Raw genomic sequence first — 139,188 nt, 5'->3', positions numbered from 1 at the left:
TGGGTGCAAACCTTAATTGGGAGCACCGCCATTCCTAGCAAAGGGATTCTTTGTTCTCTCGCTGTGTTCATTAAAGTTTCTAACTGGTCAGAAGACTCCTTTCCATGGGTTCTGCCAAAGGGGGGTGGGAGGAAGCCGATTCCAAGAAGCCTGACGCCACCTTCCTCAGCGCTAGGGCTTTGTGCTGCTCAGCCAACAAGCAGCAGGTCCTAAGGCAAGGCAGGCTCAGACCCACAAATCCATGTGGAATTTGGCAGCTCTCTATGGCTACTAGTCCTGATGGCGAGGCCCTGCCTCCACGGTGCCTGCAAACTGGAGGTGGGCAAATGTCCCCCCATCTTCAAGAATGGCTCTAGAACAGAGCACTTGAAAAAGGATGCTGTGGTTGCTAAGACCCTGCCTGGATTTAGTCAGAATCTCCTTCCTTGCTCTTTCAACCCACTAGTTTGCGCCCTCTCCTCTGGAGCAGCAGAAAGCAAGCTGGCTCCATCTTCCATGACAGCCGTTCTGATATTGGGAGGGGACCACCACCACCCCTCTCAGTCACCCACCTTCCTCTCCCACACGCAGGCGGCCAGGTGAGCTCTCTGCCTCAGGGGAGGACCAGAAGCAGGTGGCTTGTCACCCCCCGCCCCATGACCATGAGAAGCACAGCTGCGTTCCTTGGGGGCCAAGCCCGGGAGAGGGGCTCCTCCTGGCACAATAAGTATCCATGGGGCAGCAGACCCAGAGCAATTCCTGACGGGGAGGGGGAGAGAGGTTCCTGCTGCTGCCTCAAGGAGGCCCCCTTCTCCCCCCAAACAGGGGTCCCAGCACCGCATGCGGAGCTCCACCGGGGCTGGCAAAAGGGTGGGGGGAGGCCGGCAAGGCAGGACCCCCGGACACAGGCCGTTTCCGTGGCTGCAGCTGAGCTGGGAACATCGAGTGCCAGAAGCCCTGCAGATTTGCAAGAGGGAAGCCTCGCCGGCTGGTGCACTGCAGGCTGCAGCTCTTTCTTGGGAGCAGGCCAGGGGGGGCTGCACATCACAACAAGGAAGACCACTATGCTTTGCCGCAAAGCTGCAGGAGCTCCACATGCAACCCCAGCATTGTAGGTTCCAGGTGACTTGGGGCCATCTAGTCCAACCCCCTGCAATGCAGAAAAACAGCTGAAGAATCCTTGGTAGGTCAGGTGGCCGTCCATTCTCAGCTTAAAAAACAACCTCCGGCAGAGAAGAATCCATCTTCAGAGGGAGCCCAATGGATGGGGGTGTGTGTAAGTCCTGTCAGTCTGCATTTCTTAGTACAGAAAGTATGGATCTGATATGTAGAGATCTTTCCTATTCTAATTAATTCAGGAGGGTTCTGGAATTTTCTCTGCATAAAAGAAACAAGCAGAAGGTTCCTGGTTTTCGGGTTATTCCTTCAGAGAAGCTGAGTACAGCTGGGTTAAAGTGGCTCTGTTCTCTCTTCTGTAAGGTCATGCTGACTATAAGAAGAGGCTGGGTTTCACTCTCTCTCTCTCTCTCTCTCTCTCTCTCTCTCTCTCTCTCTTCCTTCTGGTGTTCTGTACATAGTATGCTGAGTGTTAAGGTTAAGACATTATAAGTTGTGGTAAGTTTAGGTTAAGTCTGCTGCAACTGGATTTCTTATGGACAAGACCAATCCTGAACTTTTTGGATTTGGGACCATTATGCTCATTTGCCTTCAGCAGCAGTTAAAGCTCTGCTGGATGAAATACAATTGCCTCTGGTCTATTTTGGGGGGATCCTGTAACATCTTTAAGATTTCACTCTGCTAACTATACACTGGAGTTCTGCTCTGGATCAATATTGAGTAGAATTTAAATGACAAGTCCACAGGGTTCAATCAAAGATTGATTTTCTAACTACAGGTAGGTAGCCGTGTTGGTCTGCCATAGTCAAAACAAAATTAAAAAATTCCTTCCAATAGCACCTTAGAGACCAACTAAGTTTGGCCACCTCATGAGAAGAGAAGACTCCCTGGAAAAGACCCTGATGTTGGGAAAGATGGAGGGCACAAGGAGAAGGGGACAACAGAGGACGAGATGGTTGGACAGTGTTCTCGAAGCTACCAGCATGAGTTTGACCAAACTGCGGGAGGCAGTGGAAGACAGGAGGGTCTGACATGCTCTGGTCCAGGGGGTCACGAAGAGGCGGACACGACTAAACGACTAAACAACAAAATTTGTTATTGGTATGTGGAAGTGTACATGCACACAAAAGCTCCTACCAATAACAAACTTAGTTGGTCTCTAAGGTGATACTGGAAGGATTTTTAAAATTTTGTTTTGATTTTCTAACGTTGACTAATTCCAGGATTTGTGGGTGACTTGTGCCCAGGGAGCTCTTTTCAACAGTCTCCCATCCTCTTCCTCAATTTAGCATCTGCTTTTACTCTCCTTCCTCTTTCCTCCCAGGCATGTCTAACAATGGCACGGCCATAAAGGAAGGAGCACTTCTGAAAGGGAAAAGGACAAAGTTAACTTTCTTGCCCAAAGGCCCAGATTTTGTTCCTCAGGCAGCCCAGGCTCAGAGGAGACCCTCCGACAGCAGCCTTGCACAGCTGGATTCATGCCTTCCTTCCTTCCTTCCTTCCTTCCTTCCTTCCTTCCTTCCTTCCTCCCTCCCTCCCTCCCTCCCTCCCTCCCTTCCTTCCTTCCTTCCTTCCTTCCTTCCTTCCTTTCTTTCTTTTTCTTTCTTCCTGCCTGTATCATCGCCCCTCCTCCAGCAAAGCACACAGCGCTGTCAGGCCACCCCAGAGGTTGGAGAGGGGCACCTTCTGTACAGTCCTCTGAGTCCTGAGCCGCATTTAATTTTCATTTGCAAAACTAGTTCTCAGTTTCCAGCTGGCGAACTGCAATAACAGCACAACAACATATCTCTTCTTTTCTTGTCTTTGGCCAAGTAAGATTGTCTTCCATAAACACGGTTTTAACAGGGAGTCCATAAGTGACTGTGGAGGCCAATTCTGGATCCACACATCCTTCCATAGTGAGGACATTGGTTTCCGGGCAGGAGCTGATCACGGTGTGGGTTTGCCAAGCGTGCCTTCCTCTTAGCACATTTCTCCTTTGCGTCCCGAGTTCGAGTGTCTTCAAAGCCCATGACACCTTTGGTCAAGGCTGTTCTCCAGTTGGAGCGCTCACAGGCCTGTGTCTCCAAATTGTTGGTGTTTATACTACATTTTTTTAGATTTGCCTTGAGAGAGTCTTTAAACCTCTTTTGTTGACCACCAGCATTACGCTTTCCATTTTTAAGTTCAGAATAGAGTAGTTGCTTTGGAAGACGATCATCTGGCATCCGCACAACATGACCAGTCCAACGAAGTTGATGTTGAAGAATCATTGCTTCAACACTGGCGATCTTTGCTTCTTCCAGTATACTGATATTAGTTCGCCTGTCTTCCCAGGTGATGTGTAAATTTTTCGGAGACACCACTGATGGAATCTTTCGAGGAGTTGGAGATGGCATTTATAAGTGGTCCATGCTTCACAAGCAGACAGTAAGGTTGGTAGTACAATAGCTTTGTAAACAAGCGTTTTGGTTTCCCTGTGAATGTCCCGGTCCTCAAACACTCTGCACTTCAATCGGGAAAAAGCCGCACTCACAGAGCTCAGGCTGTGCTGGATTTCGGCATCAGTGTTGGCCGTTGTGGAAAGATAACTACCCAGGTAGGAGAAGTGATCAACATTTTCCAATGTTACACCACTGAGTTGGATTTGTGGCACTGCAGAGGGGTTATTTTGTACTTGTTGGTGCAGCAGTTTGGCTTTTTGGATGTTGAGCGATCGGCCAAGCTTTTCGTAAGCTTCTGAGAAGATATTTAGGATGGTTTCATATACAAGAAACCTATCAGTAAAAGGTGTTGTCAGGGGCTCAGGAACAGAGGTACAGGGGAGAGAGGAAATGGAGAGCGAAGGTGAAGAATCGGAGGGCAGCGTAGGGGAGTATGACAGTGACCCGAGAGATTCCATGAGCTTCTCCAGCGAATCAGAAGATTCCCAGAAGGAGGCGCCTATGGTCAGGGCAAGGGGGGTCCCAAGGGAGACACACCAGAAACAAGGGGCCAGTGGGGACTCCCAAAGCAGCAGCGGGAGATCAGGACCAGCTTCCCCACCAGAGCGTAGTGGGGGGGAAGAGTCCCATGTGTCAGGGCCAGCGTCTCCTCCAGCAGGGAGAGAAGATGAGTCAGGGCTGACCTCGCCTCTATCGGAGAGTGGGGGAATGGAGGGGAGGTCAGGTCCAGCTAGCCTCCCCGAAGGGGGAAGCAGTGACAGGAGCAGTGTAACGGTCAGGAGGAAGGTTGCCGGCTGGGCGCGCGCGCCAAGTTCGAATGTACAGGCGCGTGGGACAGCAGAAAGCCCGGATTGGGAACCAGGTCCTAAAGCCCGCCGGAGGCAGGGGGAAGACTCAGGGGACTCAGCGTCAGAAGAGTCTAGAAAGGGGGAGACCCCAGCTGACAGGCGGAGCCAGAGGAGGAAAGAGCAGAGGAAGAGGTGGAGCAAGGCTAGAGTCTTAAACTGGTGTCTGGGGGGAGGAGATTCAGACGGAGCTTCAGCGGTCTAGAGTTTCAGACGTAGAGCTGCACGCTGACTGATGTGAAAGTGAAACTGAACTTCAATAAAGACTTTTGTATATAACAACGAACTGGCGTTGGTCCTGTGTGAGCTGGGACCTCGGGCAGCTCTGACAGGTGGACATCGGTTGCGCTCTCTAGGCACCAAAAACTGCCACTGAGCAAATTGATAAGGGCTGTTTTTAATGCACTCCAGAAACTCCGGACCACTGGTGCCTGCCTGATATAAGAAGGGGCAGGGATCAGGCCTGGTCTCCATCTAGCCAGCTTCCTGATCTCACAGCGGCTGAGCAGTTGCCTGTGGGAATCCCAGAAGAAGGACCACAAAGACCTCTCTCTCCTCCGGTTGTTTCAAGCAACCAGGATTCAGAAGCCTGGCTGGACCAAAACTGGAATCTGAAAAGACTCAACTTAGGAATTACCGTCCCATCTCACTCCTAAATGTGGATTACAAAATTTTTGCTGACATTTTAGCAAACAGACTGAAAAAAGTTTTAATTGAAACAATCCATAAAGACCAAGCAGGCTTCCTTCCCGGCAGGCATTTGTCTGATAACACCAGGAATATTGTCGATGTTTTGGAGTTACTACAGACGAATTTGAACACGAAAGCAGTTTTGATTTTTATAGATGCCGAGAAAGCCTTTGACAATGTATCTTGGAAATTTATGGAAAAAAAATTGGAAGGGATGGGAGTGGGAAGGGCGTTCCAGAATGGTATTGAAGCAATATATTCAGAGCAAAAAGCTAAACTGATAGTAAACAATGTGGTGACAGAGGAGTTTAAAATTGAAAAAGGGACACGACAGGGATGCCCCCTATCACCCCTGTTATTTATTTCTGTCCTGGAGGTGTTGCTGAACTTGATTAGGAAAGACCAGCAGGTGGAAGGAATACAGGTCGGAGAAAGACAATATAAACTAAAGGCCTTTGCAGATGACTTGGTTTTGACATTACAGGAGCCAGAGGCTAGTGCAAAAAGAGCTTTAGAATTAATTTCTGAATTTGGTCGGGTGGCGGGATTCAAGTTGAACAAACAAAAAACTAAGGTTTTGGCAAAAAACTTGACACCTTCAGAAATAGATGGGTTCCAGAAGGAAACAGAACTAAATGTGGTAACAAAGGTGAAATACCTGGGGGTTAACTTGACTGGGAGAAATTTGAATTTGTTTAAAGATAATTACGAAAAATGTTGGTCAGAAATTAAAAAGGATCTAGATATTTGGTCAAGATTGAAACTTTCCTTGTTGGGAAGAATTGCAGCAGTTAAGATGAATGTATTGCCAAGAATGTTGTTTCTGTTTCAAACCCTTCAGATCGTGGACAGAGTGGAATGTTTTGGAAGGTGGCAGAAGGACATTGCGAAGTTTATCTGGCAGGGCAAAAAGCCCCGAATAAAATTTAAGATACTAACAGACGCAAAGGAAAGAGGGGGGGTTGCCCTGCCGGACTTAAGATTATATTATGAAGCTGCATCCTTCTGCTGGATGAAAGATTGGTTTTTGTTAGAAAACACTGATGTCCTAGATCTGGAAGGGTTTAACAATGCTTTTGGGTGGCATGCATACTTGTGGTACAACAAGGTAAAGTCTCACAGATTGTTTAAAAACCATATTGTCAGGAAAGCTCTATTCTCTGTCTGGACCAAATATAAGGACTTATTCGAAAACAAGACTCCGAGGTGGCTATTACCAATGGAGGCAAAGGCCCCAAAAAGACTCAACATGGAGGTCGGCTGGGCAAAATACTGTGAAATAATAGAAAAATGTGGAGATAACTGGAGATTAATGAGTTTAGAAAAATTAAAAAATAAGGTGCGAGACTGGCTACATTATGCCCAAATCCAAGAGGTTTTTAAAAAAGACAAAAAAAATGGTTTCCAGGTGGAAAAATCAAAATTAGAGACAGAATTACTTGAACCTAAGACGAAAGTGCTTTCAAGAATGTATAACCTGTTGCTGAAATGGAACACTCAAGATGAGACAGTTAAATCAGCTATGATAAAATGGGCACAAGACATTGGGTACAACATAATGTCTGAAGACTGGGAAAGGTTATGGACCACCGGTATGAAATTTACGGCATGTAGTGCCTTAAAAGAAAACATTATGAAAATGGTATACAGGTGGTACATGACCCCAGTCAAACTTGCAAAGATATATCATCTGTCTGACAATAAATGTTGGAAATGTAAGGAGGCTGAAGGAACTTTTTTTCACCTCTGGTGGACATGCCCGAGGGTGAAGGCTTTTTGGGAAACGATTTACAATGAGTTGAAAAAGGTGTTTAAGTACACCTTTCAGAAGAAACCAGAGGCCTTCCTCCTGGGCATTGTGGGCCAGAGAGTGTCAAAAAAAGATAGAACTTTCTTTTTATATGCAACTACAGCAGCAAGAATTCTTATAGCCAAATATTGGAAGGCACAGGAGTTACCCATGCTGGAAGAATGGCATTCGCAGCTGATGGACTACATGGAATTAGCCGAAATGACCGGCAGAATCCGAGATTTGGGAGAAGAGACAGTGGAAGAGGACTGGAAAAAATTTAAGGACTATTTACAAAAACATTATAAGTTATATGAATGTTGAGAATTTGCTAAGTTTTTGGGAAAAACACGCTTCAGCATCGAGATTGGTAAAGGAGGGAAACTAAGTTATGAAGTTAAAAAGTATAATTCATAGACTATATAATTAAATGAAAATACAAAAACACATAAAATAAGGTATTAAATTGCTGTTTATTTTTATTGAAAAGAAAGCAGGGGATGGAGGATTTGGGGAAGTCCAGTTGATTATGATCATTAATTCGGAAAAGTAAATTTTCTTGTACAATCCTTTTTTTCTGTAAAACCGCTTTTGATGTGCTGTTGGAGATGTATTTGACCCTGGAAAAAAAGCAATAAAAAAAATTATTAAAAAAACAAAAAACAGAAGCCTGGCTGGAAGGGGGTGGCGGAGCAGGGCCCCTCGTGCCCAGGAGCCCGTGATCTCCCGGGGTGGGCATCTCACTTGCCCGGAGAAGGCTTCTCTGCTTGTCTCAGCTCCCCGTTTATCCTTACACTTCCCTGTGCCGGCTCTGCGATGCTGAGAGGCTCATGAAGGGCTTTCCATCTTGCTGAGAAGAGTCTGAGGTCCCTCGAGACAAGATGTGCTTCTGGCTGTCAATTGCTTTAAAAAAGGAGAAGATTTTGTTGAAGTAAACCAAAGAAATCAATGTGATAAAATGAAGATAAGCACACATAAAAAGCGTCAAGGGAGACGTAATATTGCTCGAGACCCTCAGGAAAGCAAAATTCTGCCTTGCGTCGCAGAGAGGGAGTCCTGGGTGCCTGTACTTATTTATTTTATTCACTTATTTCATGAAATTTATACAATGCTTGGTTATTGTTGTTTAAAAAAGAAACCTAAAGGTAATTTAAAAAGATAAAACATGAAAATCAGGAAAAAATTACAACAGCATACAAAAGGTTAAAATGCTGCTATAAGAATTCGGATAACCGTCATTAAAAAATGCATGTTCGTAAGTGCACAAGGCAAATGCTTGCACATAAGTGCATAAATCATATTCCCGAAAAAGAGAGCAACACAGCGGCCCAGTCTGGCCCTGAAGTCAGCCTCAGAGACAGGAAGACCTTAATGGAGCAGCCTTCTGCAAACCCAGTTTATCAGCTATCTGTATTATTTTGCGTTTTTGTTTTGGAGGCTTTTTGGTTCATTTCTTTTCCTGACTGCGTGGAACCGAAGTCCAGCTACTGATTGATTGATTGATTGATTGATTGATTGTGTGACTGCGGAAATGGATCAAAGCCCCCCCATCCAAACAATGACTATCATCAGTGTGGGTAAGAAAATAATAATAATTTTAATTTTTATCAATTACAATACTGCCTTATTTATTTGACAGTATGGTACCTTGATTATTGCTTTCATTTTATGAACCAATGGTCTTGTTGGATAGTAAAATTCATTGCGTTTTTGTTTGTGTGACTTTTTCATTTTTGTGACTGTGGCTTGTTTTTCGTTTTATGATTGATTGATTGATTGATTGATTGTGTGACTGCGGAAATGGATAAAAGCCCCCCATCCAAACAATGACTATCATCAATGCAGGTAAGAAAAAAAGTTAATTTTAATTTTTATCTCTTTTATAGTACATGGCATTGATTATTGCTTTCATTTTATGGATCAGTGGTCTCATTAGATAGTAAAAGTCATTTAGAATTGCTGTTTTAGGGGTTGTTTTTAAAAATCTGGAACGGATTAATCTGTTTTGCATTCCTTTCTATGGGAAAGCGCACCTTGGTTTTGGAATGCTTTGGTTTTGGAACGGACTTCCGGAACGGACAAAGTTTGAGAGCCAAGGGGCCACTGTATTCAGGCAGGACAGAGCCAACCTGGCTAGCAGCCTCCCGTCACAATATTAATTTATTATCTTTTGCATTTATATTCCATTTTTTCCACCGAGAAGCTGCAGGTGGTGCTTCCTCCCCCCCCCCATTCGATCCCCACAACAACCCTGTGAGGTCAGTTAGGGCCGAGGGGCAGTGAGTGCGTGGCTCCTGAGGTCACGCCCAGGCAGCCTCATGGTCAAGTGGGGGACTTGAACCCTGGTCTCTTCCCAGGTCCTAGTCCGACACTCTAACCACTACACCACCGCTGCCTCTCACTGGTTCTGTCAGGTCCGGTTTTGCTTGTCAGAGGAAGGGGAGATCCCACAGCAGATCCCACAGCACACAGTCCCAGCTTGTGCTGCCAAATATAACCATGCAATGCGGATCTCTGGCAGAACTCAGGGGAGGCTGAGTCATCGGGAACCTGATCCGTAAACATCCACTTATTGATGCAATGTGGGGCCTTTTTATTTTTGGTGCTCATTGTGTTGCCAATGGGCTTCAGTTATTGCTTTACGTTTCTGAACATCTTGAAAGTCGTGCGCAGCACACACTTCTTGCCGCCTCATTTCTGTATCTTCCCGCAACTATTCAGATAACCAGCTTTTATCATTTCTTCCAGCGAACGTAGCATCCCACGCCAAACCCGGGCTTCGTGCGGTTCCATGTTTATCTCCTGAAGTTCTCTCTTGCTATTTCACTGCTGTTTGCAATAAAAATGCTTTTGAAAAGAAAAGGCAGAAACTATTGCCAGAGCAAAGCTTTGCTCGAAATAAGGACCAGAGGCAGAAAAACAGGAGGAGGGGGGCACCTGCCCCCTCACCTGTGGGTCACGATGTCCCCCCCACCCCGCCATCTCATTAGCCAGGCCACTCAGGCACACAAAGGGCCCCTTCTGCCCCGGAACAAAACTTGAGCCTTTCCAAAGCGCAGAACCCAGGGAGGAATTTCATCTAATCTGCCGAATGCGTCTTTTCAATAAGCAGCGGGCGGACGGCGGAATGAGAAGAGCCGGCAGCAAGCGAGGAAGGAAGGCAGCTGGGGTCAGTGTCACCCCAACCTCTCCGGATCAGACGTCAGCACTGACGGGTGGGGAAGGAAATGAAGAGAGGAGAACAGCAGCAGCAGCAGCAACGGAGGAAGAAAGGAGTAGGGGGGGCCAAGTCCCCCCTGCGCTGGGGGAGACAGGCCTGCTCCCCTTCAAGTACAGAGGGACGGAGGAAGAGGCCTGGGATGGAGACAGGCCCTTGGTCCATCTAGCTCAGTGCTGTCTACACGGACAGGCAGCTCCTCTCCTGCCTAGAGCTCTTCCGGCTCCTTAGCTAAATCCCGGGGCTTCCATGTTGGGTTTTAACCAAAACCTCAACGAATCCCAACTTCTACCACTTCCAGGATTTGTGGCTGACCTTCACCCACAGACTCCCAAACCTGTCACAATATGTTTGCTGAGCAGTCAGCCCCACTGCTGGATGGAAACATCCCAGGGAGACAGACAGAGGAGGGCAGCTCCTGCCGGTCAAATGCACAGGGTGGGAGGGAGAGAAACAGGGAGACGCAGCCGGTCACTCTGGGGCAAAGGACTCAGCGACATTAGTCACAAAAACAATGCTTCGGGTTTGTTATAAGTATGCAACACCAGGTGGCGACAGAGAGCAAAGAAAATTTTCTATGTGGTTTTCACATAGGGTTACCCACCCCTTTTGTTATAACCACTTAATTTCTGACTTATTTAGAGTGTGTGTGTTTTTCCTGTGTGTAGCTCCACCCAAACTCTCCAGGGAAGAGAAGGAGAGGGGGCCGCTCTGTCTCTCAAAGAAGGCCCCGTAGACACAGTGTTTTGGGACTGCCAAAAAGCTTTTAATTCAGTCCCCCAGCAGATACCGTATTTTTTGCTCCATAAGGCGCACCCAGTTTTTTGGGGGGGAATTCAAGAAAGAAAATATTATTTAAAGGGAGCGCTGAGCAGAGCCTGTATGCATCCCAGGCTCTGCTCAGCGCTCCCTTTCATGAGCCGCACGGAGCGTTTGTGTGGCGCTCGCAAGCTTTTCCCCGAGGAGGGAGAAGGGCAGCCAGGGATAGCCGCCTGAAGCCTCCCCAGGGCAGCGGGATGAAGGCTCCGCACTGTCCTGCAGAGGCTTCGTGGGCTACCCCAGAGCTGCTCAGGAGCTTGTCAGGGCTGGCGGGGGAAGCCCAGGTTCCCCCCCCCAGCCCCAGGGACCACACATTCGCTCCATAAGACGCACAGACATTTCCCCTTAGATTTTAAGAGGGGGGAAGTGCATCTTATGGAGCAAAAAATACGGCAATTCCTTCAGCTTCTCCGCCATCTCCTTTTCTTCTTTTAGCAGACCTTTGACTCGGCATCCGAGGATCTGTCCCCCTCCCTCCCTGGTCTCCCGATCTGAATGCCTTAAAAGCCATTTGTGGTTCTTCTTCTTCTTCTTCTTTGGGTGTCCAGCAGTGGGAGCCTCGACTTCTGCTTTTGGAGCCTGTCTTTGCCTTGGAGAGGCATCGGCCTGTGTGGGGAGAGGGGGGGCTGCCCCCTTGTGTCCTGCTTGCAGGCTCCCCGGAGGAAGCTCTCCTGCCTCTTAGTGCTGCACGATGCTGATTTCTTTCTTTCCGGCATGTAATTTTTCCACCCCCCTCCCCCACCCGGAGCACCAGGTGCCAGGCAGGGCTCTGTCCCTCCTCATTTATTCTTCCTGAGCGGCAGCATCTGGCTTTGTCACCCAGGGAGCTTCATGGCCAGGTAGAAATCTGAGACCAGGTCTCTCCCAGGTCCTGGTCTAAAACTCTAACCACTCGGCCACACACTGGATCTTGGGCATAGAAGGACCCCCATTGGTCAGATCCAGAGGCTGAGACCCTTCTCCTGCAGGTCCTCAAAAGAAATACAGTGGGACCTTGCTTCTCAAACGTCAAAAACCCAGAAATACCGTATTTCTTGCTCTCTAAGACTCACTTTTTCCCTCCTAAAACGTAAGCTATCCCAGAAGCCAGAACAGCAAGAGGGGTTGCTGCTTTCGCTGCGCAGCGATCCCTCTTGCTGTTCTGGCTTGTGAGATTCAGAATATTTTTTTCTTGTTTTCCTCCTCGAAAAACTAGGTGCGTCTTGTGGTCTGGTGCGTCTTATAGAGCGAAAAATACGGTAAGTGTTTCGGTTTTCAAACGATTTTCGGAAGCCGGACATCTGACACGGCTGCCGGCTATTGTTTCCAGGGCACCTGCACTAGCCATAAGCCGTGCCTTGGTTGCCGAACATTTCGGAAGTCAAACAGGCTTCTGGAACGGATTAAGTTTGGTGCTTCTGTTTTTGCTATTTATTTTGCATTTTTGGTTTTGAGGATTTTTCAGTTCATTTGTTTTTGTGACTGTGCCAAACCCAGTTCAGCTACTGACTGAATGATTGTGTGACTGTGGAAATGGATCAATGCCCCCCATCTAAACAATGACTATCATCTGTGCAGGTAAGAAAAAAAAGTTCCGGGTAATTTTAATTTTTATCATCTACAATACTGTCTTATTTGATAGTACAGTACATTGATTATTGTTTTCATTTTATGGATCAATGGTCTCGTTAGATCATGCGTAGGCAAACTAAGGCCCAGGGCCCGAATCCGGCCCAATTGCCTTCTCAATCCGGCCAGCGGACTGTCTGGAAATCAGCATGTTTTACATTAGTAGAATGTGTCCTTTTATTTAAAATGCACCTCTGGGTTATTTGTGGGGCATAGGAATTCATTCCCCCCCCAATATAGTCCGGCCCCCCATAAGGTCTGAGGGACAGTGGACCGGCCCCCTGCTGAAAAAGTTTGCTGAGCCCTGCGTTAGATAGCAAATTTCATGTTAAATTGCTGTTTTAGGGGTTGTTTTTAGAAGTCTGGAATGGATTAATCCATTTTGCATTCCTTTCTATAGGAAAGCACGTCTTGGTTTTGGAACGCTTTGGTTTTGGAACGGACTTCCGGAACGGATGAAGTTTGAGAACCAAGGGACCACTGTATTTAATCCATTCTAACTCCTCGCCAGGTGGAATCTCCACGCCGCATTTCCTATTCATAGGATGAAGCATCTTAATTGCATGAGAAACACTTTTTTTGGAAGCCTGCGTGACTCTTGGAAATTGTGGGGGCTGGCGTGACAAAGAAGATTCCTTAAACTTTGGAGCCGCGTGGGAGGAGACGTCTTGCTTCAGGCCCAAGGGGCAGATTCCGGGCAGCTTCACGGTCCCTTCTCCATGGAGCGCTGGCTGCCCTCCTGCCCACTCCCCTCGGTGGGTCCTGATGGCACCCCCCCCCAAATAAACCTGCAGGAAGGCGTCCAGACAGACAAGGCTCCTGATGAATATGCATGGCCTCATCTGCATGTACCAACCAGACTTGCTCTCTCGTCAACAGAGCTGCTGGTATTGATTTGTTCTTTTCCCAGCTGCACACACAACATTCGCCAGCCAAAGCCTCGGATGCTCCTCAGAAGAAAAAAGGGACATTTCTCCCTCCTCGGCACTCACAATTTTTGTGTCCCCCCCCCCCCAGCATTCTCGGCCAGAAGAAGGGCAAGTGCTGCTACCAGGACACCAATGCCCTGAGAAAATCCATCCATCCCTATTTTATTTTATTACAGTGGTACCTTGGGTTACATACACTTCAGGTTACAGACTCCGCTAACCCAGAAATAGTGTTTCAGGTTAAGAACTTTGCTTCAGGATGAGAACAGAAATCGTGCAGTGGCAACGCAGCGGCAGCAGGAGGCCCCATTAGCTAAAGTGGTGCTTCAGGTTAAGAACAGTTTCAGGTTAAGTACGGACCTCCGGAATGAATTAAGTACTTAACCCGAGGTACCACTGTATTTGGTAGATTTACAAAAGGAAAAGCACACAGAAATAAATTAAGTTCAGAAAGGGGCAGGACTAGACGTAGATGCACAAAGCTTTCCCCCCAAGACCCCTTTCTCCCCCCGCACCTCAGGGCTGGCGCATCATGCACTAAGAGCACTTGGACAGTGGAGCTCAGGGGTGGCTTTGAAGGTCTTTAAGCAGAGGGTGGAGGGCCATCAGTCAGGGGGTGGAATAGAGGACCCCTTGGCACTGGCATAGCCAGGATTTATTTTAGGAGCGGGAAGAACCGAGCTATCTGGTCCGCAGGATGAGACCCTCCCTGCCTGCAGACTCTCAGCAGAGTGGTGCATGCTCTGGTTATCTCCCGCTTGGACTACTGCCATGCGCTCTACGTGGGGCTCCCTTTGAAGGTGACCCGGAAACTACAATTAATCCACAATGTGGCAGCCAGACTGGGGACTGGGAGTGGAGACCACATAACACCGGTCCTGAAAGACCTACATTGGCTCCCAGTACGTTTTCGAGCACAATTCAAAGTGTTGGTGCTGACCTTGAAAGCCCTAAAGGGCCTCGGTCCAGTAGACCTGAAGGAGCGTCTCCACCCCTATCGTTCAGCCCAGACACTGAGGTCCAGCTCTGAGGGCCTTCTGGCGGTTCCCTTTATGCAAGAAGTGAGGTTACAGGGAGCCAGGCAGAGGGCCTTCTTGGTGGTGGCGCCTGCCCTGTGGAATGCCCTCCCATCACATGTCAAGCAAATAAACAACTACCATAGATTCCAGCCTATTAGGCGACTGGGCATATTAGACGACCCCTCCCCAAATTGGAAGCTGCAATTTGGGGGTTCGTCTTATAAGCCCAGTCGCCTAATACGCTGGGCAGTTCCGCTCCAGGAGAAAGTCGCCCATACCCGGCGTATAAGACGACCCCCGACTTTTTAACCTCTTTTCGGGGGTTAAAAAGTCATCATATGCCGGAATCTACGGTATATGACTTTTAGTAGGCATCTGAAGGCAGCCCTGTTTAGGGAAGTTTTTAATGTTTGAAGTTTTATTGTGCTTTTACTTCTATTGGAAGCTGCCCAGGGTGGTTGGGGAGACCCAGCCAGATGGGTGGGATATAAATATTATTATTAATTATTATTATTATTATTACTACTACTACTATTACTACTACTACTATTTGTGATACAATTGGTCAGTTAGTTAACTATTTATATTTATTTACTTGATGGGGGGGGGAGCTACCCCCCAGATAGACCCTTCCAATTCTATGATCCCACTACTGCGCTCTAGGCTGTCACCTCAAAGAAGTCCGGGTCTTCCCATCAGAAAGGTCTACCCGATGTTCACTTGGAATCTCCTTTCTTGCAACTTAAAGCTATGGGTTCGAGTCCTACCCTCCAGAGAGGGAGAAAACAAGCTTGTTTCCTCTTCCTCGTGTCAGCTTTTAAGATATTTGAAGACGGCTCCCGTATCTCCTCTCAGTCTCCTCTTCTCCAGGCGAAACATACCCAACTCCTTCAACTGTTCCTCATCAGGCTTTGTTTCCAGACCCTGGGTCATCTTGGCCGTCCTCCTCCGCCACACCTTCCGGCTTGTCAATAAATATCCTTCTTAAGTTGCGGCGTCCAGAACTGGGCAGAGTATCCCAGGTGTGGTCTGACCGAGGCAGAACAGAGCGGGACTATTTCATAAGGGACTGATTTGAGTAAATTGTGAAACAGTTTAAAATGTGGTTATCATTTGTTAAGAGAACAAACTCTCAATGTGAAGCTTCTCATTACGGTTTCTTGGCAGCAGATCAGGCTGTCAGATCGAAGCCATCAGAGCGGTTGGCACGCGCGCCCCCCCCAGGATCGGGGCCCCTGTGCCTTTTGCTGTCCTTTTGCATCTTGAGCTGGAGCCACCGCCGGCCACGCTCCGCTTTGCGCGTGGAGAGACAGGCCCGGCAGAGACGTGACCTTCGGTCCTGGACAAGTTAATTTGCCGACCGGCAAGGCGAGCGAAGCGAGTATGTTTGGCTGGCAGGATGCATTTGACTCTGATTTCCTGTAATAACCCGCTGGCCTCTTGTGATCTCTCTCTCCATAAAACCCTCTTGGTGATCAAAGCTTTTCCGTCTGGTCAGCCAGCCGGCTCCTGCCAAGCACACCGCTTGGGCCACAGCCGCTGCAAGGAGGAACAGAACTGCAGAGGCGGGAGCCCCAGAGGTCATCCATCCCAGCCCGCGGCAAGGCAGGAATCCCAGCTCCACAATCCCAGCTCTGTGGAAAAGCCTCCGCCACCAAACAAACTAAAGAAAATTCCCACAACACTTAACAGGTACACACAGACCATGCTCAAAGCATGGAAAACACAAATAGGCAAACTATCCCCAACCCCATCCCCACTAATCCCCCTGGCATACCACCCATTATTCCACCATGCAGCACAAAACCTCAAGATAAAAACCTGGCGAACCAAAGGCTTGTATCGCCTAATAGACTTTTATAAAAATAACAAACCCTTGTCAACACAAGAAATACAAGACAAACTAGAAGACACCCAAATGCCCTGGTTAACACAACACCAACTACATGCCCTCCTAAACAACCCAACAGTAAAATCAGCAGCAACTAGGCCCCTGACAACCTTCGAAAACCTCCTTCTAACAACAAAGGGAAACGGTAAAGGGATGGTATCCGCAATATACAAAATACTACTCCAAAATCTCGCAAATCCCCTAGACGCAATCAAAAATCAATGGGAGAATGACATAGGCTATGAGATAAACCCCACTCAATGGACCAGAATGTGGTCTAAACCCCCCTTTAAATCCATATCAACGAAAAGAAAAGAACTCACACTGAAACTCACCTACAGGTGATACCTAACACCAAGGAAACTAGCGCTAATACACCCAGGAACCTCACCAAAATGCTGGAGAGGGTGCACCTCCACAGGCACATACTTCCACATGTGGTGGGAGTGTCCCAAAATCCAACTATTCTGGACGACAGCCATACAAGAAATTTGTAAAATAACTAAGCAAGTAATAGACATCACCCCAGAATTGGCCCTACTAAACATCTTCCAAGACAACAATGCCCATTTACACCACAAAGAACTCATAACCCACCTGCTCTCAGCAGCCAGAAACACCATAACCAGACACTGGAGAGACCTGTCAGGAGTAAGCATGGACCAATGGTATCAAATAGTATGGGAAACAGCCCTACTAGAAAAATTAACTAATAAACTGAAACTGACACGGGGACAAACGGAAGAAGATGCCTTCACCCCGGTATGGCTCCCCTTTATCACACACACAGCCCAACAGGACAATGACAATAATCCACCAACAGCATACAAATCAATATGGCTAACCTGATCCAAAACGCCCACCCACCTCACTCACACACGAAAACAAAGATCACCACAGCCAATCACAAGCAAACAATCACACCCTAGGCCAACCCCAACCTCTCTCACCACCAAAGGAACACAAGTGAACAACAAAAGCACGCTGACACCAAACTCTACATACATTAAACATAATAGAAACACCGCCACCCAATCCCACCCTTATCCATCTTCCCTCTCTCCACCCCCCTTTCTTTTTTCTCTCCTTTTTTTATTTTTATTTTTATTTTCTTCTCCCCCTAATGCCTCAGCAAATGAAACGGATTTGTAAAAATGTTACATGGGGAAAAAATATATATGAGGCACTACACTTCTGTAAAACAAGAAAATCCTTAATAAAATATTTAAAAAAAGAAAAGAAAAGAAAAGCCTCCGCCACAGATGATCAAATGGTAGTAATTAAGTTGGAACCGTAAAGTCAATAAATTCCTAAGGGACACAAACCAGTATGAAGGTAAAGAATATCTTTCTTTTTTTAATAAAATATTTATTAAAGTTTCACAAATTATATAATCAAAACACAACAATACAAACAAACACAATACAAACAAACACAAACAAGAAAAGCACGTATAATTTCAAATCCTTATTTTCTTAAAACTTATTTCACCGACCTCCTCATACCTCCCCTTTCTGCATTCCAATTTCAAATATTTAGTTCAGCAAATCCTCACCCTTAATTTTGTCTAATTGTTAACCTTTCTTTTCTTTTAACTTAATCTTTACAGCTGTAATCCACTTACTTACTAAAGCCGCATCATTTTAACACTCATTAATTTTACAATGTTTCTTAAGATAGTTCTTAAATTTCTTCCAATCTTCTTCCGCCGTCTCTTTCCCCTGGTCTCGGATTCTGCCGGTCATTTCTGCCAATTCCATGTAGTCGATCACCTTCATCTGCCATTCTTCCAAGGTGGGTAAATCTTGTGTCTTCCAATACTTTGCGATGAGTATTCTTGCTGCTGTTGTGGCATACATAAATAATGTTCTGTCTTTCTTTGGCACCAATTAGAATCATAGAATCATAGAATCATAGAGTTGGAAGAGACCACAAGGGCCATCGAGTCCAACCCCCTGCCAAGCAGGAAACACCATCAGAGCACTCCTGACATATGGTTGTCAAGCCTCTGCTTAAAGACCTCCAAAGTAGGAGACTCCACCACACTCCTTGGCAGCAAATTCCACTGTCGAACAGCTCTTACTGTCAGGAAGTTCTTCCTAATGTTTAGGTGGAATCTTCTTTCTTGGAGTTTGGATCCATTGCTCCGTGTCCACTTCTCCGGAGCAGCAGAAAACAACCTTTCTCCCTCCTCTATGTGACATCCTTTTATATATTTGAACATGGCTATCATATCACCCCTTAACCTCCTCTTCTCCAGGCTAAACATGCCCAGCTCCCTTAGCCGTTCCTCATAAGGCATCGTTTCCAGGCCTTTGACCATTTTGGTTGCCCTCCTCTGGACACGTTCCAGTTTGTCAGTGTCCCTCTTGAACTGTGGTGCCCAGAACTGGACACAATACTCCAGGTGAGGTCTGACCAGAGCAGAATACAGTGGCACTATTACTTCCCTTGATCTAGATGCTATACTCCTATTGATGCAGCCCAGAATTGCATTGGCTTTTTTAGCTGCCGCGTCACACTGTTGGCTCATGTCAAGTTTGTGGTCAACCAAGACTCCTAGATCCTTTTCACATGTACTGCTCTCAAGCCAGGTGTCACCCATCTTGTATTTGTGCCTCTCATTTTTTTTGCCCAAGTGCAATACTTTACATTTCTCCCTGTTAAAATTCATCTTGTTTATTTTTGCCCAGTTCTCTAATCTGTCAAGGTCATTTTGAAGTGTGATCCTGTCCTCTGGGGTGTTAGCCACCCCTCCCAGTTTGGTGTCATCTGCAAATTTGATCAGGATGCCCTTGAGTCCATCATCCAAGTCGTTGATAAAGATGTTGAATAAGACCGGGCCCAAGACAGAACCCTGTGGCACCCCACTAGTCACTCTTCTCCAGGATGAAGAGGAACCATTGATGAGCACCCTTTGGGTTCGGTCAGTCAGCCAGTTACAAATCCACTGAGTGGTAGCATAGTCAAGACCGCATTTTACCAGCTTCTTTACAAGAATATCATGGGGCACCTTGTCAAATGCCTTGCTGAAATCAAGGTAGGCTACATCCACTGCGTTCCCTTCATCTACCAGGCTTGTAATTCTGTCAAAAAATGAGATCAGGTTAGTCTGACATGACTTATTTTTCAGAAATCCATGCTGACTATTGGTGATCACAGCATTCCTTTCTAGGTGCTCACAGACTGTTTGCTTAATGATCTGCTCCAGAATCTTCCCTGCTATTGATGTCAGACTGACTGGGCGGTAATTATTTGGGTCCTCTCTTTCCCCCTTTTTGAAAATAGGGACAACATTTGCCCTCCTCCAGTCTGCCGGGACTTCGCCTGTTCTCCAGGAATTCTCAAAGATGACTGCCAGTGGTTTTGAGATCACATCTGCCAGTTCTTTTAATACTCTTGGATGCAGTTCATCTGGCCCTGGAGACTTGAATACATCTAAACTAGCCAAATATTCTTGTACTATCTCCTTAGTTATTCTGGGCTGTGTTTCCTTTGCTGAATCATTTGCTCCAAATTCTTCAGGTCGGGCGTTGTTTTCTTTATCGGAGAAGACTGAGGCAAAGAAGGCATTGAGGAGTTCAGCCCTTTCTGTGTCCCCTGTTTGCATTTCACCATCTTCTCCTCTGAGTGACAATTGGCCGACCATGCCCAGGAGAAAGGCCTCTGGTTTCTTTAGGAAGGTATATTTAAATACCTTTTTCATTTCATTATATATCATTTCCCAGAAAGCCTTAATCTTTGGGCATGTCCACCAAAGGTGAAAAAAAAGTACCTTCAGTTTCTTTACATTTCCAACATTTATTATCAGACAAGTGGTATATTTTTGCAAGCTTGACTGGAGTCATGTACCACCTATAAATCATTTTCATAATATTTTCCTTTAAGGCATTACATGCCGTAAATTTCATACCGGTGGTCCACAACTGTTCCCAGTCAGCAAACATAATGTTATGACCAATATCTTGTGTCCACTTTATCATAGCTGATTTTACTGTTTCATCTTGTGTATTCATCTTGTGAATATCTAAGTATTGGTTTGAACTTCCTAAATATCGCTTGTCTTTGAAAAGTAATTTTGTTTTCTGTATTTTTTCATTTTTGTCGTTTTGTTTTGTTTTCTCTTTGTTTTTTAAATGTAATTTTGATTACTTTGGATCTTTCAACGGTTCTATTATGTGCTTTGTAATATTTTTTAACATCTTAGAATATGTAGTTGAGGATCAATTTATTCTTTATACTCTTTCTTTGTCAATTTTGAAAATGAAATAAAGCTTATTAAAAAAAAAAAAGGAGAGAGTCCATCACCTTCCAGGCATCGTGCAGGAAGCAAAATGTCGAGGGCAAAGGCGAGAGACTTGCGCCCCCGCATGGGGGGGGGTTGGCCTACATGCCTTTCTTCCAGTGCTTCCCCCACCCCAAATGACAAGCCTATTTTCTTGCTTTGAGTTTATTTTTTTAAAAAAAATGTTTTGATTGGGGGGGCAACATTTTTAAAAAACCATTTAAAATCCAGTTAAAGAACAATTCAAGTTCTTGTCGAAGCTAAACTAAACTAACCCAAAGCACTGCAGCCCCCCTGGAACAAATGAGATTGCCCCCCCCCCCTGGTGGAATATGCTGAAATGGCGAAAATGACCATGAAACTAAGATAAAAAAATTCCTTCCAGTAGCACCTTAAAGACCAACTAAGTTAGTTCTTGGTATGAGCTTTCGTGTGCATGCACACTTCTTCAGATACACTGAAACAGAATTTGCCAGATCCTTCTATATAGTGAGAAGGTGGGGAGGGGTGTTACTCAGAAGGGTGGTGGGAATGGGAGATAGGCAGATAGCTGAGATGAGCCTGTTGACGACTCTTAACGACTGCAATAGGTCTTACAGGAAAAGGCAAGGGGTGAGAAGGTGAGAAATGGCTAAGTCATGTATAATGGGATAAGAATCCAATGTCTTTGTTCAAACCAGGTCTCTCCATGCTTTTAAGTTTGGTAATGAGTTGCAATTCAACAGCTTCTCTTTTCAGTCCATATAGAAAGTGTATCTGAAGAAGCTCATACCAAGAATTAACTTAGTTGGTCTTTAAGGTGCTACTGGAAGGAATTTTTTTTATTTTGACTATGGCAGACCAACACGGCTACCTATCTGTAACATGAAACTAAGAGAAAGAGATGACAGCGAATTTAAGGAAGAATGGAAGGACTTTACTGCATATATACAAATGCGATGTACAGAGGTGAATACACTGGCGGGGTTCTAGGACTACTAGTAATTATATTATGAATGAAAAATAAGTAATTTTAATTTTAACCCTCCGCTGGTTTGCCCTCACTGAGGCCACGCAGAGCCCCCTCCTCCTCCTCCATGAATCTAACTAATCTTCTTTTAAAACTGCCTCTTGTGGCAGGGAGTTCCACAGTTGAACCAGGAGGGACTTCCTTTTAACTGTCCCAAATCTTCCCTTTCATCGAATGCCTCTCACTTCTAGCCTTATGAGAGGGGGGGGCGGGACTTTTCTTTCTCTATTTCCTCCATGCCCGATATCAGCTTGCAAACCTCCCTCACATCAGGATAAAGATCAGCTTTGGTGCATGAAATGAATCAGAAACTCATTTCAAAAGAGCCTCAGCCTTGTTTGTTTTTTTAAGGAAGTCCTCATATATTATCTTATTTGTTTTGGGGATTACATAACACCCACTCCTTCAATAAGAACCCCAGGGCAGCTTACCAAAATTTCAAAACCCAATTAAAAGGAATTAAAACACCACACAGAAACACTCGCTCACAAAAGGAGCAGCAACGCAGCACAACAAGCCCAGCGGAGATTATTTTAAGGCCGTAGAGTATGGTTATCAGATGTCCCCGTTTCCCGGGGACAGTCCCCGGATTCACAAATCTGTCCCTGGACAAAATCCGTCCCCGGAGTGTCCCCGGATTTCATTTAATGTTCCCGGATTTATATTTTAAGTGTTGTAGATTTCCGCTGCGCCGCCGGAGCACGATTTCTGTTCTCATCCTGAAGCAAAGTTCTTAACCCAAGGTACTATTTCTGGGTTAGCGGAGTCTGTAACCTGAAGGCTATGTAACCTGAGGTACCCCTGTACTGTATCTTGCTTTAGTGCCCCCCCCCGGGATCAGATCCACTACAACCCCTCCCACCATTACACTCAGGCAGGACTGGTGCACTGCAGGAAGAAATTCAGCAGGTAGGTATTGTCAGGGGCTCAGGAGCAGAGGCACAGGGGAGAGAGGAGATGGAGAGCGAAGGGGAAGAATCTGAGGGCAGCGTAGGGGAGTATGACAGTGACCCGAGAGATTCCATGAGCTTCTCCAGCGAATCAGAAGATTCCCAGAAGGAGGCGCCGATGGTCAGGGCAAGGGGGGTCCCAGGGGAGACACACCAGAAACGGGGGGCCAGCGGGGACTCCCAAAGCAGCAGCAGGAGATCAGGACCAGCTTCCCCACCAGAGCAGAGTGGGGGGGAAGAGGCCCAGGTGTCAGGTCCAGCTAGCCTCCCCGAAGGGGGAAGCAGTGACAGGAGCAGTGTAACGGTCAGGAGGAAGGTTGCCGGCTGGGCGCACGCGCCAAGTTCAAATGTACAGGCGCACGGGAAAGCAGAAAACCCGGATTGGGAACCAGGTCCTGAAGCCCGCCGGAGGCAGGGGGAAGACTCAGGGGACTCAGCGTCAGAAGAGTCTAGGAAGGGCGAGACCCCAACTGACAGGCGGAGCCAGAGGAGGAAAGAGCAAAGGAAGAGGTGGAGCAAGGCTAGAGTCTTAAACTGGTGTCTGGGGGGAGGAGATTCAGACGGAGCTTCAGCGGTCTAGAGTTTCAGACGTAGAGCTGCACGCTGCGGCTGTTAAAGCAAAACTGAACTTCAATAAAGACTTTTGTATATAACAACGAACTGGCGTTGGTCCTTTGTGTATATTTATACCCCACCCACCTGGCTGTGTTTTCCTAACCACTCTGGCCGGTTCCCAGCAGAATACTAAAAACACAATAAAACACCAGGAAAAGGAGGGTACTTTTTACCAGAAGTGGTGGACACGTAAAGAGGTAAAAGCTTTCCGGGAGATGATATATAATGAGTTAAAGAAAATGTTTAAAAACATTTTTGTTAAAAAACCAGAAGCCTTTTACTGGGTATAGTGGGTAAAGAGATACCGAGACAAGACAGAAACTTGCCCTTGTGTGCAACGACAAGAATTTTATTAGCCCCAAAATGGAAACAACAAGAAGTACCAACAAAAGAAGAGGGGCAGATGAGGAGGATGGACTTTGCAGAACTGGCAAAACTGGTGGGAAGAATCCGGAAGCAGCGAGACCAAAGACCAAAGACTGGAATAAATTTATATTTGAAGGACAACAGTAAACAATTAACATCACCAGCAGGGTTATCTGAAGAACTGTAAGAAGAAATTGCTACCTATTCAGGATGAATAATGTAATAATTTAGGCAATGATATACGAAGAACTGGAAAGGAAGGGAAATGCAAAGAGACAAAATTTAAGTTTGTAAACCATTAGGAGGGAGGGAAGTCGTAAGGATCAGTAGAGCCAAAGAGTTTTGATATGAGGATATGATGTGATGCAATGTGATTATATGTAAAATGAATAAAAAGAATCATTGCTTCAACGCTGGTGATCTTTGCTTCTTCCAGTACACTGATATTAGTTCGCCTGTCTTCCCAAGTGATGTGTCAAATTTTTCAGATGTAATCTTTGGAGGAGTTGGAGATGGCGTTTATAAGTGGTCCATGTTTCAGAAGCATACAGTAAGGTTGATAGTACAATAGCTTTGTAAACCAGCATTTTGGTTTCCCTGCCAATGTCCCGGTCCTCAAACACTCTGCACTTCAGTTGGGAGAAAGCCACACTCCCAGAGCTCAGGCGATGCTGGATTTCGGCACAGGGTGGCAAATACGACCTAGTTGGCATTACCCAAACTTGGTGGCATGAGAGTCAAGACTGGAATGTAGAAAGGGAGTGTTACAATCTGCCCAAACAGGAAGCTGGGAGGAGTAGCATCATAGGTAAATGATGTAGGTGCTTGTGAAGAAATCCCTGAAGTGGAGCATGGAAGCCACATTGGGAGCATATGGGTGAAACTAGAAGGCCTTGTAAGACCTTATACTGTGGGTGTCTGCTATAGACTGCCAAGCCAGATGACGCAGATGACCAAACACCAAAGGGAAGGGGGAGGAAGCTTGTTTCTCCTGCTCCAGAGGGGGGGACTTGGAACAAATTACAGTACAGCTCAAATTACAGTACAGTGGTACCTTGGTTTTCAAACAGCTTAGTTCCTAAACAACTCAGAACCTGAATGTTGCAAACCCGGAAGTAGGTGTTCCGGTTTTCGAACTTTGCCCCGGAAGCCAAACGTGCTCCTGAGCTTCCATTTTTACTGTTGCGCAGCAACTCTGAGTCCCCCGCATAGTAAGAAGTTTCCCCCCCTCTCATTTTCCCCTTGCGCGGCAAATTTAAGTCGCCCCCCCACACACACACACATTATGATTAAAGCAGACATGGCAGGGCAAGACTCCGGTATAAGATGAGCACAGACAAATATGTCTTAAGTGCCCACCACCCAAAAGTACAATAGAAGTTCCTTGGCATGTCTGGAGCCTGAGGTGAGTCAGGTGATGAGATTTGGCCTCCTTTGGCTAACAATGAGCCCAGCAATTGTCACCTCTGGGAACTTCCTGGAGTCCTTTTGCAAGGGGGAAACAGCTTTTGAATTGAGGAAACTAGGAAAGAAGATGATTTTATATTATTTGTAAAGCTAGGTAACTTCCCTGAGCTGTCAAGTGGAAAGGATACATTCAGGCATCATATTTGTAATATTTAACTTTAAAGATGTGCCCCCCCCCCCGTAATTTTCATAACATGGGGAAGTGATCGTGTTCTCCTGGGTTTCAGGATACAGAGAGGAGGGGAAACTGAGCGTAGTCGGAGACACACTCTGGACTTCAAGAAGATCAATTTCCAAAAGCTTAAAGGGCTCCTGGATGAGAGATTCCATGGTCAGAAATACTCAAAGAGAAGGGAGTCCAGGATGGATGGAGTTTCTCCAAGGAGAAATATCAAAGGCCCAAATGCAGACAAGACCAACAAGAAAGAAACGTAGGAAGCCTCTAAGGAAACTGGTGTGGCTTCAAAAGGAGCTCACGGACGAGCTGAGAGTTCAGAAGGGCTTGCATAAGAAATGGAGGAAAGGGGAAATCAGAGAGGAGGAGGAGGGCACAGGGGGGACGTCAGGCCGGCTCAAGCTCAGAAGGAGCTCAGGCTTGCAAGGGAAGTTACAAATAATAACAGGGGTTTCTTCGGTTCTGTCCGAAGCAAGAACAAGAACAAGCAGGAGGGCAGCAGGCTGCTCTCTTGGAATAATAATAATAATAATAATAATAATAATAATAATAATAATAATAATTTATGATTTATACCCCGCCCAACTGGCTGGGTTTCCCCATGTTAACGGAAAAATCCGAGGGCTCCCTTGGACAAAAACAAAGACACCAACCAGGATAACTTGGAGCAAAACAGCAGCCTGTAGGCTTGGCCTTGATTGAACTGTTGCAACAGGGTGCTCCCCTCACTTGCAGGAGAGAGGAGGGACCCAGAAAAATGGTGTGCAAGGCCTTATCAAGACTTTTGAAATTCCCCTCCTCTAGGTCAAGCCCACCCCCATAAACACCATGCATACATCACAGAAAGGAGGGGTTGAGGGAGGAGTTGTGGTGGTAACCTGAGTGTCCTGTCACCTGGCTGGTTCCCCCTTTCCCCCTCCCCATGAGTGCTTTGCAGGTGAGAGAGGGGAGTTTGCAGTTTCCTGCCCCCAGAGGGAAGATCTGATCATTGTCCTTTGTTCCAGTCTGTGCTGAATCCACTCCCACATGCAAGTTCTTTGTGATCTTGATGGTCTTCTGTCTAGGACCATCAGGGTTGGCATAGCAACTGGGCAGGGCTCCTGTGGATGTGCTGCTATGCTGAAGGGATTATGGCTGCCCTGTATCAAACCTTCCCCATTTTGTAGTCCTTCCTTCATGGAGTAAAATAAAAGTGGAACAGTGCAAATCCGATGTATGGTTGATTTTCTATGAATTTGTAACAGAAGCGTAGCGTGTGTAGTGTGTGTGTGTGAGTGTGAGTGTGTGTGAAGTTTGTACAAACTGAATGATGGGGGGGGGTTTCCTGCGACACCCAGCCACTCTGGGCAGCTTCCAACAGAATATTAAAATACAGCAGTCTGTTTAAAATATTGCTCTCCCTTCCTGCTGCCTGGCCACCGAAAGGAGGCTGCTGGGCAAGATCTTCTTCTGTCCTCCTGATCTTTCGACACAGAGCGAGATGTTGCTGCACTGTACACACAACATGCTATGGGCAGGGAGGAGCCAGGGAGGGGCGGGCAAAGTGCCTTGTCTGTCTACGCCTTGCAAGGGACGCCAGCCAATCAGAGGAGGAAAGAAAGAAGGCAGCCAAGAGAGGATTTTTGGCACCGAAGAGGCTTCTGTTCTCTCTGCAGCAGAAGAGTCACCAAAGCTCTGCCAAGGCCGCCACCCACTGGCTGAAACCTGGCATTTGGACACACACACACCCCCAGGAACCCACCTGAGGGCTGGCAAATGGAGCTGTGGGGAGGGGGTGGCAGCCCAGCGCCGTGGCCGGGAGACAAGCCCCCAGCCCCCAAAGCTCCTTGCCCGTGGCCAGGGGGCAAAGCCCCCGGCCAGCTGCCTGCTGCAGCCGACGCCGTTGCCAGGATGAAATCCAATCGCCAGCCTTCAGATTGACTGGAGGCTCATTTCATTACTGGCTGGAGTGCTGCAAGAGGAGCAGCTGCCGCACTTAATCAATTAGATTTATTCTGGCCCTTGCGCACGTATTCAGGTGTGCCTTCAGGACGCCCTCGCTCCCGGCTGCTTCCAGGCACAGTTTGTTACAGAAATTACGGGGGGGGGGGCACATCTTTAAAGTTGTTAAATGTTACAAATATTATGCATAAATGTATCCTTTTGACTTGACAGCTCAGGGAAGTTACCTAGCTTTATCAATCACATACAGTGGTACCTTGGGTTAAGTACTTAATTTGTTCCAGAGGTCCGTTCTTAACCTGAAACTGTTCTTAAACTGAAGCACCACTTTAGCTAATGGGGGCCTCCCGCTGCTGCTGCGCCGCTACTGCACGATTTCTGTTCTCATCCTGAAGCAAAGTTCTTAACCTGAAGCACTATTTCTGGGTTAGCGGAGTCTGTAACCTGAAGCGTCTGTAACCTGAGGTACCAATGTAAAATCAACTCCTTTGCCAGTTTCCTTCATTCCACCGCCAATTTGCTTCATTGGCCAAGGATTTGGAAACCACTCGGTCCCCGCCACAATCCCTCAAGCGGGAGGTCATGTATTCACAGGAAGGTACTCATAGGTGTCAATCGCTGGGCAAAGGGACTCCTCCGGACTTGCCCAGGTGGCAGACTAGGCAAACCAAAGTTCCATTATCCTTTGTAGTAGGTGCTTAGAATGTACTTCCCAATACATATCCTGTATCTGCCTGTTGCCCCAACACATTCCTCCTGTTAATCATGTATAACCCTCCCCTTTTCTGATGTAGCAATGATGTAGTGATGATGCTTAATGAACTGTATGCTGGCATAAGATAGAAACTTTTAAAAGTCTTTGTCACCCCATCCTCGGGGTTCAATATTCCTCTTTGAACCTGTTGCGCAATAAACCTTGGTCTACAGCTATTTCCTCCGGTTGGTGGCTGTACTCCTTCCTTTATTCCGCAGGGAACCGTGGGCTCTGCCCGACCAGCTGGGGGACTGAGCAGCCTCACACCTAGATTTTGCCGCTGATAAAACCCTCCACAGCTTTGTTCCAAGGCGGAAAGACTGTCTCCCCTCCGATGAGCCTTCCTGGGTTTCAAGATCTTTGGGGGAAGACATCCTCACAGGCAGGCCTGGTGGGAACGCAAGACAGGGCCTTCTCGGTGGTGGCTGCTCATAGACTCCTCCGCCTACACCAGAATTTTCCATACCTTCCCTCTTCATGGTACAATTTAAAACAACAAGTCTATAACTTGTCCTAAACAGTTAAGCAAAATAAGTTACATTTTTTAGTGGCAAATTGTCTAACCCTCCTTATCCGAGAGACGGTGTTTGCAGATGACACAAACTATCATAGAATCATATTTGGAAGGGACCCCAGGGGTCCTCTAGTCCACCCCCTGCAACGCAGGAATCTCCGCCCAAACAGGCCTTGACAGCGCACTCGGAATCAGCTCCGCAGAGACTCACCAACCATTTTGCCCTTGCAAGCCTGCAGGGAGTTCAGCCTCACCATCAGCCTGACAAAAACCAGCATTCTGGGCCTGGGCATTGCCTGAACAGCTCACCCCTTCCTCCTCCTCGCTTTTTCCCAAAGTCCCTAGGGAAGCCACCCCTAGAAATCTGCAGAGAAACCCAAGGTTTAAACATAGCTGGAACTGGATGCCAGCAGGCCGCCCCCCCTGCCGCCCTCCAAAGCCCCCACTGATGGGGATCAGCAAGATGATATATGAATCATATTTAATCCTCTACAGACCCACATGTGTGGGTGAACACAGAGAGGGGAAACAGCTGGTGCCTGTTCTTAAAAACTCTGGGCTTACACACAGAGCTTTTCAATTATGTGTTTTTATTAAAGATTTTAAACAAACAAGAAGAGAAGAAGAAGAAGAGTTTGGATTTGATATCCCGCTTTATCACTACCCGAAGGAGTCTCAAAGCGGCTCACATTCTCCTTTCCCTTCCTCCCCCACAACAAACACTCTGTGAGGTGAGTGGGGCTGAGAGACTTCAGAGAAGCGTGACTGGCCCAAGGTCACCCAGCAGCTGCAGGTGGAGGAGCGGGGAAGCGAACCGGTTTCACCAGATTAGGAGTCTACTGCTCTTAACCACTACACCACACTGGCTCTCAAACAAGCATTTAAATCCCATTGTTAGGCAGAGTCACGAAGCACAGAAATAGGCTACTACAACTTCCATCATCCCTAGCTAACAGTGGTCAGGGATGATGGAAATTGTAGTCCCAAAACAGCTGGAGGGCCAAGTTTGGCCACCACTGGGCTACCCGACCTTCTTTTATTTTGTTCCAGCTGCTTGAGGCAGCTGAAGCCCCTCCGACGCTCATGCAGTGAAAGAGACCAAACTCAGAAGTAAGTTTAAAAATGCTTTACTTACTTAATCCAAGGTCCCAGTCATGCTTTATCCTGCAGGCAAATGTGCTTTTCTGGAAAGATACAGGAAGAGAGCAAAGTTGCCTCTTAACCCCCTCACATACTAACTGGCATTGTTAGGTTTGACTGCAAACCTCCCACCCCCCAGCAGAGTCCCTGCCCTTATTTAGTGTCAAACATTAAGAAACAGACCCTGCTGTGGAGGCCAAACCCACTTCCTTCTCCAGTCTGCAGATCTGAGGGGCCTGGGAGACAGAGCTCCTTACGACGCCCCAGCAATGGTCCATGCTGAATGGTTTGAGTGGTTCTGCTTCACAACCCTGCGGTGTCGCCTAGCAGACCAGGCCCCTCTGGCAGCAGATTGATTGATTGATTGATTGATAATATTTCTATGTCGCTTTTCATTCAAATAAATCTCAAAGCGGCTTACAACCAATAAATAACCCTAATAAAACATAACAGCACATTGTCAATACAGCATACGTCATCTAAAATAATCAACAAATTATCAATAAAACAGTTGCAATCTCTAAAAAACGTACCAAATCAGCAACGAAAAAATAAGCTAAGCCTCACAATTACGGCAAGTCATTTGATTAACAAATCAAGGCAGCATTTGGAATCTATAAAACAATATTAAAAACATCCACAAAATAGCAAGTAAAAGATAAGATAAGCACTAAGTTCACTCACGCCATCTCTGCACCCCCAGGACTCAGAACCTTTCCCTCTGTTCAGTTCATTAAAACACACAAACACACCTCATGCCTGTTGCTAAGGCAGCTCAGCCAGACGCTGGGCTGGCCAGGATCCGAGTCGTGGGCCATGGGGGAGATGGGGGGGGGGACTCTCAGGCCTGCCGCCAGTGGGAAGGTGGATGTGGTCTGCCCAGGCACTGCGCAGGCGGAACTTGCCCCCATCGCTGTCAATCATCAGGAGGTCCATTCCCACTTGGCCAGTCCCTCTGGAGCAGCGAGGGCCAACTGTCCTTGGGGCAGAGGCCGGCCAGGAGGTCCAGCGGTGGCCCTGGGGCCTGTCCAACAGGAGCTGCTCCAGCCCAGTGCCCAATTGACCTATAAACTAAACAAGCTCTAGCTTAGGGCCCCACTCTCTTGGGGCCCCCCAAAAAATTAAAGGGAAAAAACAACTGGATATTTCAAAAATATAAGATAAAAAGCAAATAAACCCAACATACAGCAACCATGTTTTGTGTTTTGTCGGCTCCTCTGATGTAAGCAATGGCCCCCGCCTGCTCCCTCAAATATCACCGGTTTGCTCCTTTCTATATATAGGGTGCCTACATTCTACTATTTATAATTATGAGTCATTTGCATCATATATTTACACCTCTTATTATTTCATGTTCTAACAAGTTTCTAGAAACTAGACGATGAGTCTTGTGTTTCTAAAAGGAACCTTTCTTCCTGCCAAATGCCAATGTGCTTGCGTTATTAAGTTTGTTATGAATCAAAAATCATTTTAAGTTAGAGCTTCATAATTATTACACTATTAATATACTTCTTCATTGTATTTCACAATTAATATCCTTCTTATTCATTGTATTTCAGCTCAACAATGACTTTGATAAAATACATATTCTGATGTGCAAATGGCCTGAGATACCTATGAGGTCCATCAATTACCATCTTGCATATATTCAACACAAAAAACTGTGTCGATTTGTTGTTGACAAAGGAGAGCTGGACACCGAAAGGGCCCCATTCCCTTCCGAAGCTGAGGGCCACATCCAAGCTCCATCCGGCCCTGCTCCAGCCTGTCAGACAACTCTGCAATCTTCTCCCTGGCCTTTTACTCCTGAGAATAACGCACAACAGCCCTGCAGTGCGGCTCCCCGGCAGGATTCCTCTTGCGGCTTGGAGGCTCATGCGCAGAGGCAGCAGCTTGCAGCAGGCCTGCAAGGGAGTAAACGGGGGGGGGTCCCCGATTCCCAGGTCACAAATCACAGCCGAGTTTCAGGATGCAGCAAAGGCCAATCAGCTGAAATTGCTCCCTCCCCAGCCTCCAGCTGAAGGCAGAGGCCTCATCCTTGATTGGACAGGATGGAGGTGGGCCTTGCAGTCCTCCGGAGGCTGCTGGACTACAACTCCCATCATGCTGTGGGGCATTTGCACCCCTCAGCTTCTGTAGGTCGGTCCATCACCACTGCCCTCCCCCCAGCTGACTGGCACCTAGACTGGTGGTGCTTATTTCAATGTTCATAATTTTTGGAAGCTGCCCAGAGTGGCTGGGGCAACCCAGTCAAATAATATTATTAATAATAATAATTTACCACTCTGGGCGGCTTCCAACAAAATATTAAAATACAGTAGTCCATCAAACATTAAAAGCTTCCCTAAACAGGGCTGCCTTCAGATGTCTTCTCAAAGTCTGATAGTTGTTCTTCTCGTTGACATCTGGTGGGAGGGCGTTCCACAGGGAGGGCGCCACCACCGAGAAGGCCCTCTGCCTGGTTCCCTGTAACCTCATTCTTGCAATGAGGGAACCGCCAGAAGGCCCTCGGAGCTGGACTTCAGTGTCCGGGCAGAATATTATGATTATGATTATGATTATTGAATCATAGAATTACAGATCTGGAAAAGACACCAAGGGTCTTCTAGTCCAACCCCCTGCCTTGCAAAAAATCCTTTTTGAAATGCACATGAAGTAAGAACTTTCTGGCGGTAAGAGCTATTTCTCAGTGGATGTTGGGCTCTCCTAGACCCTTGGAGGTCTTTCAGCAGAGGCTGGACGGACACCTGTCCTGGATGCTTCAGCTGAGATCCCTGCATTTCAAGGGGGTTGGACTAGATGACCCTGGAGTTCCCTTCCAACTCTCCAATTCTGAGGCCCAAGGGAGAGGAAACGTCCCAGCCTCGCCTGCTCCCTTGGCGTCTTTTTCCTTGGCTAAGGCGGGGAGCGGCCGCTGGGAGCCTCGTTCATCCGAAATCCCCCCGCCGAAGCCCCATCGCGCAGCCGAGGAATGTCTTTTCAGGCGCGCTTCTCGCTTGGCGATTATGATGCAATTATGCCGCGAACTGTTTACGTGGGCTGGATCGGCAGCCGCCTGTCACTCAGGCTTAACTGACAGCTGACAGCGGCTCCCTGAATATTCAGAGATCCTGCGATCCACGCGCTGCATTTTAATGCTGCATTTTTGACGCAGGGGCGCGGGCGCTTAAGGCAGCGAGCGGCGCGCAGCCAACGGTCCCGGCGCCCAGCTCCTCGCGCGCAGCGCAGCGGGCCGCGGGTGCTGCCAGGCCGAGTCAGGCCACGGGGCCCAGCCCCATATTGCCCGCCCGGACCGGCAGAGGCTCTCCCGGGTCTCCGGCTCCCAGGCTGACCTGGCCAGGTGCCAGCGCGCTTTGCGCCCCCTCGGACCTTCGGCTCGCCAGGCGGGCGCTGCGCCCCCGAGGGGACCCCGCCCCGCGGCTCCCACCCCCCGTTTACACGCGTGCAGGATCGGCTCGCCCTCCTCCTCCTTGTATCTGAATTAGAGGCCGGAATAAAATCCTCCGCAGACTAAAATAAAAAATAAAAATTAATTGTTTAGTTTACTTGTTTCTGTTTTTCTCTTTTGTTTCGATTTGGGATTGTTATTGTTGGTTGTTTTTTATTTGCAAAATAAAGAAAGCATTTATTTAATAAATAATAATCCTCCCCAGACGCCCTCCGGAAGAGGCCGAGACTCTCGGGGGTCTTTTTGCGCCCCCCCCGTCCCTCGGAAAAGACCTCGGGGGTCTCGTTAAAAAGCCCCCTTCCGTGGTGCCAACTTGAACACTATATCGATCATGACGCATAATCGATCATGACGCGGCATCTACTCCATTGGAATGGCAATGCCCATCAATTTTGGGGGAGCTCGGCCCCCCAAATATTTTCTGGCGGGTCCGAAGCCCCCCCCCCCGGCCCCCTGTCCAGATACACTGCGCGCGGCCAGGAGACTCAGTCCGCTCCGACGCCGCGCCTGGCCCCGATCCCTGAATCGCGCGCCTCTTGGGGGGGGGCACAGCCGCGGCTCCTGCCCCCCCCCCGGCTCGGGCCGCGCAGGGCGGCGACGCCGGGCCGGCCATCTTGGAGCCGGGCCGGAAGAGGCAGCTGCGCTCTGCTCGCCGCGGAGCCAGGAGGCTGAGCGCGGGGGAACCGGGAAGCCCCCCCACCCGGGACGCCCCCTCGGAGCCCCCGCACCGCCCGGCTCCCTGGCTGGCTCCGGGCGCGCAGGAGAAGAGCCGGGAAGGAGGGAAGGAGGAAGGGAGGCAGGCAGGCGGGGGCGCTTCTCCGGCCCGCCGACGCCCCTCCCCGGCCCGCCCCTCGCCTCCGCCCGCAGCCCGAGCAGGAAGGAAGCGCAGCCCGGAGTCGCGAGCAAGGGAGCCGCGGAGTGAGGCTCTTCCCGGGCGTCGAGGCTGCTGTCGGGCAAGGGAGACATGGGGTGGTCGGCGGGGGCGCGGGCGCTGCTTTGGGGGGCGCTGCTGGCCGGGGCGCTGGCCGGGCCGTGGGCCACCGGGGCCGGCGGCTCCGAGGACGCGGCGGCGCTGGCGGAGCTTCTCCCGGAGACCGGCGTCCGCTTCGGCTGGAGGAACCTCAGTTGCCCCGCTTGCAAGGCGCTTTTCCTGGCCCTCGACGTGGGCGTCCAGGTGGGTCTCCGGGGCGCGCGGGGTGGGGGCCCGGGGGGGAGGGGGCGTCCCGGGGGGGCAGCGAGGCTCGGACGGGGCGGGCCGCTCGGGCGACGTCCTTCACTCTCCCCGCCCCCCAAAAGGAGAAGCGCCCCCCCCGGACGCCCCTTCCGACCGCAACCTGCGGCGTCTGCTTCCCAGCGCGAATCAGCTGACAGGATGGCAGGAAAGCGCCCGAGCGGCGCCGCGGTCCCGGCACGGCCGCTTCGGAGGCGCCGGGGGAGACAGGCGGCATTGCACGGGGTTGGGCTGGATGGCCTCGCGGGCGCCCGTCCAACGCTACGAGCTGGGGCAGAGGGTGGCTCCCGAGGGAGACCCCAGGTGAAGGGGGCAGCTCCAGAAGCTGCCACTCGCCGGAGCCTTATTATCTAGCTAGGACTGCCCCCCCCCCGGGTCACACAGGCAGGAGATGTTTTGCACCCGGGTCTGAAGAGGCTGCTGCCCAGGAGAACCTTTGGACCTCCCCTTTGCAAAACACTTCTCTGCCCCGTGACCAGGGGGTCGGGGTGGGTCAAGGCTGCCCTAGGGCCCCACAGATCCCTGCGAGAAGCCAGAATCCGCCCTGTCCTCCCTGCCCTTCCTTGCTCTTCTTCTTCCCGAAGAATTTCCTCCTGCCCCCTCTGGGACACGCCCCCCCCCCAAGAGAAGGGAGTCCTGTGGGGAATCTTCCCAATTATTCCTGAAATGACCTGGCAGGAGGTCTCGTGTCTGCGGACACCTTTCATTTCCTTTACTCCGAATTTGAGCTTTTCTTAGTATCCTAGATTTGTAAAGTTGGAAGGGACCCTCAAAGGTCCTCTAGCCTAACCCCCTGCAATGCAGGTATCAAAAGCGAAGGAATCCCTCTGTCTTGTGGAGCACCGGGGGGAGCCCTTCCCTCCTGTGCTGCCCTAAAGGGGTCAGGGACAGGCTGCCAGCACCCGCCCCTCCAAGCGAGATTTTAAGCCATCATCGAATTGTCGCCAGAAGGGACCCTTGGGTCATCTAGCCCAACCCCTGCAGTGCAGCTAAATCCATTCAATGGAAATTGGACAAGTTCTGAACTCCAGGCCGCGGCCCCTGCTTCTGCCTGAGACTGGCTTGGGGGGCAGCAGCTGCCCGCTGAGCCCAGCACAGTCTAGGCTGCTCCCGCCACCCAGACCCCACAGATGCAACGGGATCCCTGGCAAAGGGGGAAGTCACTCTCAGCCACAGCACCCCGGAGTGCCCCCCCCAGGTGAGTCAGCTGACTGCCTTGCTGGCTGCTCTGGGGAGGAAGTGTGGGGTAGTGGTTGGAAGCCAGGGCTCAAACCCCCCTTCGGGGAGTGGCTTTGGGCCAGTCACCATCGCTTGGCCCGACCTTCCAGGGGTCTTGTGAGGATAGGATGGAGAGGGGAAGAATTATGGTGCCAACTTACAGAATCAAAGAATTGACCCCCCCCCATAGAGTATGAGAATAGCCCAGTCCCTTAGACCAGCCTCTGCCCACCTGGTGCCCCCCATTCCAGAAGCTGTGGGTGGCGCCTCCCAGCAGCCCCAACGCACCTGGCAGAGGGCACCTGGGGGGCAGAAGCTGTGAAAGCAATGCCAGAGGTCTGTAGCAGGTGGAGTGTGAAGGCGCCAGCCCCACCAGCCCCTCCCCACCTCTTCCTTCCAGATGTGCAGCTCTTCTGGCAGCCGAGCGACTTGGGCAGAGGCCCAGCTACCTTGGCTCTGGGCGGCAGCTGCTCTGCAGTGGCAGCTTCTGGCTCCCAGTGTCATTAGACTTTTCCATGAAGCAGTTCCTCCCCTGCGTGGCCCTGGCTGCCCGGTTTCCCTGCTGCTCTCCGTCTGCCCCACCTGCCCCCCAGGGCCTGGCCCCGGTGGGGCAATGCGGTTTGCCAGCTGCTCCCCCCAACCCAGCCCATCCTTCCACCAAGCCAGAGGGGAAGCAGGTTGGGCAAGTCCCTGGGGGGGGGGGGAGAGTCCTTTCTGGGCCTGGGCGGCAAAACAGCCTGGGGGATGGGACGCCTTGTGCCAGAGCAAACATGGGCCTTCTCTTCAGACCTCTGGAGGGTCTCCAAATATCTCTAGGGCTGTCACGGGGAAGGGGGGGGCAGTCAGTTTTCTGCTGCTCCTGAGGGCAGGACTCCGTCCAGGAAACTCACATGACAAGGAGATTCTGACTAAGCGTCAGGAAAAATTTCCTGAGGGTCAGAGTAAGGGGGGGCGCTCATATTCTTTGGAGGTTTTTAAGCAGAGCTTGGGGGGGCTGTCTGTCCAAGATGCTTTATCTGAGATCCCCACGTTGGGTTGGACTAGAGGACCTTTGGGGTTCCCTCCCAATTCCACAATTCTGTGACTCTTTCGGAATGAGGTGTGTTTTCAGAGCCTCTGACAAAGAGCCTCCTTCCTTCCTTCTTTTCTTTTCTTTTCTTTTCTTCAGCCAAGAGGCAAGAGCCTCTTGACTCTCCCCTTTCTGTCCAGCTCCTCCTTTTCTGGCACTGGAGAAGCTTCTGCCTCCCACTGCTGGAGTTGGAGGGGGGGCCTCAGTTTGGCCCATTTTGCTGTCCTTGCTGCTGGACATTTCTCTCCCCCCCCCCCCGCAAGAGAGGGAGGGTGCCAGGGCTCCTTCCAGAGCGGGGCCCCTCTTTGCCTCTTAATCCCAGCCTTCCTCTGGTCACGGGATGCTGCCTGGCACAGAGATCCCTGGCCAGCCAGGGCGATCTGCTCCCTTGGCAAAGGGGGAGGGGGCGTTGAGCCGTGCCCTCAAAGGGGTGATGGGGGTGCCGTGGGGCACAGGAGACCCCTGCCTGCCTGAAACAGGAAACAAAGGTTGGGGCGCTTTTCCGCCACCCCTCAATTATCGGATGATGCATTTCATTTCATGCATCCTGCGATTATCTGCAGAGGTGGCATTTGCATGCGTGTGGCAACCGCTTCCCCTTCGGAGGCTGCCCTCTTCCTCCCGCCCCTCCCTGCCAAGCCCTGGCCCTGACCTCGTCCTCGCCTCCTGGCCCTGAGATGATGTTGGTGATAATGATGATTACTGTGTTTTTCGCTCTATAAGACGCACCAGACCACAAGATGCACCTTATTTTTGGAGGAGGAAAACAAGGGGGGGAAATATTCTGAATCTCCGAAGCCAGGACAACAAGAGGGATCGCTGCGCAGTGAAAGCAGCAATCCCTCTTGCTGTTCTGGCTTCTGGGATAGCTGTGCAGCCTGCATTCACTCCATAAGACGCACACACATTTCCCCTTACTTTTTAGGAGGAAAAAAGTGAGTCTTCTAGAGCAACAAATAGGGCATATTTATTTATCCCCTGCCCATCTGGTTGGGTTTCCCCAGCCACTCTTGTCTTTTAATTCCCAACAGAATTAAAAGCACCGTAAAACGAGGAGGCAGGGGCTGGACAGGGAGTCCCACTGGCCTCCAGCTCCCTCCTCACTTGCAGCACCTCCATGACCAAGCTGGATCGGGGCCTCGGCTGTGACCCTGATGGGCCTTCAGGGGAGTCTGGCAGCCACAGGGAGTCAGCTCTCTGCTGCCTGGCAGAGTGTAAGAACAGAAAGTCCTAGAGTGGGACCAGGGACTCCCAGGGGTCATCCAGTCCAACCCCCCGCATGGCAGGAATCGCCACTCAAGGATCCTGGGCAGGTGGCCGTGCAAGCTCTGCTTAGAAACCTCCCAGGAAGGAGCGCCCACCCCCTTAAAGCCCCTCTTTGGCCACAAAGCTCTTCCAAATATTGAGTCCTGATCTTTTAATCCGGCGATTGGGATCTCTTGCTCTCTGGAGAAGCAGAAAAGAACTCTGGAAGGTGGACTTGGAGGAGATTCTCCGTTTTGTTTTTTAATAATACAGTGGGCGCTTGGGTTGTGAACGTGATCCGTGCAGGATGCCCGTTCGCAACCCGCAGTGTTTGCAACCCACGTCTGCGCCTGCGCGGGTTGCGGTTTGGCGCTTCTGCACATGCATGACTGCCGAAACCCGGAGGTAACCCATTCCGGTATTTCCGGGATCCGGCTGTCCGTAACCTGAAAAAACGCAACCTGAAGCGTCTGTAACCTGAGGTATGACTGTGATAATATTTATTAAGTTTTCCATTTTCGGGGAGTGATCTCACATTTGTGCTGCTTCCCTTAATTAGTCCAGGTAGTTCCGATAAGACATTCCATTGTAGATCCTTCGTTTATTTTTAACAGCCTCTGAGTCTGTTTCTGTGTGGATGTTTATTTTCTGTGTTTCTCCTTGTTCTTCGACAGTCTGTCTGGGGCAATTCACTTTCACTTTCTCACGCCTGTCGCTTTCCACTGCGACACACGCCAAGCGGGAGGAAATCTGGCTCTCCACCATTTGCACCAGGCAAAAATCCAAACTTCTTGGTTTTATCTCCTTCCAAGACAAATAAGCCTGTGCTGTAGCTAGAAACCATAATTTCCACCATCTATTCTTCTCGCTCCGTTGAAAGTGATTACAAAATCCATAAATTCCACACAGTTAATTCTGAAGTTAAACCATAATCATAACAATAATGAAATACTCTTTCTTTCCAGTCCCACTTGCATATGTAAATCCAAAAATGAGACATTTATCTGGTTGTAAATATGAAGATTATACCAGCAAGAATGAGGCTTTCTGTAAAAAAATGATTTACTGTATTGTATAAGACTAGGGTTTCTTACGTTAAAATGATGTGAAAAACTGTGGGTTATCTTATACACGGGGCAGTCTCCCCCCAATTTTCTTAAATTGGAGGTCCCTAAAAGTTGGGGGCGCCTTATACCTGGGGGCATCTTATACACAGAAATATATGGTAAATCAAGACTTACTGATTAGTGATTTACCGTATTTTTCACCCCCTGGATGCACTTTCCCCCCTCCAAAAATGAAGGGGAAATGTGTGTGCGTCTTATGGGGCGAATACAGGCTTTCGCTGAAGCCTGGAGAGTGAGAGGGGTTGGTGCGCACCGACCCCTCTCGCTCTCCAGGCTTCGCGCAGATCTCCGCAAGCCGCAGGAGCCCTGCAGGGCTCCTGCGGCTTGCGGAGAGTTGCCTGCATGCCGAAGGCTGGGCACGCTGAGCTCAGCACCCCCAGACTTTGCGCAGCTCACCACAAGGCGCGGGAGCCCGGCGCCGGGCTCCCACGGCTTGCGGAGAGTTGCCTGTTCTGGGGGCTGGGGTCGGGGGAAGCTCAGGCTTCCCCCGCCCCAGTCCCACGCCTGGGGGGGAAATAAAATGTTTTTCCTTTATTTCCCCCCAAAAAAACTAGGTGCGCCTTATGGGACGGTGCGTCCTATAGGGCGAAAAATATGGTGAATTGATTTGATTTAAATCAAATCCCCCCTGCCCCTAGTCAGAGTGGGGATTCGAACCCTGCTCTCTCCCAGTTCCTTGGAGTCTGACTGGGTTCCTAGCTCTGCTCCCACAGAACCAGGGACTGGGAAGGGCCCCCTGGGCATCATCCAGCCCACCCCGCCCTTCCCTTGGTGTGACCCTCTCTCTCTCTCCTCCCCTCCCTTGCAGCTACAGTCAAGCCAGGACTGGATCCAGCGCACGGGGGTGGCCGTCTGCCTGCGCCTCCGTGCGGGCACCCCCCAGGTGTGCCAGGACGTCGTCCGCCTCTTTGTGCCCGACTTCCTGACGGCCTGGCGGCGCTCGGTGCTGCGCCCGGACGAGATCTGCGGGCTGCTGGTGGGCTCCCGCTGCGGCCACTGGGACATCTACTCCGACTGGAACGTTACCCTGCCGCGGGCGCCCAAGCCGCCTGTCGTGCCCCCCGTGCCCCCTCCGCCGGGCGCCCCCTCCTCCCGCATCCTCTTCCTCACCGATCTGCACTGGGACAAGGCCTACGCCCCCGGCAGCGACCCCGACTGCAAGGACGCCCTGTGCTGCCGGGGGGGCTCCCCGTCTCGCGGGCCGGGGGCCGGCTTCTGGGGCACCTACGGGCGCTGCGACCTGCCCCTGCACACCCTGGAGAGCCTCCTGCAGCATCTGGCAGGATCCGGCCCCTTTGACCTGGCCTACTGGACGGGCGACATCCCCGCCCACAACATCTGGGAGCAGAGCCGGGCTGACCAGCTGGGGGCGCTGGGCACCATCACAGCCCTCATCCAGAAGCACCTGGGGCCGCTGCCCGTCTACCCGGCCGTGGGCAACCACGAGTCCGTGCCCGTCAACGCCTTCCCCCCGCCCTTCGTGGTGGGCAACCAGTCCTCCGCCTGGCTCTACGAGGCCATGGCCGAAGCCTGGCGCCCCTGGCTGCCCCCCCATGCCCTGGGGACCCTCAGGTAGGCGGGGGGTCCTGCTCTGGAGGGGGGCATTGCACATTTCATAGGGATCCCAGCAAGAGAGTCCTTGGGGTCCCACACGTCTACGTATCAGGCTCAGTGAGAGTGGAATTATTATTATTACCGTATTTTCCGCTCCATAAGACGCACCTTTTTCTTCCTAAAAACTAAGGAGAAATGTCTGTGCGTCTTATGGAGCAAATGCGTGCTTCCTGGAGCCAAATTGCCCAGGGGTGAAAAGCAGATCATGCTTTATTTATTTATTTATTTATTTTTGGAAAGAGGGAAGTGGGTGTTGAAACAAAGCCGCTGATCGGGAGAGAGATAAGGGACGCTAGAGATAAAGGAGGCTGCCTGGGAAGGGGGAGGGAAAGACAGCAAACTTGAAAAAGGGGAAAACAGGAAGACTAAAGCAACAAGGAGAGAAATTAGAAGAAAAGGAGGAGCAAAAAAACGGCTCCAGCTGAGGAAAAGACACTAAGGCAAACAAGAGGGAAGGGAGTGTTGAAAGGAAGCAGCTGACCGGTGGGATCGGAAGAGAGATAAGGGAGAGATAAAGGAGGCTGCCTGGGAGGAGGGAGGTAAAAGCCCATGGATCCTCAGGATTTTTACCATCAGATCACATGTCTGTGGCCACAGCATGAACCACAAAAATCATACATCCACTGTTTTGTTCAGAATATATTTTTTCTTGTTTTCCTCCTCTAAAAAACTAGGTGCATCTTATGGTCAGGTACGTCTTATGGAGCGAAAAATACGGAATAATAATAATAATAATAATAATAATAATAATAATAATAATAATTTTTCAATTTATACACCACCCTATACCCAGAGGTCTCAGGGTGGTTTGCAACAAGACCACAGCATATAAAATCCAACCAAAAGCAGTAACCCAATACCCCCCCCCCAATGCCAGATTCTAAAAGAACGTTGGATGTCAATAAGATCAACCAAAGACTTGGTTAAAAAGGAATGTTTTTGCCTGGCGCCTAAAGGTGTGTAATGAAGGTGAACGTCCCTGGGGAGAGCATCCCGCAGACAGGGAGCTACTGCAGAGAAGGCCCCGTTCTCATGTTGCCACCCTCTGGACCTCTCAGGGCACAGGAAGGAGGGCCTCAGAAGATGAGTCCGGGTCCGGGTGGGTTCATATGGAAAGAGGCTGTTCTTGAGGTCTTGCAGTCCTGAGCCTTTTAAGGCTTTATAGGTCAAAACCAGCACTTTGAATTGGTCCCAGAAACTAATGGGTAGCCAGTGCAGTCAGACCAGGATCGGTGTGAGATGTTCAAACCGCCTTCCTCCGCTGAGCAGCCTGGCCACTGAATTCTGCACCAGCTGAAGTTTCTGATCCATCTTCAGAGGCAGCCCTACGTAGAACGCAGTGCAGTAATCTAACCTTGAGGTTAGGGACACGGGTAGTGCTGTGGGTTAACCACAGAGCCTAGGGCTTGCCGATCAGAAGGTCGGCGGTTCGAATCCCTGCGACAGGGTGAGCTTCCGTTGCTCGGTCCCTGCTCCTGCCAACCTAGCAGTTCGAAAGCACGTCAAAGTGCAAGTAGATAAATAGGTACCGCTCTGGCGGGAAGGTAAACAGCGTTTCCGTGCGCTGCTCTGGTTCACCAGAAGCGGCTTAGTCATGCTGTCCACATGACTTGCCGGTACGCCAGTTCCCTGTGCCAGTAAAGCAAGATGAGCGCTGCAACCCCAGAGTCGTCCGCGACTGGTCTTAATGGTCAGGGGTCCCTTTACCCTGTCCCTTGAGGTTACCAGAGCATAGACAGCAGCAGTTAGGCTCTCCCTGTCCAGAGAGGGGCGTAGCTGGGCCACCAGCTGAAGCTGATGGAAGGCACTCCAGGCCACCGAGGCCACCTGAGCCTCGAGTGACAGCAAAGGATCCAGGAGGACCCCCAGGCTACGAACCTGCTTCTTCAGAGGAAGTGTAACCCCATCCAGAGCAGGCAGACTCCCACCCACCTGGAACCCCCCACTAACAGGGCTTCCGTCTTATCTGGATTGAGGGAGAGCAAAGGGGCTGGGGGCTTCCTTTCCTTCCTGCGCCCTAACGCCTCTCCCCCCCCTTCTTCCCTGCCGCAGGTTGGGGGGCTTTTACACCCTCCTGGTGCAGCCCAGCTTGCGCCTCGTCTCCCTCAACATGAACTTCTGCTCAGACGCCAACTTCTGGCTCCTCATCAACTCCACGGACCCGGCCGGGCAGCTGCAGTGGCTGGTGGGGGTCTTGCAGGGGGCGGAGGAGCAAGGCGAGAAGGTGAGGGGGCTTCACAGGGGGTGGGGGGTGGGCACGGCCAGCGGGCAGACTCCTTCCTTCCTGCCCGGTCCAGCTGTGTGCCAGTCCAGCCCCCCAGAATGGTTCTCAGCCCCACTACTTCTTCTTGCCCCCCACCCAGGTCCACATCATCGGCCACATCCCCCCGGCGCACTGCATGCGCTCCTGGGGGTGGAACTATTACCGCATCATCAGCAGGTGAGACGCTTGCATGGCCCCCCCGCCACCTTGCCCTCTCTCCATGCCGCTCTGGGAGTCGGAAGGGAGCCCAAGGGCCAACTAGTCCAGTTGGGGGCTTCTTCCTCCTCCCCTGGCCCCCTTAATCCTGCTCTTTCCTGCCTCTTGCCCCCCATGGCTGGGCCAGAAAGGAGGCCGCTGCCCATTCTCCCCTTGGTCTCCCCCTGCCCTGCCTCAGTTTCCCAGGCTGTGGCCGTGGGTTCTGGGAAGAGGAGATCCCAGCTGGCCCCACATTTACCCCTGTCCTCCCCCCCCCCCAGGTTTGAGGGCACGGTGGCCGGGCAGTTCTTTGGCCACACACACTTGGACGAATTTGAGCTGTTCTACGACGAGGAGACCCTCTCCCGCCCGGTGGGCGTCGCTTTCGTGGCCCCCAGCGTCACCACCTACGTCAACCTCAACCCAGGTGAGTTGGGGGGGGATCCTGCCCCCAGGGCTGGCCAGGGATAAAATGGGGGCCCCCATCTGCATCAGTGCCCAATCCTCTCCAAAAGCAGTCTGAGTTGTGGAAATCACTTGCTCTTGTGGCAGGGAGTTCCACAGTTCACCCAAGACGGACTCATAAAACTGTCCTGACCTTCCTAGTGGGGTAAGAGAGCTGGGGTGGGGGGGTCACATCTGACCCCCCCCCTTTGGATTTCAGATAGTAGATGAGTCTGAAACCGCCCCCCCCAACACCTTTTCAAGGCCCTCTAGCAGTTCTGGTAGCTCATTGACCGGGAGGAAAGTAATTAGCATTAACTCTGGAATCGTGGACTCGATTCTGACCAAACGAAGCCTCCTAAAGCAAAATCTACATCGATCGCACCCCTTCCTCCCAAAAAATGACCATAAAACCCCCAAACTCCCCGCCTTTAATCATTGATATGAGGCATCCTTAAAGAGTAACTGTAATTTTAGTACATCAGTACAAGAAACAAATGTCAAATACAGTAATATTCAACTGAATTTGGCCAGAATCGAGTGGACCCTTCCAGAGTGAATGCTAAATGCAAGACTAGTCCCTCCTTTTAGGCTCTCTGAAATTGGTTGGCAGAAACACATTGGGATTATTTCCAGAACTCCTGGCCCACCGTCTGAGAGATGCTTGCTGGCAGTTGCGGTTGGAGGCCTGGGGGGGGGCCCTTTGCTTTTCTAGGGGGGGGGTCCAGAATGCTGCTGCTACAGCCCCTTTCATTAAATAAAAAAACTTTCTTACATTTTCAAAATTTACAACAAAAGAATACTAAAAAAACCCCCCTAAATTACGTAGTCTAAGATAAAAATAAGTGTTACAAATTACATAATAGAAATAGCTACAGGTAGGTAGCCGTGTTGCTCTGCTGTAGTCAAAACAAAGTTTAAAAATTCCTTCCAGTATCTGAAGAAGTGTGCATGCACACGAAAGCTCCTACCAATAACAAACTTGTTTGGTCTCTAAGGTGCTACTGGAAGGAATTTTTTTATAATAGAAATATTTAAAGGTCAAGATAAATAGAATAACATTGAGAGAGAGAAAGAAGAAAAGAAAAAAAGACGAGAAAACCAAAACAAAATGACAAAACTAAAAACCTGCAACAAAAAAATAAAAATACTTTTTAATAACAAACATTATTCAGGAAGTTCAAACCAATACTTATATATGTTGTACACTAAGTCCTCCATACTGGTTTGAGGCCCTTATAAATTTAATGATTTCCCTCTATCACTTTGCGGTTTCGACTCTATTATTATAATTCAATAATCTGTGTTTGATTCTCCAAACGGTAGGAAGAAAGATTTCCCTGTTCTGTGAAATTACTCTAAACGCAACAACGCAATGTTGTTGTTGTAACCCTTTCCCTGCCAGGCTACCGCGTCTACCAGGTGGACGGCCCCCGCCCCGGCAGCTCCTTCCAGGTCCTGGACCACGAGACCTTCATCCTGAACCTGACGCTGGCCAACGTGCCGGGTGCGAGACCCCAGTGGCAGCGCCTCTACGGGGCCCGCGAGGCCTACGGCTTGGCCAGCGCCTTCCCGGCCGACTGGGACGCCCTGGTGCGGCGCATGCAGACGGACGAGGGCCTCTTCCAGCGCTTCTGGCTCCTGATGCACAAGGGGCGCCAGCCCCACAAGCCCTGCCAGGACCTCTGCAGGACCGCCCTGCTCTGCGCCCTGCGGACCGGCAAGGCCGACGACCCCAGGCTCTGCCCGGAGCACGCCCAAAAGGTGCCCTTTGCCCAGATCCAGGCCTGGTGGAGGCAGCGGCAGCTCTGCTAGGAGCCCCCCACCTCTGCCCAGAAGCCCCGCAGGAAAGACCGCCTCCTTCCAAGGGAGTTCGTTGCATGGTCAAACAGGATCGGGGCCGCCTCTTAGGGACTCCTGCCTGGCAGGGGGTTGGGTTAGATGACCCCCAGGGTGCCCTTGGCTTCTAAGGCTTCTGGACTTTGCCCTGGACTCTCCAGCCCCCCAGGCAAGTATTTGGGGGGGAGTGGCCTGGACTGAGGACCCCCCCTTTCAAACACTGGAGCCGCCTCCCTGCTGGAAGGAACTGATTTACATGAAGGAAATTGGGGGGGGGGGAGGTCTTCTCCGACGCTCCTGCTTTGCCTTGTTAGCCCCCCCCCATCCTGCTGCTGCAGCTGGATTGGCTTGGGCCCCCCCCCCCCCGAGTCCGCATCGCAGGGAGGATCACAGAATGGTAGAGTTGGAAGGGACCCCCTGTGGTCATCCAGCTGAGCCCTGTCTTCCCCGCCTCTCTTCACGGGGCTCAGAGGGGGCTGAGGCCAGAATGAAAGGCCTGCAGTCAGGGAGGAGAGCGGTGGCTGCTACTCTCAGACTCCCCCCCCCCACTTTACACTTAAAGCACATGAGGCCCCCCCTCAAAGAACTCTGGGAACTATAGTTCGCCCCCACCAGAGCTACAGCTCCCAGCTCCCTCCACTAATTCTCTAAGCACAGAGTTTGTCCGCAGCCCACAGACCTGGGGGGCTGGGCTGTGCTGCCTGTTTGGGGGCAATGGGTCAGCCCTCCAGCCCCCCACAAGTTGCCTGCTGGGGGGGCACTCTCAGGAACCGCTCCTCCAAAGACACCCCAGATTCCTCCCACCCCCCTCCTCACTGTTGCCTTGGATGCTTCTTTGAGGCCCCCCCCCGCTCCTTTCCTCCTGACCCCTTCATGGCCCAGCCTGGGGGAGCATCTCACACAGGACCCCCAGAACTGCCTTAAGCAGAGTCAGACCCTGGCTCCCTCTAGCCCTCAATGCCGACACGGACTGGCAGCAGCAACACCCCCAGCGTGGATTTCGGGCAGGAAGCCTCACCCAGCCACACCTGGACATGCCACCAGCAGGACTTGAACCCAAGACCCTCTTTACGCAAAGCAGATTCTTGGCCGCTGAGCTTTCGCCCTTCCTCATACGCAGGAAACCCGCACTCGTGACAGGCTTGTCGTCTTCCAACTGTGTTGGGGGCTTCCCCCTATTTATATTCACCCCACCCACCTGTGCAATAAATTATTTCTGGCTCTGCCACATCTCTCGCCTGGCTCCAGTCGCCGTCTTTTCCCACCAGGAATGGCGACCCCCACCCTCCCCGTCCGGTCGCTCCTGAAGACACGCCATGTTCCGGCCAATGGACCCCCTTGTCCAGCTTCCAGTCTGGCCCCAAGCGCTGCAGCAGCCCTTCCCCTGCCCCACAGAGGTTCATTGGGGGTCTACTGCTCCTGGCACTGGAGGCTCCCAGAGGCACCACTGTCTCATAGCCAACCTCTCGCACAAAGAGCCGCCTCCCAGCCACACCTGGACATGCCACCAGCAGGACTTGAACCCAGGACCCTCTGGGAGAGGGTCCCTCTGGGAGAGCATAGGGAGAGCCTGTGGGATCAGACCCACAGCCCCTCTGGCTCAGCCTCCTCTTATCCCAGGGGCCCCTTATGGGAAGCCCCCGAGCAGGATTCGAACACAAGAGCAACTCTCCCCTCCAGAAGCACCCCTGCCTCCCTCCGCGGAGGCCACTGGGGCTTCCGGCCATGGAGAGCCCCCTCGTCCGCCGTGAAGTCGCCTAATCCTCTTTCAAAGCCATCTCTGTTGGGGGCCACGGCTGTTCTGTGGCTGAAGGAGCTCTTGATTTCACCTCCCAACATTCTGCCCCCTGGGATGCCCACAAATTCTAGCCTTGCAGGTTTCCGGCTGACGTCATGATCCGTGATGTTTGAGCTCTGCTGCCCTCCAGGGCAGGAGAAAGCCAGGATTTATGGGGTAAAATTCCTGCCAATGCTCCTCAGGGGGTTCTGGGGAGTTCCCTGCACCCCGCGGCGTTGCTTAAGCCCATATCTGCCAATTTGAAAGGCAGATCAGCTGCGACCTGCGAGTGTCTCCCTGCCATAGATGAATCTCCAGCATGATTTGTGATTTATTGCTCACTAATTTGGAATACAGGGACGCGGGTGGTTCTGTGGGTTAAACCGGCTTGCCAATCAGAAGGTCAGCGGTTCGAATCCCTGCGACGGGGTGAGCTCCCGTTGCTCGGTCCCTGCTCCTGCCAACCTAGCAGTTCGAAAGCACGTCAAAGTGCAAGTAGATCAATAGGTACCGCTCCGGCAAGAAGGTCAACGGCGTTTCCGTGCGCTGCTCTGGTTCACCAGAAGTGGCTTAGTCATGCTGGCCACATGACCTGGAAGCTGTACGCCGGCTCCCTCAGCCAATAAAGCGAGATGAGCGCCGCAACCCCAGAGTCGGCCACGATTGGACCTAATGGTCAGGGGTCCCTTTACCTTAATTTGGAATACAGCCGTACCTTGGAAGCCGAACAGAATCCATTCTGGAAGCCTGCTCAATTTCCAAAATGTTTGAAAATCAAAGTGCGGCTTCCGATTGGCTGCAGGAAGCTCCTGCAGCCAATCGGAAGCCCCGTCAGACATTTGGCTTCCAAAAATAGTTCGCAAACTGGAACAGCCACTTCTGGGTTTGCAACGTTCGGGAGCCAAAATGTTTGGGAACGAAGCTGTTCAGTTTCCAAGGTTCAACTGTATTGGCCTTAATTATGAGGCCCTCCTCAAAGGGCATATGACAAAGGGCTGCAACCAATCAGCTGCCGAAAGGACTGGGTTTGGATTGCTGAAGGTATCTGATTTTTAAGAAGCATGAAAATCCTTACAACAGCCGGGAAGGAAGGGGGAGGACAAGACACTCTGTGTTTTCATCTGGTTTCCAAATGGTCTTTTTCTTTCTTCTCCTCCCCTGCAAAATGAATGAGCCGTGTGTAGCTATGCTATTCTGTCGGACACCGAGGGAAAGGGGGGGCATTTGATTTATGCCCAATGAAGGATTTAACCATGTTTTATTATGCCCTCCCCCCTTGACCGAGGTTGAATGGACTTTATTTAAATTATCTTTGGACTGGACCAGGAGTGTAAGAGCAATTAAGGGTAAGAAGATGAACGGCTGCTAATTAAATCTGGCAATAGCTTGCATTTGTGAAAAGACTGGGTTTTTTTAACTGTGTGCTGAGGAAGAACCCCAGAGTGGAATTTTAATAGCAGAGAGTGGTCATCTTGTTGGAGAGTTACTTGTATCCGCAGTCTGCACACAGGCTGGGGAACGGGATCTCAAAGGAATGAAGAGTGACTTTGTAATCATTGCAGAGAACTGGACAAGGGAAGGTGGCAATGATCTATCTCCACACCAGGTCTGAAAAGGATTTTATATTCTTAAAAGTAAAAGAGGTGCTGAATGCAAGGGAACTGGAAAAGTCAGCTGTGAGAATGGGCTAACATCCAGAGAAGGATGAAGAAGAGATTAAAGAAGAATGAAGTGGTGACATCAGGAAGTAATGGACATATGTTTGCAACAGGAGCGGGAAACCTAATTTTCAAAAGAAAATGTGTTAAATTTAAATAATTTGGACAGGTTTTCTCCGCGACCCTTCCCCTCTGCAGGGAGGTGGGACCAATTCGGATGGTCCGCCCCCGCCACTTAATGGATCCAAATGGTTTCCAGAGAGTGGTAGGGGATGCTTTATCCCATGTTGATGGCCTTTCAGCTGACTCCCTGGTGGCCCGCTGGAATGTGGAGTTAACCAGGGCTATTGACTGTTTGGCTCTGAAGCGCCCTCTCCGATTGCATGGAGCCCGGACAGCCCCGTGGTTTTCTTCGGAGCTGAGGGCGATGAAACAATCGCTGAGACGGCTAGAGCGTCGGTGGCAGAAAACTCACTCCGAATCTGACCGGACACAGGTTAGAGCTCAACGTCGAGCCTACCAAGTGGCGATAGCGACGGCGAAGAAGACTTTCTTCACCGCCTCTATTGCATCTGCAGAAAATAGTAGCAGGAGACTCTTTCAGGTGGTCCGCAACTTAACGGAACCACCTTTACCATCGGGGCCTTGTAAAGACCCCAAGATCTCCTGCAACGATTTTGCAACGTTTTTTGCAGATAAAATCACTCATATTCGGAAGGAGCGAGACACCACCGTGGGAGCAGGGCTGGGGCGGGAGAGTGCTAGAGCCCTGTCTGGTCAAGTTGCATGGAATCAATTTCAATCCGTTACCCCCGAGGATGTGGACAGGCTGCTTGGACGAGTGAAACCAACCACCTGTCTCCTTGATCCTTGCCCATCCTGGCTTATAAAAGCTAGCCGGGAAGGGCTGGGCGATGGGCTCTGCGGGGTGGTGAATGCTTCCCTCTGTGAGGGAACATTCCCAGATCCGCTGAAAGAGGCGGTCATTAAACCGCTTCTTAAAAAACCATCTTTAGACCCGGCCAGTATGGCCAACTATCGCCCAGTCTCAAATCTTCCATTCTTGGGCAAGGTGATTGAGCGTGTGGTTGCTGAACAACTCCAGGCACGCCTGGAGGATGCGGACCATTTGGATCCCTTCCAATCAGGGTTCAGGCCTCATCATGGGACTGAAACTGCCTTGGTCGCACTGGTTGATGATCTCCGGCGAGCTAGGGACAAAGGTGAGAGTTGTTTCCTAGTTCTGCTGGATCTCTCAGCGGCCTTTGATACAATCGACCATAACATCCTTCTGGACCGTCTAAAGGGGCTGGGAGCTGGGGGCACTGTTATACAGTGGTTTCGCTCCTTTCTCCTGGGCCGTGTTCAGAAAGTGGTGGTGGGGGATGAGTGTTCAGACCCTTGGGCCCTCACTTGTGGGGTGCCTCAGGGTTCCGTCCTCTCCCCCATGCTTTTTAACATCTATATGAAGCCGCTGGGAGAGATCATCAGGGGGTTTGGACTGGGTGTCCATCAATATGCAGATGATACCCAGCTCTACCTTTCTTTCAAATCAGAACCAGTGAAGGCGGTGAAGGTCCTGTGTGAGTGCCTGGAGGCGGTTGGAGGATGGATGGCGGCTAATGGATTGAAGTTGAATCCTGACAAGACAGAAGTACTGTTTTTGGGGGACAGGGGGCGGGCTGGTGTGGAGGACTCCCTGGTCCTGAATGGGGTAACTGTGCCCCTGAAGGACCAGGTGCGTAGCCTGGGAGTCATTTTGGACTCACAGCTGTCCATGGAGGCACAGGTCAATTCTGTATCCAGGGCAGCTGTCTACCAACTCCACCTGGTATGCAGGCTGAGACCCTACCTGCCCGCTGACTGTCTGGCCAGAGTGGTGCATGCTCTAGTTATCTCCCGCTTGGACTACTGCAATGCGCTCTACGTGGGGCTACCTTTGAAGGTGACTCGGAAACTACAACTAATCCAGAATGCGGCAGCTAGACTGGTGACTGGGGGCGGCCGCCGAGACCACATAACACCGGTCTTGAAAGACCTACATTGGCTCCCAGTACGTTTCCGAGCACAATTCAAAGTGTTGGTGTTGACCTTTAAAGCCCTAAACGGCTTCGGCCCAGTATACCTGAAGGAGCGTCTCCACCCCCATCGTTCTGCCCGGACACTGAGGTCCAGCGCCGAGGGCCTTCTGGCGGTTCCCTCATTGCGAGAAGCGAAGCTACAGGGAACCAGGCAGAGGGCCTTTTCGGTGGTGGCGCCCGCCCTGTGGAATGCCCTCCCATCGGATGTCAAGGTGATGGAAAACTACCTGACATTCAGAAAACATCTTAAGGCGGCCCTATTCAGGGAAGCTTTTAATGTATGATATTTTAATGTTTTTTTGGTTTCTGTGGAAGCCGCCCAGAGTGGCTGGGGAAACCCAGCCAGATGGGCGGGGTACAAATAATAAATTATTATTATTATTATTATTATTTGTATGTATTTAGAAAACCAATTAAAAATATAATACAAATTCTAGCCTTACGAGTAGGGCTGGGAGATGCTTGCTTTTCAACATCCTCATATATCGCCATCTGAACCTCAAGATATTGCAATGCCAGGAAAGTGGAAAGGCGTCAGTTGCCTCTGCCCTCGGTGGTCAGCCAGGTGGGCAGACGGCGTCAATGTGCTGGGCGGGAGCATCGGCGGGGACAGCACACGGCTCTGCTCACGCCAGCATGGCACCACGGGGCTCTGCCAATGCCTGTGGAGCTACCAGTCACGGCTCATGCCCACCATCGCCTCTCCTGGCGCCAGCGGCGACTGGGAGCACTGGGCAAGGCTCCCTCCTGCCTGGGCGCAGCTCCCACCCACTGCAGTTGCCAGCGTGCGATTACCAGTGACTGCAGTGCCCTAGAGATGGGGGGGAGGAGGAGCTGGGGCCACTCCGGCCCAAGGGGCTCCCGGGACGTGGGCATGCCTCCGTTGTGCAGCCGGGCAGTCCAGTTGCCTGGCCAGAGAGGGCAGCGAAGGCAAAGGCAGGCCCCCCTCACATCTTGGGCCCTGGAGGCCGCTGCCTGAGGGGGCCAGCATTGGGCAGCCTTGCGGGGAGCACGCTGAGGAGGTTGCGTGCCAAATGCTGACAATGCCCAGGAGTGCAGCGCACGGGAGGCGGTCAGGGGTTTGCAATTCTGGAATCGTTATGGAGATCTGAGCTTCAAACCGGTTTTGGGCAATGTATCGATACCTCGCCCAGCTCTACTAATTTTGTCAGCTTCTCCCCGGCTGCCACTCCCTCGCCTGAAAAGCTCCAGATTCGAACCCAAACCCTTTACTCACGAGCAAGTCGCTCCATCCCCGGGGATCCCTGCAGCGCCCTTTCCTGAACCTTCTCCAACTCCAGCTTGACATGAGGCGACCAGAACGGTGCCCAGAACCCCAGATGCAGTCTCACCAGGGATCTCCAGGAGGACATGATCGTGCCGGGGGGGCCCTCCCTCTGCCCCCCCCTCGCAAGAAGGAGCCACATCAGGGGAACCAAGTTTATTAAGTTTTAGTACAACACAGAGATCTCTTCTTATAGCAGAGACGGCCGGGGCCTCCACTCCCCCCCCCATGAGGGCCTCTGTCCGCTGGGGCCACCCCTGGGGAGACACAGCAATGATGCAAGTGCCCCTCACTAGGGCAGGGACCCCCAAATACCCCCCCAGCCTCCACTTTCATATCCTATTAAAAGCAGCAGCTTAAGATCAGGTGCCCTGACTTGGGGGGGGGGATGAGGCCGCAGCTGCCCCCCCCCGGGAGAGGCACCCCAGATATGTGCACCCCCCTCGCTCCCCCCCCCGGCAGCTCACGTCAGGGAGCAACAGCGTTCCTCTCTCTCACACTCGCACTCGCGCCTCATAAATACGCACCTCGCACACTCGCTCTCCCCAAGGGGGGGCTGGGGGGACAAGAGCTGCTGGGCTGATGGGGGGGCCAACCTCATCCGACAGGGACCCCCGTGCGGACCCTCCTGCTGGCCCTGGCAGTGGGCCTGGCGAGGGGGCGCTCACGGCGTCTGGGCCCCCTGGCGCTTGGGCTTGAGGCTCCCCAGCAAGGTCTGCACCCCCTTCCGGACGGTGGAGCCCACGCGGCGCGCCACGGAGTCGGCCGGGGGGGCCGGCAGGCAGGAGCTGGTGGTCTGGGGCCGGGCGTCCAAACACTTCTGGTAGCGCAGCTGCAAGAGAGGAAGCGGGTGGCAGTCCAACGGCGAGGGGGTGGGCTGGGTGACCCCTGGGGGGGCCGCCAACTCGGCAGTTCGAGGATCCAAAGGGGCAGTGAAGGCAGTGGCAGCTGAGCCCCCCCAGTCCCTGCCCACCTAGGACCTCCTGCCCCCCACAGGGCGCATGGCAAAAATGCGGCAAGAGGGGTCACCTGTGGGATGTAATCCACTGGGAGCAGGCAAGTACAACATTCCTTGTTTTGCTAGAGGGGACATGCAGGGCAAACTTCCTGCTCCACCTGGCAGGAGCATCCTTCCTTGCGTGTGACCAGGTGGGTCAGGGGCACCCAACGAGGGCCAGATTTGATGACATGAACATGCGTGAGGGCCGGCCAAAGGTGTTGAGGATTGAAGTTTACCCCAAAGTTCTTAGTTGTTGAGCTTTCTTTAGGATTTTACCCCAGGACATAGACTGCCACGGGGGCCGGATTAGGCCCCCGAAACAGACTTTGGACATGCCTGAGGAAGGTGGTCATGCCCTTTCCAGACCTGGTCCAAGGCCAGCAGCCCCCTCCCTCCTTTTTTGTCCTTTTTATCTTCCAGCTCTTGGCCAGCCGTCCCTGGTGATCTCCCATAGGGGGCAAACCTATTTCTATTTATTAAGTCTTAAGCCTGCCTTCAGGGATCACCCTGCCTGATCGTGAGTCAACTTCATTTTGTTACTTATGAACCAAACTGGGGTGTCTTTATTCTTTTAGGACGGAATCAAAGGGGTCTTGCCAGGAATAATAGAGCTTAAGAGATTCTAACCCATGGGGAGGCAAACGAAGGCCTGAGGGCCAGATCCAGCCCAATAGCCTTCTGAATCTGGCCCACGGACGGTCTGGGAATCAGCGTGTTTTCACATGAGTAGAAAGTGTCCTTTTATTTAAAATGCATCTCTGGGTTATTTGTGGGGCATAGGAATTCGTTCATTTTTCCCCTCCAAAATATAGTCTGGCCCCCCACCAGGTCTGAGGGACAGTGGACCGGCCCCCTGCTGAAAAAGTTTGCTGACCCGTTGTACATAGCTATCAACTTCCCCCTTTTTTTCAGGGAAATTTCCTTATTCCGAATAGGGTTCCTTGTGGGGAAGGTTGACAGCTATGCTGTTGTAGCAAGTCTGCAACCAGCTTCCTCTTGTGTAACAGGGAATACATTCTGCTGAGTGAAGAATCTTGCTAGCGCCAGTTAGGAAGGGTAATATTAATCTATCCCGTCCTGCCACCCACAACATTCCCACAAGCCGGGGACGATGCCAGCTGCCGCCAGGCCTGATACCGAATTATGGGGGGGTGGGGAGTGCAAGGCAGACGTGGGGGGGGGCACCTACCATGCAGGCGGCCTGGACGGCCTCACTCAGGCCGGCAGCGTTGGGCTCGCACCAGACCATGTGGCAGCGGAAGTTTCCCGGGGCGGCAGCCATGATGAAGGCGAAGGTGCGGACGTCCCGCCCGATGCCCATGAAGGACAGGAAGCGCACTCGGCACTCGCACAGCACCCCCTCCGTCTGGGGAGAAAAGCGAGGGGGGGTCAGGCCTTGCCATCCTCCTCCCCCTCCCCCCTCCGCTCCCCCCGGGGACCAGGGGGCACTCACCTGCTGGTGGGTGAGGGTGAGGGTGGCAGGGGCCACGCTGACCTGGGCGGGGGTCCACTGCTCTCTGGCCCCCTCTGCCAGCGCCACGTCCAGGGCGGCATTGAGGACGTCCATGCCTGGTGGGGGGGGAGGCAGGGAGGTTGGCAAGCAGGCCCAGAGCCCCCCAGGTGGGGCAGGCCAAGGGCTACACAGCAGCACCCACTTGGGGGGGGCACCCAAAAGGATTTCCCACCAGCCCCTAGAGGAATAACCCCTTGTCCTAAACAGGGGTCGAACCTGCAAGCTCCTCCCCATTTTGTGATCACAGCCCCTCTGCCAGGTCCGCTAGGCTGAGAGTTCCCGGCCCTCCAGGTCCCGCCCAGTGAGATTCCCGGTCGAGGATTCGAACCCGGGTCTCTCCCTGGTCCTGGCCAGCCCCGCCAGACCGGCTCCCCCGCCCCCTCCTTACCCACAGGCTTGGCCACGACGACGCTCCCCAAGTAGAAGACCTGGAACCGCTGCACAGATTCGCTTTTGGGGGCTGGAAACTCAACTGGGGGGGGGAAGAGAGGAAGCGGCCGTGAGAGGCGAAATAAACACACATCTGGGGCACCTGGGGGGCAGAACTCATGCCTGGAAGTGATCCTGGGGCACAAGCCAAATGGGGGCTGGGCAAGGACCCCCCCCCCGGGTCCCCTTTGCCCAAGAGGTGCCAGTTTGGCTGGGGGGGCACAGCTCCTTGACCCCCCCAAAGGCGTCCTGGGCAAATCCCTTCGACAGCAACTGCAGGGGAGACCTGGGGTTCCTTTCAGGGTGGAGGGTTTGTGCGATATTTGGGGTTTTAATTTTGGCGAAGCAGATCCAGGGCTTGCTCTTCCAAATGAAGCTTGCTGGATCTTTCTGGGGGTGCCAACACAGGTGTCCAAAACATTGGCCTCATCCTGGCAGCACAGACTTGGAACAGGGTTGCCAAACACCCCTATTTCCCCAGACATTTCATCTTTGTCAAACAGCAAATCGCCATCCGGGTGGATTTTTTAACATTTTGCAAAATATCACGGCCTTTATTTTCATTTTTGGTACCCTTTGTCCTTCCTGGGGCTGCAGCGTCTCGTGAGCAAGGAGGCCGCAGGCAGCCAAGGGAACGAGGGGTGAGCGACAGAGACACAGGATTTGGGGGGGGCGCCCTGAATTGATCTCACAAAATGTTGGAGGGTATGTCATTTTCATTTTTAATAACCATTATTAAATATTTCAATACACCTGTTATCTTTTACTGCACACACACACACACACACACACACACACACACACACAATCAGTACTATTTTTCTTTTCTCCCCCACCTACAAAAGTGTCTCTTTTTTGTCTCTTTTTTGCTCTTCGGAATATGGCCACCCTAACTTGTATCCCAACAGGAACCAGCCCAAAATCGGACCATAGCTCACTCTGCAAAAGAGCTGTCATGGAGAAAATCTGACACATAATTTGAGGCTTCAATGAGGACTAGAACCTCCAGGCACTTTTTATAGGGTTCCTTTGTGACATATACTGTATTTTCCCATATATAAGACGCCCCCGTGTATAAGACAACCTCTATTTTTTGAGCCCCAAATTAAGAAATAAATACTGTATTTTTCACTCTATAAGATGCGCCACACCATAACACACACCTAGTTTTTGGAGGAGGAAAACAAGAAAAAAAATATTCTGAATCTCAGAAGCCAGAACAGCAAGAGGGATCGCTGTGCAGCGAAAGCAGCAATCCCTCTTGCTGTTCTGGCTCCTGGGATAGCTGTGCAGCCTCCATTCGCTCCATAAGACGCACACACATTTCCCCTTACTTTTTTGGAGGAGAAAAGTGAGTCTTATAGAGCAAAAAATTGCAACATTTCGTGTATAAGATGACCCCCAATTTCAAACTTAATATGGTTTTATAACACGGAAAAATACAGTGCGTTTCCAAGGCAACCCTTGTCCCAAGCCTGGGGAAGCCAGAACCGGACTTGATAAATCAGAGAAGACTGATACTCTTTAGTCAGACTCTGCTATTTTCACCCAAATGCAACCGGACCCATTCGGCGGGTCTATTTTGAACTTTTTTCGTCTTTTAATGTTATATATTAGAAAATGAAAACAGAAAAGCTACCTTGGAAGGGAATGTCCACCATCTTGGCGTGGTCGAGGGACAGCCCGTTCAGGGGGGGCCGGGAGTTCCGCCGCTCAGTCATGATCTAGAATGGCAGAATAATTGCAGGGCTCAAAGGGGTCCTGTGGGTCATCTAGCCCAACCCGCAAAAATGCATGAATCACAGAGGAAAAGGTCCAGTAAGGAGGGTCAGCAGGGGGCTTTGGGGGTACATGAACGCAGATCCCCCCCAGCTCTGAATGAAGGAAGAGCAGCAGAAAACCCCTCGGGGGGCACAGAGCTGAAGACCACCCCTGGCCACCTGGCTTGCTTGGCAATGAGGTCTAGAAACCTGCTTTTTGCATTTTAAACGCGGAAGCGGAGCCTCGGGGCCTTAGGTTCTGCCAGGTCCTGGGCTTTTCTTGCAGGACCTCCGGGGGGCCCCCAATGGGGATTCCTCCCCCCCCACCCACATGCCCTTCCTGGGGGGGGGGCGCTCCCGTGAGCAGGGATCCATCACCACACAGCCCTCCTGCCACAAATTCTGGGCTGCTTGCTAAGTCCTGTCCGGGGGGCGGAGCTAAAGGGGGGTGGGAATCACGGGGGGGTCAGGCACCGGAGTCCGGCGTCACCTTGGAGCAGATTTCGTGGAGGCCGGTGGCGATGTCCTTGGCTGGGGAGTCGCAGCGGAAGACATGGCACTTCAACATCTGGGCTAGCTGGTCCCGGGCCACGTAAGCAAAATCCCTGGGGGGGGACACACACGGGGGGGGGGTCTTATTTATCACATCTCTCATTTGCTTTGCACCAAAAGAGTCTCAAAGCCCCTTGACATTACGAAACACAACCACATAAAACCAGTTAAAAAATTAGAAGGCCCCCCCCCTTGAAAACACACGCATGAATGGGCATGGAGGGAAGTTTCTGCCTGGTGGGCCTCTCTGGGGAGAGCATTTTGCAAGGGGGGCACCACAGAGAAGGCCCTGTTCTTGTGGCGCCTCTTGGGGGTGAAGATGGCAGCACAGGAGGGGCCCCTCTGCCTTTCCCAACGAGGTTGCCCCCCCACCCCCTGGCACAGCAGGGTGCTCCCCCCACCCCCATAAAAAAGGAAGCAGGCAGGGGTCAAGGGGGGCTGCCACTTTCAACTGTTCACAATGGACTATTTTGGGGGGTGGGGGTGAGAAGAGGGGGGCTCACAAACAACTGAAAGGAAGGGGGTGTTTCTGGGCAGAGCTACCTACCTCTCCCTGGATCCCAAAGGGGAGCGAGTGAAAGAGAAGAGAGCAGTCAGAGTTAGGCAGGTGGGGGGGGCAGAAACAAGAGGCAGTGGGGCAGCCCCATCCCCTTCCCCTCAACCCCTCCCTTGCAGGGGGTGGGCTATAGGACCCTCAGGGGCCCCTTCTCAGAGTCCATGCCCAAGCAGCTGGTGGGCTGACTCGGGGCCAGAGGAAAGGGGACCCCTCCCTGCCCCCACCCCCCTCCCCACAGGGGGCCCCCCTACCTTCCGCTGTCCCTCCCGACCCCCCAGACGCGGATGGTGACGACCGGCTGGCTGTGCAGGACCAGCTGCTCCTCGGGGTCCAGCAGCTTCAGGGTCTCGTTCTCCAGGACCAGGAGCATCGCCTTGCCCTGCGGGGAGGGGGGAGGGGGGTCACAGCTGCACTGGGGCCCCTTCCCCAACAGGACCACACACACCCCCGCAGCCCTACAGGCATTGTGGACAGAGGAGGGGCACCTCCAAACCACCCTCTCCTCCTCTGCCCGCTGAAGGCTGCCCCCACCCCCACTCGCAACCCTAGGGATCTGCCCCTCCCAGCAGGACTCACCTCCTCCCAGGAGCCCCCCAGGTCCGGGTTCTGCCCCGCCAGCTGCCGGATGCAGTTGTTGACGGCCACGCTACTCCTGCCCAGGGTCAGCTCCTCCTCGGACATCTCCACCCAGCCCAGGGAGCGGACAGAGAAGCACTGGGGGGGGGGGACAGAGGCAGGGGGTCAAGTAGGGCCCCCCAGAAAAGTCTCCCAGCCCGGGGCAGCGACTTGGGCCCCAGATTATGGCTGCCCAGTGACATCTGAGAGGTAACATGATGTCATGGCATTGTGACGTCATCTTCTGGTGATGGGGGGCTCTTGGGGGGTCACGTTGGGGGCCTGACAAGACCTCCGATGTGACTTCCAGTTTCTCCCCCCTTTTTTTCTCTTCGGTTTTTACAAATAACTTTCGCATTCAAATATAATCAGTTTTATACATAAACAGGATTCTCTGAATCCTTTGACTTCCCTTAACTCCCCAGTGATTTCCATACAGTGCCTGATTTATGTATAAGCTAAACAAGCTATAGCTCAGGGCCCCCCTCTCTTGGGGGTCCCCCCAAAATATACTTCTTCGTAATTGCATTTCCGTTCAACAATTCCTTTGATAAAATACATCTTTTGTGATGTGCAAATGGCTTGAGATACTTATTAGGTCCCTAAATTATCATCCAGCATATATTCAACACAAAAAACAGCAGCAATTTGTTGTTGACAGCTAGACACAGAAAGGGCGCCATTACCTTCAGGAGCCGAGGGCTGCATCAAACTGAAATCCGGCCCTGTTTCCATAGTATTACATTATATACTGCATCTTATAATATTATCCAAATTTATATTAAAATTTCCATGTATAACCCCAGAATTATTACCTTACAAGTGTTCTATTAATCCTGCTAATGTTTTAAACTCTGTACAGTGATCCTTAACATAATCTATCATTTCCCCCATTCCGTAATAAATCTCTTATCTTCTTGGTTTCTGATTCTCCCTGCCTGTTTTGCCCTTTCGGCAGAGTCCATCATCTGGACGATTCACTCTTCTCTGCTGGCAACCTGGTCCTCCTTTCCTGGAAGGAAGACATGGCAACTTCCAGTTTCTACCGGAAGCTGCTTCCAAGTCTTGGGCGGAAGCTGCGTCGGAGCCCTGCCCTGTGGGGGCCCTGGCACTGGCCCCTGGGACCCCCAAGAGATGACCCCATTGCCCTAGCCTCTCCCAAACTTGAGAGCAGGGCCGTCTTAAGCACGTGCAGCACAGGGGTGCAAAGATCCGCCCGGCGCCCACCTCCCCCAGGTTGCCCAGAGTTGTCAACCTTTTTTTAGGGGGGGACCCCAAAGTTGTTGACCTTATTTAGGGTGGGCTGGTGAGGCACGCATGGCAGAGCTGGCCTGGCCAGCCACCTCACCGTCAACAGAGGAGCCCGAGGCAGAGGCAGTGGCACCTGGGGGGGGCAGCAAGCAGAGCCCAGTGCAAAAACAAAAGTCAAGCCCGAGGCGGAAATGGCAGCGACTGAGCGAAGCCGGGCGCTTCGTGTGAGCAGTGTGCACTGGGGGGGGGCCTTTCAACAGCCCGCCAATCCTGGGTACGCAGGAGGGCAGAGCCGGCCAGTTGCCTCAGCGTCTCACTCGCCCACAGCAGAAGAGCTGTGGCGCTCTGACAGGTGGCGCTCCGACAGGCTCTGCTCCACTTGGCAGCAGCCTTCAGCAGCTTTCAGCTCTTCCCAATCCCTGGACTCCAAATCTCGGCCCAGGACTCTCGGCCTGGCACTCCTGAGAGCCCGCGCCCGGGTACCCCGCACCCCTAATGCCTATGGGTAAGATGGCCCTACTTGCAAGCAGTGCTGGGTCTCAGGAGGGCAAGGGAAAGGGGGATGTAGGAGAGACCAGCTTCTTGAGGACTCGAGTAGAGCCCTGCGGCGGCAGAGGATGGATCATGCCCAAGGGGACCCCAGCCTCCTGCTCCCCAGGGTGGCCAGCAGGCATCCCCAAAAAGGCAGGAGCAACGCAGCAGTCGCCCCCCCCCCCCAGGGACATTTGGGTCTGAGAGATACCAGCGCCCAGCATCCCTCAGGGCACAAGATCAGGGGCACTTTTGGAAACAGTTTTTTCTTCCGCCACCCCCTCCCAGGCGGACAGGGGGGTCTTTGCCACAGGAGGCCACTTTCTTTGGGGTATAAGACAAGAAATAAATGTATAAGACAAGAAATAAGGAATGTTGGAAATGTCAAGAAAAGGAGGGAATTTTTTATCACATGTGGTGGACTTATAGTAAGGTAAAAGCTTACTGGGAAATGATATATAATGAGCTAAAGAAAATGTTTAAAAGTACATTTGTGAAAAAACCAGAGGCATTTCTGTTAGGAATAGTACGGAATGAGATCCCAAAGAGAGATATAAACTGTTTATGTATGCGACAACAGCAGCAAGAACTCTTTAAGCCCTAAAATGGAAGCAACGGGAAAACTCATCGCAAGAAGAGTGGCAGGCAAAGATGATGGACTATGCAGAACTGGCAAGGCTGACCGGGAAAATCGGAAACCAGCGCGATCCAGCTTTCCAAAAAGACCGGAGTAAATTTGTACAATATCTGGAGGACAATTGTGAACAATTAACAACACTAGCAGGGTTGTCATAAGAAAACTTGCAGTGTTAAGGATTTGTCCCTTTTTATATTTATTTGACGGAAGGAGTGAAATGTAAATGGGAAAATGCATAATTGCTATGAAGTAATAATGAATTGGACGCGGGTGGCGCTGTGGGTTAAAGCCTCAGCGCCTAGGACTTGCCGATCGAAAGGTCGGCGGTTCGAATCCCCGCGGCGGGGTGCGCTCCCGCTGCTCGGTCCCAGCGCCTGCCAACCTAGCAGTTCGAAAGCACCCCCGGGTGCAAGTAGATAAATAGGGACCGCTTTCTAGCGGGAAGGTAAACAGCGTTCCGTGTGCTGCGCTGGCTCGCCAGATGCAGCTTGTCACGCTGGCCACGTGACCCGGAAGTGTCTCCGGACAGCGCTGGCCCCCGGCCAATAGATGTGAGATGGGCGCACAAACCCCAGAGTCTGTCAAGACTGGCCCGTTCGGGCAGGGGTACCTTTACCTTTACCTTTAATAATGAATTATGGGAACCGTGAGAGGGGAGGGAGGGAAGTCAGAGCTCAACTGAGCAAATATGTAATGAGTATAATAAGGATTTGTTTAAAGGTGATAAAATGGAAACTTAATAAATATTTTTTAAAGAAATAGTCTGGTTTTCTGTTGGCCTGCTGCAGCAGGTGTGCCCCCCCCCTAGTGCCACAGGAAGAGAGGGGGCCCCTTTCCTCTGCCCACCCCCAAATGCAAGGGAAAGGGCCTCTCCTCTTCCAAGCCCCAGGGGCCACGTGGGTCCCTAAGGCCAAGAGGAGACCCTTCCCCGTCCCATGGCTAGGACCCCTCCCCCCGGCAAGCCCACCTTACCTTGGACCCCTGGGAGACGCCCAGGAACTGCTCCTCTTCCTCGCCCCCCTCTTCCAGGGAAGACCTGGGGAAGGAAGCAGCAAATTCAGGGTCACAGTTGGAGCCAGAGGACATGGCAGGCTTCCTCGGGGCATGTGCAGAGCGCCTTTTGCTGACTGCAGAGCGATGGAGCCCAGACACCCTTTGCAGAAAGCAGCTGCCTGAAGTGGACTTCCAAGTCCCCTGGAAATTGGAGGGGGAAGGAGCAGCCGGAGCCCAGAGCAGCCGGGGAGGGGGAGTCTGCCACAGGCCAGACCCCCCCAACTGCACCCCATTTTGCAAAGAAGGATCCTCAGTCCCCTTGGGGAGTCGTGCCCCATAGACCAGAGGTCCAGAAAGTAGGTGGTAAGATGACTTGGGGGGAGCTGAGAGGCAGGGGGCTCTGGAGACATAAATGGCTCTCGGTCTTTGAAAACCCGGCACCCCTGGGTCAAGTTCGTCCGTTTGGCTTAATTAAACTGAATCGTTTAAATTTGATCTACAGTGGTCCCTTGGTTCTCAAACACCTCGGTACTAAAACAACTTGGAACCCAAACACTGCAAACCCAGAAGTGAGTGTTCCGGTTTGCAAACCTTTTCCAGAAGCCGAACGTGCTTCCTTTTGAGTGTTACGCTGAGGTCTGTCTGTTTTTGCTATTTATTTTGCGTTTTCGAGGCTCTTTTTTTGCTTTGTTTTTGTGACGGTGTGGAACCCAGTTCAGCTAGTGATTGACTGACTGTGTGACTGCGGTACATTGTTTATCACCTTCATTTTTCATTTTAATTTTATGTATATCGTTAGTTAGAAAAAAATCAAGTTAAATTGCTGGTTTAGGGCTTGTTTTTAAAAGTATCCATTTTGCATTACGGTGGTACCTCTAGATATGAATTTAATTCGTTCCAGGGGTCTGTGCGCCCTCGAAAAATCTGTATCCAGAGGCACTCACTGCTTCTGCGCATGCGTGTGGCGTGTGAAGTGCTTCTGCGCATGTGCGCGAGGCGAAACCTGGGAAAATACTTCTGGGTTTGCCGCGTTCATAACCTGAGGTTTATGTATCCAGAGAGGTACGTAACCCGAGGTTCCACTGTACTTTCTATGGGAAAGCGCACCTTGGTTTTGGAACGGACTTCCGAAATCTAGGAGTCTTGGTTGACCACAAACTTGACATGAGCCAACAGTGTGACGCGGCAGCTAAAAAAGCCAATGCAATTCTGGGCCTCATCAATAGGAGTATAGCATCTAGATCAAGGGAAGTAATAGTGCCACTGTATTCTGCTCTGGTCAGACCTCACCTGGAGTACTGTGTCCAGTTCTGGGCACCACAATTCAAGAAGGACACTGACAAACTGGAACGTGTCCAGAGGAGGGCAACCAAAATGGTCAAGGGCCTGGAAACGATGCCTTATGAGGAACGGCTAAGGGAGCTGGGCATGTTTAGCCTGGAGAAGAGGAGGTTAAGGGGTGATATGATAGCCATGTTCAAATATATAAAAGGATGTCACATAGAGGAGGGAGAAAGGTTGTTTTCTGCTGCTCCAGAGAAGCGGACACGGAGCAATGGATCCAAACTACAAGAAAGAAGATTCCACCTAAACATTAGGAAGAACTTCCTGACAGTAAGAGCTGTTTGACAGTGGAATTTGCTGCCAAGGAGTGTGGTGGAGTCTCCTACTTTGGAGGTCTTTAAGCAGAGGCTTGACAACCATATGTCAGGAGTGCTCTGATGGTGTTTCCTGCTTGGCAGGGGGTTGGACTCGATGGCCCTTGGGGTCTCTGCCAACTCTATGATTCTATGATTCTATTCTAACAGATCAAGTTTGAGAACCAAGGTCCCACTGCATATAAATGTGCACTCAATTGTCCCTGTTCTGAACCGGATGGCGTTATCGTCCTTCTTAGTGGGTCATGCAAACAGTGACTCTTCCCTCCTGGGGGGGCCCCCTTCCCGCCCCACTCACCAGTTGCTGGGGGACCCCAAGCACAAGCCAAGCGTGCCCTTCTTGTCCTCCTGGGGCTCTGGGACCCCCTCTTCCGGTGGGACGTCCTGCAGGGAGCAGGAAAAGGGGACACCGTGAGAAAGGAGCCCCCCAGCTCAGCCCCAGCCCCCTCCCTCACCCCCTCACCCCCCCATCCAGCCTCTCACCTTCCAGAAGGCAGCGGCTTCCTCCGAGGGCTCAGCCTGCCCAAACTCCATCCAGGTGAGCTGCAAAGGTGCAGGGGGGTCAGGTGAGAAAGAACAGCCCCTCCCTGCCCCTCTTAGCTCAGCACAAGCGAGGGGAGGGGTCTATGGGGCTGCCCCACCACCGGCAGGTGAGTTTACTTGCTCCCCACCCCCAAGTTCTCAAACATCCTTGAGAGGGCTGAGAATTACTCTGAGAAGATACAGATATGTTAGATCTGGAAGGATGTGATAATAGATTTGGTTGGCATGCGTGTCTACGGTATAATCAAGGGAACGTACCGTATTTTTCCATGTATAAGACTAGGGGTTTTTTTACCAAAAAATTAGGGGCTCGTCTTATACACGGGTCATGCTGAGGGGTGTTTACTTAATTTGGAGTCCCCCAAAATAGGGAGCATCCTATACACAGAAAAATACGGTACATACATAATTCCATAATCATATAATTAGGAGATCACTTTTAAAAGTATGGGGAAAACACAAAGGTTTATTAGAACAAAAGACAGTTGTCTCCAAGAGAAGCAGCCTCAATTAGAAAAACAAATAGGGAAGAAAAATGGCTACATCTAGAGATCTGTTAACAGAAACAGAGGGAAAATTAAAGCGGAAGGATCTTGAAGAGATGGGAGATTATGTACATGATGGGTTGCAATATTGTCAATTAAATGAGGTCTTTAAAGAAGATAAAAAGAAAGGATTTAGCTATACTTTATCCAGATTCCAAGGGGAAATTATAGAAGATAATACGGAATTGTTGGAGAAGATGTATAAGAGTGGGAAACCAAGGATGGAGAGGTTAAATGAGTATTGATTAAGTGGGCACAAGATTTATTGTGGTGAATATATAATCGTAAAACTTAAGTTTTTCTAGTTTTATAGACTACTTTTTAGAAGCTGGGGTTGGGGTTTGGTGGGGAGTCATTTAACTGCCCCCCCCCCATTCCTGGTTCCAACAGATGTCAAGTGGTAAAAGTGAAAATGAACAAAAAGAACTTTGAAAAAGAAGGAGAGAGAACGACTCTGAGAGGTGCAGAGTTTGAGTGTCGGCCCGTCAGGGCTGCTTCAGCTGCCATCTCTGCATTGCTGGGGTGAGACTAGAGGACCTTTGGGGGCCCCTTTGGCAGATCTCCGCTTCTACAGAACCAGCCCAGAGCAAGTGCAGCACAAAGGAAGTCCCCAAAGTCCCCTCAATTTACCACCAACACCACCATAACTTTCTTATTTATCGGCCACCCATCCATCTGGGTTTCCCGCCACTCCCCAGAGAATATTAAAGGCTCAATTAAACACCAGCCATGGAGAGCTGCCCTCTTTGGGTCTCCCGCCAGGGGAGGGAAGTGGGTGGAGCCAACATTAGTCATTTGCTCATAATTAAAGCTTCTGCTTGTTGTTTGATTTTGATTTTCCTCTGGTTCACGTGGTGAGAAATGGTTTTTCTCAAAAAAACCCCACCCCAACCCACCCCATCCCCACAGCCCAGGGCTGCCCAGGGACTGCGGGCGTCTTGTGCTGCTGTTCTGATTGACTTATTCAGTTCCTTTTGCCCTGTATTTTATTCCACAAGCTGCCCTGAGACCTCACGATGATGGCAGGTATACAAATCTAATAAATAAATGCATAACATTGAAAGGGGTTTTAAAAACGGCTCAGGCGCAGAATTGGCAGCCCCCCCCCCCCGAGAAGGAGGGCCACCGACTGAAAGTGCAGCGTGAGGCGTAACTCTAACGTCTCGCCACAAATCAAACTGATCTGTAGAAAACGCAAACGTGGAAAAAGAGACAATGCGTGTATTTTTGTCAACTAAGAAATTTTGCATAAAAATATATTTTAAGAGAAGAAAAGAGAAGAAAAAGTGTCACAAGAGAGTCCCTAGGAATTATAATTATAATTATTTTATTTTTTATTTTTTAGTCTATCTCATATTTATTAAAATTGTAAGCTGCCCTAGACCTGCAGTGCTTAAACTGAGCCTGGGAAAGAGCTCAGGGCCGGATTTACGTCTAAGTTAAACAAGCGATAGCTTAGGGCCCCACTCTCTGGGCAGGGGCGAAGGAAGGAAAAGCAGCCCCCTGTGCAGGATGTCGGGGGGCAGGGCAAACCGCCCAGCGTGCATGCAGGCGCACCACCACATACGGCGCATGCAGGCGCCACTACGTGTCACACATGCGTGCGCCGTACGGACGGTGGTGGGGTCCTCTGCTTGTGGTGGTGGCAGAGGGATCATTGCCGCCATCCATAAGGCACTTGAGCGGTGCCGCGCATGCACCGTACATACAGCACATGCGCACGCACCACTGGGCGGTTTACCGACAGCAATGCTCAAGTGCCATATGGGCTGCGGCGGAGGGTGCAGCCATGAGCGGATGATCCTCCGCATGCAGCTGTGGGGGTGCGATGGGCGAGTCCCCCTGGGGGTGCCTTCTTGTCACCCCCCTCAGAGATGGCACCCTGGGAGGACCGCCCCCCCTTCCTCCGCCACTGTCTCTTGGGGACCCCCCAAAAAATGAAAGGGGAAAAAACTGGATGTCCAAAATTTAAGATGAAAAACCAGTAAAATAAAACTGTGTTATGTGTTGTGTAGGCTCCTGTGATGTAAGTCGGGCATGTCCAAAGTCCTGCTGGCCAGTTTAATCCGGCCCCTGTGTAAGTTTATTTCCTGGGGTAAAAGCCTCAAAAAACCCTCAACAACTTCAACCCTAAAAAACTCAACAACTTCAACTTTAACAACTTATGGCCCTTCACTTCATCACATCTGGCCCTCTTTGAAAAAATTTGGACGCCACTGATGTAAGTCATGAGCCCCGTCTGCTCGCCTGCTCCCTCAAATATCACTGCTTTGCTCAATTCTATATCGATTACTTTGATAAAATACCGTATTTTTTGCTCCATAAGATGCACCTAGTTTTAGAGGGGGAGAACAAGAAAAAAAATATTCTCTCCCTCTCTGTGCAGCGCTCCTTCAGCGAAGCGGCAGGAGAAACGGAGCCCCTTCCATTTCTCCTCCTGCTTCGCTGAAGGGGTGCTGCGCAGAGAGGGAAAGCTGCGCAGCGCCTCTCCAGCGAAGTGAAGCCAGGAGAGCAAGAGGGATCGGTGTGCACGGACCCCTCTTGCTCTCCTGGCTTCAGCGAAAGCAACGCGAAGCCTCCGGAGCCCAGCGGGAGCACTGGAGCTTGCATTCGCTCCATAAGACGCACACACATTTCCCCTTACTTTTTTGGAGGGGGAAAGTGTGTCTTATAGAGCGAAGAATACAGTACATCTTTTGTGATGTGCAAATGGCTTGAGATCCCTGTGAGCTCCTGCAATGACCATCTAACAAATATCCAACACAAAAAACAGTGACCATTTCTTGTGGGCAAAGGAGAGCTGGACATGAAAGGGCCCCCTTCCCTTCCGGAGCTGAGGGCCGCCTCCAAGCCCCGTCCGGCCCTGGCTGGTCTTCTGCTCCAGACTCCCCCTCACCTGCCTCTCCTTGGAAGGGGTGTTTCCCGGGGAGTCGCTGCCCCCGCCCCCCGAGGGGGGCTCCCACTGGGTGGTGCCGGTTGGGATGTGCCAGTAATAGGTCCCGGAGGTGTCTTGAACCCGCATCCATCCGGCCGGGAGGTCGGAGTCCGTCTCCAGCGAGTTGCACAGCCAGAAGGAGTCTGCGGAGAGAGAGGGGCGAGTCAGCTCTGAAGCATTTCTGCTAGGTATATTAGAGTAAGATATACCCAAAGACGATAGAATTTTATTTATTCAACATGGAAGGTACTGTGTCATTAAATCTCAAAAGAAAGGTTTGGACAACAGGCCAGATTGGAAGATTGGAATGGAGTCAGGGAAAGCTGCGCTGGCAAATAGACAGTTGGAAAAATATATATATACACAAATAAAGCTGTATTCGATGGATGAAAGGATACATGATTGAGAATCATAGAGCCAGGGATGGAGAACTTTAAAGCGTTAAAATTGGGATGTGGAAAATGTGAAAATAACAAGGAGAGGCAGGACTGAGATTTGGAGATATGCTTCAGAGGTCCAGACTATGGGGAGCCCAAAAAAATTAATAATTACAATTTGGATTATAATTTGGTCTTTTTTAAATTTTAGTTTCTTGTTTTAGTTGGATTATGATTGGATATGTTGGTTGGCTGTTTTTTATTGAAAAATTAATAAAAAATTATTTAAAGAAAAAATTATTTATTTATGTATGCAACAACAGTGGCTAGAATCGTGTTAGCCCAAAGACAGAAAAGTGATGAAATACCAGCGAAAGAACATTGGCAAGAAAAGTTGATGGAAGACACAGAAATGGCAAAGTTAATGGAGAGACTCAAAGAGAAGGGCAAGAAGGACTTCAGAAAAGATTGGGAACCTTTTATGATGTATATACAGAAGTGATGCATTGAAACAAACTCACTTGCAGGAGTTGAGTAATACACTTACAATAGAAAATACAAATATGAAGTAAAAAAAAAAAGGTATATCAAAGTATAAGCAGAAGAAATAAATACGTTATAAACCAGGGAAGGAAGTTGGGGGGAGTCACGGGGGGAGGCGCGGGAATTGAAATTGTAAAATGTAATTTGAATGTTTGATTATGTTAAAATTTATTCAATATTTTTTTTTAAAAAAAAAGGAAAAGGGGGCCACCTGCCCCCACCCAAAATGGAGGCAGTGCACTGGGGTGAAAGAGCTGGGGGGAGGGGGGACGGTCAGAAAGAGTCCCTGGGATCTGGCCCCCTCAGCCTCCCAGCCCCCTGCCAGCTGATCGCCACCCCATAGGGAAGGGGTCAGGGAATGGCAGAGTCAAAGGGAACCCCGGGGTCATCTAGTCCAGCCCCCAGCAAGGCAGGACTCCCAACGGCTGGGCGGCTGATCTGTCCCGGCTTCTCAGGCTGAGATTCCCGCCTTGCCTGGGCTTGGATGACTGCTGGGGTCCCTTCGGACTCTGCAATTCTATCTGCAGCCCCAGCGCTGGAGTTTCTTTTCTCTTCCGATAAGTGCTTTTTTTCTGTTAAAAAAATGTTTAGGGGTACTCCTTCAAGGGCAGCCCCGCAGAGAGCAGATTACAATGGTCAAGCCTGGAGGTGACCGTCGCATGGATGACTGTGGCCAGGGCGGGGCGGGAAAGGTAAGGGACCAACCGCTTGATGCGGCGAAGGTGGGAAAATGTCGCCTGGGCTGTTGCTGTAACCTGCGCCTCGATGGAAAGGGAGACTCCTTACGGGGTCCTCACCATAGGATCACATTCACCCAGTGCTTTACCAGCTGCACTGGCTCCCGGTGGAGGACAGGATCAGGCTTAAGGTGCTAATTTTGACCTTTCAAGCCCTATGCTGCCTAGGACCCTCGTACCTACGGGACCGCCTCTCCTGGTATGTCCCACAGAGGAACTTATGGTCTTCAAACAAAAACATCTTGGAGGTCCTGGGCCACAGCGAGGTTAGGCTGGCCTGGACCAGAGCCAGGGCCTTTTCGGCTGTGGCTCCGACCTGGCGGAACGCTCTGCCTCATGAGACCAGGGCCCTGCAGGATCTGATTTCTTTCCGCTGGGCCTGCAAGACGGAGCTGTTCTGCCAGACCTTTGACCAGGGCACAGCCTTATATGGGATTTGGCATATGAATCTTCCCTTGGCTTTTTTGCTGGCCCATATAGGACCAGCATGGATAGCTGCCTCGGGTGGGTATCTGATGTTTCCTCCCTTTATGGTCTTGATTTATGGGCTACTAGTAAAATGAGGCTGCATTTTAAGCCATATTTTAATTAACTGTTGTAGTTTTTTCCTGTTACGTTTTATTGTAATTTATATTTGGTGCTAGCTGCCCTGAGCCCAGTCCTGGCCGGGGAGGGTGGGGTATAAATAAAAAATTATTATTATTATTATTATTATTATTATTATTATTAATCCATTCTGGAAGTTTGTTCCAAAACGAAAGTGTTCCAAAACCAAGATACACTTTCCCATAGAAAGGAATGCAAAATGAATTAATCCGTTCCAGACTTTTAAAAACAACCCCTAAAACAGCCATTTGATATGAATTGTACTATCTAACGAGGCCCTTGATCCCTAAAATGAAAGCAATAATCAATGTACTGTACTATAAAATAAACAAGACAGTATTGTAGATGATAAAAATTAAAATTAATTTTTCATCTGCTCTGATGATAGTCATTGTTTGGATCCATTGCTTTGATCCATTTCCACAGTCACGCAATCCATCAATCAGTAGCTGAACCGGGTTCTGCACAGTCGCAAAAACAAATTAAACTAAAAAGCCTCGGAAACAAAAATACAACATAAATAGCAAAAACAAAAGCACCAAACCTAATCCGTCCAGGAAGTCTGTTTGACATGCGAAAAGTTTGAAAACCAAGGCGCAGCTTCAGATTGGTGCAGGCGCCCCGGAAACAATAGCCGACAGCTGCGTCGGACATGCGGCTTCCAAAAAACCGATTGAAAACCAGAACACTTCCAGGTTTTTGGAGTTTGGGAACCAAGGTGCCACTGCATTGAAATACTGCCCCCAATGAAGCCAAACTTAGATTCACAAAATGTTTTGGGGTCCCCCTGCGCCCCCCAGGAAAGAAGAACTGCTTCTGACTTTCTGCCTGCTTCCCCCCACCTTTAATTCCTAATAAAGTCCCTTCCTTTGACCACCAGAGAGCCTTTGCTTGCCAACTTTTTTTTTTGGGGGGGTAGATATTTTAAAGAACGAAGCTTGATCTGCAACTTCCCCCTTATTGGGGGGTTGGACTAGATAACCCCTGGGTTCCATCCAGTTCTTTGAGTCACGATCCAATGAGCTGCTTCTCTCCCCCCCCCCGGCAGTAAGGGGGGGCAGTGCCTGCTGCTGTAGGTCAGGGGGGCCCCAAGTCCCGAGGAGTCTCCCTGCCTGCCTTGCCCTGCTCCTCACAGGCCTGTAAATTGGGCCTCCCCCCGTCTGCCAGCCAGTCCCCCCCCCCGGAGCCCCCTCCCCACCGCTCACCCTGTCTGGGGCTCCGCATGGCTCCTGTCCCTGCTGGGGGGCTGCATCCAGCTCCACCGCCTGCTCCCTTTGGGCCCCCGAGGGCGGGTGTCGCCGGCTGCCCCGTGTCCCCAGGCACCCACTGACATCACGGCTGCCAAGGCAAGAAGCGTCGCCAAGGCACCCTGCTCCCGGGGGGGGGGGAGGACAACAGCCAGATGCCAGGCAGCGGGGTGGGGGGGCGTGAAGCAGCAAAAGCCTCTGGCTCAGAGCTGAGCTCTGCCCCCCCAGACCAAGAAAGCAGGGAGTCCAGCCGCAGCCCCCTGCCCGCCCCCCACTATTGGGGTGCAAATATCCAGAGTGGGGGGGTCAGGTGGGATTGCTATGAGGAATTATGAAATATGGAGCAAGCCATTGTGCCAGCAATGAAAACATTGCTTGACTGGGTTTGATTCATTGACAATAATTTCTGATCCAATCCCACAAGCTTCTCCATCTCTGCTGTTCATTTTCTCTACTGTTCATTTTCTATGCCTGACAGGCACGTACAGTGGTGCCCCGCAAGACGAATGCCTTTTCGCAAGACGAAAATCTCGCTAGACAAAAGGGTTTTGCGGTTTTTGAGCTGCTTCGCAAGACGAATTTCCCTATGGGCTTGCTTCGCAAGACAAAAACATCTTGCGTTTTTTGCAAGTTTGTTTCCTTTTTCTTAACACCGTTAATACAGTTGCGACTTGACTTCGAGGAGCAACTCATAGAACGCGGTGTGGTAGCCTTTTTTTTTGAGGTTTTTGGTGATTTTTGAAGCTTTTCCAAAACTTTTCCGACACCGCGCTTCACAAGACGAAAAATTCGCTAGATGAAAAAACTCGCGGAACGAATTAATTTCGTCTTGCGAGGCACGACTGTATCAGCATTCTAAGCACAGGCCAGTTGCTTCACTGGGCATCCTCAGGACATATAGATAATAGGTTACTTTGGTGTGGTTTAATCTTTAGAGAGATCTGAGGGGCCAGGAAGAGAGTTCACAAGGAGAAGGTAGAAACTGCCTCTCCTGTTTAAGGCCTCCGGGGTTTTGCTGAATGCATTCCTCCTTTTATTCCTATTTTATTGACTCTGAACTACACATGAATGCTCAAGTAGGAAATACGTAGTTTCTTTGTAGTTAAAAGAATTTCTTCTGATCTGACTTTGTCCCACGTGGGGGTTTTGAAATGCTCAGAGGGAGTCTGATTGGTTCTTATGAACACGGTGTAAAAAGTTCTTTTGTGAATAAAACGACCTGGGCCAAGGGGTGGGCAGGAATTATTATACGCGCTCCTTGCTGGTCAAGCCTCGTGTGTATTCTATTAATCAGAGTCCAATCCTTCCTTGCTTTGGGAACGCTACACCCCACCCCATGGACAAATAGAGATAAGGAGCTGGGGGGGGGAATCAGGGAGCCCCAGTGGGCAAGCCCCCCCCCCTCCGCTGCCTTGGCATCCACTTGGTCCCGGCTGTGGCCGTGAGAGACCCCTCCTCCCTCTCCCCACCGTGCTCAGATCAGAGCCCCCCCCCCAAGGAGAATTGCAGAGGGGGAGGGGACCCCGAGGGTCATCTAGGCAGGATTCGTAACGATAGCATCATGCTTGGGGGGGCAGCTCTGTCTCCACAGCCCCCCTCCCCACTCCCTCTGAGCTGCCCTTGGAGCCAGACACCATCTCTTAGCCCAGCCTAACTCACCGGGCTGTGGTTCTTATTTATTAAATTCCTATTTACATCTAAATCTGGATTTAAATCAATTTGTTGTTGTGAGGAGGCAACCAGGAGGAGAACCACCTACAGCGGACGCTCAGGTTGCGAACGTGATCCGTGCGGGAGGCACGTTTGCAACCCGCAGCAGCGCATCTGCGCATCTGCAAGTTGCGATTCGTCGCTTCTGCGCATGTGCAAAGTGCAATTTAGAGCTTCTGTGCATGACCACCAAAACCTGGAAGTAACCGTTCTGGCACTTCCAGGTTTCGGCAGTCCATAACGCGAAAAAACGCAATCTGAAGCGTCTGTAACCCGAGGTATCACTGTACTTGAGAGCCATGAAAAAAAGACGGTATATGAATATTTTTAAAAACCAGATAAGGGACCCCGGGGGTCATCCAGTCCAAGCCCCTGCAATATTTTGAACCCACGACCCTCAGCCCTCCCCTCCTGGGCATCTCCTGCCAGTCAGAGCGGGCAATAGGGAGCCGGGGTCTGGCTTCAGGAACCCCCAGGCCCCTTCTGTGCTCCCGCGAGGGGCCCTTGGCCCCCTACCTGCTTCGTCGGGGGAGCTGCCGGCGGGGCTGCCCTGGCTGAGGGTGGCCCAGCTGGAGTCCTCGTCGCTGGCGGTGCTGTGGCGCATGCCAAAGAGGAGGCTGGCGCTGCGGCCCTGATCCCCCCGCGCAGGAGCCCTCTCCGAGCTCTGCTCCTCCGACTCGGTGGCCGGCTCGCTCTGGACGGGCGTGGAGTCCTCTTCCTCCTCCTCCTCCTCCTCCTCTTCCTCCTCCTCGTCTTCCTCTTCCTCCTCCTCCTCTCGCTGGGCGTCCCCCGTCAGCGGGATGAGGAGGGCGCTCAACTCCTTGGTGGAGGGGCTGAGCTCGTTGCGGTTCTGGTCGCGGCCCCTCTCGGCCGCCTGGCGCAGCTGGTTCTGCCCGTCCTTCACCCACTTGGTGTTGGAGGGGGGCTCCTCCGCGCTGGGGGGCAGGCCCAGGACCCCCTGCAACTCGGCGCAGCTGTAGGCGCAGTGGCCCTTGCAGGGCAGGATCGGGCCCACGGCGGGAGCCACCAGGCCCAGGCTGAGGCCCAGGCAGCTGTTGTCGTTGGCCAAGTCGCCCCTCTTGCTCAGGGAGCCCGACATGGCGCTGGGGGTCCCGTGGGGGGCAGGAAAGGAGATGGCGGGAGCCCTGGGAAGGAAGGAGAGAGAGGAAAAGAGAGGGGCCTCTTAGGGGCTCAGCCCCACTCCGGCACCCTCACAGGGAAACCCACAACAAGCAGGATCCCAGCACAAGAGCAACTCCCTCCTCCTGTGGCAGGTAGTTCCGCAGGTGAACAATGTCCTGTGCAAAGCAGGGATTCTGGTCTCTTCCACTGCCAACCCCACCCCACCCCCTCTCCAGATCCCTGGAGGCTGCCTGCTCTAACTCTCAGGGGAAAGGGAAAGGCTCTCTGCACATGCTCCGCAGAATTCCATCACACGCTCCAGGAAATAAACAATTATCTGACTTTCAGAAGACATCTGAAGGCAGCCCTGTTGAGGGAAGTTTTGAATGTTTGATGTTTTGTCGCTATTATTATTATTATTATTATTATTCTGTTGGGAGCCACCCAGAGTGGCTGGAGAAACCCAGCCAGATGGACAGGGTATAAATTTTATTATTATTATTATAGCTGATCCTGGTAAGGAAATCCATTTCCTGGCCACCACAAGGCCTTCACTGTGCCAGCATTTAGCCACAAGGCCTGGCATTCAGAAAATATAATAATAATAAAACAACAATAACAACAATAATCTCCAAAGATCCAAAGATCTCAGGACAGTGTGTGAGAGCTCAATTTCAGAAAAGAGCTGGAATTGTTTGTTTCAAAGGGTGTCTTTGTTAGCAGGGAAGGTGACATTTTGGCATCGCAGTCCTGGCACCCCCAGAACAGCTTGCCTTCAAAGTTTTGCCCCCAGCTCTAACGGGCCGAGGCACTTTGCACATGCTCTATGCCCCTCTCTCCTGAGAAACCTCGGCAGCCCCCTGCAACTGCCCACCCCCTGCCCTGAGCCCAGTGGCCTCTGCCCACCCCCTTGGACTTACCTGTCGTGGGCCGGAGAGAGAGAAGAGCGGGCAACTACATGCTTTGGGTGGCGCAAAACGGGCAGCGGCCAGGAGAGGGTCTGCCCCTAGAGCCTGGAGGCAGAAAAGGCGCAGCTCAGTTGAGGCAGGAGAAGGGGGTCTCCCAGAAGCAGCAGCCCCCTCCCACCCCAAGACCCTTCAGCCCCAGAGCCTGGCAAAACGCCCTGGAGATCCTGGGCCCCCACTGCCCTGCCCCACAGGACCCCCTAATTCATCACAGGACCCCCCTAGTTCACCACCTTCCACAAGCCCCCCCGTGACCCCCCTTGAACCCACCAAGCGCTGGGGGGGGCTCAGAGCCTGGAGGGGGGGTCTGCAGGGGGCTGGACCAGGGAAGCTCCCCACTGCCCACTCCTCTCTAGTTGGGGGCACCCACAGGCCCTTTTGGGGGGCGGCCAGAAATGGGTGGTTGGGTTGAGGGGGAGCCCATCCAGGCCAGCTTGCTCCTGTTCTGGGGGGGGGCGCTTTGGCCTCTCCCCGCCCCCCTGCCAGCTGGGCACCAGCCCCACATCCTCCCCGCCTGCTCCAATCCCCATCCTAGGCCTCTCCTGGAAGGATGCGGGAGATGGAGGGGGGTTGGCGCAGCTTCCCTGGCAGGTGTGCCCCCCCCGTCTGCTCCAAGCCGGCCCTGCTGGCCAAGGAAACGGGGGGCGTCCTCTCCCACCCCCGATGCCCAGAGTCGGGGGCCGTCGGCGGAGAAAGGAGCCGGGGGAAGGAGGGAGCCCCGCGCGCCCTTCCCGGGGGGTCGGGCATCCCCGCCCGCGACCGTGCAGCCCCCCACCCCACCCCGCAAGGCCAGACCCATTGGGGGGGGCACAGAATCTGCTCCCGATGCCCCTGGGGGTCCCTTTGTGGGAAGGGGTCTCCCTGAAGGAGGGGGCCAGGCACCGTCTCCCTCCCCGCCCAGGCATCCCGGAACGCCGGCTCCCCCCCCCCGACGGTGCCTCTGCAGCCCCCTCCCCACCGTGCACCCCCTCCCAAGGGGGGGGCTCCGTTATCCCTAGCGACCCCCTCCCCTCTTTTTTCTCCCTTTCGCATCGCGGTACCTGCAGCCGCGCGGCGCCTGCGGGAGGATGGAGACGGGGCGGCCGGGGGGGGGAGAAGGAGGGAGAGAACCGGGGGGGGGGAGGCGTCGTTTCCGTTTCCGAGCCCGCCGAGCCCCGCCCGCTAGCAGGGAGGGGGGAGTCTAGAGGGGCTCCGGCGTGGGGGGGGGAGGGAAAGACCGGGGCTCGTCGGGCGGGGGGCACTTGCAGGGGTCCCCCCCGTCCGCGGGCTCCGGATGCAAATCCTGCGCAACGGGGGCCCCTTCTGAAGCTGGCTTCCCGGCTCAGCGCAGGGGTCTCCGACGGGGCGCCCCTCCGAGTCTCCCACCTCCGCCCGGCGGAGACCCCAAAGAGGTGCCTGATCCAGCTGGGAGGGGGCAGTGCCAGCTGGGCACCCGCCTCGCCTCATCCGGGTCTCTGGCGACGGGAGATGCCACCTTCGGCGGCTCCCTCTCTCCATCTCCCGCGGGGGGGGGGAGAGGGTCGCCCTGGGGGTCGCCTGGAAATCCGACACGGACGGAGCTCCCCCCCCCCCTGCCGTGACCTTCAGCGCTTGGGCACGGACAGCGCCGGCCCTTTCGCAAGATTTCCTGGACACTGGGCATCCATTTGGGTTCTTTCCAGGCACTCGCGGACTCTGAAGGTCACCCGAACCTCGTTACCGAAGACTCGAACCCAGGACCCGCGGGTCCCGGCCGGGTGCACTCACCGCGAAGCCAGGCAGCGGACTCTCCCGTCGGAAAGGCGAAGCTGCACATTCTCCCGAACCTCTCAAGTCATTTGTAAGGTGCAATTATTGGTGCCCAGCTCAGGTGGGGGAGCCCTGAAAAAGGCCCATTCCCCGCTAGGGATCCTTAGGAAAGGAATAGGAAATAAAACCAGTAATAGCATAATGTGTCACAATAATAATAGTAGTAGTAGTAATAATAATTATTATTATTATTATTATTATTATTATTATTATTATTATTATTATTATTTATTATTTATACCCAGCCACTCTGGGCGGCTTCCAATCAAGTGTTAAAAACAATACAGCATTAAGTATTAAAATCTTCCCTCAACAGGGCTGCCTTCAGGTCTCTTCTAAAAGTCAGATACCGTATTTTTCGCTCTAGAAGACGCACCAGACCACAAGACGCACCTAGTTTTTGGAGGAGGAAAACAAGAAAAAAAAATATTCTGAATCTCAGAAGCCAGAACAGCAAGAGGGATCTCTGCGCAGTGAAAGCAGCAATCCCTCTTGCTGTTCTGGCTTCTGGGATAGCTGCGCAGCCTGCATTCGCTCCATAAGACGCACACACATTTCCCCTTACTTTTTAGGAGGAAAAAAGTGAGTCTTATAGAGCAAAAAATACGGTAGTTGTTTATTTCCTTGACATCTGGTGGGAGGGCGTTCCACAGGGAGGGTGCCACCACCGAGAAGGCCCTTTGCCTGGTTCCCTGTAACCTCGCAATGAGGGAACCACCAGGAGGCCCAAATCTGTGGTGGGACCACATTTGGGGCAGCCCCAGTTGCCTCACTTCCAAAAAGGATATTATAGGGCTGGACAAGGTTCAGAAAAGAGCAGGCCAAACTGTCAAGGGGTGGAGTGACTCCCCTGGGAAGAAACGCTGCAGAATTGGGGACTTTTTAAAAGGTAAGAGGTGACGCTGGTTGGTTGGCACCTGCCTGTCTCGTGACCCCAGGGAAGAGCCTTTGGGCAGGAAGTCAGACTGTTGAGAAGTCACAGCACCTGCTGTGGCTGTCGAAACCAAGAGAGGAGAGACATGTTTTGTTGCAGCTGGGGCAGATCAAAGAATCCTAGAACTGTAGAGCTGGAAGGGACCCCAGGGGTCATCTAAGCCCCCTGAAATGCAGGAATCTCAACTCAATCACGAAGAAGAAGAAGAAGAAGAAGAAGAAGAAGAAGAAGAAGAAGAAGAAAGTTATTTATACCCTCCCATCTGGGCTTCCCTAGCCACTCTGGGCAGCTTGTAACAGAATAATAATAATAATAATAATAATAATAATAATAATAATAATAATTTTTATTTATATCCCGCCCTCCCCAGCCGAAGCCGGGCTCAGGGCGGCTAACAACACTAAAATAGTGCAACATTATAAAAACATCATAAGAGTTAATTAAAATCAAAATTGATGGCAACCACAAACTAAAGTATTGAAAAGGTTGCCGAAGGAGGGAGTCAGGCTGTGCCCTGGCCAAAGGCCTGGTGGAATGGCTCTGTCTTGCAGGCCCTGCGGAAAGATGTCAAGTCCCGCAGGGCCCTGGTCTCTTGTGACAGAGCGTTCCACCAGGTTGGAACCGCAGCTGAAAAAGCCCTGGCTCTAGTTGAGGCCAGCCTAACCTCTCTGTGGCCTGGGACCTTCAAGATGTTTTTATTTGAGGACCGTAAGTTCCTCCGTGGGGCAGACCAGGAGAGGCGGTCCCGTAGGTACGAGGGTCCTAGGCCATGTAGGGCTTTGAAGGTTAAAACCAGCACCTTAAACCTGATCCTGTACTCCACCGGGAGCCAGTGCAGCTGGTATAGCACCGGGTGAATGTGATCCCGCAGCGAAGACCCCATAAGGAGTCTCGCTGCAGCATTCTGCACCCGCTGGAGTTTCTGGGTCAGTCTCAAGGGCAGCCCCACGTAGAGCGAGTTACAATAATCCAGTCTGGAGGTGACCGTCGCGTGGATCACAGTGGCTAGGTCAGGGCGAGAGAGGTTAGAAACACAATAAAACATCAAACATTAAAAGCTTCCCTAAACAGGGCTGCCTTCAGATGTCTTCTAAAAGTCAGATAGTTGTTTATTTCCTTGACATCTGTTGGGAGGGCGTTCCACAGGGAGGGTGCCACCACTGAGAAGGCCCTCTGCCTGCTTCCCCTACATGGCAGGTGGCCATCCAAGCTCTGCTTAACAACCTCCAAGGAAGGCGTCCGGTTGTGCTGCTGCAGATGCCCCCCAGGGCTGCTCCTCCCAGGGGCCATTCCTCCTCTGTCACTGCCAGGGATGCCCAACCTTACTGTCCCGGGCCCTGGGCTCCTCTGCCAGGGATTTTCACCTGGCACGGCTGATGTTGCCAGCCTTCAGGGCTTGTTTGCAGACAGGAGTTGCTCTGCCCACAGGCAAAGGCTTCCCTCACAGGACTCAGCAGGGAGATCCCACAGCACTGGCAGCACTCTTCTCCCCCCCAAAAAAAAAAAAAAAATATTTTTTTTAATTCATTTTATAACACAACTAAACAACACAAATAGAAAAACAGACAATACAAACAAATTCTTATCTTATCCTTATTTTTTCTAAACATTGTTAGGTGAGCTTCCCCAAGTCCCCCCATCTGATTTTCATTTTACCTCATCTTTAGCAGTTTACATATATCATAATTTTGGACCATTTTTTATCACACTTTTACCCTAAAAATCTTGACATTTTTAAATACACTATCTTCTACTTCTAACCCCACAGCCCATATCCACTTCCAAAGCAATTCTAAGATTTAAATATTGAAATATTTTTTTTCAAATATTCTTTAAACTTCTTCCACCATCTCTTCTCTCTGGTCTCGGAGTCAGTTTGGCAAGTTCCATATAGTCCATCATCTTCATCTGCCATTCTTCGATAGTTGGTAAATCTTGTTTCTTCCAATTCTTCACTAGTAAAATTTTCGCAGCTGCTGTGGCATACAGGAAAAAAGGAACATCCTTTTTGGGGATTTCACCCCTCAGTGGCAGCACTCTTGTCGAGGGTCACACTGCTGGAATCGCAGAGATCTTGTGGATCCTTGTTCCCAATGCGGCAAGAGGAAGCCATGGAGGTGCATTAGGAGAGAGGAGTGGAGGCTGGCTTCTAGCACTTCCGTTGGGATCATGTCCTGTCCTGGGGCTTCGCCACAGGCGTGAGAGTTGATGGCAATCTCCAGCTCATCCAGGGAGAGACACCCGCTTCTCCTGCCGTGTCAAGGACCATGTTTTCCTGCCAGTTCAGACCTTGATGGTGCTCTGCTTGCTGCGGTCTGGTGTGATCTCGCCCGACAAGGTTTCCAGCTGCTTTGTTGTTGTTTTTAAGAAAATTTTTATTAAGTTTTAACAATGCACAATATAAAAGGAAAAATACAAAGACTAAGACAAGAAAAATATAAAAACACAAAATACATACTACAAAATACAACAATACAAACATTAAACACAAAAATACAAAAATGCATACATTAAAAAACTAATAGTAAAAAAGAAAATGCACATATAGGAAAAACACAAAAATTCCCTCTTTCTTAATTTTATATCTTAAATTCACATATTTTCCTGACTTCCTCACATCCCCCGTTCTTGTATCCCTTTTAAAAGTTGGTTCAGCAAATTCATAGCCCTTAGTTTATCTATTGTTGGTTTAATCTTAAATTTTATCTTGTTGCTAGAACCCCCACAGTTCATTTCAATGTCATCAACATTCAAAAATTTTACAATGTTTCTGCAAATAGATTTTAAATTTCCCCCAATCTTCTTCCACTTGCTCTGGAGAGCCAGTGTGGTGTAGTGGTTAAGAGCGGTAGTCTCGTAATCTGGGAAACCGGGTTCGTGTCTCTGCTCCTCCACCTGCAGCTGCTGGGTGACCTTGGGCCAGTCACACTTCTCTGAAGTCTCTCAGCCCCACTCACCTCACAGAGTGTTTGTTGTGGGGGAGGAAGGGAAAGGAGAATGTGAGCCACTTTGAGACTCCTGAAGGGGAGTGAAAGGCGGGATATCAAATCCAAACTCTTCTTCTTCTTCTTCTTCTCCCTGGTCTCGAATTCTGCCAGTCATCTCCGCCATCTCCATGTAGTCAATTAGTTGCATCTGCCAGTCTTCCACGGTGGGTAGATCTTCTGTCTTCTAATGTTTTGAAGGTTTCCAGCTGCTTTGATGTGGTTCCACCTGGCTTTGACGCTATCTCTGGGGCAATTCAGAAGAGCTTGTTTGACAGAATCGGAGAAGCATTCAGAAAGTTCAGGTGTGGCTGTTCTGGCAGTGTTGATCCTGTTGTTGTTTAGTCGTTTAGGCGTGTCCGCCTCTTCCTGACCCCCTGGACCAGAGCACACCAGGCACTCCTGTCCTCCACTGCCTCCCGTAGTTTGGTCAAACTCATGCTGGTAGCTTCGAGAACACTATCCAACCATCTCATCCTCTGTCTCCCCTTCTCCTTGTGCCCTCCATCTTCCCCAACATCAGGGTCTTTTCCAGGGAGTCTTCTCTCCTCATGAGGTGGCCAAAGTCTTGAAGCCTCAGCTTCAGGATCTGTCCTTCCAGTGAGCGCTCAGGGCTGATTTCCTTCAGAATGGAGAGGTTTGATCTTCTTGCAGTCCATGGGACTCTCAAGAGTCTCCTCCAGCACAAGAATTCAGAAGCATCCATTCTTCGGTGATCAGCCTTCTTGATGGTCCAGCTCTCACTTCCATACATCACTACTGGGAAAACCAGAGCTTTTACTATACGGACCTTTGTCGGCAAGGTGATGTCTCTGCTTTTGAAGATGCTGTCTTAAGTGTTGATGCTAGGCCTCACAATCTGCTTGGTCCTATGGTTCTGCTATAGCTGGAGAAGGGTCTTGTTTGCCACCAGGCTAGGTGGTCTTGTGCCCCTGGCAGAACTGTCCAGATTGTGCCCCCTAGTCAAGGACAAATAAGCTCTTCTTTTTGCTTCTCCCCTCCCCCCCCCCCATTCAAGTCACCCTCTATTGAAAACCATTTCTTATGAGGCAATAATCAATATTTATATTTATGGACACATTTTTAGCCTATTGTGTGCCCCCCAATTGCCTGCACCCTGGCAGGGGCCTACCTCACCACCCCACCCCCCACGCCCCAGCTACAGCCCTGCCACCAGGAAGTGATCCTCTTGCAGTCGGCTCCATGTGACACAAACACAGTTTGGTGCCCATCACCTGGTGACAGTCCCTTCCAGCTGGGGCCAGAGGTCTGACCTTGGATGTCTCCAGGACACAGAATCGAAGCTTGTAACATTGTACACACATGAAGAAAGTGGATGGAGGAGAATTTCTGTCCCTCTCCTAACATTAGAACTTGTGGACATCCAAATGAAGCTGAATATTGGGAGATTCAGGAAAGACGGACGTCTGATAAGGGCAAAATCTTGGGGGGTGGTACTTAAACTGTCCCCCAACGTTGCTAGCCCTGGGGGTTTGGAGTCTGTCAGGTTCAAGCAAGAGACCACAGCCAGGCAAATGGAAGCCAAACAGCGGCTGGGAAGCCAGGATCCTTCCTTGTTGCAACAAGGTTCCCGCTTCCAAGCAAAACAGCAAAGATGCCCAGAACAAAAGGCACGTGGCTTTTTAAAAGGCCCCACTATTTCCCATAAGATAGGGTTACCAGACGTCCCCGGATTTGCACATCTGTCCCCGGGAAACGTGGCAGCGCCAGCCTCAGCAGCCCGGAGCCAGGCTGGTAGCGCAGTTGGCTCTGGCTGGCTTCAGGAGCTGCCCGCTGCCGTGGCGCCCGCCATTTTTCTCTCTGGAAGTCCCCATATGATGTGTCTTGTGTGCAACCCATCATATGGGGACTTCCAGAGAGGAAAAATGGCGGGCGCCAGCAAGCAGCTCCTGAAGCCAGCCAGAGCCAACTGCCGAAGAGGAACCAGGGACGTCTGGCGGTACAGATCTCCTGCCCCCTTTCCCCTTTGTTTTGACTGACCGAGGGAGGCTCAGGAGTCGCGGCCAGCTGTTGCCCAGTTTTTTAAAAACTGTACATTTATGTTTCACAGGGTGTGAAAGAAGGGCTTTGCACTTTAATACAATCTGCATGTGTGCTTGGGCCCAGGGTCTTTTGCCTCACCATCCCCACTACTGACTCCCTGTTGCTACTCAGTTTCAAAAAAAAGTGTCCCCGGACTCATTGAAAAAAATCTGGTAACCATAGACATTTCCGCCCCTGTTCTCTCTCTCTCTCTCTCTCTCTCTCTCTCTCACACACACACACACACACACACACAGGGGGCGGCTCTTGCTGTGCCAAGGCGAGATCCCTTCCACGTGCCACGGCCACTGCTGTGATAAGGAAGGCAGTTGGGGGGAGTTATCAGAGACTGGGGCAGCAGCGGTAGCAGAGGCAGGAGGTGGCTGGCACCTCAGGACCAAAGGAAGAGGACAAGAGGCCGAGGAAGCCGCTCCGCAGACCCTCCTGTGCCGTCAGGTAAAAGAGACCCCCTGCAGCTGGGGGCAGGCAGAGTCCAGGGACATCTCTGGCCAGGGCTGATCCTTGAAGGAGAGCCTGCAGGATCAGGCCAGGCCCCCTGCCAATCCAGCATGCTGTTCTCACAGGGGCAGCCAGAAACCCCCCGGAGCGACCCTCCCCTCTTCTCTCACAGCCTCCAAAAACTGGTCTGGAGGAGAATTTGCTGCCTCAGACTATGGAGGCCGAGCAGAGCCCTCCAGATAGAGGAGGGGGAGATCAGTGAGGACCCACTTTTGCCCTCGGGGGCGGGGTGAGAGCACCAGACCAAAAACAGGCCAGGGGACCCTTTGTCCGGCTCTTCTTGGGGTCACAGACCCCCAGCTAGAATGGGGAGCCCTTTGCCCATCTGGTGGCTCAACCCTGTTCAATATCTGCACTCTTTGGAGGGAAGGAAACGACTTTTCCTGCCCAAGGGTTCTGTGTGAGTCTGCTTCCTATGCCAACAGGCGTCAGGGAAGAGTTTTCGCGGCTTCCCCGCCATGCGCAGCCTGGGCTGCTGGTTAGTGCGGCAGCCACCCACCCCCCAAGGGCTGCGTGAGGCAGACAGGAGCCTGGTCCTGGCACTACCAGCCACTCCCCGGGGCTGCCCTTGAAGAAGAAGAACCGAGTCACTTCCCAGCCTGTGCCAGGCAGGGCACCGACTCCCCGCTCCCTGCCCGCCCTTGCCAGGCGCCACAAGGGCAGGGCAGGGCCAAGGGCAGGGCCTGGGTGGCCAGGAGAGGCAGCCAAGGCTGGGAGGGAGGGAGGGAGGGTGCCAGGGGGGGCATCCGGCCAGCCCCTCAGGGCATTCCCCCTCCCTCCCAGCTCTTGTGGGGCAGGAGCACAAGGCCAAGCTGAGAAATATGTGAGGGGTCTCTCTCACTCTAGGAGGCCTCGCTCCAGCTGGGGAGCCCCACTTAATCTGGGGGGCTTGTATCCAAGCTTCCATCTGGGTTCAAGGGCCTTCCTGCCCGCCCCCCCCCCGAACTAGCAGCATTCAGAGGTAGACTGCCTGTGGCCTTGGAAGCTCCCTTTAGCAAGTTTCCTAGGAACCCTCGTTTGCAAAGGGTGCTGGGAGTTGTAGCTCTGTGCAGGGGGCAGTTCCCAGGCTTATTTGGGTGGGTGTGCCAGCAGTCCTCCCCCTTCACAGATTTCAGCCCCTAAGCCGGAGTCTCACCCAGCCGGCCTCTGTTGCTGCAGGAAGGCTTCGTGGCAGCCTTGGCCAATGCGGCGCCCTCTGAGCATTTCCAGCTCCCAACCGTCTGAGCCAACGCAGTCGAATGATGCAGCAGCTGATGGGAGCTGCCAGCCCAGAGCATGTGAAGAGTGCCCAGTTGGCCAAGGCTGCCTTAAGACTCCAAGGTGCCTTCTCCTTCCTTGGACCAGGGATTCTCTGAGCATGCGCAGTGGGTAGTGGCTTGCTGCTCTTCTCTGACTCACAACGCATTAGGACAGGCATAGGCAAACTCCAGCCCTCCAGATGCTTTGAGACTACAATTCCCATCATCCCTGACCACTGGTCCTGTTAGCTAGGGATGATGGGAATTGTAGTTCCAAAACATCTGGAGGTCTGGAGTTTGCCTATGCCTGCATTAGGAGCAGAAGAAGGGATGGTTACCCGGACAGAGACTGGGTCCCAGCCTCCCCCTTCCTAAAAAAAGGAAAGTCTTTCTTTATGCAGCACATGGTTAGACTGTGGAACTCCCTCCCACAGGAGTCAATGATGGGAGAGAGCTATTGGATGGCTCCTAGCCCTGGTGACTCGACTCTGCCTCCCCGTGGCTGGGATTCGCAAGAGGGTGTTACGGCTAAAATCTGGGTGCGGGGTTACTCTGCCACCCAGCTCATCGGACTAAGTCCGTGGGTCCCTGCGGAAGAAAATGAGCTCAGCCGGACGCAGGAGCAAACTGCAGAAGATCCAAGTTTATTGCGCAACAGGTTCAAGGCGAGATTGAACAGCGAGAAAGGGGTGACATGAACTTTTGAAACTCCCTCCATGTCCCAGAATACAGTGCAAAATACATCCCAGTTACATCATGAATACATTAAGGAGAGGTTGGGTTACACAGATTAACATATGGAGGAGGGAGGGGGGAATATGCAGAGCTGGAGATATGCGCAGATAAGCACATCCTGAGAAGACAATGGTCCATGTACACGTAGTCTGTCACCTGGCATCGCCTGGAGGAAGGGTTTGGCAGAGTGATTTTGACTGGATTACTTGAGAGATTATGGAGGACAGGGGAGGGGTGATGGAGTCCTAGAGAAATTGAGCAAATATATTGTAGTGAAGAAGACATGCCCCCCCCCTTCCGTAACAGTCCCCCATTCTGAGATAGATTTGCATTAAAGTTCTGTAAGAACTTGCAAATCTTTTCTCCGCACCCTAAATCTCGGTGAATGGGATGTGTGGCTTTATGCAAACCTGAAAGGGACTTGCAAGCCATGCCTCTTACGGTCATTTGCAAGTATAGCAGTGCAGGTAGCTGCATATAGGGTATTATATAAAAGAACACCTCTTGTATTTTGTTGCTAAATTACTTGTGGCATTCTAACACTTTGGGAGAGACCATTTACTCAATAGTGTTCTATGCTTTACACCTAGCAAGAAAGGTCCACTAATGACTGAAAAATGCAGTTGGTGTTTTGTCCTTCGCCATTTTTGTGTATTTCTCAGGTGTCAAGCTAGCTCTTCTGTGGTCTCACACTGACATAGTGCTACAGCAACACATCCTGTCTGTTGAGTCCCCTCAGGGCTTTCAATTTACCATGTCGCCTGGCATTCACCATAGCTGGCACAGGTTTGGGCATCTCGTGAGGGAGAGGTCTTCGCCTTGGCCTTTAGCTATGGGATTTTATTATAGGCTGTGGTCTGGCACCCACGGGAAGTTGCTCACTTGCACTTAAAGGACCAAAAAGCTAATTGCAGCCTGGATACACGTGCCCAATTCCAGTAGAGTCCAATTTGAATTTATCTTGCCCCGTGGTTCTCAACTTTCAAAACCAATATGTTAAAACCAAAGCCATTCTTTAAGGGGGCATTTGTCCAAATGAGTCAATTTAACTCTATAAGGGACCATTCTTGCTACATCAAGGCATATACACGTTTCTTGTTATCAATAATAATATAACATATGGTAGTCGTGTCCTCAAATAAATAAATAAAATTTGGGACATGATCTACACCCAATTTCATCTGGCATCCTAAAACATCTCAAATAATAATAAGGAGCGTTGCTTCAAATCTACCTGATAAAATATGGTTCTGATAATAATACTTGGTTGTGGTTAGATTAATTTCACAGCTATACGGGAAAACCAAGATTAATAAGTAAATAAATACAGAACAATTGCTACTTGAAGACAGTACTGAATATGCAAGAGATGCAGAGAAGTCATAGAAAAGATTTGGAATAGTTTTCTGGAACAGAAAGAAAGAAATAGTAAAAATCTGGGAACTTCATGTATAGAAAAACATTAAATACATAAATAAATAGGTAGGGAAGGTTGGACTCTGCAGAGTGCCAGGTGGGACAAGGAAATATGATCACCAGTTGACTTAATCTAAATATAGTCTGTTCTATTGGAAAGCATTGTAATATATGGGAATCCTCCATGAAAAACTTGGGTGTAAGCCATATCCTTCTGCTGTTCATAGTTATGTATCCTACATTATACAGAAACAATTACACACAGAAATTTTTCTTTGTGGAGATAACACATTATCAGACACACTTCAGCATTCCTACATAATAACACATAATACACAAAACGTACAAATTATTAATTCTACACTATATCTTGAGGCAATAATGTGATCTTGAGGCAATTCTTGCTGCTTTTACATGTATTTCCAAACTTGGCGCAAGGGCATTTCCTTCAAAATCCAATTAGTCAGTTTCTCAAGTCTTTTATGGGAAGAAATTGTGGTCACTGTGATGCATTGGCAGGTTGCTTAGCTGGTGAGGAGATGGTCTTAGTATTTTGGTCTCCCGCAAAGCATCCTTTGGAAATAGGCCTGTAGGATCTGAAGACATAATTAGTTGTTGTTTTTTCCTTCTTTTCTTTTTAAGGAGGAAGATAATAGTCAAGAAAGGAGAGAATATTCTAAAATTTTCTTCTTGGGAGGCTGTAAATACAAACTCATAGTTAAGCATTTTACCTATTTGAATATTATAATCATTTACATTTAATTTCCTTCACTTAGTTTGGCTGTGGAAGAAACGAAGGGACAAAGCCTTTGTTAATTTGAACACAATTGGCAAATTGTTAAACATTTTGCTTATGTGGGTCCGAATTCTCTTCACTATCCTGTTTGAAAGGGAAATTTTTTTATTTCCTGTGAAAATCTGTCAGGAATGCTGTTCCTATAATGCATAGGTATATAGTACTCACAAAACCAAACGAGATAAAAGACAAGCTCAGTGGGAAAACTGTGAAAAGAATTTTGCATGTTAGATTGGGGAACTGCTCAAGAGAGGAACTCACAGTGGGAGTGCTTTGATATTTACCTGTGAAAAGAATTTGGCATGTCCAGTACTTAACTCTTTTGTCTTAAGTAGCCCCTGGAGCAAAACACATTAAGGATGATTTCCCTCAATGGTTCCAAGTTTTACATAAGGAAATTTGTATAGGTTTCACGCTCTCCAAACCTTCTCTCTCCCCCCCTCCTTTCTCTCGCTCTCTCTTTTTTGTAAGCTGATCTAGCCTCTGTGCATGTGCAGAGTTCATGTCTCAGCAAACCTTTTATACCATTGAAAATGTTGCATCTTTTGGCTCAATTAGAATAAGGAAGGGAAAGGTAAGGGGTAGATTTTAAAAATAGGGTTAGATTTTAAAACAAAAAAGAGAAACTCAGCAATTTAAGTATTCACCAAAGCTAGCAATTTCAGCCCAAGCAAAAGGAGTGCTTCCTTTATGTACAGGAAAGGGCTATCATTATTGGTCATTTTATCTGGTCATTCGCGGAACAATCAACCGCTCTCTTATTTATGAGTAAAAATGGCCAGAGAGTTAGAATTCATAGGATTTTTTTAACATTCTCAGTCATTTCAGCCTTACCATTTGCAGACAAATTTTACTGCCCTTTATTTACAGGATTGGTCAAGGCTAATTCTACTTAACTATATGAATTTTTATGTGCTTAAACTTTTAATAGACTTTTAAGTTTGACTTTTTTAAAAAAATAATAGACAAAACGATAAACACTGTAATCACTTAAATGCCTGATATCACCAGTTCTGCTTCAAACATCATGGCTTCACCTCACACCTTTTAAAAAACAAAGAGCAAATCTGGGCTGAATTTCAACTCATCAGCCACAAATTGGGAAAGTTGAAAAGGACCTGGGGTCATCTAGTCCAACCCTAAAATACAGGGTTCATAGCAAGATTTGTACTACCAGAAACACACACTGTCAGGGGTTCAGGAGCAGAGACGCAGAGAAGGGAGGAGACAGAGAGCGAGGGGGAGGAATACGAAGGAAGGATGAGTGGGGATGACGACCCGAGATCACCGAGCCTGTCCAGTGAGTCCGAGGATTCCCAGAAGGGAGCGCCAGCGGTCAGAGCAAGGGGGGAAAGCAGGGGGACACCCCAGGAAGAAGGGTCCAGAGAGGGATCAGAGAGCAGCAGTTGGAGATCGGGACCCACGTGCCCAGCCGGGAGCAGCGGGGAGAAAGGGGACCAGACATCGGGTTACGGAGGCTTTCAGCAGGAGGGAGGGCATGAGTCAGGAGTAGTCACGCCCACCTCGGGGAGCGACGAAACGATCAAGAGGAAGGTAGAGAGTTGGGCGCGCGCGCCAAGTTCAAATGCAGCGGAAGCTGGCGCAGTAAGCAGCCCGGAGAGTGAGCCAGGTCCCAAAGCCCGCCGCAAGGAGGCGGAAGGGTCAGGGGGGTCCGCGTCAGAAGAGAGTAGGAAAGAAGAGACCACGGGGGGCAGAAGGACCCAGAGACGGAGGGAAAGGCGCAGGAGGTGGAGCAAGGCTAGGGTATTAAGCTGGTGTGCTAGAGGCGGAGACTCAGACGGGTCTTCGCCGGTCTGACATAGAAGACGTGGGGCTGCACATTGCAGTTTGGAAATGGAACCTGTAACCCAATAAGGACTCTTTTAACGTGAACGCTGGCTAACGTGGCCCTATGTGAGCTGGGACTGGGTAGCAGCCCTGACACACACATACTTATGTACACAGACACAACTGGAGAAGAGATCACAAGCCATGCGCCTATCATGTACTAAGGAAGAGGAAAATAAAAGTACCCAATTCTATACAGAACCCTTTTAGCAGATCTTGAAGCTAGTTTGAGTGAGAGTTTACTTCCTTAGACTAAAGAGTGCAAGTTCCTATAGAAATTATCTTTAAAGGAATATTGAAGTGAACATTTTTCCTAAGATAGGGAGAGGATCTCTTATAAAGCATAGTTAAAACAGCCATAGATTTGATGTGAAAGGAATACAAAAGTGAACAATTTTTCCTGAACTTGCAGATGAATAGTAAGCCTAATCTATGCCCCCCCCTGCAGTTTCCTTTAAAGGAAGCTTACTCGGGAGTAAATTTACCTGGCACAGAATAAGAAGGAGAAGGAAAAAAAAAACCTGAAAGAGACAGAATGAAACAAGGGGGGGCATTTTCTAAGAAAAGAGGCCAGGAAGTCTTGTAGAGACTGATATCAGGAGCCTTACAATAACTCTTCTGTCCAACCAAATCAAAGTTAAAACTGGACTCACATAATTTTCTTAGAAGGAACACCATACTTTCATAGGCATATGCTTAATGAAGTACATACACTGCATTTTAGCTTGAGAGAGCAGTTGGCTCAACTAGGCTTTTGCAGCAGAAACATTAGGTTATCAGCACCTTCCAAAATAAGACTGTAGACTCGCAATCTCAAAAGTTGGGGCAAAGCAAGAGGTGGGGTAAACATTTGCACACTTCATTCTCATCTTCTCTTATTTAGGACTGCTAAGATCCAGCATGACTTCCTTAGATTTAAATTTTGAAGCAAGCTTGCAGTTTAAACTATGCACACTTAAGAAAGGCAGTCTGCCAGAGACAGAAGGAACAGACAACACACATAACGGACAACATGTAAACATACATATTCTCATATATGTATTAACAGACAACACACATAACAGACAACATGTAAACATGTAAACATATATATTCTCATCCTTTAGTTGGTTATTGCAAGGAGTTGGGCCACTACCTTTGGCTTCATTAAGTGAAATTAGTAGGAAGGTCCCACATGGTTTTATGAGCCTCCTTGCCTCTTCAAACACACCACCAGGTAATCAGACTGGTAGGGCTCACAACGCTTGGTTGACTGGGTACCCCTTTATAGATGCATGCGTTGCTGTTGTTGCTTTTTTGCTTTTTGCTTTTTTTGGGGGGGTGTCTGGGATAGAGAAGGGGGAAAGAGAGGGGCTGATTAGGATTGGTATGTCTAGGGGTTTGGTATGCTTAGTACAGGGACGTATAGTAAAGAGGAGAAGGGGCTTCTAGTTGCCTGGCAACTTCCTTAGTGGGTTTTAGAGAGCTCTAGCTATCCGGTTCCTTGCGTTCCCTTTCCTATTTCCTTATTTCCTATTTCCTTATTTCCTTATTTCCTTATTTCCTATAACCTGGGGTCTCTTTCCACTCTGCCGGTCCTGCCCAATTCCTCATGGGCTATCCCTCCTGGCAACCTCCTACCTATCGTCACATCTCAGGAAAAGGGGCCCTACTGGCGCCCGCGCTATGCGGTGCCAGATCGGGTGGTCCCTGGATAGAATTTCGAACTGAAAATCCCCCTTGCTTTTGGAAGCGGGCTCACGCACGATACACGTGTTACGTGGCACCGACCAGTGTGGCTGGGATTGGGATAGAAAGCCAGACCCCTTCCTGCCCCCTCCGTAAGGGCGCTCGGGAAGTTCGGAAAGAGAGCTCCAACCCCTTGCTTTCAACTGGGATGCCCGTTGCAGAGAGTCGGCTGTCTTTCCAAGCCGGGTCTCTCCGTCTTACTTTCGGACTCCCAATTGGTGCGGCTGGCTGGAGATTTTAAGGAAAAGAGATAGAGCTCAGAACCCCCCTTTCGGGTTGAGCAGCGGTCCACGGTCTCTCTCACTAACCGGACCAAGAGAAAGGCAAGAAGGAGCGATAGAGAGGAGGGCAGAGAATTCAGTTGCCAGGAGATTCCACCCCCTTCCCACCAGTGCACTGGATTTTCCTTTTTCCTTATACTCACGCGTCTTCTATGATGATCCCGGGATCGATGAATAAGCCGGCTGGATCCCTCTTTTGCTCCCCGGCTGAACTCCTAGGGCTTTCGATTACCGCCCAGAAGATGGCTGGGGGTCCAAAAGGATCTTCCCAGGCAAAATGGCCTGGAGCCGGCTGAAGATTTCGGGGCCCCCAGTCAGCAGCTTGGGAGAACCACAAGCCCCACGTTGGGCGCCAACTGTTACGGCTAAAATCTGGGTGCGGGGTTACTCTGCCACCCAGCTCATCGGACTAAGTCCGTGGGTCCCTGCGGAAGAAAATGAGCTCAGCCGGACGCAGGAGCAAACTGCAGAAGATCCAAGTTTATTGTGCAACAGGTTCAAGGCGAGATTGAACAGCGAGAAAGGGGTGACATGAACTTTTGAAACTCCCTCCATGTCCCAGAATACAGTGCAAAATACATCCCAGTTACATCATGAATACATTAAGGAGAGGTTGGGTTACACAGATTAACATATGGAGGAGGGAGGGGGGAATATGCAGAGCTGGAGATATGCACAGATAAGCACATCCTGAGAAGACAATGGTCCATGTACGCATAGTCTGTCACCTGGCATTGCCCGGAGGAAAGGTTTGGCAGAGTGATTTTGACTGGATTACTTGAGAGATTATGGAGGACAGGGGAGGGGTGATGGAGTCCTAGAGAAATTGAGCAAATATATTGTAGTGAAGAAGACATGCCCCCCCTTCCGTAACAAGGGGAAGAGGCTCCCGTAAGGGGCATCCGGCAGGCAACTGGGGGGGGCAGGACTGGGGGGGCTCTCCTTCCGTGGAGGTTAGACTAGATGACCCCAGGTCCCTCTCAGTGATAGGCTGCTCGACCACATGGGGCCTGGCCCCGATCCCCTTCTTGCCGGCCTCCCTGACCCCCACCTCTCTCTCTCTCTCTCTCTCTCTCTCTCTCTCTCTCCCTCTGCAGGCTCCCGTCCCCGCCTGCAGATGGCGCTCTTCTCGCAGTGCCTGGAGCCCATGGGCTTCCTGCAGTCGCTGCGCTCCCTGGCGCTGGGCGCGGCCTCGCTGCTGCGGGGCTCGGCGACCCCGGAGGAGGTGGCCTTCGTCCGCCGTGAGCTGGCGCTGCTGGAGCGCGACCTGGCGGCTGGGCCGGGGCTGGCGCTGGACGGCGCGGGCGAGCTGGGCGCCTGCGAAGACGGCGTGTCGGTGGCCTTCGAGCAGCTGGCTCTGGCGGCGCGCGCGTCCGGCACGGCGTCGGCGGCGCGCGAGGCTGAGCTCTTCGTGGCCGCGTGCACGCGCGAGAAGCTGGAGCGACGCCTGCTGGCCGCCTGGCGGCGCGTGCAGGGCTGCGGGGTGGCGGCGGCGCAGCGCCCGGTGCTGGAGCGCGCCGTCGAGGCGCACCGGCCGCGGAGGCCCCAGATGGCGGGCGTGTGCCAGAAGCTGAACGCGCTGCTGGGCGCCGGGCTGCTGTGCCTGCTGTGCCAGGCGGGCCTCACCCAGCGCGACCCGGCGCTGCTGCTGGCAGGCTGGGAGGAGCGCGTGGGCGCCACGCACCGGCGCATGAAGGAGGCGCTAGCCGCCTGCGCCCGCTACTTCCCCGAGCAGGCGCGCCAGGACGTCGAGCAAGCGCTGGCCGAGGTGCCCCCCGCGGGGGCGGCAGCGGCGCCCCCCAGGCCGGCCCAGCTGGCATCCAGCGTCCTGCGCAAGCTGGAGGAGAACTACGACTGGCTGCGCTGGGCGGTGATGGCCTGGCAGGAGGGCGGCGGCGAGGAGGAGGAGGAGGTGCTGGCGCAGGGCAGCTTCGTGGCCGCCCGCGCCCCGGGGGGGCTGCACGTGGTGGCCTGCTACGGGGAGAGCCCCGGCGCCCTCGACCGCGCCCGCACCCACCAGCTGATCGGCGAGCTGGAGTGGAAGCTGCCCAACCCGCCGCCCGAGGTCTACGCCAGCCTGGAGGCCGAGCCCGCGCGAGCCGCCGGCTACCTGGCCCGCCGCCTGCTGCAGAAGCTGGTCGAGGGCCTGGGGCCCGGAGTCAGCCTCCTGGTGGTGCCCGGCAAGCTGGAGATGAGGAGCAGCTTCCCGCAGGCCGCCAGCCTCCGCCACGAGTACCGCCACCGCCTGGCCTCGGGCACCGTCTGCATCTTCGGCTGAGCCCCGCCGAGTGGCCCATGGGAAGCCCCCGAATAAAAGGCCCTTTTGCTACGCCCGGCCTGGTCTCTTGCACCCTCCCACGCTGATACTGAATCGGGGTCCATCTGGCGCCGTATTCCCTGCACTGACTGGCAGCAGCAGTGCCCCTGGGGTCTCTGCCGGCCCTTCCTGGCGAGGCCACCGTTCAAGTTTGAACCCAGGACCCTCCCCTGCCCAGAGACAATCCAGACCTGGCTGCTCTCTCAGCTCAGGGGACTCCACATCCAGAGGGGAGGGGGGGATTCAGTCCCATTCCCACAAATGCAGGTTGCCCTGGGAGGGGGCAGTGGCGTAGCGTGGGGGGTACAGGGGGGCCCGGCCGCACCGGGCGCAACATCTGGGGGTTAGGGTTAGGGGGCGCAAATCCACGGGTTAGGGGGCGCAAATTACTTGCCTTGCCCCAGGTGCTGACAACCCACGCTACGCCACTGGGAGGGGGCAGTCTCTGGCACAGGAACCCGACTTGACCCAAACCTTTTGCAATGAGGAAGGCCAGAGGCGGACTGGGAAAGGGAGAGGGGGCGACTCTTGCTGGGATGAAGGTGCAGCAAACACATCACCTGGAAGCCCCCTCCGCCCCTGACCCAAGAGATCAGCTGTAGCCCCCCCCCAACACACAGGCAGACGGTGGGCACCAGGCAGAGGCTTTTATTGGGTGCAGGTGGGTGGGGGCTCCTGGGGAGGAGCGTGGGAGCTGGGGGGTCACCTCAGGGCAGGAAGGGGCCCTGAATCAGAATCTATTATTACGGTCACAGACCAGTTCCGGGTCACTTACAATATCAGGAAAATCATAAAACACAACAGGGGTACAATATAAGGGTATAAGAGAGATAATTCAGATATAGCGGCAGTTAAAAATATATATTAAATTTTGATCACTAAAATATAACCTACAATTATCATTTAAAACCTTAATCATTTTGGTAGTACAGCTTGTTCCCTAGGTTTTATGGCAGTCGCACAGAGGAAGGGGCCCTGCTATTCATGTCTGGGGAGCGGGGTGTGGGGCCCCCCCTTGCTCCTTGCCATGGGGCACCAGAAAACATCCGCAGCCGTGTTCTGGGCAGGCACGGGCCCCGGGGCCCCCAGGAGATGGTCCACATTCCTATAGTGGTAGAAGTTGGGCCCCTGGAAAAGGAAGACCCCCTGGGCGGTGCAGAAGGCGCTGTCCACGTGGTGGTGGGGGGTGGCCAGCGCTGGGCCTGGCAGGCGGGGGCTCCTCCGCAGGTCCACCAGCTTCATGGAGTTTCCTGGGGGGAGGAATCAGGTCAGGCCCCCGGGGGTGCCAGTCCCTGGAGCTGCCTGCAGAGCCCCCAACCCTCTTCTCCCTGCCCCCACCCCTCAACCACGCAGGGCCGTTCTGGGCCTCTGGAGGGAGAAGACCCCCCCTCGCCTGGCCAGAGACCCCACCCAGAAGTGAGTGGCCATCTCCTGCCCACAGACGCGGCTGTGCCTGCCTGCATGTGAGAAAGCAGCCTGCCTGGGACTCTTGCCCGGCAGCGGGCTGGACTGGATGACCACTGGAGGCCCCTTCCAACTCAGCCATTCCAGGATTCCCAGGCCTGGGGGGCTCAGCGGGTCTTGCTTTCCTCGAGAGGAGTCCCCTGGAAGCTGCCCGACGGCAAGGGAGACCACTGCTCCATCTCCTTCAGTGCTGTCTGCACAGGCTGGCAGCTGCTTCCCAGGCTTTCAGGCTAAAGCCTTTCCTATCCATATGTGTGGAGCTATGGCCCTCTTTCCTGGCACTGAGCACCCCCCGCAATGCACCTGGGTCTAAGCACCTCCCGCTTTGCAGAATGAGGCCCTCCCCACCCCAAATACCTTGAAAGACGTAGAGGTGGCTGGCATGAGGGCAGGTGAAGGCCGCATCCACGCCCGGCAGCCCCAGCTCTTCCTGCAGAGGCCGGGGGTAGCCCTCCACGCGGCTGTAGCCAGAGCCGGCCCGGAAGATGGTGACCTCAGAGCCCTGCGGGCGAGAGCAGGAGGGGGAAGCCGCCAGTCCCACAGGGTGGGGGGCCCCAGCCGCCTCCCAGCCCCTCAGGCCCCTTCCGCCTTCTGGCTCAGCTGGAGGCCTCTGACTAAGGCCAGCTGCAGGGAATGGCAGGCGGGGAAAGCGGCTGCTGCCTGGCAGGGGTGGGATAGAGGACCTTTGGGGGTCCCTGCCTTCCAACTCTTCACTTCTGGGATTCTGCGCTGAGCTGGGGTCCCCCTCGGGGGGCTTCCCATAATGGCTGCTGTGGGGGCAGCAGGCAGGACTGGGTGGGCCCCCTTTGGCCTCAACCAACAGCCAGGCTTCTCTGGGAGGGGGAGTTTCACTGAACAAAAGGCCCCCCCTCCCCAAATAAAATCATAGCTGCATTTCTGTTCCCCAGTTGCACCATGGGGGTGTCCAGTTTTGAGCCTCCCTATGGGAAGTGTGGTGGCAGGTGGTGGTAAGAGATGGGCAGGGGCCAGAGGCTTAATACTGGGGGGGGGGGACCTGCCTTCTGGTGGGCAAAGGAAGAGGAATCCCTATGTAGAGGTTCATTCATCCTATGAGAGGTTAGGGACCCTTGAGACTCCACGGCTCCCTCAGGCCTCTTAGGCCCCATATTCTGGCCAGACCACAGAGATGGGGGACAGAGCTGACCCCTGCCCTCTCCAGGGCTGGCACCCGTTCCCATATTCCTCCTGACAAGGGAGGTGTATCTTCCCTCCCCCCCCCCCCCAGCTGCCCTGCCCCCCATACCTGGATCAGGTAGAATTTGTCCTCCCAGCTGAAGGCGGCGTCCACGTCCCCCTCCAGGCCCTTCCAGGTGTGGCTGAGAGGCCAGGCATGCCAGCCGTCGCGCCAGGAGTCCACGCGGAGATACTGCCCCCCTGCCAGGAGGGGAAATGGAGGGGGGCTTCATGCCTCCAGCTCCCTGGGGTGGGTGGGCAGCCAGCCACCATTTAGGTTCCAGTTGAGGGTCCCCAACCTCCCCGGGTCTACGAGAGTGGAAGGGGAGCCCCCCAACCCTCGCCCTCCCATCTCAGCCTGGCCCAGCCCCCTCCTCTGCCCACTTCCAGTGACAGCGAGCCCCCTGTTGCCCTGCCCCCATAATGCCAGGGGTCCCCGCTTGCTCACCGCGGAAGGCATAGATGCGCCCCGAGTCGTCCGAGGAGAAGGCTTGGAAGGGCTCCCCACTGCAGGGGTCCATGGCTGCCCTGAGGGTGGCATTGGCCTGTGCCTCGTGCCCGTGGCCTGCCAGGGGTCAAGGGGAAGCAAGGCAGAGAGAGAGAGCAGCTGAGAACAGAAACTCCAGGGGGGGATTGGGGCCCTGAGAAACAGCCCTGTCCATGGGCAAAAACAGCTCCTGAATCTGACTGCCCCAGAGCCACAGCCGGTGCCCCAGGAGGGCAAAGGCTGCCCCACTGATCCCCCACCACAGGTGAGACAGTATCCTTGTCTGAAGTCCTTTTCCAGGTGAAGCCCCCCACCGCCGCCCCATCTTCATCCATGCGCAATTTGGCTTGCTCCCCTGAGGGCTGTTTGACAGGGGGGGGCTTGTAGATTCCCCCCACCCCGGGCCCAAAGGCAATTTGGACTGTGAGCAAGTTGACCCAGGGAGAAGCAGCCACAGTCCTCTCGGGCTGCCCCCTGTGCCAAGGCCTGGAGTTGGGCTCCAGAGGGGCCCCCCGCTGAGCTCAGCCCATGCAGCCTCCCTACCCCGGCCTACGGACCGTCCAGGTGGCTGGGCTGCCACAATCTGCCAGGCTGAGTGGGCATCCCAGGGCAGCTGCTCCTTGCTGGCAGGCCCTGCACAGCTGCCACAGCCGGGAAATGCCACTCGGGGAGAAGGGTGCCCACGCCCTGGTCTCCCCAAACCACAGCTCCTCGCAGCCGCCTTTGGCTTCTGTGGACTCTGGCGCAGCACCTCTTGCAGGAGAGGAGGGGCTTTTTGCTTCTGGCACCCCCAGATTCCCTCTTTGCCGTTTCCTCGCATGCAAGACTCTCCCTGACCAGCCCCACAGGGTAGGGAGGCTCAGTGGGGTCTGCGCCTTCTGGCTTGTGGGGGGATAGATGTTCCCTTCTCAGAGCACCCCAAACACAGCAGCAGGGATGTGGGGGAGCTCACCTCTTCCCGGGCAGCGCATGAAGTAGTCCCTGGCATCCCGCGGGTACTTGGGGGGCACCTCGCCCGTGACGGGGTCAAAGCGCAAGAACTGGATGCCCTGGAAGCAGTAATAGCGCTCCAGCCAGCGCACGGCAGAGGAGCAGTTGGCCACGGCCGGCCAGGAGCGCTGCTTCACCATCCCGGTGGCCAAGTCGTAGGAGAAGACCAGGGGGCCTGCGGGAGACAGAGCAGAGAAGGGGGGTCAGCGGCTGCCGCCTCCATGCAAGCCAGGCAAACAGAGAGTCCTAGAATTGCTGAGTTGGAAGGGATCCCCAAGGGGCATCTAGTCCAACCCCCTGCAGTGCCCCAGTGCCCTGGTCTCCCATCCAATGGAAACCAGACCGGACCCTGCTTAGCTTTGCCAATGTGCCGGCAGTTCTACTGCTGCACCACTAGGAGGCGCTCATGCTCGGGTCCCTTGTTGAGTGTCTGGCTGGCGGCTGCGAGAAGAGGGTGCTTGGCCAATGGGATCCTTTGGCCTGATCCAGCCACAGGCCGGCTCTCCTTCTGACCTCTTTTGTGACACTCACTGGGTGTTTGGTGGAGGGCAAGGGGAACCATGGGGCAGGGTCCAGGATGCTCAGATTACTGCCACCAGATGTAGGAGTGATGTAGTTTTGGGGGGGTGTAACCTGGGGATGAGCAGCTAATAAATGTTTGGGTTCTCTTTTGTTCGGGGCTTCCATCCTGTTCCACCTGGTGGCAGGTGGGAGTCCTGTCGCGACAGTCTTCAATCCAGACCAATTTGCTCTGCTCTTCCTGGCCGGTGTCCTTCTTTTTTGTCCAAGGAAGCCTCAGATTTCTCCGTTCACAGGGGAGGCGGCTGCCCAGAGTGAGCTCTGTCCTATCGCAATAGCTAGAATCTACGCTGGTCCCCAAATCCAGAGGCTAGAATTGAAAAGTGTTTCCTTGGCTCTGTGGATTGTTCAAAAGGTGCTTCTTCCTCACCTGGGTGACCAACAAGGTGGCGCAGAGCTGGATTCTCCCCACACTGGGAGGCGCATGGCCCTCTGCTGGGGGGGGGGCTTGACCTCTGGGGTCCCTTCCCCCGCCAGGACCCCCTTCTTCCCAGGGGCATCTGGCCCTCCTCCTGAGCCCCCCCAGCCCCCCAGGAGACACGATCCCGCTCACCCTTGAAGAAGAGGACGGTGGGGGCCGCACACTCCTTGGGGTGACACTCCACAGCGGCATCCAGGGGCCCAGGCACCCCTCTGAACTCTTCCTCAATGCGCCGGGGGAAGCCGGGCCTCAGCTTGCCCTGGGCATACGCCCAGACCCACGGGCCCTGCAGGGAGACCAGGGCACACCCTCCATCTCAGCCGAGGACCACAGGGCAGCCCCCCCGCCTCCCTTCCCCATGGGTGGGGCAGCTCAGTGGGAGAGAGAGGCCACCCACCCCACTTGCCTCCGCACCCTGCCCCTGGCAGCCCCCAGTCCCCGTCCCCACAGCACTGGGGTGCCCCACACCTTCCCATCCAGGGCACAGAAGCACCCCTGGCTGGGAGCGCCCTCCTGCCTTGCAGATCCGCTGCCCCAGGGAAGGTTAGGGGTTCTTTGGTTGGGGGCAGTCACCCCCTGGCCCCCACCTGGAAGAGGTAGACGTTGTCGTGGACGGCCGGCTGGTCCAGGTGGTGGATCCTCAAGGCGGCATCGAGGGGCCCCTGGATCTGGGGCCAGGAGGCGTTGAGGGGCTCGGCCGGCCCACTGAAGCCCTTCCAGACCACGTCCCCTGGGGAGGAAGGGGAGGCTCAGGAGGAGGCACCTGCTGGGGCCCACGGCTGAGCCCCAGGGGGGTGGACCTGGCTTCAGCAGCCCCTAGGGAAGCATCCTGAGGGTGGCATCCTGACCTTCCTGGGCCCACATCTCACAGAGACCTCCCCATAGCAACCCCTCGGCCAGCGCACCCGACCCCCTCCTCACACCATGGGAAGAAAGGGGGGTGAAGGCAGTGGTGGAGGGGGGCAGAGAGCAGACGGGGGTGTGGCTGATGCGTGTCACGTCCTGTGGGCGTGGAGCACCGCCTGCGGGGGCATGGCAGCCAGCCGGGGGGGGCAGCCGTGATGGCACCCCATCGGGATTGTGCACTGCCCCTGCAGCCCTGTTCCTCCGCCAGTGGGTGCAGGGAGACGGGTGCGAGATGCAGACTACCTTTGAAGAAGAGCATGTTGCCTCTCTCGTCCAGCGTGATGGCGTCAAAGCCTTCCTCGTTGGCACAGCGCCTGGCGGTCTCTGGAAGAAGCAGAGAACATCGCGATAGATCACCAGCTAACCATCGCGATACGCCAATATCTCACGGGGTCTGAGATAAGGATGGGGCTATGGAGAGGCCCTGGCTGGCTGCATGGCTTTCCCCACACGGTGATTTTTGCATAGCGCACACAAACACATCATTATTCGCGATATATCGCCAGGTCAAAAATGATAAAAGCAAAATCATGATATGGACTTCAAACCAGTTTGGGATGATATATTGATATACCAGCCAGCCCTGTGCCCCCAGAAATGAGAAAAATGCCAAAATGTACCCTCAGAAAGTGGTGGGCACAACCAGTGCCTGTCAGAGGGTTTGTTTGGCTGTGATTCCCACACTTGATGACCCCTGAGTCCCTCCCAGCTTTGCAGCTCTCTGATTGTCTGCAACGCACCAAGCGGGGATGGGGGCAGCCTGGCTGGGAGGGGGGCAGGGAGACAGAAGGGGGTGCCCAGAGCAAAGGAGGAGAAGGTGCCCATTGGCAAAGCCCACCTGTGTCGTTGAGTGGTGGCTGTGAGGCCGAGTGGTGCCAGCTGCTGCCGCCGGTGCCATTGAACTTGCTGCTCCCGTGACCCCTGCCAAACAGAAACCCCCGGTGAGCAGCTGGCCGTGGGGCCCCAGCAGGGATGCTCTGGCGGAAAGAGCCCCAGCCTCAGGTCAGCTCCCGCGAGAGGACATGGGGCACAGTGGATGCTGCTCCAGGGGGGTCTAGGGAGAGAAGACCCCCACGGCAGAGCCACCCCCTCCTCTCCTTGGGCCCAAAAGCTGAGCCCTCCCTCCATCCCCACAGCCTCCTCAACTGACAGGCCTGCAGGCATAAGCAGGTTGCCTTAGTCAGACCACAGATCCATTTAGCTCTATCGTGCTCACACTGGCTGGCAGCCGCTCTTCAGGTGGAGGGTCTGGGAGACTTCTGCCTTTGGGGATTGGATCTGAGACTTCTGCGTGCCAGGCATGTGCTCTCCCACTTAGCCACCTCCTTCCTCCCCTGGGACGAAGGCCCAAACAGAGCCCCCCCCCTGCCCCATTCCTGGCACTCACGGGGGGTGGGCCAGGGCCAGAGCCCAGCTCAGGCAGAGGGCTCCCAAGGGGCTGCGCATGATGTGCTCCAGTCCGAGGCCAGGCCCTGTCACCTCTTATATCAGCAGAGAGGAGGGATTTCCCAGCCCAGGAGAGTTGCACAATCCGCACTCGCCACCCTTAACTCTTTCTGCAAAAGGCCTTCAGGGCGGAGGCTGCCTCTGGGGCACTGAGGGGGGGAGAAGAAGGGAGGCTTACGGGAAAAGGTGTGGGGCTCCTGCCCATTCCAGAGACGTGGGGGAGGGCAAATGTTCGGCCTTGATCTATGGCCGGCCCAAAACAAATACACATGATTTTTTTCTTCATGTAAGGCAGGATTTTAGTTTCTTATTCAAATGCCGAGGCACCTCAGTGCCATCTGCCTGTGCAAGTCTGACTGGCTCATTTAAGACAAGAGAGAAGCTTTCTTCCCAATAACAATGGAACTCACAGATGGAATCCTTATTTTTATAAATATTTATTATTCGCAACGGGAATCTTAGAATCATAGAATCATAGAGTTGGAAGAGACCACAAGGGCCATCGAGTCCAACCCCCTGCCAAGCAGGAAACACCATCAGAGCACTCCTGACATATGGTTGTCAAGCCTCTGCTTAAAGACCTCCAAAGTAGGAGACTCCACCACACTCCTTGGCAGCAAATTCCACTGTCAAACAGCTCTTACTGTCAGGAAGTTCTTCCTAATGTTTAGGTGGAATCTTCTTTCTTGTCGTTTGGATCCATTGCTCCGTGTCCGCTTCTCTGGAGCGGCAGAAAACAACCTTTCTCCCTCCTCTATGTGACATCCTTTTATATATTGGAACATGGCTATCATATCACCCCTTAACCTCCTCTTCTCCAGGCTAAACATGCCCAGCTCCCTTAGCCGTTCCTCATAAGGCATCGTTTCCAGGCCTTTGACCATTTTGGTTGCCCTCCTCTGGACACGTTCCAGTTTGTCAGTGTCCTTCTTGAACTCTGGTGCCCAGAACTGGACACAGTACTCCAGGTGAGGTCTGACCAGAGCAGAATACAGTGGCACTATTACTTCCCTTGATCTAGATGCTATACTCCTATTGATGAGGCCCAGAATTGCATTGGCTTTTTTAGCTGCAGCGTCACACTGTTGGCTCATGTCAAGTTTGTGGTCAACCAAGACTCCTAGATCCTTTTCACATCTTAGTATGAGTTAATGCTGTATTACCCATTTGGAGCTGCGCTGGGTACCGCCTAGGTTTCTATCTTCAAGCCCCACGGACAGGGTCAGCTGCAAAGAAACCAAGGCACCTATGAATACGTGGTCCTGTTGCAGCATGTTTGTTGGGGGGGTCAGGCCCCACCCGGACTGGGCAGCAAATAAATTGCCATGTGCAGGCAGCTGTACGCCCAACCATGTTTCCTCTTGGCTCATTAGATCAGGGGAGGGCATGACTGGGGGGGGGGTCCGGAGAGTGGGGGGTGCTTGGTTGATAGAGGGACTCCGGGTCCCGGGAACAGGGCAGCCTCAGTCACCCGGATGGGAAATCTCAGAAAGATCTGCGTTCTAAAGCCCTAAATGGCCTCGGCCCAGTAGACCTGAAGGAGTGTCTCCACCCCCATCCTCCAGCCCGGACACTGAGGTCCAGCTCCAAAGACCTTCTGGGGGTTCCCTCCCTGCGAGAAGCAAAGCTACAGGGAACCAGGTAGAGGGACTTCTTGGTGGTGGCGCCCACCCTGTCGAACACTCTCCCATCAGATGTCAAAGACAACAACTACCTTACATTTAAAAGACATCTGAAGGCAGCCCTGTTCAGGGAAGTTTTTAATGTGTGACATTTTAATGTATTTTTCATCTTTGCTGGAAGCCGCCCTGAGTGGCTGGGGAAACCCAGCCAGATGGGCGGGGTGCAAATAATAAATTAAAATTATTACTATTATTATAAATCTGCTATGAGAGGGTACCGGCTGTGCAACCCCTGGAACGCCTGGCCTGGTCCCAAACTCGTGGGTCACGTCTGCGTAGGGGTGTTCTAGCTGAAGGACGGCAGATGCCCCCATCGGAAGGAACTCTGCACAGGGCATCTGGAGTGGGGGTGGCTGCCGCGATGACTGTACCACCTGCTCACCAGCCCTCAGAAAGTCTGCCTTAGGCACAGCAATTGCCACAGGCCTCTCTTTAAAATGGTTTGCATTGCGAAACATAGAACAGGTCTTCTCCAAAGCAACTCCCAGGGTTGCTGGAGATTCACCTCAGTCAAGAGGAGCTTGTTAAAGGCCAACTTTGTTTGTTGGGGATTTCGCAAGCAGGCAACCAGGAAGGTTCTTGCAGTGGTCAGTTAAGCAAGAGAGGTGGGACTTGCAGCAAAAGCTGTCCAACGACCAGACCCAATCCTGACTTTCTGAAGCACCAGCCAGAGCAAATGTTGCCCAACTCAGCTGGCAGGCGTGGGATCTGGAAGAGGATCTGGCCAGGCAGATGGGGGTGGGGCGGCTGGGACAGAAGGGCTTTGTGCTCCCAGACCGCCAGCTATGAGGAAGCCCACCCAGGCGCACCCTGCAAATTCCACAAATTGCACAAGGCTCAGAGAACGGGCGCCTCTGTCTCGGAGGGCAGAGATTGCTGCCGGTGCGCAAAACACCCGCCTCCTCCAGCTCCAGAGGCTTCCTTCAGCTCACATCCAGATTCTTCCCTTCTTTCTTTCTCTCCTTCCAGTATTCTTTTGCAAAGCACTGCTTGCCACCATCACCACCCTTTCTCAATTTATGTGCGATAAGAATTTTGAAGTCTTAGATATATAATAAATGTTCATAAATGTACCAGCCATAGATCATCACAGGAAGACCAACCTGAAACCATTTTTGATTCTGAAACTGACCAAATGTTTTCTCTGCAAAGGAAAATGGAAAAGCCTCCCCATTGTCTTTTCCTTCAAAAATCCTGTCTTAAGGGTATATCTGTGTATGAATAGGGTGTGAGCCTGTGACCTGGCCCAGGAACTAAGTAGTTATCATTACAAAAGACGGGCCAGGCTCCCCAGGGTATCCAATCAAGTGAGCATTAACAGGTAAACCTGTCAGAGAAGATAAACAACACACTCAGATTTCTGCTGTAGACTGCCTTTTCTGTGATGTAGGTATGATGTATCTGGGGTGGTGGTCTTGGGTTACACCCCTTCTGTAATGTATGTATGATGTTTCTGGGGGTGGTCTTGGACTCCAGGAAGGGAATTTAAAATGTCTATATAAAGGCAGGCATACTTTTGTTCTGGGTCCTCCTCCTTTCCTGCGTGTGAGGGGAGCACCCTGTTGCAACAGATCAATAAAGATCAGGCTTACTAGCTGCTTTGCTTCTCAATATTCTCTGCTTGGCCTCTGTTATTTCCTCCTACCAATAAGGAACCTACATAAGGACTCTATATGGGATCTTGGATACCCCACAAGGGAAAAAGGGCAGATATTTGTTTACAACATATGCAAGGAATATGTGAGTCTTGCAAGGAAGAAAAAGAATCATGCAGTCTGAACTCTCCCAGTTGTGGGATCATAAAACCGATTGCAGAGTTGGAAGGGACACCGAGGACAATCTAGGCCACCTCTGCAATGCAGGAATGTGCAGCTGTCCCACACGGGAACCGAACCTGCAACTTGGGTGCTCTCCGCACTAAGCTGAAACCAACTGAGTTATCCATGAGGCCTGATCCTGGCTGTGAGACCCGTGACCAAGGTGGGGAGCTGAGGGCCTCCGATGCCCCTTCCCCACACAACTGATGCCCCCCAGCCCCCAGGGGACGGCCGCTTACGCCTCCTCGACTTCTCCAGCAGTTGCCGCCAACTTATGATTCTTGATGTAAGAATTTCTTAGTGAAAGCCTTAAACTGAGCCGTGAGTAGAAAGCCTAGTGGCCCAGACCTCAGACTCGTGTGGGTCAGGATGACACCTAAGTGAGCCTGCAAAGCCCCGAGGGGGAAGAGGAATCCCCGTGGTCAAGTGCACGGCTAAAATTGGCTAAAGTCATAGTCCCAGGACTCAGCTCACCCCACGCTCTCCTTGGTGGGGACACAATTTGGAAGGCTGTGAGCAGCAGCAGAGCTTCCCAGCCCGTCTTCCTGGGAGTGAGGTGGGCTGTCATTCCGCCTGCGCCAGGAGGCAGGGAGGCAGAAGCCCCCTCGGGTCTCGAAGCCAGGCCAAAGCCAGACTGAGCTGGGGCCAGGCAGCCTGGTCACCTAGGCACGCCCTGAGCAGCCAGCTCAGCCACTGCTGGCCAGTTCCACTTCCCCGGCCTGTGAGTCTTGCAAGAGCTATAAATTCATCCGCACACAAGGAGTGTTCAGGGCTCTCTCCAGTGGGCACCTTCAATGCTGCCTCTGCTTCCGGCCAACGTGCACTCAATGCATGCGGCTGGGAACTTCCAGCACTTCACAATCCCGTTTCCAGGCAGACAAGAACTGCAAATTCCCCTGCTCTTTCCAGGGGGTGAAGTGCCTCCGTCCCTTTGGAAATTCTCCTCCCCTTGATCGGGCTCTTTCTCCCGAAAGCTGGGGGCAGGAGTGACCCACATGCCAAAGCCTTTTAGATGCTTTGCGGCAGCCGGTCCATTCCCCGGTCTGCCAGGCGGAGAGGCGAGTCTCGTTGGGACTCACCTCTAAAGGAAGGCGGCAACATTTGGGATTTGGGGGTTTAGAGAAAAGGCAAGTAAGCGGCAACAGGAGAGAGGTGTGTAAGATTATGCCGAGAGAGAGCAGAGGGGGGAAAGCTTTTCCCCCTCCCTCGTGGGCATCCCATGAAACTGAACGCTGGAGGATTCAGGACAGAGAAAAGAAAGCCCTTCACACAATGCAGAGTAAAACTGGGGATGCCCACCAGCCTCAATGGCTTTAAAAGAGGGTTGGGCAATTGACGGAGGAAAGCAAGACTGTGGATGCCCACTAGGCAAGACAGCTCTGCTCTGATTCTGAATACCAGTGACTACAGGAGGGAAGGGAGCTCTTGTAATCTGGTCCTGCTCGCAGGCTTTGCTTCAGGGGATCTGGTCGGCCACAGGGAGAACAGGAGGAAGGATTAGACCGTCCCTTTGGCCTGATCCAGAAGGCTCTGTTGTTTTTTCTTTATCTTAAAGAGGTGAATAATGATACTCAGGAACCAGGTTGGTTTCAGAGGTGTATGTTTGCAGTTTGACCTGCTTAGCTGCACACCTGTGGTCTCTCAACTTTTTGCCTAATTAAAAGGGGAGTTACCGTATTTTTCGCTCTATAAGACGCACCAGACCACAAGACGCACCTAGATTTTGGAGGAGGAAAACAAGAAAAAAAAATATCTGAATCTCAGAAGCCAGAACAGCAAGAGGGAAAGCAGCAATCCCTCTTGCTGTTCTGGCTTCTGGGATAGCTGTGCTGCCTGCATTCGCTCCATAAGACGCACACACATTTCCCCTTACTTTTTAGGAGGGAAAAAGTGAGTCTTATAGAGCAAAAAATATGGTTACTTTCTGCACCGAGTGCAGGAAGGGATGTGATAAGATAATTGGTTAATTGAAACTGCATTTAATTTGATCAAATGTCTTGTAAGCTGCTGGTGAGGAGGAGTGGTGGCTTGCAGCGTTTGGCTGTTATGTTTTTGAAAATAAAACTAAGAAAAGATATTGTGGACAGCTTTTTCTTTCTACGCTCCATTCACTGCGCACACTCTGTCTTGATGAAGAAGTTCAACACTCCTGTCCTCCTCACCAGGACCAGAGAGCTCAGGAGGCAGCCCTGTGCCAGCAGCAGCGCCAGGAGCCTGAGTGGTGGGAGAAGCAGATGTGGCCCCGGGCACCGCTTGGCCCACATCCCTCTGCTTATGTTCTCATGGAACCCCCAGGTCCAGAGACAGTGGTTGTGGGCGTCCGTCTGTCTTGGCAGACAGTGGGGGGGGGGTCCTCTGGGGGCGAAGTCAAACTGTTGAAGACTTGCAGCGCCTGCTGTGGCTGTAGAGACGGATGTGAGATAGGCCTGTTTTGTTGCATCTGGGGCAGGCAAAGGGGCCCACCTGGCTGTGCTGATGCCCCAGGGTGTTTCCTCTCTCTCTGCCCTTGCCAGCAGTCATTCCTCCTCTGGGCACTGCTGTGGATGCACAACTGGACTATCTCCAGGCTCTATGCTCATCTGCAAGGGATTCCCACATGGCAGGCCAGATGTTGCCAGCCGTCCTGTCACGTTTGCAGAAATATTTGCAGCTTAGTTGGTTTGCCAAGGGCCAGAAGCCAGCTCCCTGGAGATCACATCCTTGGGGGTCCTGCTAAATCTTCCATTCTGCGCTCATGACCAGGCCAACACAGATGTCGCTTGGACAGAAATGTGAACATGCTGGGAATGGGGGCTTGGAGAGCACATCTCTGCTGGTGGCTCTGTCCTGCCACGTGATGCCCCAAATCTTCCTGAGGCAGCACATTGAGAAAGCATGGAGGCGCTGCTTTGGGCCACAGGCCTTCTCTCTGCCTTCCTGGGTTCTGAGGGGCATTTAGTGTTATGTACTTAAGTTCTCAAAAGGGACGCGGGTGGTGCTGTGGGTTAAACCACAGAGCCTAGGGCTTGCCAATCAGAAGGTTGGCGGTTCGAATCCCCGCGACGGAGTGAGCTCCCATTGCTCAGTCCCTGCTCCTGCCAACCTAGCAGTTCGAAAGCACGTCAAAGTGCAAGTAGATCAATAGGTACCACTCTGGCGGGAAGGTAAATGGCGTTTCTGTGCGCTGCTCTGGTTCGCCAGAAGCGGCTTAGTCCTGCTGGCCACATGACCCAGAAGCTGTACGCCGGCTCCCTCGGCCAGTAAAGTGAGATGAGCGCCGCAACCCCAGAGTCGGCCACCACTGGACCTAATGGTCAGGGGTCCCTTTACCTTTACTGAAGTTCTCACCTGGGCCAGCAGGGGGTACTGTAGGTAGTTTTCACTCAGGTCCACATATGCAAATAAGGGATCGGAAGTGACGTTCAGTGATTGGATATTTACAGAAAATGGTTACTGTTGCGCTTTAGTGGAGCTCTATATAAGCAGGCTGGCTGAGCCCTTCAGTAAACAAGCGCTGTGTCGTCTGCTGTGTTCCCCCACAACTTCACCCCTGGCCTCAGGGCGAAGGGAGGGACTGATCCAGCAGCCTCTGCCCTCCTCGGATGGAGCCTGAGCCCGGGCTTCCATGGCCAGAGCGCCCCCTGGAGACCGGGAGGCCTCTTCCGGCGCAGCTTTCCCCCTCCTGCCCCGCCTCCAGGCGCCTCTTCCGGGCTCTCAGGCACGTGACACCGCAGGCCCCGCCCCCCGGGAGGCTGCCGACGTGTCGCTGGAGCGGAGGAGCCATTCAAAGAAAGAAGAGAAAGAGGCGCCACCTGATTGGCCGCCGCGAGAGCCGGAGAGGCGGGTGCTTGACGTCAGACGGCAGGGGACGTTCTTCTGTGGGCGGAGTGGGAGGATCCGGGCGAATGAATGGCGGCACGTCCCGCCAATCCCACTCGGGATACGGGATTTCCCCCCGTTTTCATTGGCCGGCTGGCGAGGCGGGCGGGAAATGGCAGCGCGGCGACGGGGCGCTTCCTCCGTCCTTCTCGGGCTCCGCTGAACCGCCTCGGCCGGCCGCCGTCTCCTCCGTCCGCAGGCCGAGGCCGCTGCCCAGAAGGGCGTTCCCCGCCGCCCTGCAGTTCCCTGGCAGCTGCTCTGACCAATCAGGGCCTGGGGCTGGAGAGGGTTCTCTGCTCCAATTGGTCGAGAGGGCTTTGGGGGCGGGACGCTGCGCGGCTTCTCCCGGGGCGGGAAAGAGAGCCGCGTGCCTCTGGGCGTGTGCAGAGGGCGGAAGCCCCGGGCTCTGCGGAGGGGTCTCCCCCGTCGCTGCTCCCGCGGCCAGGGCGCTCTGCACATGCTCAGGAGTCTCTACTTGGGCTCTTGAGAAAGGGGGTTGGGGTTGGGGGAGCGGTGTGTCATGAATTGAAAAACATGCTTGAAATAACTTTTGTTAAGAGCCCAGAAGCTTTCTTATTAGAGATTCCGAAGCAACCGAAAAGATGATTTATCTACGCAACAAGGGCAGCGGGGATGTTATTAGCCCCCAAATGGAAAGATGCAAGAATACCCTCCAAAGAAGAAGGGCAAGCCAAAATGATGGGCTCTGCCGAAATGGCAAAACTTACCGGGAAATTAAGGAAGCAAGAACTGTGTCCAGTTCTGGGCACCACAGTTCAAGAAGGACACTGACAAACTGGAACGTGTCCAGAGGAGGGCAACCAAAATGGTCAAAGGCCTGGAAACGATGCCTTATGAGGAACGGCTAAGGGAGCTGGGCACGTTTAGCCTGGAGAAGAGGAGGTTAAGGGGTGATATGATAGCCATGTTCAAATATATAAAAGGATGTCACCTAGAGGAGGGAGAAAGGTTGTTTTCTGCTGCTCCAGAGAAGCGGAGACGGAGCAATGGATCCAAACTACAAGAAAGAAGATTCCACCTAAACATTAGGAAGAACTTCCTGACAGTAAGAGCTGTTCGACAGTGGAATTTGCTGCCAAGGAGTGTGGTGGAGTCTCCTACTTTGGAGGTCTTTAAGCAGAGGCTTGACAACCATATGTCAGGAGTGCTCTGATGGTGTTTCCTGCTTGGCAGGGGGTTGGACTCGATGGCCCTTGTGGTCTCTTCCAACTCTAGGATTCTATGGTTCTATGATTCTAAGAAGATCAAGACTTTGAAAAAGAACGGGGGAAATTTATAATGTACTTACAAGAGCATTTGAAATATATTTTAATTTATTTATTTTTTAATGTCCAGTAGCACCTTAGAGACCAACTAAGACCCAGAACAAACTTAAGGTAAAGGTAAAGGGACCCCTGACCATTGGGTCCTGTCGTGACCAACTCTGGGGTTGCGTCGCTCATCTCGCTTTATTGGCCGAGGGAGCCAGCGTACAGCTTCCAGGTCATGTGGCCAGCAGGACTAAGCTGCTTCTGGAAAACCAGAGCAGCGCACGGAAACACCATTTACCTTCCCACCGGAGCGGTACCTATTTATCTACTTGCATTTGACTTGCATTTGACTTGCATTTCAAACTGCTAGGTTGGCAGGAGCAGGGACCGAGCAACGGGAGCGCACCCCGTCGTGGGGATTCAAACAGCCGACCTTCTGATCGGCAAGTCCTAGGCTCTGTGGTTTAACCCACAACGCCACCCGCGTCCCTTAGAACAAACTTAGTTGGTCTCTAAAACGCTACTGGACAATTTTTATATATATTTTTATATTTCGACTGCGTCAGACCAACACGGCTACCTACCTGAATTTAAGAGAGCATCGTAAGCAAAGCAAAACATTAGCTGAATTCTAAAAATCACTTGTAAAGCAAAAGAAGCTATTGATCACTTAGACAAATAAAAACTCTGGAGAATTTATTAATATGTAGATCAAAGAATATTGGGTTTAAGTTCTATGAAAGGGAGGGAGCCACAAGATTTGGAGACTCATGAAATAAGTATGGAAATTATCTTGAGGCAAATTTGTACCTATAAAAGCCAATAAAAATATTTCAAAAAAAGGAAAAGAATTCAAAGCGAGGCCCAAGGACTCATCCCAGCGTGCCACTTCTGGGGCGAGGGGCCGCATCCTGCATGCCAGCGACTGAGGCTCCCCAGCAGCAGAAGGCGGCTCTCGGGGGGCTTCCTTCCCAGAGGAGTCTAGTTAGCAAACAGGCTGTTTATCTCCGTCTGCCTTAAGCGTTCTCAGGGACCTCCATGGCCATGTTGCCCACCTGCAGATCTGGCTTCCCTGGGAGGAGGGCAGGAGCCCAGCCCACCCAAGACAGGCCTGATGAGTTGCCAAGGAGCCGCCATGGGACTTTTTGCTCCCGTTTATTCTGAACGCCTTCCTAATGTGACCTCCCACCACACCCAGCAGCTCCCGATTGAAGTGCAGAGTGTTTGAGGACCGGGACATTGGCAGGGAAACCAAAATGCTTGTTTACAAAGCTATTGTACTACCAACCTTACTATATGCTTGTGAAACATGGACCACTTCTAAACGCCATCTCCAACGGTGTCTCTGAAATTTTTTACACATCACTTGGGAAGACAGGTGAACTAATGCCAGTGTACTGGAAGAAGCAAAGATCCCCAGTGTCAAAGCAATGATTCTTCAACATCAACTTCGTTGGACTGGTCATGTTGTGCGGATGCCTGACGATCGTCTTCCAAAGCAACTACTCTATTCTGAACTTAAAAATGGAAAGCGTAATGCTGGTGGTCAACAAAAGGGGTTTAAAGGCTCTCTCAAGGCAAATCTTTAAAAATGTAGTATAAACACCAACAATTGAGAAACACTAGCCTTTGAGCACTCCAGTTAGTATGACAAAAATGTAAAATTTGTAAAAAAAAAAGGTGCTGCAGGCAGACTCGCAAGCCCTGCTCCAGCGGCAGCCCCATAAGCAAGGCGGCCCCCAACAGCCCAGCTCCCCCTCCCCACCTCCCCCCCCCCTTGTGCAGGAAGACAGTGGCCCAGTGGTTCTTTCAGAATACTTTTATTTATTTTATTTATTTATTTTTTACATACATTTTGTCATGAGCGCGGGGCTGCATTGTCCTAGCCCAGCAGACAGGAGTGCTTTCGTCAGGTCCAGAGGGGCGGGGGGGGGGTCCAGGGGTGGAGCGGCTGTTGGCAGGAGCATGTTCGGGTCCGGGGGGAGCAGGTGGGCCAAGGCTCCCCACACGTCCGTCGGGGGTGGGCAGGCTCCCTGGGTCTAGAAGCAGCCCCTCTGGAGAGGGGCAGGGGGGGCTGGCTCTCGAGGGCAAAGCACAGGGCAGGAAGGGGGCAAGGGCTGCTGTGCCCCCCAGCCACAAGTAAAAAGATGAAGATCGAGGGCGTCTCAGCCTGGGAGGAGAGCCAGTGGCTGTGTCCATCAGGCATTCTCCCCATAGCGGAGCGGGGCAAAGGTGTGGGGGAATAAGCAGCCAGGCCAAAGTGCCACCAATCCAAAGCTGGCCAAGGGCGCTGGTTATCTGGGAATTGTAGAGTTGGAAGGGACCCCCAGGGGTCATCCAGCCCAACCCCCATCAGCTGAGCTGCCCTGAATCAATGCCTCTTCCTGCCCCCTGGGGGAAACTGGTCCGCAGCTCCTGCCTGGGGGAGGAAAGCCGCCCCTGTTCCTTGCTTTAGATGCCCAGAAAGGAATCGTGGGATTGTAGAGTTGGAAGGGACCCCCACCCCCTGTGGGAGGGGAGGGAGGGAGCCGCCTGCCCAGAAGGCCGCAGCTTCTCCTCTCTCCCGCCTGCAGCCGGGCTGGGGGGGGCGGTTGTCCCCTCCTGCAAAGAGCCAGATAAGTGGGGAGGGGGCTGCCTTGGAGATAAAGTGCAGAGAGAATCCGGGGGAGGGAGAGCAAGGGGCAAGGGGGGGCAGCTCTTGGGGTCCCAGACCCCCGGGATAGTTGGCAAGGGGGTGGCCAGAGCCTCTGAAGCCGGCAAGCAGCGGCTGCTGTGGTGCCCACCAAGGGAGTTCTCCCCCATCCCCAAAAAGTAGTCCTTGGAGAAGCCAAGCGGGCGACGCTCCCTCCCCCCCCAAGCCCCCCGCCCTCAGTGCACCTATAGCTGCCTCGGTAGCGATTGGCACCGTCACACTCAGTTGCCAGAGCCCCCGCCCAGCGCTGGGGGGCAGGCCCCCCGTTGAGGGTCCAGCCCCCCACCCGAGCCCATCGTCCTTAAGGCCAGCAGGTGGGCAGGAGGGGGAAGCCCCGCGCCCCCTCCCGGGCCCAGCCTGCCCCCCGGGGCTACTGCAGGTAGCGGTAGGCCTTGAAGCAGTGGTTGCCAGAGTCGGCCACAACCACGTGGCCGTCGGACGTCAGCGCCAAGCCCTGCGGCCCGTAGAGGGGGTCTGCCGTGGTGTTGATGTAGGACAGGAAGGAGCCTGCGCTGTCAAAGACCTGGAAGGAGAGCAGCCGGGGGTCAAGGAAGGGCCGGGGGGGAGAACCCCCCAAATAAGGTGGTCCCTTTCCCCTGGGCAAGACAGGGAAGGGTTTTTCAGTTTGCAAATGCAAGTGTTTAAATTACGGATATTGGGGAGTGGGCTGCCAGGGGGGGAAATTCCCCTTCCACCATCAGGTCAGGATCATTTGACTGCCAGGTGGCTCAAGAAAGAGACTCCAGGCAAATTTTTAGGTAGCAGCTGAAGGAAGAGAAGATGGTTGCAGAGCATGTGCAGAGCGCAGCCCCTGGGCTTGGAGTGGGACTGCTTTGAGGTCAGAAGGTGAAGACCTCTGGGGCTTTGAGGTCTCTCTCCTTCAGAATCATTTCCACACCCACCCATGGGGCTGGCCCCCCACCTCCCTTCTCTGCCCTTCACTGGCCCCCAGTACCTGGATCCGGCTGTTGCCCCAGTCGGCCACAATGATGTTCCCGTTGGAGTCCACGGCGACCCCCGTTGGGGCATTGAACTGCCCGTTCCCCTCGCCGTGTGAGCCAAACTTGAAGAGGAACTCTCCGTCAGCACTGTACACCTGGGGGGGGGGGCAGGAACAGGGTTGGCCAAGTGCCCCTCCCCTTCGGCCTCTCTGCCCGCCCTGCCCCACTGTTCCTCTTGGGCTGTGCAATGGGAGGGGAAGGAGGGGCTGGCTTGCCTGCCCCAGACATTGGGCACTGAGTCCCCTCCTGCCCCCAAAGGGACAAACAGGATGGTGTACAACACTGGTGTCAGAAGTGGGATGGCATGCTATACAGTGGACCCTCCGGATACAAACTTAATTTGTCCCGGGGGTCCGTACTTACCCTGAAAAGTCCGTATCCAGAGGCGCTGCTTCTCTGCAAGCGCGCGGCATGATAGAGCGCTTCTGCGCATGCACATGCGGCGAAACCCGGAAGTGTACACTTCTGGGTTTGGCGCGTTCACAACCCGAAATTACGTTACCCGAAGGTAACGTAACCTGAGGTACGACTGCAGTGCATTCTACGCTGACTGGCAGCATCTCTCGGGTTGCAGGCAGGAGTTTCTCTGCAGCCGTAACAGGAGACGCTTTTGGGGACTGACTTTGGGAAGGACCACCCCCCACCCCCCCGTGGAAAGAGGCTGAGGGGCCTGGCCTGCCCCAAACACTGGGCACTGGATTTTCCCTGCACCCAAAGGAACAAGGCTCTGTGGGGACCGGAAGGTTTTGCCCCCTTTAGTAAGATGTTTGTGTCTTGCAGCATTGCAGGACTTTCTCAAAGCCGAGGGTCCTGCCGCTGTTTTATTTCTCTTCGCTGGGCCCCCAAATCCAAACCGACCAGGAAGTCCCTTGGATGCCTCACATTAAAGCCAGTCGGTTCCCTCCAAAGGGCAGGGGGAACTGAGAGGAAGATGCCCCCCTGAGCCCCCAACCGCCAGGACCAGCCCAGGGCGTTTGAGGCAAAACAAAGAAAATGGACAAAAGGGGCCTGACGTGCAGCCCCCTCCCAGCCCCACTAAGGGCAACGGGGGTGGGGGGCGCTGGGCTTTAGTGCATTAGCCCCCTCCTCGCCTGCCAGGAATGCGCTCTGAAGGCCCCGTGGGGTGGATCCCGCCGGGGATCCGCTCTGGCTCACCTTCACGGAGTGGTTGTGGAAGTCGGTCACCACGATTTCGTTCTTGTTGTTGACGGCGACAAAGTGCGGCCCTGAGGAGGGAGAGGGAGAGGGAAGGAGACTTTGCTTGCCGCCCCCAGGAGGGGGCTGTGGGGGTCAGGGGTCAAGAGGGGCAGCGGTGGGGGCTCAGGAGAAGACCCTGTGGGAGAGAGGGGGCCAAATCCATGTGGCCACAAGGTGGCAGGATTCCCAATGGATCTTTCAGTGGATCTCTATCTCCGAAATCCCCCACACACACTGCAGAGTGAGGCCTGAAGAGACAAGCCATCTGTCAGGGATGTTGTAAGATGGGATTCCTGCACTGAAGGGGCTGGACTAGATGAGTCCTGGGGGTCCCCCCTTCCACCTCTGGACTTCTATGATTCTATGACTTCCTCCACCTGAGAGCGTCTGGATAGGACCAGGCCCTGTGGGTCGGCCTGGGGAGACCTGATCCTTTCTCCTCGCACTCCTTTCCCACCCAAATTGCACCCAAACTTGCCGTTTGCTGGAGAGGCAAATGCTCAATTTTCAGCAGATGACAGCCGGGTAGCCATACCACAGTTTTGTCACAAGAGGGCGCCTTTATTTACAGGAAATATTTATTTACAGTGGTCCCTTGGGACTCCTGGAACCCAAACACTGCAAACCCAGAAGAAAGTGTTCTGGTTTGTAAAAAAAATTTGGAAGCCGAGTGTTATGCTGAGGTCTGTCTGTTTTTGCTATTTCTTTTGCGTTTTTGTGGCTTTTTTTGTGTTTCGTTTTTGTGACTGTGTAGAACCCAGTTCAGCTACTGGTTGACTGATCCTGTGACTGCAGTACATAGTTTATCGCTTTCATTTTTCATTTTATCTATCTCGTTAGATAGAAAAAAAATCACGTTAAATTGCTGTTTTAGGGGTTGTTTTTAAGAGTCTGGAAGGGATTAATCTATTTTGCATTACTTTCTATGGGAAACAGCGCCTTGGTTTTGAAACGCTCTGGTACTGGAACGGACTTCTGGGGCAGATTAAGTCTGAGAACCAAGGGGCCCCTGTCCAAAGCAGCCTTCGTGCATCGCAGGGGTCGGACTGGAAGACCTTTGGAGGTCCCTTCCTGCTCTCCCATTCTGATTCTCTGGAGGTTTATAACAGAGGTTGGGCCTCCACCTGCCAGTCCTTCCTTGGCTTCCTGCATCCCTGGGGGTCCCTTCCAGCTCTTCCTTTCTAGGGGGGCGCAGGCAGAGGCATGTTAGTCACCACACCAGCCGCCAGAAGGGTTAGTGGCAGGGAAGACACTCCCCTGCCGGCCACGAGGAGCCAAGGAGCCAAGCCAGCGACAGAGCAGAGAGCGCAGGAAAGCCCCCTCCCCGGGCAGCCCTGGACCCCCGAGGCGGGCGGCAGAGAGCGCTCGCCCGCTGGGCCCCGGCAGAAGCCCAAGGCATGCAGTAAGAACAGGGAACCTGGCGTGGATTACCGTCGAGGGTACCTGCAAACTGGCGCTCCGAGGTGCCGCGGCTGCCAAACTTGGTCACCAGCTTCCCGTTGGACTGGAAGATGAAGACACAGCAGGCCTTGTTGTCCACCACAATGATGTGGCCGTTGCGGTCCACGGCCACCCCCTTGGGGCCCATCAGGCGGCCGGCTCCAATTTTGGTCTGGGGGGCGGCATCAGAGGGAGAAATAAACAGGGGGGCCCAACACCCTACCCGTCCCCAGGGGGTGCCCATCAGGTCACAGAACTGGGTGCCCCACATTCAACCCACCCCCCACCCCGGGTGGCATCTCCAGGGGACAAGGGAAGGTCAAAGAGAGATGTTGCCAGCCAGGGCAGGCATAGTGAGCCGAGAGCCTGAGCTGGCCTAAGGCCCCAACTGTGACACCCCCCCACACACACACACATGGGGTCTAGATTTGGGGTTCAGCCTTCAGCTCTGGCCCATCTCCCCCAATGCACACACAGCCTTTGGCCCTCCTGCCATATTCCCCACATCGCATCACCTGTCCCACTTCCACCTGACTCTACCTGGACAGGTGTGCAGCAACTCCCTCCTTAGGACCCGGTGGGGACATTGGGTTAGTCTAACCACCAGGTCCTCAATGGGACCCCCGAGCCCACCCCGAATTTCCTGGACCCACTGAGGGGGCCTTCCCTGCACAGCCGCTGGCCTGGCGGAGCTGCGCAGGGCACCTGAGGCACCAAGTGGGCAGGTCTTTGCAGGAAGTGGAAGGGCATGGCCCTGCCCAGGGAGTTCTGCTGGGGGTCGCCAGAGACCCTTTGGGTGCCCCATTAATGCAGGAGGAACGGAAATTCCCCTCTGCCGCCGCCTCCTCCCTTACCTTGAACTTGCCCTCGGGGGAGAAGATGCTGACCCAGCGATTGTCGTAGTCGGCAATGATGATGTCCCCGTTGAGGTCCACGGTGACCCCGGTGGGGCGCTGCAGCTGGCCTGGGGAGCGGCCCCGCACCCCAAAGCGCAGGCGGAACTGGCCCTCGTTGGAGAAGACCTGCGCCCGGCGGGAGAGAGAAAGCGGGCGTGAGGGGCAGCCCCACCGCTCTCCCCAAGCGGGCCTTGGAGGGGGCAGGGGGGTGCTCCCTACCTGCACACACTGGTTATTGCTGTCGGCCACCACGATGCGCCCGCTGCTGGAGGTGGAGATGCCCTGCAGGTTGGTGAACTCGCCCTTCTCCCGACCACGACTCCCTGCAGCCGGGGGGGGGCACAGGAGTGAAAAGCAGCCCCACATCTCACGCAGCACCCCAGGAAGCAGGCACCCCACCCCACCCCCACTCGGCCCAGGAGCTCTCCCCGCCCCATAAGAATTAAGGAATTGGGAAGATCCGGAAGGAAACGAATCAGGTTCATGTGCGCAGTTGGTTGGAATGTGTCGGGAAGATGGCGTTGACCATTTTCAAGACTACGACTCCCATGATCCCTGGCCTGCTTGGGCTGATGGGAGTTGGAGTCCAGCCTCCCCTGGAGGTCCAGAGGTGCCTCACATCTGGCACAGAAGGTGGTTGGGATGTTTTTATTTTGATAATATCTTTTGTATTTCATTTTTTTTTCATTAGGAACGTTTCTCACTTAAAGGGCTGATAAATTTTCATAAGGATCTTTAAAAAATAAATAAATCACAAATTGTTGAGGAAATGCAGAGAATTGCATTAAATGAAGAAGTTACAGAAGCAACACTGGCAGGTTTGTCTATCTCTACTCATAAGTCAGTCCTGGTACGATCACAGGAATGCAGTCCAGCTATAATTCTGGGCTCAGCCAAGCGTTGGGAAGCCTCATTGCTGAGCTCCCTGGGAAAGGTTTGGGTTACAAATGGAACAGCTAGCAGCTAAATTTGAAGGAAGCCTTTCTGAGCCACTGGGTTGCATCTAACGAAGTAAGACTAACCACGGAACAAGTTCCTCATGCCCACTAATTTCAATAGGTCTACTCCAAGTAGACTTTAGTTGGAATAATATTGTTTTTGCCAAAAAAAAAAAGAAACACCTACCTATAGCAGCAGTAGCCAAAATGGCATCCTCCTCCATATGTTGGGACTCGCATTAGCCATACTAGTTGAAGCCGATGGGAGTCCAAAAAGCAGTGGTAGAAACTGAGATATGAAATCTAGGAGCTAAATGGCACCTTCAACCGAGGTGATGGGGATTTTTTATACTGTGAACCGCCCTGAGACCTCTGAGTATAGGTCGGTATATAAATTCAATAAATAAAATAAACAGAAGATGCGCTCTGTCCTCTGGGTCACTTGGGGGTTCAAGACTTGCTCCCCTGGAGCTTCCTTTGCACAGCTTCAGTCGCCAGGCAAAAACGGTTCTTTATCGGCACTGGGCCAATAAAGACCAATTTGTGGCCTTGAAAATGGGTTTGTTGGTTTGTTTCCATTTCTGTGTGTTCTCATCCTGTATGTTTATGCTGTGAACCAGCCTGCGATCTTTTCTTTTTTGCCTTTTTTTATACAGTGGACGCTCGGGTTGTGAATGTGATCCGTGTGGGAGGCACGTTCACAACCTGCAATGTTCGCAACCCGCAGCGTCACGTCTGTGCACGCACAGGTTGCGATTCGGCGCTTCTGCACATGCGCAGGCACTGAAACCTGGAAGTAACCCGTTCCAGTACTTCCGGGCTCGGCGTGGTACGCAACCCAAAATCACACAACCTGAAGCGTCTGTAACCCGAGGTATGACTGTATAGATTCAGTAGCTGTTTTAATTTCAGCAGATTATAAAAAGACACTTTGTAAGGGGTTTGTATTTTTGCATCTCTTTGAATAGCAATAAGGTAATAGTAAAGTAAGAAGCCAAGAAGAGCCAGCGTCCAGTTCTCCCAGTGGCAGACCAGTGGCCCACAATGGGAAACCGGGAACCAGGATCCGGGCCCAGGAGCAACGCTCTTCCCTGCTGCTGTTTCCAGAATCTGGGATTCTGGAGGACTGCTGCCTCCGACCTTGTGATTTGGGGCCAGGCAGCTGCTGGGCGCTGCACCCGTGCGGAATGACCGCTCCCCCGCCGCTCCAGGGCCCCCCTTTGGGCCTGTCCCCATGCACTGCCCCTCGCTGCCCGGCCAGCCCCCCAGCGACTGACCCACGCGGAAGATGAGCTCGTCCTCAATGGGGTTCTCCTTCTTCTTGCCGCTGCTGTACATGCTGGAGGGGCGGCGCACGGCCTTCTGGCGGATGTGGCCGCTGCTGGGGGACTTGACGCGGCGCTTGACGTCGTCCGGGGAGGGCGGCACGTCGGAGGCCTTGACGGCCTTGACGCGGAAGGGGCTCCCGCGGATGGGCTGCCCGTAGAGGCGGATGGAGAGCAGGTGGTCTCCCTCGTGGCGCGGCGTGTAGAGCAGCTCGTAGGTGCCGTTCTTGTTGTCCAGCACCTCGTGGCCGAGGGCCGAGCCGTCGGGGGCGGTGGCCTCGGCCTGCAGGCAGGCGCTCCCGCTGCGCACCAGCTCCCCGTCCTTGTCCTTGGTTGTGACGGTCAGCGAGGCGGCCTGGCCCACCACGGCGTGGCGCAGGCCCTCCCCCGTGGCCACCGTCTTGTGGGCGATGGCGCTGGTGGTCAGCAGGACGCCCAGGTTGAGGATGGACTTGCGCACGCCCTCCGTCTCCACCACGTAGTCCACCTGGGCGTTCTCGTGCGGCTGCTCGGGGAAGTCGCGGCCGGCCAGCTCGCTCAGCCGCTCCGTCATCTGCTTCTTGACCAGCAGGACCTCCATCTCGGAGCCGTGGTCCAGGGCCTGCTCCGTGAAGCTGCAGCTGCTCAGGATGTTCTCCTGGCCCTGCCGGAGCGTGTCCAGCTGCGCCTGCAGCACCTGAGGGGCAGGAGGGAGGGATCAGAGGACGGCCGGGCTGGGAGGGACCCCAAGGGGCATCTAGTCCAGCCCCCAACAACGCAGGAACTGCAGCTCCAGAACCCCTGGCCAGAGTGGCTTTTCGGGCAGCACAACCAGCTCAGGGCCACACGGAGCCCAAAGTCCATCCCGTTCCCTGATAGAATCATTCATTCTCTCATTCATTCATTGAATTTATATACAGTGGTACCTTGGTTGAAGAACACCTTCGTTTATGAACAAATTGGATTAAGAACGCTGCAAACGCAGAAGTAGGTGTTTTGGTTTGTGAACTTTCCCTCGGAATAAGAACATGTTCCACTTCCTCTTGAGTGTGTTTCATTTGTAAATTGAGTCCCCCGCTGCTATGGGAAAGTGCGCTTTGGTTTAAGAACAGACTTCCAGAACGGATTAAGTTCGTAAAACAAGGTACCACTGTATCACCCTAGACCCGGAGGTCTCAGGGCGGTTCACAAAAAAAGGTCACAATATATAAAATCAAAATAAACACAATAATCCAATAACCCCCCCCCAAAAAAGACCCACATTTTAAAGGGTATAAGATGTTGATTAGGGCAGCCAAAGGCCTGGTGCCCCACAGCTCAGGCCCAGTGTAGCCGAGAGAAAGCGCCCAGGACCGTGCCTCCCACAGAATGCTCTGCCCTTTGGCCAGCCAGCCATGCGCTCTGCAGTTTTAAGCGCGAGGGAGGGGCTGGCCACCGGCCAGTTGGGGGCCCATGCCAAAGACGGGGAGGGAAAAGGCAGCCGGGGAGGGTGGGGCTGGACGTTGGCGCCCCAGAGACGCACTTCATTGTTCCAAAGAACAATTGTTGACAGAAGCCCGTATTTGCGTTCTGCCTGAACTCTCACAAAGAGCCCCTTGTGGCCAAGTCACCAGGGCCCTGGGGGGGATCTCAGTCAGGCCTGGCCCCCGGAAGAAGCGAACTGGAGAAGAGGGCCTCTGGGCATGCGCAGAGAGCCACTGCCCCATCCCCATCCTCCAGGAATTTGAGAATCTCTGAAACAGCCCATGGGAAGATCCCTGGGAAACAGAGGCTCCGTGAAGAGGCTCTTGCCACCTTCCTGAGCGCTGGCGCTCAGCGCAGGGCAGCATTGTCCCGGCCCAGGCTCACCTTCTGCTTGGCTCCACACAGGGCCTCCAGGTCCCGAACCAGCAGCCCCTTCCGCTGATGCAGCGCCTTCTCCAGCTCGGCAAAAGTGCTCCCAATCTCAGCCACGGCATCGTTCTTGCGCTCCACCAGCTGCTGGCTGATCTCGGAGACCAGCCCGATGGCTGTGGTCAAGTGAGGCAGGCTGGGGGGCGGGAAAGGGGGGGTCAGTCCAGCCGCTGCCTGCAAGGGCCCCCGCTCCACCTCCTCCTGGGCAGTGCCACCCCCACCCCCCCTCCCAGGGCGGTACCGGCTCTTGATGGCGTCCAGTTGCTGGCGCAAGGAGGCCTTGTGCTGCTCCACCACGTCCCGCAGCGGCACCGTCACGTGCTCCCGGTGCTCCCCCACCGTGCACTCGTGGCACATGGCCGTCTCGCAGGACTCGCAGTAGTACTCCATCATCTGGCGGGGGGGGGAGGGAGAGAGAGGCAGAGGGCAGGGTGAGAAACTGGGACAGAAAACCCGGGTTTCAGTCACCACAACAGAATGCCCAGGCGCCCCACTGATCAGCTGATTTGAGAAGTGGCCGCTGCACACATCAGTTTTTTTAAAAAATATGTTTTATTATGCTTAAACACCAACAACCCCCCCCATGCATTTACATCATTTGTTACAAGAAATGCAAAATTAACAAAAAATAAACTCCTAGGTTTTGACAATAAATCTTCTTAAGGGACATCTAACTTCCCATCGTCTCCATACTTCATTTAATATTTACTAACTTATTGCTTAAACCAACCCATTCATTTTATAATAAAGTATTATTTCTCCTGTGTCCTTGTTTCTTACTTAGTACAGCTACAGGAGTAATTTGAAGGCAGCCACCAAGTTCACACTGCAACAACTATTCTTAAGATATGTTTTGAAAAATTCCCATTTTGCAATAAGTACTTGTTTTGAATTATCTTTCATTTTTTCAGTTAATTTGGCTAGCTCTGCATAGTCAACTAATTTTTGTAACCATTCTGACCGGGAAGAGATTTTATCACTTTTCCAATTCGTCGCTATTAGGATTCTCACAGCGACAGTGGCATATGGAAAAATTTCTCTTACATTCCTAGGAAGGTCTGGTCGTGTAATTCTGAGCAGAAAAGCTTCTGGGTTTTTTTTATAAATGAAAGCCTAAACATTTTTTTAAAGTTCTCTATACAGGGTCCTGCACGGATCACTTGTCTCCCACCAACGGATGTGTCTGTTTTGGTCTCACCAAGCCCAGTGATCCGCGGGCAGATCAGCACAGAAGGCACACCCTGAGGTGCTGCGCTGCCCCACAGGTTAGCTGATCCACAAAGCAGCATGGCATCAAAAGACGAGTTTCTTTGGGTGCCGTGCTGCCCCACAAGCCAGCTGACGGGTGTGACACGGCAGCAATGCCAGCCAGCCAGATGGAGATGGCAGTCGCCAACCCTGGCGACGTGACATCACTACTTCCTTGCAAAAGGCTGGTTACCTGTCACAAAATGCGATGGGCACCCAGTTAGTTTCGGGGGCAGTGAGGGGTTGGCCCATCCCCCCACCAGTGCCAGAACAGGCCCCTCCCTCCTGACTGGGGGGGGAGCTCCGCAGAGGAGGAGGAGCCTCCGCTCGGCCTGCGGAGGGGTCCCAGGCGCCCCTCCCCAGCGAAGCGAGCCTGAGGGGCCCAGCAGGCCAGGAAGGGGAAAGGGGCAGGGAGGCAGCGGGGTCCCCTGCCTGCACCTCTGGGGCTCACCTTCCCCTCGTGGTTGGGGCAGGAGAGGGGCTTCCCCGGCACGGCGCTGACCGAGTCCAGCATGGCGGCGGCCGCGTCTTCGTGGCTGGCGCTGTCGGGCTGGCGCTGCAGCACCTCCATGAGGTTGGTGATGAAGAAGTTGTTCTGCAGGGCGGCCACCCCCTTCTCGGGCAGGATGGAGGTCTGGCGGCAGACGGGGCAGGAGAGGGTCAGGCTCTGGGGCGGGATATAGTTCTGGAGACACCTGGGGCAGAGCAGGCAAGACGAGACACGGGGGTCAGGGGGCCAAGCGCCCACTGCTGGGGGGGGGCAAGGAAGGCGGCGGAGGCAGAGATGAAGCGGGGAGGGGGGAGTGGCAAGCGGGGGGGTGGAAGGGCAGAGGCGAGGGGGAGGGGAGACAGACACAGAGGTGAGATGGCCCCAGGTGGGGGTGGGTACAAAATGAGTGGGGCTGAGGAGCGACTGACCACTGCAGTCTGTGGGGCTGGGGGTCCCTCCCCAAGTCAGCCCTGTGCCCCTCTCCGGGGAGGCCAGCCTGGCCCTAGAAACAGATATCTCTTTCCCCGATTCCAGCACGGCCAGGGGTTGGACTTGATGATCCCTGGGGTCCCCTTCCAACAGTACCGTTCTGCACCCAGCAAGCCTCCTGGGACTTCAGCTGCAGGGGGGTCTGCTGGGGGCGCAAGGTCTCTCCCCACTGACTTCCAGGAGCACAACCCACCCCCATGATCTTCAAGGCCAACTTGGGGTTTCCTCCCTGACCCTCCCAGCTTCTCCTTGCAAATCTCCCCCAGAGCCAGTCACCCCCTGCCCCTCCCCCCCCAGCAGAGCCAGGCGGCCGCTCTTCGCCTGCAGCGCCCCCACCCCAAGCAGCCTGGTGGTGGTACCGCACCAGCCCCCCTTTCCTGGCTTCTCTCTCAGCCCCAGACCCCTCCTGCCTCTTGGTTTCCCCAGCCCCCCCCCACCTGAGCCACTGACTGCCCCCCAACCTGCCCCCCAGTGAGGTCACCCCTTGGGCGGGAGGCAGGACCACCTGCAAGGTCACACGGACTGGCGCCCGGCAGAAGACCTGGGCACTCTCCGTCCCCATCCGGCAGCGGCTTCCCAGATCTGAGCCAATGCTGGAAGGGAGCCAGCCCCACGTTGGCTCAGGGCGGGCGAAGCCAACCCCTCCCCAGACAGGCCTGGCACACGCTCTGCCCCTCCAGCCGCAAGGGGTCATTCTCTTCCGTCCACGTAGCCCACCCACCCTCCCTGAAGACTCAAGGGGCAGGAGACCCGGAGAGAGGGCATCAAATCCAGGACCCACTGCAAATGGAAAGACCACAGGAATCAGCTCCCCTTCGCCTCTGCCAGGGGGATCGGCAACTACCCCCCCCCCCCAGCCTCCCTCGCTGACCCTTCTGCCTGGCACGTCTGACACGCTCAGCAAATTCAGGAAGCTCATCTCCCCATCCACCCCCCCCAGGGCCCACCCCTGACTGTACCAGGTCGCCATCCTCCCCCCCCCCAGCCTTGAGCCCCCATTCTGCCACTCTGCTCAGAGGGCAAACTCCAGGCCTCCTTGACCTGGGCTGGCATTTGGCTTCCTGGCCTATTTACAGACTACAAATATAGCGCCTGCTTGCTTCCTGCCAGCGCCTGTCCCTGGCCTGGCTTGCAAACGGGGTGAAGAGGGTGGCAGGCGACAGACTGTGAATGTGTAAAGAGGCAGAACTGGCAGAGCTATCTCCCCCCCACACACCCCCCCCCAAGGACAACCAAGACCAGAAAGGCTGCTGCCCCCAAGGAAGGGGGCCCAGTGCCTAGGGGGCCACTCTGCCAGGGCCTGGTTGCCAGTCTAATGGCCAGCACCAGGCTAGAGGAGCTTGCAGCCCAGAGACCAACGCCAGGAACCTGTGCATGACCCAGGACTGTTTTGCCAGGGGGTGTGGCGCCCATGAGCCCCTCCCTGCCCTTCCTTTGTTCCCACTGAGAAAGGCCCCTGAGTCAGCAGCAGAGCGCTGGATCCGATCCTCTGTGGTGCCAGATTAGGGTGTGTCCTTCAGAGTCTGCTCACATGCTACTAGATGAGACTTCCTCAGCCTCCGCCCTCCAGATGTTTCTGGCCTACAACTCCCATGATCCCTAGCTAGCAGGACCAGTGGGCAGGGATGATGGGAATTGTAGTCTGGAGGGCCGAGGGTGAGGAAGCCTGGGCTAGAGACAGAAGGTGGAGCCCAGAGTGGTCCTGGCATGGAGGGGGTTAAGAGGGTCCCCCCTGCACGCCCCACACAGCCCACTGTCCTGGCGCCCCAGCTCAGAAGTCCCAGTGAGGAAAGAACCAGGGGTGAGCCCTGCCGTGGTGCAGCAGCAGAAGAGGCCAAGACCATTGGTCCAAGGGATCCAAGAGCCACTCAGGCAAACCCGGCAACTGGATAATTATAATTATAATAATTTATCATTTATACCCCGCCCATCTGGCTGGGTTTCTCCAGCCACTCTGGGCAGCTTCCAACAAAATATTAAAAATACAATAAAAATGCCATCTCAGCAGAGAGGGGGAGGGGCCAGAAGCAGAGAGGAAGGATCCTGCAAGTGCATCACTATCTTGCAGCCATGGGGTAGATGCTGATGTATGCCTTTAAGTTTGGTAATGTAATACCTTTCCATAAAAAGCTATTTTTTTATTAAAAAAAAGAGAAAGGGGGCGCTTCCTGGCCTCTGTCCTTCCCCAGGGCAAAACAGAAAGGTGTCTGTCAGACTGCGCTGCAATTTAGAGAAACAACGTGCTCCAGGACAGACCCAGAAAATGACAGCCCCCCCCCTCCTGTCCCTAGCAGTCCCCGGCTGAAAGCCCTCCAAGGTGGCCGGCAGCCCGTCCTGCCTGGGGACCCCAAGTCCCTCTTGCAAGGGTGGACCTGCTCCCAGGCCCCCTCAGGAGCAGCACCCAGACGGGGGCTGCATCTGCCTCACCAGCGCTCAACCCCCACCCCCCACCCCGCCTCACCTCCCCATGTGACAGATGCCGCCGCTGCCCTCCTTCCTTCGCCCCACATGAGGCAAGCAGGAAGATGGATCAAGGGGCGCAAGTCTGGCATGGGCACCTTCCAAAGCCAGGGGCTGGAGGGACATCCCAGGACACTCTGCAAAGGAGCTCAGGAAGCTCATTCAAGGCTGCAAGCTGAAACTGCTGAGCTGCCAGATATCCGAAAGCTGAATGACTGTGTGGCACATTATCTATGCTAAGTGGCTTCCCAATGCCAGAATGTCTGCATTATCAACACCTGTTTATGAATTGCCACTGTTAACCATGAAACTGCCGCTCCCTGTTGCTTTCTTTGTTTCAGTTCCCTCTGATCTCACTCTTCTCAGTTCCCCCACAGCCGAAACCAATCATTGGTGCACCAGGAAGTCAGGATAAGGCTCCATGCATCTGACTGCAGTCCATGACAGCTTGTGCCACGATCAGTGTGCCAACCTTTCAGGTGCCACAAGATGCCTGGTGTTGCTTCTGCTGTAACCAGCTGGCCTGCCCGCCCCGCCAGAAACTTCTCTTTCAATTACACCCAACATTCTTTAGCTGACACATTATTTTAAGAAAAGACATTTGGACCACCGTCAACCACTTAAAATACATTCGCCGTTTCAGAAATCTATGAAGAGGCCTTGAGAACCATAGAAATGCCCTGTGTCTGGATCAGGCCCAAGGGGGGAGGGCAAACAGATGCCAGGGCAAGGGAGCCTCTGCCTGGTCTCCCAGAGAGGAGGCAGAAGGCCAGAAAAAGGCAAAGAGTCCAAGCCACTTCTGCCCAGAATTAAAGCCTTGCAGACACAACTCTTCTAGTCCTCCAGAGGGATGGGAGAGGCTCCCTTGCACCCAGGAGGGAGGGAATCTCGACTCAGCCGATGCCTCGTCCACCCACACCCAAGGGAGACAGAGTCCCGAAGTCCCCCCCCCAGATCCCCCCCCCCAAAGCAGCCTTCCCGCCGCCTGCCGGGCTCAGCCGAGGAAGCCGCATCACTGCAGTCTCCGCAGGGAGCTGGATCGGGAGGCGCCGCGGCGGCGGCAGGAGCAGGAGCAGCGGGGCTGGGGGCGCCCCCTCGGGGCCAGGCGGCGGCGGCGAGGGGGGCGTCTCTCACCTTTCGCAGAAGGTGTGCAGGCAGGGGAGCACCTTGGGGTTGTGGTAGCGGTCCAGGCAGATGCTGCACACTAGGAACTGCTTGTCGATCTGCCGCACCACCGGGCTAGAGCTGGACTCCCGCTTCGCCATGGCGACGGCCGGGGGGGCGCCCCACTGGCACCCTCCTCCTCCTCCTTCTTGGCGGATGGCCTGCCAAGGAGGGACAGGCAAGGGGTGACCCCCGACGGTCACAGGCGCGCAACCCACACCCCTAGAAACCCGGGGGGCAGGAAGGAGGGCAGGAAGGAGGGCAGGAAGGAGGGCGGGGTCCCCCCCAATTTCCTTCCCCTGCAGGGCCGGGGACTCCCGGGACACCCCCTCCCCACAAATCGGTTAGGACCGGCAGCCCCCTCTCCTCATCCGAGCTCCAGCTCAGCCCCGGATCCTGGGGGAGGCGGAGGAGGGCCCCACCCCCAAACAGCAGCCACGCTGGCGGAAGCGCCAGCCAAGCCCGGGAGATGCCGCGGGAGGGGAGGGATGGGGGGGCGGCAGCATCCCCACCTGGCCCGCCGAGCCCCCTCCCCCGCCGCCCAGCCCGCCCCCCCTCCGAGGGCCCAGGCCGGAGCCCGGCCCGCGCCAGCCTCCCGCTCGGCCCGGCGCGCTCACCCAGCTCCTGCGGGCGACGGGGGCGCCCTCGGGGCCCGCCTCTCCGGAGCCCCCCGCCAGCCTTCCGGCCATGGCGCGGCGGCCCGGGGGACCTTCCGGGTCTGGCAGGAGGGACGGAGCGGCGGGCGGGCGGGCGGGCGGGCGGGCGGCGGCTCCTCCCCTTCCCCTGGAAGGCAGCGGTGTGCCCGACCGCGGGGCCGGGAGGCGGAGGAGGAGGAGGGCGCTCCCCCAGCCCGCCCCCTCCCGCCCCCGCCAGGCTGGGCCGGGGCCAAGGGGCGCCTCCCCGCCGCTGCCGGGGGGGGGGCTGCAGAGGCATCCGCCCCGCCCCCTTCCGCAGGGGCCAGCCTGGCACCCCCCCCCCTCGAGGCGCCCGCCCCCTCGGGGCTGGGTGCCAGGCGCCCTCCTCCCAGGCCAGCCCGGGGAGGGGCGCCCCCAGGACCGCGCCCCGGCCCCATCACTCACCGGGCGGGCTGCTCCCTCAGCGGGAGGGGCCGGGCGCCCCCATCACCGGGGGATGTCGGCGGGGCGAGGCCCGGGATGCTGCAGCTCCCGATCCGGCTGGGCTGGGCTGGCTCAGCGCATCCCCTCGGCGGCCGGAGCGTACCACTGCCAGCGCCGGGGGGGGGGTGGGCAGGCGGGCGAGAGCGGCGCTTTCTCGCTGGCCGCCGGAGCCCCGCGGAGCCCCCGCCGCCTGCTCGCCTCCAGCCCCTCCGCCCCCGCTCTGGGCAGCGCCAGCCCCCGGCCCCGGGAGCAAGGGGGTGCCCCGCCTCCGCCCCCCCTCCCGGCGCGCCAATGGTCGCGCCCGCCGCGCCGCCGAGCCCGCTTCCGCAGTGCCCGAGCGCGGAGAAGCGGGGGTGGGGTGGGGTGGGGGGCGTCGAGCCCGCCCCCCAAGCCCCGGCGGGCGAGGCCAGGCAGCAGGCGGCGAGGGAAGGGCCCTGCCCGCGAGGGGGAGGCGAAGAGGGAGCGAGGGTGGTTGCCATGGGAACTGCATCTCGGTACCCGCGGAGGATGCTGCAGGGGAGTGGCGGGAGGGGGAGGGGGCTTCTTCGCACCAGGAAGGGTCCTCGCGCATCCTTTAGGAAGGTCAACCCCGCGGGGAGCCACCCCTTGGAGCTCAGGGCCGCAGGGGCCCCTAGGAAGGGCCCGATCCAGACTCCCCCCTCCCTCTTTAAAGCCTCCAGGTGTCCAGGAAGTCTACCAGATGGCGGGCTCCTGAATTGAGTCTTCTCTTCTCTTTCCTGAATCTGCTGCCCGTCAAATGAGCGGGTGGCTCTGAGTTCCAGTCCACGTCAAAAGAGCCTGTCTGCTGGATCAGACCAGATGCCTCTCTGGCCCCACATCCTGTGCCCCACACTTGCTAAGCAGGTGCTCCCATGAAGCCACAAATAGGTCATGAGCAGAAGAGATCCCTCGCCCCATATCCTCCTGGGAGGTGATATGAGGAGGGAGACGCTTGGCTTCTGATAGGATCTTAAAAGGATGTTTTAAAAGGCTCAAAACATCAGGAGAGGCGGCCGGGTCAGGCCTTTCCACTCCGGCATCCTGTTCTCAATCAGATGCACAACAAAACTCTCCCCCGTCAATCTGTGCTTTCCTCTGCTGAAGCCATCACAGCCTCTTGTGGAAGGGAGTTCCACAGTTGAACCATGTGCTGCATGAATAATTACTTCTGAGCTTCATTTGATTCCCATAAGTATTTGGAGGGAAGGAGAGAGACGTTTCTGTTCACTTTCTCCAGGCCTCCACCATGTTGTGTCTTCCTCGCCTTTCAGCTAAACTAAAACGTTCCAAAGTCGCTCCACTCCCTGGATCATTTTGGGGGTCCTTTTTTAAAAAAACGCTCCCAGTTCAGACCCAATGAGCATATATGCAAAATTAAGGTCTTTTGCCTCAACAGACATCACTTTACAGGTATTCACATGGAAATGCCTTGGCCATTTCCCCTCCCAGTCAGTCAGTTTGGAGCCTCCTTTGGGGGCTCTTTTGGTTTCAACCACTCTGAACAATTTGGGTGTCATCAGCAAACTTGGCCCCCACTGCTCACTCCTACCTCTGAGCATGTATGAACAAGCTAAAAAACTCAAGTCCCAATCCTGATCCTTGGGGTCAGGGGTGCCACCTCAGTCTCGGGGTTGTGGGTGCCCCACCAGCAACTCTTCCTCCTCTCGTCTGCAGCCGGGGAGGAACCCTTTTCTGCAGGGTGGGGCAGAGAGACTGTCTCTCCATCAGAGACCCACTCCCCGCGGGGAAAAGGCTGCTTTGCTGGATGGCTGCAGAGGACGGATGGGTGGAGTACTGTTATTATTATTATTATTATTATTATTATTATTATTATTATTATATTTGTGGGGGCCTGGCTCCCACAATTATATTCTAGTGGGTGCCCAAGCACTCACAGCCCCCTGGCATTGGCGCCCCTGCTTGGGGGACTCCACTTTCTGCATTCAGAGACAGATAGGTAGCCGTGTTGGTCTGCCATAGTCAAAATAAAGAAATTCCTTCCAGTAGCACCTTAAAGACCAACTAAGTTAGTTCTTGGTATGAGCTTTCGTGTGCATGCACACTTCTTCAGATACACTGAAACAGAAGTTGCCAGATCCTTCTATATAGTGAGAAGGTGGGGAGGGGTATTACTCAGAAGGGTGGTGGGAATGGGAGATTGGTAGATAGCTGATCTCATTGGTAGATAGCTGATCTCAGGCTCATCTCAGCTATCTGCCAATCTCCCATTCCCACCACCCTTCTGAGTAATACCCCTCCCCACCTTCTCACTATATAGAAGGATCTGGCAACTTCTGTTTCAGTGTATCTGAAGAAGTGTGCATGCACACGAAAGCTCATACCAAGAACTAACTTAGTTGGTCTTTAAGGTGCTACAGGAAGGAATTTCTTTATTTTGCATTCAGAGAGTTCTGCTCCTGCGGCTTCACCAGTTCCAGATGCACGACAGGCCCTCTCCTCTTGCTCCTTGCCTGCTTAGCTTCCTCGGGAGTCTTTGGTGAGGGACTTTGGCAAAAGCTTTTCATCCCTCTGTGATGCCACTCTGCCCTGGATGCTTCCGCTGCCATTCCCGCACCGCAAGGGGTTGGACTAGAGGACCTTTGGGTCCCTCCCAGCTCTCAGATTCTCTGCCCTAGACCCCCAGAAGACACCTGAGCCTCTTCCCCTCTCTTCTCTGGGTCTGGAGGGAGACTGGTGGGTGGCAGGGGCCTCGTCGTAGCCCCCCAAGAGGCCTCCCTCTTGCTCAAGGGGCATCAATGGGGCAGGGACAGGCTGCACCCTCTCTCAGCAACACTCAATCAGCGGGGCAGCAGTACTCACCCACTGGATCAAGCACATGCCCAGCCCCCTAGGCCAAGAGACCCACCCCCTGCCCCTGCCCCCTATCTGGACCCTCAGAGGCCTGGCTGCTGCAGCCGTTTCCCTTCTCTGGTTGCTACACAAGGAGTGCCCCGCTCTCCCCATATCCTCTGCCCCACTTCCCCAGGGCCTTACCGTGCCATGGCAGGATCATGTCCTCACTGCATCAAGGCTCCCAGGGCTTCTGCCCCACAGCCATGGGGCTGGGCACCTGAAAGGCAGCAAAGGGAGGAGGAGGCTGTAGTATCACTCAGTGGATAAAAGCAGGGGGAAGAGGGAGGCCCCCCCCCAAAAAAACCCTATCTGGGCAGCATTTCCCCACTCCTCCTCTTGCCCCCCTGACTATTCCAGGTTAAGTCTTATTTACTGGGACCCCCACGTAGCTGGTTACTCTGAGGCTTTGCCCTGACCTGTGTGCCACCCCCAAACCCCTTGGCTGGACCTCTGCCCTATAAGCGCTGCCACAGCATTAGGGGGGAGGAGGAGAAGCTGCCCCAGAGAGGACCCCTCCCTCCGGCATGTCATCCTGGAGCCCCACCTGCTCTCATGGGGGTGGCAGCAGGGGCCGGAGGGAGACCCCCGGGCCCGTCAGGTTCCTGCCAAGCTGCCCTCCTGAAACGACCCTCTGCAGAAGCCCCCTCCTGCCCTGTGGTTGGGGGGGGGGAGAGCCAGGCCCCCAGGCGTCCAGCATTTCCTGGCACCCAGAAGAAAAGAATAAAATCCAGAAATTCTGGCAGGGAGAAGGGAAATTCCCAAAAGGAGGTGGGTGCCTGGGTACAAACTCCTTCCTGGAGTGGAGTTCTAATAAAAATAAAAATAAAATAAAATAAAAAATTATTACTTATACCCCGCACCATCTGCCCAGGCCTTCCCAGCCACTCTGGGCGGCTTCCAACAGAATATTAAAAACACAAGAAAACATCAAACATTAAAAGCTTCCCTAAAGAGGGCTGCCTTCAGATGTCTTCTAAAAGTCAGGTGGTTGTTTATTTTCTTGTCATCTGATGGGAGGGCGTTCCACAGGGAGGGTGCCACCACTGAGAAGGCCCTCTGGCTGGTTCCCTGTAACTTGGCTTCTCACAGCGAGGGAACCGCCAGAAGGCCCTCGGAGCTGGACCTCAGTGTCCGGGTAGAATGATGGGGGTGGAGGTATACTGGGCTGAGGCTGTTTAGGGCTTTCAAGGCCGCCCTCCCTCCTCACACCAACTCTCCATGGCCATGCTTTAGTTGAGATTCCTGCATTGCAGACTAGATGGCCCTTGGGGGTCTCTTCCTGCTGTACAGCTCTATGGCAGCCGCAGCAGCAGCGGCTCAGAGACCGCTCTGGAGGCAGACCCGCTGCCTTGGGAGTCTAGCCCTCAGGAGCAGCCCTGGGCCGCCTTTCCCGGCCTCGGAGCAAGTGGTCTGCTGCTGCCGGCGCTCCTCTCAGGCCTCCTTCTCTCAGCCCAGCCGGAGCCACGCAGCTGCTCAGAGGCGGGCGGCGCTGCTGCTCCTCGGAGGCCAGCCAGAAAAGACGCCTCTGCCCCGCCTGGCTTGGCGGCCTCTCTTCTCTCCCCGTCGGCTCCCGAGGCCGCTTGGCCCAGTCCGTGGCTCCACGGTCCGCCGGCCAGGCAGCGAGCCCCCCGCCAAACAGGGCCGACTTGGGGGCGGGGAGCGTGGCTTCGCCGTCGGGCTGTGGTGTGTGACCTAGGCGCAAAGGGAACCCCCGACAGGCGCCGCCGAGAGGCGTCTGGAGAGCAATCTGAGCCAGGACTGGGTCCCGTGGGGCGAGGGGGGGCGCTCGTGGGTCCAGCGACGGGCCAGGGCAGCCCTTGGTCGAGTCTGCTGGGCGCCACAGCGGAGGTGGGAGGCGAAGAAGGCGCAGTACAAGTTTGAGGAGATTCCTGCGGCATCGCATGAGCCTCCGAGTACAATTCCTTGATTCTAGGAGATGCTCTCTTTGGCCATCCACACAGCAACAACCTTGCGAGGTGGCCGATTTCGAGCGCGCCGCCTTGCAGCCGTCGGGGGCCCGGCACCCACCCCTCGCACGGGCGCATCCAGGCTGGACGAGGTGGCCAGAGGGTCCCCCATCGAGGGAGAGGGGCCTCTCCCCGCAGGCCGGTTCCTCCTCTCGCCCACCCGCGCGCGCGCCAACCAAGGGAGGAGCCGCGCCCAGCCTCTCCGCCCCCCATGATCCTCCGGTTCCCGGGCCAAGCGGCCCCCAGGCGGGGCAGAAGGCAGCAGGAATGCGGCCCGGCTGGTCCGGCTCCCTTTCCCGGCCGCCGCCCCCTCTTTCATCTGGGTTGTTGTTGTGCTCGGGAGTCGGGACACAAAGTCGTTCTCCCTCCGCCCGCCCAGAACCGCGCGGCTCCGAGGCCAGGAGCTCCGCCGCATTCCCCCGCCCCCCCAGATGCCCCGGGCGCCCTTGTGCGCCCCCTTCTGCCATAAGACCAGGAGGAGAGCCTGCCGGGCCAGGCCACCTTCTCCAGCATCCTTACAGGGGCCAAATACTCCTAAAAACCTAGGGATCAGACAGACTGCCTCTGGAGCTGGAGCTTCCCTAAGAACCTCCGAAGAGCCCGTCTAGTCCAGCCCCCTGGCTGCCCCGGGGCCAAGCGGGTGCCCCGGGGGAGGCTGCCTTGCAGGACCCCAGCGCAAGAGCCTCTCTCTCCGCCTGCTCTGCCCGCATTGCTGCTGCCTCGGACGGGAGACAGAGCCGAGCCATCCTGGCCAGTCGCCTTCCCGAGCCCTCTCCGCCTCCCGGAATTTGCCTCATCCAAGTTGGGACCCACCATCGCCTCCTGCGGGAGGGAGTTCCGCGGTTTCACTCGGCCCCTGCAGAAGCGTCCCGTCGGGTCGCTCCCTCGCAGCGGCTCCGGGCTCTCGACGGGGCTGCCAGCGCCGCGGTCCTCCTCGCCTCCGGAGCCCGAAAGACCTCCCGGCGCCGCCGTCCCGGGGGCGCCTCGAGAAGCCGCGCAGGGACCTGCTCACCTGTGCAGGTCCCGGGCAGAAATGCCGCCCGTCCTCCGCCGCCGCCGCCGCGTCCTGCGGAGCCCGCGGGGTCCCGGCCCCAAAGAGAGCGGCCCAGGAACAGCCGCCGCCGTCGGGGAGACGCCGCTCGCTCCGCTTGTGCTCGGGAGTTTCCTCCCGCTTTGCTCGGCGCATGAAAGGCAGAGCGGGGCGCTGAGGGCGGGCGACCTCGCCCAGAAAAGGTGGCGACCCAGAGTTCGCCCAGGTCCTACCTGAGCAGGTATCAGGGACCGCAGGGACCGGCACCGCGGATTCGCTCCTGGACGGAAGGCGGCGCATTTCGGAAGAGCCGCCGGGGGCTTGTGGCGCCCCCTGCCGCCTGGAGAAGCCCCTGCTCAACGGAGCAGCATCTCGGCAGGTAAAGGCCAAAGGTGAGCGTCAGGAGCGGCGCTTCTTCCCCCGACATGTTGAGGCTGGACATTTCCTCCCGCTTCTGGCGAGCCAGGGAGGCTCAGCAACGCAACTGGTTGGCTCCGGTGGAGCCGAGCTCTTTTTTTTATTATTATAATTTTTTATTAGATTTTCACATTTTATAAAGACATCCCACACACAAAAAAGACAAAGACAAAAACATGTATAATTTCAAAACCTTACTTTCTTAACCTTGTTCCTTGACTTCCCCCCACCCCCCCTTCATACATCCAAATTCCCATAATTAAGTCAGCAAGTTGTTATTTTTCCTCCTTACCATCTTAATATTACATCTCTCATGAAAATTAAGTTTTTTCCTAAGGTTGACCCAAATTCCCTTCCATCGATTTCCCATTTTTATATTAAATATGGATCATACTAACTAAACCCAAAAGTCATAAACGTTTTTAAAACTCTGTTTTCCCCTCCCTCCCATCCCCGGTTTCCGTCCCTTCCCAAGTACGTGTCCACAATAACAGTTCTTAGCCTGGATTCCTCACGTCCGAGGCCTTCAGGTCTCTTTCAGTCCCTCTCTGCCGGTTTTGTTGGTAGTCCTTTGTGTTGGTCATCGCGTCTCGAAGGGGTTCTATCCCAATCAAACCAGGTTTTCTTCCCACAAGAATACTGCTGCAAAAGTTCCAATAATCCTGCATATTCAGAGTGGAGGCCCCAATCATATTTCTTCTTTCTTTTAAGTTCCTGTATTCCAAATACTCCAGGGGCCTCCTCCATCTTTCGTATCTGTCAGAGCTGCTACCAGGTCCCAGCTCACATAGGACCACGCCACACAGCTTCCACTTTAAAAGAGTCTTTATTGAGTTACAGGTTTCATTTCCGAACTGCAGCGTGCAGCTCTACACCTTCTGCTCTAGGTCGGCGAAGACCCGTCTGAGTCCCCGCCTCTTGCACACCAGCTTAATACCCTAGCCTTGCTCCACCTCCTTCGCCTCTCCCTACGTCTCTGGGTCCTTCTGCCCCCCTGGGCCTCCTCCCTTCTACTCTCCTCTGACGCTGACCCCCCTGATCCTTCTGCCTCCTTGCGGCGGGCTTTAGGACCTGGCTCACTCTCCGGGCTGCTTACTGCTCCAGCTTCCGCTGCATTTGAACTTGGCGCGCGCGCCCAACTCTCTACTTTCCTCTTAACCGTTGCCTCGCTCTCTGAGGAGGGCGTGACCACCCCTGACTCGTGCCCTCCCTCCTGCTGACAGCCTCCGGAACCCGATGCCTGGCTACCTTCCTCCCTGCTGCTCTCAGTCTTGAGCGTGGGTCCCGACTTCCAGCTGCTGCCGCCCTCAGTTATGAGCGTGGGTCCCGACTTCCAGCTGCTGCTCTCTGAATCTCCTCTGTTCCCTTCCTCCTGGGGTGTCCCCCCGGATCCCCCCCTTGCTCTGCTCACTGGGGCTCCCTTTTGGGAGTCCTCTGACTCACTGCTTAGGCTTGGAGATCTCGGGTCGTCATCATCACTCATTCTCCCTTCGGCTTCCTCCCCCTCGCTCTCTGTTTCCACCCTTCTCTGCGTCTCTGCTTCTGAACCCCTGACATCCATCCCCCCCTCGAAGCCCCCCCTTCCCCCCTCCCCGCTGTCAGGTGTGGGTGCTGGGCGCTCCATCATCATGGGAGGGAATGCTGGATACAGGTCGCTCCCCGTGGGTGGCCGCCAACTGAAGACCTCCGAGTCTTCCCCCTCGCGGTCGTCGACGTTGACTTGTTGCTCTTCCATCTCTGTACCGCCGTGCTCGAACCCGAGGTCCTCCCCGAACACGTCCATGTCAGTCTCTGCGTCGGTCGCTCGACCTGGCATCTCCAGCCACTTCCTGCGCCATCGCTCCTCTGGTCGATCGTCCCACCAATACGAGTTGCCTGATGCCGAACCTGCCGGTGAACCTTCTGGGGAACGGGTGCTCCGTGCGGGTTCCCCTTCTGAGTCGAATCCATGGAACGTGCTGGAAGAAAGTGTGGGTGTGAACAACCAGTCGTCGAAGAAGCTCGCTGGCATGGGTTTGTGTGGGAAGAGGGCATGAAACTCGTCCTTGAGCAGGGGTTCCTCCAAAGCGTAGTCTGGTACCCAGCTATTGGCGCTGGCCCGGGTGCCCTCTCTGGCTAAGAGGTATTCGACTCCCTCTTCCCCCCATCTGGAGTCCAAAATCTCCGTGACCTCGTTGATGTGGTCCTGGTGCTTCACCTCCCGCGTCTCCGTCCGTTCCCGGAGCGGACTTGGCGCCATCCCTGGCTCCTGGAACCTGTGAGGTGCCTTGTAGGGAGTGAGCACCGACCTGTGGAACACCGGATGCATTCTGGAACCCTCCGGCAGCGCCAGTCGGAAGGCTACCGGGTTGATCTGCGCTTCGACTTGGTACGGACCGATCTGCTTGTGCCCCAACTTCTTCTTGGCAAGCGACCTGGTCGGCACTGCGTGGGCTGCCAACCAGACCCAGTCTCCCACTTGGATCACTTCGCCAACCCGCCTGTGCTTGTCAGCTTGCACCTTGTAGGCGTGCTTAGCTAGCTCCAGCTGCCGTCTGAGTTGATCTTGGACCGCCTGCAGCTCTGACGCGAACGCGTCCGCCGTCTGTGGTTCTCCTTCCCCCACTCTCTCCAGTCCCGGGAAGGTTCTGGGATTCCTCCCATTGTTGGCAAAGAACGGCGTCACTCCTGTGGACACGTGCTTCGTGTTGTTGTAAGCGAACTCGGCTAGCGGCAGGTAATCCACCCACGTCGCAGGCTGTTGATTGGCATAGCATCTCAGGTACTGCTGCATGATGGCATTGACCCTCTCTGCTTGCCCGTTGGTTTGCGGGTGTCTTGCTGATGCCAGATTGACCTTGACATTTAGAAAACCCATCAGCTTCTGCCAGAAAGACGAGATGAACTGGCGTCCGCGGTCGGACAGGATAGACCGTGGCAGGCCATGCACTTTGAACACGTGATCTATGAACAGTTTGGCGGTTTGTTCCGCCGTGGCCACCTTCGCACACGGAATGAAATGTGCCATCTTGGTGAACAAGTCCACCACCACTAGCACAGCTGTCTTGCCTCTCGAGCTGGGTAAATCCGTCACAAAGTCCAGGGCCACCCTCTCCCACGGTTCAAACGGTGTTTGCAGCGGTTCTAACAGTCCCGCCGGTGGCCTGTGTACCGGCTTGGCCCTCTGGCAGGTGTCGCACCTCGCGACGTAGTCCGCGACCTCTCCTCTCAGCCTGGGCCACCAGAAGTCTCTCGCGACTAATTCCATCGTTTTCTCTGTGCCAAAGTGACCGGCCGTGGGTGCGTCGTGCAACTGTTGCAGTACCTTGGCGCGAAGGTCGTCTCCTGGTACATAGACCGCCCCTTTGCGTAGGAGCAAGCCGTCCCGCACCTGGAACTCGTCCGTGGTAGCCGTGCCTCTGAGCAGTTCCGCCATCTTGTCTTGCGCGAATGAGTCGTCCCGCAATGCACGTCGCACCGCATCCAGGTCTACTGTAGCTGAGGCACACGCCCACGCCGTCGGTGCGAAGATGTGCATGGCCGCCGCTGGCGTCACCTCTTCTAGGTATTGCGGTTTTCGGGACAGTGCATCCGCCATGATGTTGGTGTCGCCTGGGACGTACTCTATTCGGAAATTGAAGTCAGCAAAGAACTCCGCCCAACGTATCTGCCTCTGGTTCAGGAACTGAGCCGTGCGCCAGTGCTCCAGATTCTTGTGGTCCGTGCAGACCTGCACCGTGTGCTTGGCGCCGATTAGGAAGTGCCTCCACGCCTTGAAAGCTGCATGAATGGCCAGCAACTCCCTGTCCCAGATGGTGTAGTTCTGCTCCGACTTGCTGAGCTTTCTGGAGTAGAACGCTCCCGGCCGCCACACCCCCTGCGGGTCTCGCTGCAGCAGGACAGCTCCCACGGCTCTGTCTGACGCGTCTGTCTCTACCCTCAACGGTTTACTGGGGTCGATATGCAGCAGTTGCTTCTCCGATGCGAAGAGATGCTTGAGCGCTTGAAAGGACTGTTCCGCCTGCTCCGTCCCGATGAATTTCTTTTTTTTGGAGCTGAGCGTGTCCGTAATTGCTGCCGTCTGCATCGCGAACCCCTTGATAAACTTGCGATAGAAGTTGGCGAAGCCGACAAACCGCTGGACCTCCTTCCGGTTGCGCGGGCTTTTCCAATCCAATACCGCACGAACCTTGGTGCTGTCCATGGCTATCCCCTTGTCCGACAACTTGTATCCCAGGAAATCCACCTCCGTCGTGTCGAACTGGCACTTCTCCAGCTTGGCGTACAGTCTATGTTGTTGCAACCTGCTGAGCACCTCCCTCACGTCTCGGTCGTGAGCTTGCTGCGAGTCAGAGAAAATCAGGATGTCATCCAGGAAGCAGACGCATGTCTTGTAGAGGAGTCCCTCCAACACGTGATGCATAAAAGCTTGAAAACAGTGAGAGCCATTTTGTAATCCAAAGGGCATAACTCTGTATTCGTAGGTGCCCAGCGGTGTGAACATGGCCGTCTTCCACTCATCGCCCTCCCGCATGCGGATGAGATTGTACGCCCCTCGCAGGTCCAACTTGGTGAACACGCGTCCCTTGCGCACCGTCGCGAGGAGGTCGTCAATCCTGGGCATGGGGTAATCAGACGGTTTGGTCATCTGGTTCAAAAGGCGGTAGTCCACAACTAGTCTTTTTTGGGGCGTGTCTTTCTTTTTCACGAAGAAAACGGGACTGCCCCCCACTGCCTTGGACTCTCTGATGAAGCCACGCTCCAGATTATGCTCGATGAACTGTTTGAGTTCCTGCATTTCATCTTCAGACATGGAGTATAGCCGCCCCTTCGGCAGCGTCGCCCCCGGTAGGAGGTCAATCTTGCAGTCATATGGCCGGTGAGGGGGTAGCTTGTCCGCCTCCTTCTCGCAGAAGACCTCCAAAAAGCTCGCGTATTTGTGGGGGACCGCTTGCAACGTTCCCAACTGCAGTTGTGATTCCTCCTCCTCTCCCTCCCGTCGGGGCAGGA

General features: G+C 53.5%; 4 protein-coding genes across 13 annotated transcripts; 1 reads left to right on the top strand and 3 right to left on the bottom strand.

Moving 5' to 3' along the window:
• The first annotated feature begins 33,938 nt into the window (after positions 1-33,938).
• Positions 33,939-46,469, top strand: SMPD1 (sphingomyelin phosphodiesterase 1). Its single transcript, XM_082219355.1, has 6 exons — positions 33,939-34,163; positions 39,688-40,451; positions 42,546-42,717; positions 42,857-42,933; positions 43,233-43,378; positions 44,801-46,469. The coding sequence occupies exons 1-6, from the start codon at positions 33,954-33,956 to the stop codon at positions 45,208-45,210; spliced, it is 1,779 nt and encodes a 592-aa protein (XP_082075481.1). The 5' UTR covers positions 33,939-33,953; the 3' UTR covers positions 45,211-46,469.
• Positions 46,470-52,176: 5,707 nt separating this feature from the next.
• Positions 52,177-75,974, bottom strand: APBB1 (amyloid beta precursor protein binding family B member 1). Of its 3 annotated transcripts, XM_082219294.1 has the most exons (15): positions 75,901-75,974; positions 74,816-74,908; positions 73,290-73,918; positions 67,515-67,696; positions 64,014-64,073; positions 63,829-63,914; positions 61,852-61,915; positions 58,422-58,559; positions 58,097-58,224; positions 57,228-57,342; positions 56,617-56,701; positions 54,937-55,020; positions 54,489-54,604; positions 54,225-54,401; positions 52,177-52,867 (listed from the first exon to the last, which is right to left on the bottom strand). In XM_082219294.1, the coding sequence occupies exons 3-15, from the start codon at positions 73,870-73,872 to the stop codon at positions 52,700-52,702; spliced, it is 1,986 nt and encodes a 661-aa protein (XP_082075420.1). In that variant the 5' UTR covers positions 73,873-73,918; positions 74,816-74,908; positions 75,901-75,974; the 3' UTR covers positions 52,177-52,699. The 3 variants fall into 3 exon arrangements, with proteins under 3 accessions (XP_082075420.1, XP_082075418.1, XP_082075419.1); XM_082219292.1 differs by having other exon boundaries at positions 54,225-54,604; XM_082219293.1 differs by having other exon boundaries at positions 54,225-54,604; positions 74,816-74,901; positions 75,901-75,957.
• Positions 75,975-94,119: 18,145 nt separating this feature from the next.
• HPX (hemopexin) lies at positions 94,120-101,008 on the bottom strand. Its single transcript, XM_082219416.1, has 10 exons — positions 100,916-101,008; positions 100,367-100,449; positions 99,772-99,852; positions 99,210-99,352; positions 98,755-98,908; positions 97,585-97,797; positions 96,594-96,710; positions 96,216-96,346; positions 95,309-95,453; positions 94,120-94,737 (listed from the first exon to the last, which is right to left on the bottom strand). Exons 1-10 carry the CDS (start codon positions 100,972-100,974, stop codon positions 94,466-94,468), a joined length of 1,398 nt encoding a protein of 465 aa, XP_082075542.1. The 5' UTR covers positions 100,975-101,008; the 3' UTR covers positions 94,120-94,465.
• Positions 101,009-111,406: 10,398 nt separating this feature from the next.
• On the bottom strand, positions 111,407-131,002 carry TRIM3 (tripartite motif containing 3). Of its 8 annotated transcripts, none has more exons than XM_082219207.1 (12): positions 130,911-131,002; positions 126,785-126,956; positions 122,663-122,906; positions 121,205-121,356; positions 120,919-121,099; positions 119,044-119,767; positions 117,048-117,151; positions 116,787-116,954; positions 115,924-116,104; positions 114,451-114,521; positions 113,250-113,390; positions 111,407-112,817 (listed from the first exon to the last, which is right to left on the bottom strand). In XM_082219207.1, exons 2-12 carry the CDS (start codon positions 126,913-126,915, stop codon positions 112,665-112,667), a joined length of 2,250 nt encoding a protein of 749 aa, XP_082075333.1. In that variant the 5' UTR covers positions 126,916-126,956; positions 130,911-131,002; the 3' UTR covers positions 111,407-112,664. The 8 variants fall into 8 exon arrangements, with proteins under 8 accessions (XP_082075333.1, XP_082075331.1, XP_082075332.1 ...); XM_082219205.1 differs by having other exon boundaries at positions 126,785-126,975; positions 130,927-131,002; XM_082219206.1 differs by lacking the exon at positions 130,911-131,002 and adding an exon at positions 128,630-129,162 and having other exon boundaries at positions 126,785-126,975.
• Positions 131,003-139,188: the final 8,186 nt, after the last annotated feature.

Source organism: Podarcis vaucheri (assembly GCF_965113315.1).
Source record: "Podarcis vaucheri genome assembly, chromosome: 4".
Taxonomy (NCBI): domain Eukaryota; kingdom Metazoa; phylum Chordata; class Lepidosauria; order Squamata; family Lacertidae; genus Podarcis; species Podarcis vaucheri.
The sequence above is the reverse complement of the archived record's forward strand: the minus strand, read 5'-3'. Positions and strand labels throughout refer to the sequence as shown.

Coding starts and splice junctions, on each gene's coding strand:
- HPX (XM_082219416.1), bottom strand. CDS start 100,974: ATGCGCAGCCCCTTGGGAGCCCTCTGCCTGAGCTGGGCTCTGGCCCTG. Junction 96,347..96,593: donor GCGCATCTATGCCTTCCGCG/GTGAGCAAGCGG, acceptor CCCTCCTGGCAG/GGGGGCAGTATCTCCGCGTG. Junction 95,454..96,215: donor ACAAATTCTACCTGATCCAG/GTATGGGGGGCA, acceptor TCTCGCCCGCAG/GGCTCTGAGGTCACCATCTT.
- SMPD1 (XM_082219355.1), top strand. CDS start 33,954: ATGGGGTGGTCGGCGGGGGCGCGGGCGCTGCTTTGGGGGGCGCTGCTG. Junction 34,164..39,687: donor CCCTCGACGTGGGCGTCCAG/GTGGGTCTCCGG, acceptor CCTCCCTTGCAG/CTACAGTCAAGCCAGGACTG. Junction 40,452..42,545: donor CATGCCCTGGGGACCCTCAG/GTAGGCGGGGGG, acceptor TCCCTGCCGCAG/GTTGGGGGGCTTTTACACCC.
- TRIM3 (XM_082219203.1), bottom strand. CDS start 127,503: ATGGCCGGAAGGCTGGCGGGGGGCTCCGGAGAGGCGGGCCCCGAGGGC. Junction 122,907..126,784: donor CTGCACACCTTCTGCGAAAG/GTGAGAGACGCC, acceptor GCTCTGCCCCAG/GTGTCTCCAGAACTATATCC. Junction 116,105..116,786: donor CCCCCGAGGGCAAGTTCAAG/GTAAGGGAGGAG, acceptor GCCGCCCCCCAG/ACCAAAATTGGAGCCGGCCG.
- APBB1 (XM_082219292.1), bottom strand. CDS start 73,872: ATGTCGGGCTCCCTGAGCAAGAGGGGCGACTTGGCCAACGACAACAGC. Junction 67,697..73,289: donor CAGCTCCCCCGACGAAGCAG/GTAGGGGGCCAA, acceptor CTCTCTCCGCAG/ACTCCTTCTGGCTGTGCAAC. Junction 55,021..56,616: donor GGTGGACATTCCCTTCCAAG/GTAGCTTTTCTG, acceptor TCCCCCCCCCAG/TTGAGTTTCCAGCCCCCAAA.